At 42.7% G+C, this 144,179-nt stretch overlaps 1 protein-coding gene and 1 non-coding gene across 3 annotated transcripts; both read right to left on the bottom strand.

Annotated features, from left to right (window-relative positions):
* Positions 1-61,073: 61,073 nt before the first annotated feature.
* HS1BP3 (HCLS1 binding protein 3) lies at positions 61,074-132,861 on the bottom strand. 2 transcript variants are annotated; one of them, XM_060233476.1, is made up of 7 exons: positions 132,740-132,861; positions 130,109-130,274; positions 118,219-118,426; positions 114,508-114,715; positions 87,148-87,305; positions 86,060-86,195; positions 61,074-61,750 (listed from the first exon to the last, which is right to left on the bottom strand). In XM_060233476.1, exons 1-7 carry the CDS (start codon positions 132,781-132,783, stop codon positions 61,507-61,509), a joined length of 1,164 nt encoding a protein of 387 aa, XP_060089459.1. In that variant the 5' UTR covers positions 132,784-132,861; the 3' UTR covers positions 61,074-61,506. The 2 variants fall into 2 exon arrangements, with proteins under 2 accessions (XP_060089459.1, XP_060089464.1); XM_060233481.1 differs by having other exon boundaries at positions 114,508-114,712.
* A 124-nt stretch (positions 132,862-132,985) lies between these two features.
* On the bottom strand, positions 132,986-133,067 carry TRNAS-AGA (transfer RNA serine (anticodon AGA)). The gene has a single exon. It is a non-coding gene; the product is annotated as a tRNA-Ser (tRNA).
* Between the last annotated feature and the right edge of the window lie 11,112 nt (positions 133,068-144,179).

Here is a 144,179-nt window from a genome sequence, read left to right as displayed (position 1 = left end):
CTAGGGAAATGTAGTTTATTGTTTTCTTCAAGTTGCAAAAATATTTGGTGCTTTAAAAAAATCTCACTTTGACCACTGAATGTCAACGTTGAATGTATATAGGAAGTTACTTGAATGAAAGCATTTCTCATGTCAAAATATCAGAGAAATTAAGACTTTTTACCTAAGGGGTTTATGTACAGGAATTGACATGGTGTGTGCTCTTTTTAAGAAGCAAGTTCACCCCCACGTACAATTTGAGATGAAATCTGTTGTATGCGGGACTGTACCATGCGTACTCTTGAACATCAAAATCAGGTCTCAGGTATTTGTCTTAGCTTTGCACATTCCTGTTTAAAAGAGCTGTGTGGGCTTCAGAAAAACATTAACTTCAGTTAACTTATTTTAACTTACCATGAAACTTTTGTTAACTTACAATCATAGTACAAGAGCAATACTCAAGTCTCTTTCCCAGTACATAAACTTCAAAATGGAATGCACACATTTGCCCTTTCTTGTGCTAGGAGGAAGAGTCTGAAACTATGAGGACTGTTAAAATCCTACTCTGTATGATCTAAGGTTGCAGTCTGGAGATCTCCTGGAATTACAACTGATCACCAGACTACAGTGATCAGTTTTCCCGAAGGAAAGGGCTTCAGTGGCATTATACCCAGCTGAGGTCTTCCCTTTCCTTCCACAAACTCTGCCATTTCCATGTTCCATCCCCAAATCAGAGCCAGTTTCATGTAGTGGGTAAGGGCAGCAAACTCTAATCTAGAGGACCAGGTTCGAATCCCCAGTCCTGTACTTGAAGTCAACTTGGGTGACCTTGGGTTAGTCACAGTTCTCTCAGTCCAAAAAATAAGCCTAGCTCACCACAAAAAGAGCTCGCATTTCAGGCTGCCAGACAATCTTTTGATCTCCTGGCTAATTAATTAATTATTCCTAAAACTTTAGGACTTTCCCCACACAGAGAGGGCAACCCTAGTAATCTCCCATTTGGACCTTCTCCGTAGTAGCACTTCCACGGCCTACATCAATCAATCAATCCTTTATTGTGGTCATAGAGCAGCAGAGTAAAACATGCATGAGCAAAGTGGTCATGGGAACATATAAACAATCTTCCATTAAAATATGCATTAAAAACCATATATGTGTCACTGAATCAATGCTGTACCTCAGTGGACTCTGGTAGCTGCACATAATCTGTCAACTCAAACCAGGTTTCAGATTCAAGATCTGCCAGAAGAAAGGAGGTATACCATTCCTCTGATTTTCTTAGGAATTTTTTGGCATGTACGTGCAATAAATATGTATCTAAGGTCATTATAGAAGGGACAGTGCAGCAGCACATGTCCAACCATTTAAATTTTCCCAGTAGCACAAGGGCATAAATGCTCCTAATGTGGTATCTCCCTTCAAATACAGTGAATGTTTTATTAGATTCCAGCACCTATGTTATTGGGGTTTAGGCACCTTGTGATAAATGTTTGTATTTTCTCAGGCTTTTAGTGGCATTTGAGAGCATGGCTCAGTGGAAAAGCACAGCAGATCATTTGTTTGTAGGGCTGCCAATCTCTGGGTGGGGTCAGAAGATGTCCCAGAATTATAAGTAATCTCAAGATTACAGAGATAAATTCCCCTGGAAAAAATGGCTGATTTGGAGATTGGACTCTATGGCATCCCCAAACCTCCCCCTCCCCCAAACACAGAGCTGCCCACTCTGTTTGTTTGTTTAGTCATGCATACCCTGCTTTTCTATCTGCTGTGGGGATCCAAAGTAGCTTCCCGCTCCTCCATTTTACTCTCATAACCCTCTAGATTTCCTAGGTCACTCAGGAAAATCTAAACCCCATCAAACCCAGAAGTGACATCATCACGCTGGGCATGTTGTGCAGGGATGCTCTAGCATTTTGCTAAAAAACTCTATGGCACCCTAGAGTTTTATACCAAAATACCAGAGCATACCTATGTGACATGTCTGGTGCAATTACATCACTTTTGAGTGGCATCATCATGCTGCGTGCACAAAGCACACACAAGGGAAGTCCCCACACCGGCAGACAGGTAAGACCTGGCAACTCCATCAATCTCTGACAGCAGTCACTTTAAAAAAGGGTTTCAGGTTCCAAAAGGTGATTTGTTTATTTATTTATTTTTAATCTTTTCCTACAATATCTACAGTCTGCTTTTCTCCAACAACAAAGTGAGACCCAAAGATCTTCCTCTAGTTGAGAACCTGGAAATCATGTTGGACAATGATGACCTCAATGGACCAATACCCTGACTTGGTATCAGGTAGTTTCAAATACTGCTTCTTTCATTAAAGGCTTTGTCGGCTTTCACATGTTGCACGATTTTGTGAGCTGCCTTGAATTAGTAGGCATGCTATAAATATAAAAATTAGAATAACAGTTCAAGTTATTCATTGTTTCTCTTCACAATATGTGACATTTGAGTGCTTTCCTCCACGTCCCAAATGAGCCTACATTCTCTATTATTGTGAACTAAGTTTAATACTGTAATTATGCACTCTACTGTACATAATTCTGTGCACAATTTCACCCATAGACGCTGGGTTCAAAAAATGTGGTTCATTCTTTCAGTAGTTCCAACCTTGGTAACAGGAAACACAGTGACTTCTTGTCCATAGGCTTTGGGGCAGCTGTTTTATTTATTTATTTATTTTTGGTGGGGAGTGTAGTCACCCAGAAGACATTAGAAACCCCACATCCTTTCTGCAGTGCTGGGTGGTGTGTGAAAGACTGAAAAGTTTTGGCTCATCAGGATGGTTTTTGAAGAGCAGCTGATTGGACTGTATTTTAAATTTGGTGATGCTTGTTATTTTAATGGGTATTCTTTTGATGTTTTTGATGATGCATTGGTTTGATTGTTGCCCCCTACTGTGGGTCTCAGTTTTGTGGTAGATAGGCAGGCAAGGCGCTTTCCCAGTGGGGCTTGTCATGGTTAGTTGGTTCCTATCTTGAAACGGTCTCCACTGGAGGAATAGGTAAGCTATGAGCCTCCCTGAGGTATAGGCTAGCTAAGAGAAAGGGAGGAGAGAGGAGAAAGCAATTTTGGGGAAGGCTATATTTACCACATCTTATAGAGGTCCATGAAAGCAGTGGCAAAACAGCCAACATTTCATAGGGAGAAGAGAACAAACCCACAAAATAGGGTGCATGCTGCTGTTACCATGAGCAGCACATTTGCCCACCAACCAATAACTTGATTGCTTTTTCTAGGATGAACAATGATTTGGGCAAAACCTTGATGAGTTTACCTGAGGTGAATTAAAGGTGGTAAATGTTTCTTGGTCACTCTTGGAGCACTGGATGGGAAAACTACCAGGTTGTGTGAATAGGGCTAATTAGAATAAATGGCCTAGGGTAAATTAGGGAGAAACAAGGCTGAATCTTCATGAGATTAGTTTGAGATGGGGAGATCAAACCTGAGAGACCCACTGTTCTATAATTATGTATTTCCTTGGGGTGTGCAGAGGGTCGTTAGTCAGTCAGCCGCTTCTGACTCACCTTCAAAAATATCTTCCTCAGACTTGTCTCTGGCTGGCATCCATTTTTTCTCATTTTGAGACAAGTAGCGTACACTTAGGATGTTTGAGTTGATATTGTATGAAGGGTGTTTATGTCTTTCTCTCTCTAACTGTTCAGTTGCCCCTCTTTGGGAGAAGGGGTCTGACAGCTAACAGCATCAAATCCCTACTGAGTTCCCTCCTTTTCCCAATCTCAATTTTCCCTATGCCCAAACTCCAGGAATTTCCCAAGCCAGAGTTAGCAACTGTAGTTCCTGGGCTGGGGCATACCGTCTTTTATACTGTAGCACCTCCAGTATGTTAAAAGGACAATATCTACATAAGGGCAATATCTACATATCTACATAAAGTCAATTTCAGAGCGTGTTCCCTCCATTTCACTTTTGTTACTGTTAATTCATATCCTATTTAATACCAGTCTATGATTCAGTCTTTCAGTCACTTGGTAATAGTGGACTGTTTTTGCATGCGGTGCAAAAAAACAATTAAAAATGTTAAAAGAATGCTCACCTGCAAAACAGACCAGTTCAAACAATTTTGCCTAGTCTGTCATTTCCTCTGGAATGTTTTTGTTTTAACACAGACAGAAAGGAAAGAACAGTTAATATCCTCAAAACCGCTGGAGTGACGGTTCAGGGGACAGACCCAAAGACAAACATGTCTGGAAGAAGCAGGCAGCGTTCCAAGCTAGCAGATGGTACAATTTGATAAATCCATGGGGCTGTCTTTGCAGGTGCTAATTGCAGGCCCATAGAAATATATGTGATTTTCTCTGGGCCTTAGAAGGCAGAGTCTGTGTTCAGCCTTTTGAAGAAGATATTTGATTTATATCCTGCCCTTCACGTTGAATCAGAATCTCAGAGCGGTCACAATCTCCTTTACCTTCCTTCCTCACAACAAACACCCTGTGAGGCAGGTGGGGCTGAGACAGCTCTCCCAGAAGCTGCCCTTTCAAGAGCAACTCCTGTGAGAGCTTTGGCTGACCCAAGGCCATTCCAGCAGCTGCAAGTGGAGGAGTGGGGAATCAAACCCGGTTCTCCCAGATAAGAGTCCATGCATTTAATCACTACACCAAACTGGCTGTCTTTGGTTGATGGGGGTCCGTGACCAATCATTTTGTAACTGGAGATTTTTGGTTTCAAACAATTTTATTAGTAACATATGGTAATAAATTTCAATTACATCATTAATAAGTACTTTTTTTTAATCTATCCCATATATTACTTTCTACCCACCTCTCCCCCGTTACTTGACACCCGCCAGTGTTCTATACTTAAAATATTAATATTAAAGGTACCCTTAATTAATAAGAACCAAAATTAATATCCTCCTCCCTCTTATACTTAATCATTATCAAAAATTGTCCAATGTCCTTTTATTTTCCACTCTTTTTCTACATATCTTCTGAACTTTTTCCACTCCATCTTAAATACTTCTAAATCATAGTCTCTTAAGGTTCTTGTTAACTTGTCCATTTCACTCCATGTCATAACTTTTACAATCCAATCCCATTTCTCTGGTATTTTTTTTTTGCTTCCACAACTGCGCATACAATGTCCTAGCAGCTGAGAGCAAGTACCAGATTAAAGTTCTATCTTCTTTTGGAAATTTTTCCATTTGTAATCCCAACAGAAAAGTCTCTGCAACTTTGTTAAATTCGTATCCCAAGATCTTAGAAATCTCTTGTTGAATCATCTGCCAATACTTTTTCGCTCTTTCACAAGTCCACCACATATGGTAGAAAGAACCTTCATGTTTTTTGCATTTCCAACATCTGTCTGGCATCTTATTGTCCATCTTTGCCAACTTTTTAGGAGTCATATACCATCTGTACATCATCTTAAAACAATTTTCTTTGATACTCTGACATGTTGAGAGTTTTATAGAGTTCTTCCACAAATATTCCCATGTATCCATCTGTATTTCTTTATTTACATTAATTGCCCACTTAATCATTTGAGATTTCACTACTTCATCTTCTGTAGATCATTTTAACAGTAGTTTATATATTTTTGAAATTAATTTTTCGTTATCTCCAAGCAGAACTTTTTCCATTTCTGTTTGTTCTTATCCTTCAGTTTTGATATCATTATTCACTAGACTCTTTATTTGTTGCATTTGGAACCAATATATTTATTATTCAACTCTTCAGCAGTTTTCAGTTCTATTTTGCCACTTTGTATTTTTAATAATTGATTATATGACAACCACTTTTCTTCACCTATCTCAGATGTTATTTTTATTACTTCAGCTGGCACTATCCATAACGGTTTTCTCTCATCCCCATATTTCTTATATTTCATCCATGTATTTAGCAAATTATTTCTTATATAATGGTGAGAGAAAAAACCGTCCATCTTCTTTTTTCCATAATACAAATACAAAGCCAGCCAAATTTATTTCCGTGATCTTCCAGCACTAAAAGTTTTTTGTTTAACAGCGTTATCCATTCTTTTATCCTTACTAAACAAACTGTTTCCTGATATAATTTTAAATTCAGTAGTTGAAATCCACCTCTCTTTTTTGCATCTGTCAAAATTTTCATTTTGATCCTTGGTTTCTTCCCAGCCCACACAAATTCTGAAATTTTTCTTCACCATTTATCAAATTATTTACTTCTTTCACAATGGGAATAGTTTGAAACAAATACATTATTCTTGGTAGAGTATTCATTTTAATTGCAGCTATTCTACCCAGCAATGACAAATTAGGTTTATTCCATTTTAACATATCTTCATCTATTTTATGCCATAGCTTCTCATAATTATTTTTAAATAGATCAATATTCTTCATTGTTATCTCCACACCAAAATATTTTACCTTGGAGGTGACTTCACAACCCATTAGTCTCTGTAATTCTTGTTGCTTATTTCTCTGCATATTTTTACATAATATTTTTGATTTTTCTTTATTAATACTAAGTCCCGCAACTCCCCATATTCTTGTATTTTGGTTAACAACAAAGGTGTGACTTGTATGGGGTTTTCATTTATAAACATTATATCATCTGCAAATGCTCTGTATTTGTAAATAAATCCTTTTATTTTTAATCTTCTATTTCTTTATCTTCTTGAATCTGCATCAGTAATATTTCATTATAAACAGCAATGGGGAAAGCGGACAACCTTGTCTTGTACCCTTGCTAATTATCATGTCTTCTGTAAGGTCTGCATTTATACATAGCCTTGCACGTTGTTCAGTATATATTGCTTTTATCATTCTTATAAAGCTTTCTCCCAACTCCATTTTCTCCATTATTGCAAACATAAAGTCCCAATTTAAATTGTCAAATGCTTTTTCTGCATCCACAAAGAATAATGCTACTTCCTATTCTGGATGTCTTTCATAATATTCTACAATATTTACAGCAGTTCTAATATTGTCTCTTATTTGCCTTTTGGGAAGAAACCCCGCTTGATCTTCCTTTATAAAATTTATCAAATGTTGTTTAAGCCATTCTGCCAAGATTCTTTTATATATTTTATAGTCATTATTTAATAGCAAAATTGGTCTATAATTTTTTACATTCGTGACATCTCTATCTTCCTTTGGTATCAATGCAATAACAGCTTCCTTCCATGTGTTTGGTATTTTCCCTTTTATTCTTATCATGTTCATCAACTTCTGCTATTTCGGTGTTAATTCATCTTTAAAAGTTTTAAAATATTTAGCTGTATATCCATCTGGCCCAGGTGCCTTTCCATTTTTCATTGCATTAATTGCAGCTTCAATTTCTATTTTTTCAATTGGATCATTCAAAACTTTTCGCATATTTTCTGTTAAGGGTTCTATTTTTATCTTTTGTAAATACTCATCCACCCTTTCTTTCTTTATTTTGACACCTTTAAACAACTTGGCATAATACTTAAAAAAAATATCTTTTTATTTCCTCTTGGCTAACCCACCTCTCCTCCATCTACCACAATTCTATTAATAATTTTATTTTCTCTCTTTTTCTTCAATTGCCAAGCCAAATACTTTCCAGGTTTATTTGCTCCCTCAAAAGATTTCTGCTGCAGTCTTTTCAAATTCCATTCCAATTCTTTATTTAACAAATGTCTCATTTGCATTTGTAATATTGTAATTTCCCTTATAATTTTCTTTTTCCCTGGCCTTTTTCTCAACTCCCCTTCTTTTTTATTTCATTTTGAATGTCCAACAACTGTTTTTCTTTTGCTCTCTTATCTTTATTATTCAAGGTAATCAATATTCCACTCATTACTGCTTTATAGGCATCCCAGACCATCTGAAATTCTATATCCTCTTTGTCATTCATTTGAAAGAAAGTTTTAGTTTCATTTTCTAGGTATGTCACTATTTCTTTATCCTGTAGTAAATCTTCATTCAGTCCCCATCTTCTCAACTTCTTAGACATTTTTGTAATCCACATTATTGGGTTATGGTCAGCTCCTATTTTAGGTAAAATCTCTATCTTCTTTGTTATAAGTCCCAAATCTTTGGTACCCCACAACATGTCGGTTCTAAAAAAAGAATTATGTCTGGCTGAAAAAAAGGTATAGTCCCATACTTCAGGATTGAACTTCCCCCATATATCCTCCAAATTCTCTTGTTTAACCAGCTCAAAAAAAGACTTTGGTAATTTCCCTTTTTTATCAATTTTTTTCTTCCCAGATCTATCTATTGTATTCTGAATTGTTCCATTAAAGTCCCCCATCAATTTGCTCCCCCCCAAAAAAATTTGCTCATAGGTCACTTCATCAAGATGTTGCGTAATATTTTTTTTTAAATATATCCTTTGCACCATTTGGAGCATAAAGTCCCAACAATAAAGGGTTTTTTAGCATTCAATATAATTTCCACCGCTATATAGCTTCCATCTTTATCTTTAAAAATCAATTTCGGGTCTAATTCTTTTTTAATATAAAAAATTACGCCTCTCTTCTTCTGTTCAGCCAATGTATAAAATTCTAGACCCAATTGCTTATTCCATAAAAATTTGTAATCCTTTTGTCTAATGTGCACTTCTTGTAAACAAATTATATTACAATTTTGTTTTTTTATCCAATGAAATGTTGCCCTTCTTTTTTGTGGTGAGTTTAGTCCATTTACATTCCAAGATATCAATTTGTAATCCATCATGGTGCAAATTCTTTATTTTCTCCAGAAAATCTACACAACTCCTGTGTGTTTGTAATTCTAATCCTTTTCCCTTGAAGTTCAAAGCTCAAACCTTCAGGTATTATCCATCTGTATCTCATTCCATTGTCGCGTAATTTTTCTGTCAGTTTTTTATATGCATTCCTGTCGGTTAACACTTGTCTTGGCAACTCTTTCATAATCCTTATTCTACTACCTCCCACTATCAATGTCTTTTCAAAATTTTTGTTCATGATTTTTCCCACCATTTCTTTTGTCATAAATCTTATGACCACATCTCTTGGCAGATTGTTCTTTTTTGGATAGAGTGAATTCACTCTATACATATAGTCATACATATTTCTATTCCCTTCAGGATCTTCCTCTAAAAATTCTGCAATTATTTTTATTATGTATTCTTTCAAATCAGATTCTTCATCTTCTGGTACACCTCTCAGACGAATCTGTGTCTCCATCAACTTGCAGTTATGTATTATCACCTTTTCTTGTAGCTTCAACAAGGAGGAATCATGTGTTTTCACTCTCTCTTCCACCTCTTGTACTTTTTTGTTATTACTACAGTCTCATTCCTATTTCTCTATTTCTTTTTTTAATTCTTTTTTTGAGTCCTCAATTTTCTTTTCTTATTTCTTTTTTAGAGGCAGTTATCATTTCTTTCACCCCCCTCATTATCCTGGCTTCCATTGCATCTTATTGGGCTTGCATTTTCTCCGTTGAAGCAGACCTAGCACGAGTTAGCTTCGGGTCTGACATATAAAAAAGATCGAAAATTTTTATCTCACCAAATTAAAGTTGGACCATCAAATTTAATAGAGTAAAGCTTGCCCTTCTCAATGAACCCAATTTCGCCGTCCTCTGAGCCTCCCAGGCTCAGATATTAATGTTTAACGTCTTTATTTCCCCCAAAATGGCAATCGCAACTTTTGCTTCACTTTGAAAAAATTTTCTTCTTTTCCCTTATCCAATTCAAATCTTCTTCACCACTGTCCAATATTCCTTATTTTAATATTGCCAACTCAATTAACTCCACCAATTTTTATTGTCCCAGTCACTTTAAAAAACGTTAAAATTTTGTCCTCCCAGCAATGGCCGCTGATGTTTCTCTCTGATATTGTAATCCTAGAGTAGGTTGTTTACTTCTCTTCCTTCCTTCTTCTTCCTCTGGTACTTCCTGCTTTTCCTGCCACCAAGTCTCGTTTCACTGGTAGAGAAATCTCACAATGTCTGACGTACTTCCTGTGTTGACTGTGAGTGCTGCAGATCTATGATGATGGGGCTACTTCCTCAACCACAAATAGACTAAACAATAAATTCCTTTCTCCTTTTAGCACTGTCCTTTAGATTTACAAAGTTCAAATTTAGCCCCTTTTCTTCTCCTCCTTTCAGGCTTCCATTATATCCAACTCCCACCTTTTAATTTTGTTTTGTTTAGCTTTAGTTAGTCCCGGAGTGAAAAGATAGCAATCAATACCTTGTTTTTGTAGTTTATCCAAATTGACACCAGTTTAAAGTTGTGAAAGAAGATTCGGATCCTGTTGAGCTTATGTCAAATAAATGACTCTGGAAACTTCTGCAGATGATGAATATGCAACTTTTCTCCGGAGATCCCTCAAAGCCTCAAAGGAGTCCCCTCCAGGACTCCCTTTCAGCCAAGGTAAGTCTCCTCAAAGTATCTGTGCATATCTTAGACAATTCTCTAGCTGAGAAAAGTAGGCAGTAGGCATTAATTTGCCTTTTACTACCCCGAAGAGAAGTGCCAGCTTGCTCCCGTAAGGAAAGCAGCTCAGCTCACCATTTTCTGATCCCGGAAGTCATCGTAACTGGAGATTTTTGTTTAAATAGTTAGACCTCTCTTTTATCCTCAGTTATCATCCCAAGCTGCTTACAACATGATTCTTGTTATTTCATCCTCCCAGAACATCTCCATGAGGTAGGTTAGGCCCAAAGTAATCCACTGAGTTTTCATGAAAGAGTGGGAATTCAGAAATAGGTCTCTTAGATCTTAGTCTGACTCCCTAACCACTATACCAGGCTGACCAATTTATAATCTGTTTCAGTTTTATTCATTGGTCTTGTTTCCTCAAGTACCCAGAAGGTATTTTAACAGGCCATATAAATATAAGAATAAATGAAACTGATATTTAAGCCCTCTGTGCATTTTTAGACCATATATTTTAATTTGAGAGCCAGGATGGTGTAGTGTTTGAGTGGTGAATTACGATCTGAGAGACTCAGCTGCGGTCACAAACACTAAATCCACTTTCAATCCACTTTCAATGTACCTTCCAACTGGATTTTGCCAGTGCACACAGTAAAATCCAGTTATAAAGTGCACTGTAAGTGGATTGAAAGTGCATTATTTAGTGTGTGTCAGGTCCTGTCACCCACACTAGGTGACCTTCGGCCAGTCACACACTCAGCTGCCCTAAAGGAGCTGTTGTGAGGATAAAATGGAGGAGAAGAGAATGATGTAATCTGCTATGGGTCCCCACTGGGGAGAAAAGTAGGGTATAACTGAAGTGAATATAGAAATTGGTTTACTGGATTTACCCTTGCCAAACCAGCCCATGAAGAAGAACTAAAGATTTTAAAAGAGAATTCTCTCCAAACTGCAGTTCCCAAGATTCTTACAAGGAAGTCTTGTCAGAACAATAAAAGCAGTAAGCATAAACCCAAGCTTGTAGTGTAGAAATATGTCTTGATCAGTGGTTAAATTTATAATAGACAAGTAGCTAGGCTTGAAGTCTTTGTGGATGCCACGCCCTTTGACTCAGACAATCTTATCCCTTGGTGTATGGGAAGCTGGCCAGGATACCAGCTGTGGTTTTGCCTGTGTGGGGAGGGTGGAGCAAAGAGATTTCAGGCCTTAGCATGTTTTGCATTAAAAGCATTTGTTAGGAAAGCTTACTGAGGAGAAACTTGTCATCTTGGAAAAAAAATACTCATTAAGGTTATGATAACTTACCTCTGCTTGACAAGACCTCTTTGGAAAACAGGCAGTTTACTGATGTGACAGGACTCCTGTTTTGTGCAAATCCATTTCCTCCTCCCAGTCTTTTTCTGGCTGAATCACCTGAATAAACAGTAACAGCTGGAATTTAGCAGAGCATCATTCCATAAAGGGCATAAGGAATCCGGGGTAATATTGCTGAGAATGACAAATGCCTGTATTACTTGAGCCAAACTTTATAATGACTTTAAATGTCAAATGGAAGGCTAAGAAATCCATTTATTCAGAATCCGTTTTGTCCTTGCCATAAACATCAAGGTGAAAATAACTTCCCTTTCAGTTGTTAACTGTTTAAAAAATCAAGTAAATGTGAATCAATACTTACGTTTAAATGCATTTTAGAATTTAAATAGCTCACTTCTTAACATTTTTGTGTTCACGTAAAGATGATCAGGACAGCATTTTTTAAAATTAGAGCCATTTCAGATTTCAGTGAAATGATTAAATTTTTGTGTGCAAAGGATTGTCAGTTCCTAACTGGAAAATTCCTGGAGATGTGGGGGTGGAGCCGAGGGAGTGTACAGTTTGGGGAGAGGAGCAACCACAGCAGGGCATAACGGCATAGTATCTACCCAAGAAAGCAGCCATTTCTTTCAGGGGAACAAATTTCTGTAATCTGGAGATCATTTTTAATTCTGGATGATCTCCAGGCCCCACCTGGAGGTTGGCAACCCTGGTACACACCCAGGGATAGGAAAATTCAAAGCATGTTACAAAGCATCTGTTCTTGGTAGGGATGCCAGTCCCCAGGTGGGGGCAGGTGATCCCCTGCTTTTAAGGGTTCCCCCCAAACACTGACCAGCTGGCCTGTAGGGGGAAGCCTTGCCCACATCAGTCATCACTGGCCCCATTTGAAAAGAACGGGCACCGGGTGTGCCTGCCCCACAAGCTTTGAATCAGAAGCTTGTATGACAGGTGCGCTCAGTGACTACTCTTTTCAAGCAGGGGCCGCTCACTCTTGCCCTGCAAGCCCTGAATTCATGGCTTGCAGAGCAGGTGAGCAGGGCACTCACTCTTTTCAAGGAAGGGCTATGCCTGCCTGCCCTGCAAGCGGCAAATCTGTGGCTTGAGGGGCAGGTTCCCTTTAAATGGTTGGGGGAAAGTGGAGGGTGTGCACATGTGGCACTGCATCCCAGACATGATGATGTCACTCTGCATGACATCATTGCATCACGGATGGCCCCATCCCCTCCTGGAATTCCTCCCTGCAATTCCCCCAACTGGGGAGAAGATGAGACCTGTCAAAGAAAACAGTTGTGTTTTAAAAGCATTTGCTTTGAATATATGTTTTTTACTTAACAACTAGCAGTCATCTGATTGCAAGCCAAATAAGGCTCCTTTTTCAAACATTATATGCAGAAGTAGTACATAGATGTATTTAGTAGTTGATAAGAATTTGTTGAGCCTGTGAACACTTCTGGGATTTTGAGAATAGGCAGTTGATGCCTCCACAGAATGGCTGCCATGGAGACTGGGGCCAGTCACAAACCAAGCACCCGCCTGCAAATGGAAGCTGCTGTTCCCAAGGCAAACACAAAAGTAATGTGTCCTGAACTGCTCTGAAACACTTACTGTTTCAACAAGGTAGATGAAAGCATGGACTGGCTCTTTGTTTAGGAGAACAGAAACTTTGAGGAAGAAGAGAATGGACACCTGGAAACACATTGGTGAGTAACACAGTTGGGGATCACATGTACAGAATCTGCCAAAAATACTAATGAATACTTGCAACAATCACATGTGTGAGGAATAAATTTATTTATTTATTACATTTATAAATCATCTTTCTCCCCACTGGGGATTCAAACTGACATACAACTTCCTTCTTTCGTTTCCACCCCACCCCCCGCCCCCTCATAGCAGCCATGTGAAGTAGGAGTGTGTGACTTCACAGATCTTGAGGCATCGAATGTACATGGATTATAAAAAACATCACTGGAACCTCTTCATTCACCTAGCATGACTCTACCTAGCCTTCCAATGAAGGATTTACTAGATGGTGTGGTTGAAGTTGTTTGGGTTCTCCACCAAGGCTGGAAAATGTTATGAGCCACACAGATTGACAGTTGCAGCATCATCCTCTCCTGGAACATTGCTGGCTGGCCATCTAAGAGAACTGTCCCTTCCTTTCTGGAATACCTATCCTTGTTTGACATTGTTATTTTTCAAGAGACCTGGACTCAAGTGCCTATGACAGTGGATGGATTCTCCACATGTGAATTATTCGCCTCTGCTGCAGAGAGAAAAGGCAGATCTTGGGGAGGCCTGATATAGTGCAAATATAGCAGAAATAAAAGCACAGCAAGGCAAATGTATTAGCTTTAATACAGAAACTTTACTTACTAATAAGAGAGGGTTTACTGGGCATTGAGAATAATAAATACAATACAGGAAAAAGCATCCTCTCTGACTACTCTCTAACCTACATGTTTACTCTGAGACTTCTAAACCTCATGTGGGAAAAGACTAGAGAGACGAGAGCAAAAGGCCATAAATTAAAATTCAATCCTTACTCTCCAGTTCAACCCCAATGTATTGATTACCCAGTTGGAGAATCCCAATACTTACTAATTATGCATTTTGTCACCTAGCTCTGGCAGTAAGTATGTACAGGATTAGTGATTGGGTCTCTAAAATCAAACCAGCTAAGATATCAGCATGCATAAACAACAGTTAATTCAGTCCGGGTATTTTAGTCTCTACAAAACTTCAAGCAACAGTAGTAAAATTAGGACCAAATGCCCCATGTGCACAGGCCACAGCTGTACAATTGAATAGCTAGATTCAACAGATCTCCTGTACAGCCTTGCTGCATCTTGGAGCACTAATCAAACAGAGACTATGGGATACTGCCCTTCAAGTTAATAGATCACAGGCCCACTCTGTGAGCCAGTTTGGTGTAGTGGTTAAATGTGTTGACTCTTATCTGGGAGAGAACTGGGTTTGATTCCCCCACTCCTCCAAATGCAACTGCTGGAGTGACCTTGGGTCAATCATAATTGTCTCAGAGCTGTTGTGGTCAAGGCCAGTTCTTGGAGAACTCTCTCAGTCCCACCTACCTCACAGGGTGTCTGTTGTGGGGAGGGGAAGGGAAAGGAGATTGTAAGCTACTCTGAGACTCCTTGAGGTAGTGAAGAGTGGAGTATAAAGCCAATCTTCTTCTTCTCCTCTTCCTCTTCCTCCTGTTTCAACAGTGGGGAACTGCAATAAAATTTTGTTCCATCAAATTATCTTTATGCATTAGAATTCCTCAAACATTGCAAAGTCTTCACTCTGGTCCATTTTAACATTCTCCTATCTGCCCTTCTTGAAGGGAAACATGCATGTATTCCATATGTATGACGTCTCTGCCCATGTCAGTCTGGAATAGTAAAAATAATCAAACTTGTCCTCTTGCATTGCCAATTTTACCAGGACATTTGGAATACGTACTTGACCACAACTCTGTCCAAATATCCAGGCAGATCAAATGATTGTATGGTTCTCTTCTTCTTGCTGATCTTTTTAATGAAACTACCCTTAAAGTAGAGCCCCATGGTGCAGAGTGGTAAAGCTGCAGTACTGCAGTCTGAACTCTCTTCTCACAACCTGAGTTCAATCCCGGCGGAAGCTGGTTTCAGGTAGACAGCTCAAGTTGACTCAGCCTTACAGCCTTCCGAGGTCGGTAAAATGAGTACCCAGCTTGCTGGGGGGAAAGTGTAGATGACTGGGGAAGGCAATGGCAAACCACCCCATAAAAAGACTGCCGTGAAAACGTTATGAAAGCAATGTCACCCCAGAGTCGGAAATGACTCATGCTTGCACAGGGGATTACCTTTACCTTTTTACCCTTAGAGTAGTAAGATTCTGTACTCTGGCATGTCCAAAAAGGCAAAAGATGACATTATAGTATTTTAATAATTGTTTTATTAGGATGAATTGTATTTTTGTACAGAATATCTATTTAATGCATCCAATGTGTATTATGTATTGTTGATATTCTTGACTGCTGACCTCAGATTGAAATAATACCCTGAAACTAAAACTGACTGCCCAAGATTGCCTGGCCATGTTTTATAGAATACAATCCAAGAGAGGTCACTATAATGGATAACACAACAAAAAAAATGCAAGCTAGTGACCAATTTACTAAGAAGTATATAGAAATCAGTCCAAATGTCCAAAACATGTATATTCTAGTCCCAAAGTAGTGTGGTGACGAGCCAATCGATTAAGTACTTGTTTCTTTCCAGTCTTCATCAGACCTGGGACCAATATTGATTCAATTATATAGATTCTTTACACAATTTTCAAAAAAGAGAGACGCAGAGCGTCTCCAGCAGCAATTTCACATCGGCTACAGCTCAGTATGTGGCTTCTTGTGCAATTGAATACTTTTGAATATTTTACTGCTATTTCACATTATTCACATCCAGTTTCCTCAGCAAGATCTGCCAGCTTGAGGGCTGGAGTCAGTATTTGGCCACAAAAGACTGCACCCATCTGTGGGCACCCCAAAAGGAACACTGCTCCCAGTGGTGAGAAAAAACCAATTAGAGCCACTTCCTCACTGTAATTGTTGTGGGAAAAGTGGCTCTGGGGAGCAGGAGGTTTTGAGGAGAGCCCCCCAAACTGCTGGGCAGCTTCAGGGCACTGTCCCACACAAAACCCACAAGGCCAAAAAAAAATTGGACCAGGGGGTCCAATTCCTGGGGCACCCAAAGCCAAACCTAACTTCACACCAGATAATCTGTATAGGACCCAAATGCACTACATCCCTCTATCTACTCTATGAACCCTGCAGTGCAGGCCTGGAACCAATATAAACCCAGTTGTCAACATCACCGTCACACAAAACACAATCTGTTCAAGGTCTGCTCTGCAGACCTGGCTGCAGCAAACCCAAATGCCAGCTCTCCAGCCCTGCCCCAAACAACACGGGGAGAGCTGACCAAACACAACAAGCCTGCTGGTTCTGGGTCTCTCACCCAGGAGCCAGTTTCCCTGCCACAGAGCACTTAATCTACAGATGCCAGCTCTCCAGCCCTGCCCCAAACAACATGGGGAGAGCTGGCCAAGCACAACAAGCAGCAACAAATCAAACACAGAATCCTTTTAAAACAGTAAAAAACTTAACTTTTAACAATACAGGAACTTTACCAACCCCTCCCCCCCAAAAAAACCCCCCTTCACCCTAACCCCAAGAAATCCAAGCCACCCAAATTAGGAATTAAAAGCACACTGCACTTTTAAAAGTCTTCTCACTAAAGTAAGATATGGGCAAATTGGCAAAATCCCCCCCACCCCAGCAGAACCCCCTAACCCCAAATAAGCTAGTACCCACCACCCAAATCTGGACAAGTAAAGGGACTCTGAGTCTTAAAAAGTCCTTTTACCAACTAAAATAAAAACAAGAACCCCAAGACTGTCTTACCTTTTAGATGTGTTCTCTTACACTAAGCAAGTCTTGTAAGGCTGAGGCCAAGGGCCAGCACAGAACAATCTCTCTCACACACAGACAAAAGAACAACATTGTTGCTGATGGCTGGAGGATCAGCTACACAAAAGCCCTTCAAAGCATGCATTTGCAATGCATTTTGCAAATGCATGCTTTGGATTGGCTGCTGGGGCTCCTCTTCTCCCTGATCCCAGGGAGGCTATGGGAGAGGTGGGAAAATGCTAGCAAAGGCAGGAAAGGAGGCTAGCAGCTCCCCTGAGGCTGCAGAAGCCACTTTCTCGTCTTTTGCATTGACATCCATATACTTCCGAATATTTACACGGAAGTATATGGGGAGCTATACTCGGCTCCCACATAATGGACCCCAATTGGAATCGGCTGTATGTGATTCTGCATACAGCCGAATCAGGGGTGATTCGGCAGTTGATTCGATTCGGCCGAACCAAATGCACACCCCTAGATATTATCTCTAATTTGCCTCCTGGGAAGAAATCCTGCTTGCTCTTCTTTAATGAAATTGTTCAAATGCTGTTTAAGGCATTCTGTTAAAATTCTGGCAGATAATCATTGTTAAGTAATGAAATTGGTCTATAATTATTTACATTCGTAGCATCTCTGTCTTCTTTTGGTATCCACGAAATTACTGCTTCTTTCCATGTGTTAGGGATTTTCCCATCTATTCTTATCATGTTCATCAATTTCTGAAGTTTTGGTGATAGCGTCTCCACGAGGACTTTATAAAATTTTGCTGTAAAACCATCTGGACCAGGTGCTTTTCCTAACTTCATTGAATTAATCGTCGCCTCTATTTCTCCTTTTTCAATTGGTTCATTCAATACCTTCTCCATATTTTCTGTTAAAGGATTTACCTTAATTTTCTGTAAATACGCATCAATTTTTTTTCTATCCAGCTTTTGACTTTAAAATAGCTTGACATAGTGTTTATAAAATTCTCTTTTAATTCCTTCCTGATCAACAATGTCCTTTCCTCCCGATACAATTTTATTAATAACTTTATTCTCCCCTTTTTTTTTTCATTTGCCAAGCCAAGTATTTTCCAGGTTTATTCTCTCCTTCAAAAGATTTCTGTTGAAGTCTTTTTAAGTTCCATTCCACTTCTTTATTCAACAGATGTCTCTGTTGGCTTTGTAATATTGTAATCTCCCTTGTAATTTTCTTTTCCCAGGTTGCTTTTTTAAACTCCTTCTCCTTTTTTCAAATTTCTTTCTGAATGTCCGTCATTTGCTTATTTTTGGCTCTTTTATCTTTATTATTCAACGTAATTAAAATGCCCCTCATTACCGCTTTATATGCATCCTACACAATTTGAAATTGAGTGTCCTCTTTTTCATTTATTTGAAAGAAGACTTTAGTCTCCTTTTCCAGGGACGCCACTACCTTCTGCTTCTGTAGCAAATCTTTATTTATCCGCCATTTTAGGGTCTTTTTCGCTGATTTTGCAGACCACATTATTGGATTATGGTCTGCCCCTATTTTAGGAAGTATCTCTATTTTCTTTGTTAATAGTCCAAGATCTTTTGTACTCCATAAAATATCAATTCTTGAGAAAGAATTATGCCTTGCTGAAAAGAAAGTATAGTCACGTTCTTTGGGGTTGAATTCCCTCCAAATGTCTTCCAAGCTCTCTTGTTTTACAAAATCAAAAAATGGCTTTGGTAGTTTCCCTTCATTATTTTTTCCCCAGACCTGTCTAAAGTATTTTTAACTGTTCCATTAAAACCTCCCATTATTATAATTTGCTCATGCACCACTTGGTCTAATTGTTGCATAATGTCTTTAAAGAAAAAGTCTTTTGCTCCATTCGGGGTATACACTCCCAATAACAAAGTTCTTTTATAATTCAACGTCACTTCCACCGCAATATATCTGCCATTAACATCTTTAAAAATCAATTTTGGCTCTAATTCTTGTTTGATATAAAAAACAACGCCCTTTTTTTCTCCTTGGCCAATGAATAAAATTCCATTCCAAGTTGTTTGTTCTATAAACATTTGTAATCCATTTGCTTAATATGTACTTCTTGCAGGCAGATTATATTACATTTTTGTTTCCCAATCCAATGAAAAGTTGCCCTTCTTTTTTGTGGTGAATTTAGTCCATTTACATTCCAATATATTAATTTGTAATCCATATTGGTTTTTATTATTAATCTGTTCCTCCAAAATCCTTATGATCCCCCAAGAACTTTGTCATTTCCTGAGTGCTTGTAATTGTGAATCTCTTTGCTTTGTATTCAAAACTTAAACCCTCTGGAAGTATCCATCTGTATCTCATTTCATTTTCTCTCAGCTTTTCTGTCAAATTTTTGTACAATCTCCTGTCATTGATAACTTTCCTTGGCAATTCTTTCATGATTCTTAGACTGCTGCCATCCACCTCCAGTGTATTCTCAAATTGTTTACTCAGAATCTTCCCCACCATATTTCTTGACACAAATCTCACTACCACATCTCTTGGTAATTTATTTTTTCTGGCATAGTCTGAATTTACCCTATAAATGTAGTTATAAAAATAGCTGGTTTCATCTGGGTCTTCATCCAAAAATTCAGCAATGATTTTTATACGTCCTTAAATCATTCTCAGCAGATTTGGGCACCCCTCTCAACCGTATCTGATTTTACATTAGTTTACAATCTTGTAATAATGCTTTCTCCTGCATTTTTTGAATAGTGGAATCCACTGTGTCAATTCTTATCTCTTGACCTTTCACCTTTTCTTCCACCTCCTGAACTTTCTTTAATGCTGCTTGAGAGTCTTTTCTGAGATCTTCAATTTCTTTTTTAATTTCTTTTTTGACTTCTTCTGCACTGGATTCAATGTCTTTTTTATTTCTTTCTTACTTTCTGTTAATGACTCTTTTATTATTTTTTACCAATTTTGCCTCCATAGCATCTATTGCCTCTTGCCATTTTTGCTTCTTCAAGTGACCCAGTCCTCGTTCGAATCTGCTTTGCTCCTGATTTTTGCACAGACATCACTGCCTGCCCATTGCTTAAATAGGCTCCAAAGTTGACCTCACAGATTCAATTTTCAGTTATACAGTCTTGCAGATTGAAGCATGCCCTTTTGAATGAGCCCAAAATCGTCATTCCCAGAGGCTCCTAAGTCCAAATATTAATTTTTTAAAACTTTTTATTTCTTCAAAATGGTGTCCGTGGCTTTTCTGTCCCTTTAAAAAAAATTTCCTTTTGTCTCCTGGGCTGCAGCAAAATTGCTTCAAAACATATAATCCAATAAATGTTACCCTTTAATGATGATATCTGCCGGCTCCACTATTTTTAAAAGTTCCGTTTTCTTTTAATTAATTTTTAAAATCTTGACCTTTTTTTTAATGGCCACCAGTACTTCTCTATGATTTAAAGTCCTAGAGATGGCTGGGAGGCTTGCAGTTTTCCCTTCTCTTAATGGCTACTTCCTTCCTTTCTTGCCACGGAGTCTTGTTTTTGATGGTTAAGAAGTCTCGCATTATTTTGTGACGCCACTTCCTGTGTCATCTTCAGCAAGTCAGCAGTTCTATTTTGGAGGGGGTTGTCTGACCCGACCACAGGTATTCAAAACAAAGTTTGTTTTTCCTCTTTTAACCTTATTTCTCCAATTGCATTAGTCCCAAAATTACCCCCTCCTTTATCTTCCTTGATTTAAGATGATGTAACTGGATCCAGACCTTTATTTTTATTTTAAATTAGTCTTATATTAGTCCCAGAGTGATATAGATCTTTTACCTTTTATGGTGCTATCCTCCCGCACACTGCTCTTTCAAAGATAAATGTTGATCAGTTCCAAAGAAGCCTTAAATCTTGGTGAATTTAAGTCAATTTAATGACCTCAGAGATCCTCTGTAGACGATTGAATGCAATCCTTCTCCGGGGACTCTTCAAAGTCAAAAAGGAACCCCACTGGAACTCCTCATCAGCCAAAGTAAATCCTCTCAGAATTTAATATGCATGCCTTGACCTTCTCCCTGTCTGGAAGAAGTAGGCAGCAGGTGTTAGGATCACCTTCTCTGCCCAGAACAGAGGCTCTGGTCTGCTCCTCTCCTGAGAAGCAGCTCAATCCTCCATGACCAAAGCCTGGAAGTCTTGGCACTGCATATTCTGATAATGATATGAGCCTGGTGTGAGAGTCTGCCTTGATCAGAAACACTGTCCACTATGGGTTGCTCCATACCACAAATGGAAAGAAGAATTCCCCATGTGATATTTGAGTAGCTAAAGTCTGACATTTCAAATGGTAATTTATCACTATCAGGTACCTGCTTGGCAAGCTAGTCCTCTGTCATGTCCCAAATACCAAGTGCTTGCATGAATGTAAATTATCACCTACCATGGTACCGCCTATCATTTTCACTGCACATGTGTGCACCTCCAAGTCAATCACAAAGATGCTTTATTCCTATCCTAATTGTAAAAAGCATTCATAAACTTTCACCAAGATTGATGAATATTGAAAGAGCATGATAATTTGTATGGCAAATCAATTTGCAGGATACCAAAACCTATTAACATCTTTAAAAAAAAAAAGAAACAAAAAAACCTGGACCAATTGGCATTAGTGAAAGAATGCATGATACTTTGATGGCAGATAATAAAACAGTGAGGAATGAAACATAAGACATAACATACTTATCTACCAAACAAGGTCAAATCAGAATGCTGCAGTACTTAAAGCTAATAGCGGGAGGGTTATGTTAGTAAAACAGGCTAAGAATTCAGAGTGCTACAAGTGCTTTTATAGCTAGTGCTTACCCCAAACATCTCCTTATTAATGATGTATCAGTGGCTGCATAATAAAATGATTACTGCTCTTTGAGAGTATGTGCAGTATACAATGAAATGTTCTCGGCACAGGGCTTCTTTTGCCTTCTGGTAGATGACCCGCAACACAGGATTTTGATTTACTTTGAGATGGTGATTCTGAGGTTTCTATTCCAAGGTTATTGTTTAATGTCCATTTTCTATTACAAAACTCATTTCGAGAGGGCAGAAAACTAGTAAAGAACATACAAAGGCAGCAACTCTTCAACGCCAACATAATGCGCAAGTTTTATAAGTATGACCAGCAGTTGTGGGACGGGAGTTAAAGCAGGGGAAACTCTCTGTATATTCCCAGGATCCCATTTTCTACAGGGCCTTAAATCTGGTTTTGCTTACACCTTTTAAAAATGTGAACAAAACAGACAATGGACAGCACACACAGTGAATTTCAAAACAACTTTCATTCATTTCATAACATGTGTGAATCCTATTCACATCATTTGAGAAAGGTCAGGCCATTTTTAGTGCCATAAGCATGAGTGCCCTGGTATTTACAGTATGTTTTACTGGTTTTGAAAACTTGTGTATTTGAATTCTTGGGTTTATTTTTAGTTTGCTAGCACCTGTTCAAATATTTCCACAAGTATAATGTCACTATGGTGCATTGTCATAAAAAATTGCCTTCCAGGTGAATGGTAAATGTCACTGTGTCTCAATTTGCCCAAGTGCATGACACTCGCTGGAGCCAGAGTATCAAACGGATGTGATGAACAGGGGGAATTCTTCCCAGATGAAGACGTTTCCTTCTAGATGACAATTGAATTTTGTTTTTGTTCTTTCTTACGGCATTCTTCCATTCTATTTTTAAAAACAGGCTGTCTATTCACATTCTTCATGTTTATAAAATAGAGCCATAGGCATGCATTCAGGCAATAAAAGCCTGCATCTGTAAGGATGAAGAAGACAGATCATGAAGAAGAAGGCATTTTTATCAACAGGCACGTTGTGAAGTTGGCTTCACAACTTGTGCAGGTGCATTGCTGAGCATTGTTGAAGCTGGATCACCTCTGTATGTTGCCACAGTTTCACGCTTCAGGCACACTAAAAAGGTAAAGGTAGTCCCCTGTACAAGCACCAGCCGTTTCCGACTCTGGGTTGATGTTGCTTTCACAATGTTTTCATAGCAGACTTTTTACGGGGTGGTTTGCCACTGCCTTCCCCAGTCATCTACACTTTCCCCCCAGCAAGCTGGGTACTCATTTTACCAACCTCGGAAGGATGGAAGGCTGAGTCAACCTGGAGCCGGCTACCTGAACCCAGCTTCTGCTGGAATCGAACTCAGGTCGTGAGCAGAAGGCTCTAACTGTAGTACTGCAGCTTTACCACTCTGCGCTACGGGGCTCTTTTCAGGCACATTATTGCCTTATAATTTATAACATGCTCTGTGTGTGTGTGTGCAAACTCCTACCTTTCCTTTCCTTTCCCAGGGACCTCTTAACAATAGATCTTCGGCAATGATTAAAAAACTACTAAAGTCTCTGAAGGAAAATATGATAAACAGGAATTTAGCAACCAGTAAGGTTATATTCAGATCACTGTCTAGCATCAGACAGGGAATAACATCCCTTTGAGAATTATTGAGCAATAAATGCTGTAAAAAATGGAAAATCCATTAATTCCTTAAACAGTGTAAAATGAACATTCCAGAATTTTATGAGATAAAGTATCAATTTTACCCAGGCTACAAATACAAAAATGATCTGAGTATGGAGCAAATTGCTGCCACCCTCACTTGCCTGTCTTTGTTCAGGGGAGCAGCTGTGGGAGAAAAAAATGGGAGAACATTTTTCACTGGAGCAAACACATTTTTCAGACCTCCAGCTACAGATGTAAATCTTGGGGAAATGTTGAAGCCAGGGGGCAAAAACTGTTCCCACTCACTCTCATTTAATAAGTTTATTTCAGCGAAAACAGCACTCACAAGCAGGGCTCCTTTTTTTTTGTAGCAGGAACTCCTTTGCATATTAGCCCACACACCCCTGATGTAACCAATCATCCTAGAGCTTACAGTAAAGCCTGTACTAAGAGCCCTGTAAGCACTTGGAGGATTGGCTACATCAGTGCAGTGTGACCTAATATGCAAAGGAGCTCCTACTACTACAAAAAAAGCCCTGCTTACAAGTAACAGCATGAAACATGAGAGTCCTGCTGAATCAAAGCAAAGGTCTGTAGCGTCCAGCATCCTGTTCCCACTGTGGTTGAGAGTGAACCTTCGAGGAAGCCCATAAGCAACTCACAAGCAAGTATGCAATAATCCTACATACCAGTATACCCCAGTACCTAATATTTGGTCAGTGACATACATACAACTTCTGAACATGGAGGTTCCCTGTAGCCATGTTTGCTAATAGTCCTATCCATCTTCCATGAAGTTGTCTCATCCCTTTTTGAAGGCATGCAAATTGGTGGCCATAGCGATAGTATAAAAGTGAATTCCACCTGTTATGTGGTGTGAAGAAATACTTTCTTTGGTCTCTTCTGAATCTACTGCCCATCCATTTCAGTGGGTCACCATGAGTTCTCATATCAGCAAGAGAATTTTCTCTATCCACTTAAACCCATGCACAAACACACAGAGGTACTAAACCAATATACTGTCCACACCATCCTTGGGAGTATAACTCTAATTAGCAGCAGTATAATTTATATGTCCCATCAAGTGAGATTTCCAGTGGTGGTATCTTAGCCTTTATTTTTGATGAAGATTTTGGCTAGAGCTTTCCAGTGTTTTTGTCTTTCCTAGGAAGAACAAGCAGTGCACATAATTTAACTTCTAAATGCAAAACAGATATCTATGGAGAGACCACAGCAAATAAACAAATAGCTCAAGCCTTGGTCATTCAAATGTCCCTCATGGGACGGGGGAATATCAACAGAATTGTTCTGTATTTGAGCATGTGATTTAATTATCGGGGGTTCAGCTGTATTAAACTGATGTTACAGCTGTGGCCAGATTAAACTCCTACCTTATAAATATGCAAATCAGCTCTCCAAATGAGGTTTTCTTGATGCATCTATTTCTAAGCTGACTTTTTAAAAAATTCTCTTGTAGATTAAACCACTCTCAACTAAGGCTCTCTCAGTCAAGGCAGAAATCTGACTTTCTCCAGTCAAGGCACAAATCTGATTGACTCTCCTCAGGATCCAGCTCTCTCATGTCTGCTCAGTTGATGCCATCCAATCTGATTGCTCAGAGTAGCCTGTCACTCAAGGCTGCCTGGCTCTGTGAAGAATTAACCCTTCACATACTATTACTCTGTTTGTACAGTACCTTGAGGCTTTTAAAAAGCTGCAGGTTGTAACAGCAGGATAGTCTACTTTTCTCCCTGCAAGAGATGGATTTATGCCTCTCCCACCAGAGAAATACAAGATGCAATTGCAGCAAACCATACTATTTATTTCAATAGACAGAGAACATCATTATATAGGAAATGTTCCTGTAATATCTTTCAGACTTCAATCAGCTGACTGTTGCCATCGGAGTTGAGATTGCCAACACTTTGTCAAGATGTGGGAGTCTTAGCATTACTCACATTTACAAGGTGAGGAGCAGGCAATTTCACTTTTACTGACTATGGATTAGTAAGAGACAGAAAATAAATCAGATATATTGCCTGGCTTAAACTCCTTGTGTAAGTTAAGGAAAACACATTGTTCCCACCTCTGCTAAGAACACACAAGTGCTCTGTTTCTCTTTGTCTTCTACATAGTGCTTACATTCTTACATGTCATCATTCTACAGGCTGCTGAAGATGGTCTGACATAGATTTGTTTACAAGAGTTACAGATTCTCCTCCTGATAGTCCATTCTTACTTAAGCTTAGAATTCTTGAGTTCCAAACTGAAGTGGATAGAAAGGTAAAGTCTACCAGGGCCTTAAACTGATTTAGAAGGGTGTAACTCTGTTTAGGATGGTCCTGTAAGCAATCTCAGTGTGTAGCGGGTGTGCAGATTGCCTTTCTGAAAGATTCTCTCCCTCTCAATGTGCCAATTATGGTGATTAAGAATAGAGAGCAAGCCCACTTGATGACCCCTTTGATTGCCAGGAAAAAACAGAGAGAAGCTGGGCCTTTTTACTGGCAAACAAGAAGATCAAAATCCATGTAATAGCTTTTATTAGGACCAACCAAACTGACCCAAAACATTGTGTGAGCTTGGAATCACCTTCAAAGATAAGATGATTCCAGCTTTCCAAGAAGAGCTGGGATGTGGGGTGGGGGGGAACTTCTTCAGCAGTCACCTGTCAAACAAAAAAGGTCTTATCAGATCACAATGATTTTTCTTATATTTCTTCACAGTGCACACAAGTGCTAACCACTGAAATTGACAAGAACAAGGTGCTGGTCTAATACTTAGAATAAAGTCCTGAACATATTCAAATCCACGTAGAGGGTCTCTTCAGGATGTCTACTTAACATTGTGTTAAGTAATAAACAAATGTAAGAAGATACTCTTTCCCCTGCATTGGCTCAACATTTGCAGAGCAGTGGAGGAGAGCCTCCAATGATCTTCCTGTTGGGAGGATCTGTGACTCAGTGGAAGAATATCTGCTTGGCATGCAGAAAGTCCCAGGTTAAACCCTAGCTTAAATCTCCAGCATCTCCAGTTCAAAGGATCAGGGAGTAGGTGATGTGAGATACCTCCACCTAAGACCCTGGAGAGGTGCTGCTAGTCCAAGTAGGCAAACCTGACCTTGATGGACCACATGGTGTGCTTCAGCATAAGGCAGGTTAGCTGTTAGCAGTTTGCTTGGCTCTAATGAAGATGCTTTGTTCAGTGGTTTGGCCACAAGAGTAATAAACAAATATTTGGGAAGGAACAGTCAAGGAGCATGGCTTTGAAGCAGACTTGGCTCCACCATTTTTCATTTTATAAATTAGAGACTTCTTGTCATGATTCATTTAGAAGAAACCATCTTTGCCAATTGAAACCATAAATGATTCAAAGGAAGAAAGAACAAGCTGACATTACCAAACATATTTCCAAGTCATCTATCACTGTTGAAATTGTTTCATTAAATTGTCAACTGGCTTCCATTCCAGACTTGAAAGGGGTTTAGAAACACTGTTTTCAACAACAACAAAATGTTATACTGGAGTTCATTCAAATATGCACATCAAAGTTCAGTGTATTTGCCTTAACCGTTACAAACTGAAGATACTTGTAAAATAAAAAGTGGTTTAAGAAATAGATGCTAAACTTCCATATCAATCCTGGATACACATTCTTATACTTGAGAAGCTTAAGAAAAGTAATTTACCTCTTGATTTCCTTTTCATAACAACCATTTAGTGGGACCTTCATCCAGATTGAATTTTTGATAGCTTCCTAAACCTTTTTAATGCAATCCTATGCAGAGTTATTCCAGTCAGCACCCATAGACTTCAACAGTAACTCTGCATAGGATTGCACTGTAGATCTGCTAAGTCATCTCTTACGGAATCTTGTTTTTCAGATGAATAGCTCAGTGGTTTGACTTTTACAGTTCAGTTTGTTTTGAACTGCCTAGTTGTTGCTTCAAGCTTTTTAACTAGACCAGGTTTTTCCGACTGTCAAAGGAACTTGCTATAAAATAGCAGCCACATTTATGTGGAGCAGCAGAAAGACAGAATGCTGAACACTTAGATTCAGACTGGTTTATAATGGGATGATCATTCACAGGCAAGATTGACCATGGCCCTTTTAAGACCATGGGAAGTTACTCTATTGTTGCAAGAAGGAACAGAAAAGATGAAAAATAAGAAGAGATTGGAGTTTTGATTCTGGAATATACAGAATCAAATATTCTGGAATATTCAGAATTGTCTGATTACAGACATGACATAAGGCATGTTCATATGCAAAACAATAGAGAGATGATCACTGTCCCAAAAGGATGAAGCTCCTAGGAAGCTGGCCACTGAGCTGAGACAATGAAATAACACTAGCTCCCTTGGAGTTCAAGGAAGTATAATCCCTGTTTGGATCAATTCTCTGGTGACCTTTCAACATTGTTTATCGTATAGGGGAAACAATTTTGGCAAATGATTCAGCAAGAGATTTTGAAAATTTTGGGATATAATATTAAGAAGGCGCCAGACATTTTTTTAAATTGGGATTACAAATGGAAACTTTCCAAAAACAAGATAGAACGATAATTTGGTACATGCTTTCAGCTGCACGGACATTATATGCGCAAATGTGGAAGCAAGATAAACTACCAGAAAGGTGGGAGTGGACTTTGAAAGTTATGCACTGGAGTGAAATGGACAAGCTTACAAGAATCTTAAAAGAACAAGATATAGAGAAGTTTAAAAATGGAACGTTAAAAGACATTTGGTGATTTTTGACAACCGTTAATCTCTAAAAACAGTTTTATATGAATTACAGTTTTTAAAAAAATGAGATTATTGGATTATATCTTTTTCGTTTCTTTGTGAAGGACTAAAAAGGATTATTATCAAGTTGGATTACGAATATGGTTCTTTTTTTCTTTTTAAAGTTTTTTCTTTATAAAGAAAGATTCTTTTATAGATAGAGTTTATTACCTTCTAACAAATTAAATAAAATAGCAATAGGGAATGATTTGTAAAGGGGGTAAAACTTGCACTGCCGGGGGTCATGTAAAGGGGGGAGGGGTGGAGAAAATGTAATGTATATGTATTAATCTTTAATAACCAATGATTATATGAAAATTACAATATATTACATTATAATAAATTGTTTTAAACCAACATTGTTTATCGTATATTTCACCCAACAAGGCTCAGTTTTCATTCAATTCATGTGATGTTGCAGGTGGTATATATATACTGAGAATAAAATTATAGAATGGGACTCCAGTGGTAGCTACAAAATCCTGTGCCATAATAATTTCAGAATCACAGATGGGCAATGCCATAGAAATTAGACATGCTAGCCCTCCTTGGGGACAGTCCAAGGAGCCATTTGATGCACTCTAAAAGAAAGCTAAATAGTCAGGATTACCTCCACCATCCAGGTTTCTTGGATAAATATAATATCAAAAGCAGATAAGAATACCCTAAATGCAAAAAAACCAGAGCATTTTCCCTAATAAACTTTAGCAGATGGCTCCAACACTCCTGAATCCTAGCTCTCCTCTTCATCTACCAAATTGTGGACCTCCGCTACCAGCCAGGTAGCCAGTTGCCAGCTATTCCACAATATCTAAAGTTAACAGGCATATAGTGAACACACCCTAGTAGATCAGACTCTAAAACTGAACTACAATATATGATCTAAATGTTAGCTGGAACATCCAAGAACTGAATACTAAATTGTTGTAGTAGCGATGCAACAGGACAGCTAATTTGTATTCTGGAAAGCATCCATAATCCCTATTCAAACATAGTTGGAGCTCAGTAATGGAGTTTTGTAGCTTCACAACCCCCTCCCTCTCTTTCCTTTCAAAATGTATTTAAGTATAGCAATACTAAAAACAGAGAGAGAAGGTCTAGAGAGTTTGAACTGTGTTGCTATAATTTCCCATTTTTTATCTCTTTGAAATATTTTTACCTTGCCTTTCCATCAGAATCCAGAAAGCAGTTTAACTAGAGAGATATACACACAAATGAGAATGATAATTGTCTACCAGACTTTATAGCCACAGAAAAGGGGCCTCATTTCATTCAAAGATGATTGTAAATTGCATTCCATCAGGTGAGGAGTGAAATAGCTTGAAGGAGACATACCCCTTCCTTGACAGATATCCCTGCCTTCTTTGATGAACAACTATAGAACAGATTGTGCTAGAATGAAAAGATACCACGGCTCCTTTCATGTATCATATCTGTGTTTGTACCAGCAAAGCTGATAATTGCATGTATCAGGATTGTGCTTTTCCCAATATGTGCGGTTACCATACTGTCTGAACAGAAGCATCATGCATATGTTGCATGCACATCTAATTTTGCTACACACAAACTGACCTAGTGTATTTCCCAGGATTATGATTTATGTATATCATAACTGTGCTTCTGTTCAGGTGACATGCATGTTGGAAGGTTTGAGCTCCTAATATGCATAGCTGCTGGCTTCCTGGTAGAGGCAGACATAACATCTGAAAAGGGTTCATATGCTGGAATAATTTTTTTTTACTAATCTTTAACATGCCAGGTTTTTTTTCCTGCTACACAACACCATTGTTACTCCAGTGGAATTATTTGAAAAAGCACTAAATAAAAATGCACAGATTTTGTAATTCAACAAAGTTCTTTATTCTCATTCCAGTGAAAATTCCTCCAGAACATTGACAATGAAACTCTGTATCCAAGGTGATGAAACTTTGATTTCTTCTCTTGGAGTGTAAGGTAAGGTTCCCAGCAATGTTCCCGTTAAGTTGAGTTAGTGTGCGTGAGCTAGCTCACGGTTTTTAAGCCTCCAGTTCACACATTTTTGTCTTAGCTCAAGAAGATCAAACTAATTTATGCAGTAGCCAAATCACTCACTCACACAAGTTCAATGCCAGTAGCTCACAAAGTAGAATTTTTGCTCATAAGACTCCACAGCTTAGAGGGAGTATTGATTCCCAGTGCGATATTTTTAGGTTTGTTAAGCCATCTTCCTGATTTGAGGCTTCAGGCTTTGAAGTGCTTGATCAGCCATGGCCTCAACCAACAATTTACAGAGATAATATATGTGTAGTGCTTTTGATGCCTGAAATGCAGTACAGAAATAAGTATTATCATATGGGCTTTCCCTCCCAGTATTGTATAGACACACATACAAAAAAAATGACTTATAATGAGAAATGGAAGCAAACAGGCCTCTTTGGTTTGTTATACAGATGCTAACATGGAATATGTAAGTGACATTATAAATTATTTGGAAATGGAAAAAAGGTCAGCTCTGGTGGTGAATCATCTTCCAGCATTTTATGACATTTCAGTGCATGATTTGAAATGCAAATCAAACTTCCTACTTTCCTTTGAGCTCTATAGTTAACAGTAGCTTTCCTTTAAGGTCCCTCGCCATGCTTGTTAAGGCACCATGGAAACAATCCTTTATTTTATTCAGTGATACAGGTATGCAGAATCTTATGGGATTATACTTTTTCTTTCCCTTTCTTGGAATCTGTCATTTTCCTTTACTGCTTTAATTCCACACTATTTCTCATGATGGCCTTCCAATTGTTTGGACATATTTGAAACAGAGGAAGGGATATGGGGGGTTTGGCAGTAGGGGACAGTAATGCTCAACATTTACCATGAAGTCCTATGCAGAGTTACTCCATTGATTTCAGTGGGCTTAAACCAGAGTACGTCTGCATAATATAACACTGTTGGTGACAGACACCTCTAGCACCCATGGAACTTAATGTCAACAAGCCAATTGTCCCCCAACAGAAAACGAAGCAAGATGGCCTACGGCTGCCAGCCATGGGTTGGGAAATACCTCAGGGGTGGAGCCTGGGGAGGGTAGGGTTTGATCAGGGGAGGAACCTCAACAGGGTAGCCTATAGATATGATGATGACTCACCTACCCTCCCATTGGCTTAGCTGCATGTTGCTAAATCTTGACAAAGAGCAGCTCCAGACAGACGAGGATTGGGCCAATTGGGAAGCTGCCTTTACCAATGACTCGCTTTTCCCTTATTGCTAGGCAACCATGGTATTCCAAGCTTGGTTCTGTTAGTAAAAGGCAGGGGGAGGATATCTTTTCCAGGCCTATTTTGGCCTTTGAGCGAGAACAAATTGGGACCAGTCCTGACTAGGGTTGCTAGGAAATTCCTGGAAATTTTATGGTGGAGTCTAAGGAAGCCAGAGTTTGGGGAGGGGAGAGGCCTCAGCTGAATATAATGCCATAGAGTTCACCTTCCAAAGCAGTTATTTTCTCTAGGGGGAGTTTTTTGGAGTTCAGTTTTGATACCAGGAGATCTTCAGGCTCCACCTGGAAGTTGGCTACTCTAGGCCTGGCAGCACTCTCTGGGTGCCTGACTGGCATGACTTAACTAGACCTGACTGATTGCTACTGTTCAGCAGCAGCCTCACTATGACAGCCAATAGCAGTTAGTGCTTCAGAGCAGGGTCTGCTAGACTCAGGTTCTTGCTGTGGAAGCTGACTGGGTGATTCTGGACCAGTCACAGACTTGCAGCCTAAACTACCTCACATGGTTGTTATGCAGATCAAAAGGGGGAGAGGAGAATGATGCAAGCTGCTTTGGTCCTCACTGCAGAGAAAAACTGTTTTTCCCAGGTAGAGGCTGCAAGGAGGTGAAAGGAGATGGAAAGCTGAAGTCAGAGGGGCAGATAAAGGTAGGTTGATAGCTGGCTGGGAAGGAGATAGAATTGCCAACTCCAGGTTGGGAAATTTGAGAGTGGAGATTTGAGAGTGGAACCTGAAGAGGGTGGGGTTTGAGGAGGGGTGGAACCTCAGAGAGGTACAATTCCATAGACTCCACTCTGCAAATCAGCCATTTCTTTTAGGGGAACCATTGTTTCCAATCTCCAGGTGAGGACTGGAGGTCACTCAGAATTACAACTGCTCTCCAGATGGCAGAGATCAGTTCCCCTGGAGGAAATGGCTGCTTTGTCATTATATCCTGCTGAGGTTACTTTCCTCTTGCTTTGGTCCACATTGTGGAGAAGGACTGTTCTTTTCTTAGATAGAGTCTGCAGGAAGGGAGGAGGAAATGAAAGCTGAAGTCAGATCACTTACCCTACAGAAAATGGCCACATTGAGACACACTGTATGGTATATCATAACATAACCAGGCCAGGCCAAAAAAGACAGATCACGCCACAAGCACACACCACGAGCATGCTCTGATGCTAAATGCCGCAAGGCCAAATATGACAGGAAAAGGCAGCATACTAAAGGCATGCTGAGCTTCAGCATCTGCATGATCGTTGTCATACTATGACGCCACAGGAAAATGATGCTGAGTGCCCAAGGCTAGGGCACTTGCCCATAGCCTCTTTCTGGAGTCTGTTGTATTTATTATCACAGGAGGCCTTATTCCTAGTAATACCAAAATAGTCCACTGTCCAAAGCAGCCATTTTCTGGAGGGGAACTGATCTTGATTGTGTGGAGATCAGTTATAAAATTGGGAGATCTCCAGGTGCCACCTTGAGGGAGGTAACCCTAAAATGACCTATTGGAAGACACTGCTGAGATCCTCATTCTGAATTTTTGGTTTCCTACTTCAGAGGAGAGTTTATCAGAGGTGAGTTAGAGAAGCCTTTACCATAGAGATTAGAGGCTCCTTCATTTGCTTTTCTTGTTCCACTGAAAATAAAAACACTTCCCCCCGCACAAACTCAATATGGATTTGTGTGGTGTGAGCCTGTAAAACCCCTCTATTTTATCTGAAGCTTAATTTCCCAGCTGTCAGATTTTTGCCTGTTGACCTCAGGGCCTTGCTTGAGGAATATGATAACAAATATAATTGGGACAGGCTGGCTGCCAGCTAGTAACATCCCCTCCCCCCAAAAAAAATTGCTAGAAAGAATTTTATTCTGTAAACGGTAGTTATGTGTGGAAAGGGCACTCTCTGATACCACTCTGAGAGATTGTTAAGCTTCTTCCTACCTGCATGAGAATTTTCAGTTTCTTGTTCTGAAGGAAAGTGATATTATCATACCACAAAGTATGATCTCTGGTTTGTTTTTTTTAAGTCCCATCTATTTGGCTGTTCTCTTGCAATATACACAAATCCACATTCTGGGCTTGTTTTTCAATGTACTGGAGAGAGCAGAGCAATAAACATTATCTGTGAGGAGAAGGTAAAAAAAATCTGTCCAGAGCAGAGATACTACAATGGAACCAGAGACCTGCTGTAGATGATTTGGGAAACAGCACCTGAAGAGCTGTCTTTTGTCCTTTCAAACCCTAACAGACCCAGAACAGCAGGATGAACTGGCAGACACTGGGGTACTATCAAAGCAGTGATCCTCAGACTTTTTATCAGATTTCCTAAGGAGAAGGACACCTTTGCAGGGGTGGCCAATGGTAGCTCTCCAGAAGTTTTTTGCCTACAACTCCCATCAGCCCCAGCCATTGGCCATGCTGGCTGGGGCTGATGGGAGTTGTAGGCAAAAAACATCTGAAGAGCTACCGTTGACCACCCCCACCTTCAGGAGATCAAAAGGAAGGATAAACTGTTGTCTCTTCATATTCTTAACTGAAATTAAATTCCATGCTTCCAACAGAATGTCACTAGCTACATCCATACTAAACTTAATATGAATTTTGTCATACCTAATTAGTTGGATTTTAAAGGAAATGCGTAATGCCTGGAGAGTCACCCTCCTAAACAGCCAAGACAAGAATTATAATCAAAAGGGTTTGTTTATGTTATGTAATAGAAACCTCAAATGTATGGTTTTTTTCTCAATTTCTTTTTATTAATAAAGATGCCTTTATATCAAGACACATTCCTATTCAAATGTTGCTCTGGCTTGTCAATCTCATTGGGAATACAAACTCTAAATGGCATTATGTTTGTACGTCTTGGCAGGATCAAGATGCAAGGTGAATGCAAAGAGACTCCAGCTCCTTGATTCCTGTTGTATTTGCCCATGGCTCACTATGTTTCTATCTCAGAATCTCCTGCGCCAGGCCAGGCCAGTCCTGTGTAGGCCTGCAAGCTCCAGGTTGGTAAATACCTGGAGACTTGTGGGTGGAGACTGAAGAAGGCAGAGTTTGGCGCATAACACTGTACAGTCCTGCTCCCAAAATGACCGTTTTCTCCAGGTGAACTCATCTCGGTCACCTGGAAATCACTTGTAATAGAGGAGATCTCCAGCCACCATCTAAAAGTTAAATACAAGAAGCCAAGCCATTAAAATTAACTAACACTAGTAAACAATATTCAAAATTATTCAGAATATATTCCAAAATCACAATAATCAGTCATATACAATCACATGTGTAAGAAGAAGAAGAATTGCAGATTTATATCCCACTCTTCTCTCTGAGCCCCATGGTGCAGAGTGTTAAAGCTGCAGCCCTGCAGTCGGAGCCCTCTGCTCACGACCTGAGTTTGATTCCAGCGGAAGCTGGTTCAGGTAGCCGGCTTGAGGTTGACTCAGTCTTCCATCCTTCTGAGGTTGGTAAATTGAATACCCAGCTTGCTGGGGGGAAAGTGTAGATGACTGGGGAAGGCAATGGCGAACCACCCCGTAAAAATGTCTGCTGTGAAAGCAGCGTCACCCCAGAATCGAAACGACTGGTGCTTGCACAGGGGAAGTTTCCTTTCCTTCTCTCTGAATCAGAGACTCAGAGCTCCTTTATCTTCTCCCCCCACAACAAACACCCTGTGAGGTGGGTGGGGCTGAGAGGGCTCTCACAGCTGCTGCCCTTTCAAGGACAACCCCTGTCAGAGCTGTGGCTAACCCAAGGCCATTCCAGCAGGTGCAAGTAGAGGAGTGGGGAATCAAACCTGGTTCTCCCAGATAAGAGTCCACACACTTAACCACTACACCAAACTGGCTCTCTAGTTCCTACCTTCAAAAGATTCATAAAGTGCATAAGTCCATCAATAACCAAAATAGGTCTGTCTTCCTTTCTGCTTCTCTGTTCTTCTTAGAAAGTGCTTGTGCAGTCTTGATGTTCAATAAAGATTTTATAACCAATCCATACAGCGTTGTGTCTCATTAATTTGACTTACTAATTTACACAAGCACACATGGATTCCTATAGAAAAGCCTCTAATGGTATTGTTGACTGAATCACAGTTTCCCCAAGTGTCTTTATCAAGAGGCATCTTTAATAATCATCTCATGCCAACCAGGGGCAACTCTTTCTCAAGCACCTCTGAGGAGAAGTGAAAAGGGATATTTTGGTTATTGATGGACTTATGCACTTTATGAATCTTTTGAAGTTACATAGGAGCTTCCTTACACATATGACTGATTATTGTGATTTCGGAATATATTTTCAATATTGTTGTTTACTTGTGCTAGTTAATTTTCATGGATTGGTTTTTTGTACTTACCTTTTCTGTAATTCCCTCTTGGTTGCACCACCTGGAGGTTGACAACCCTATGGGTGATGTAGTTGAGAAAAAGAAGAGAGTTCTCTCAGGCATGTGTAGAGTGTTCATACTTTATTACAGAGTAACCACAGCCAATCCCCACATTTCTGGATGAGACAACCTGGAAACTAATTGGTTCAGAATGAGTCAGCCTAATTACTGACTCTCCTATTTTAAAACAGCTACACTGGCTGCCAGGTTTCCTCTGAGTTCAATTAATGGTGGTGATAATGACTTTTAAAGTTTTTAATGGCCAAGGTCGCATGTATCTAAAGGGCCATCTGTAACAGCTCTTATAATATTTCAGGGGATGATGTGTACTACTGGCAGCTTTTCTCCATCCCTTCATTCTGAGGTATTCTAGAATGGTGTGATTAAGGTTTTATTTCAATGGCTGTTGAATTATGAGTTCTATATTTTGAGGTAACTTTTATTTTTCTTTAAGGCCACTAAAACACTAGAGGTAGGTTTACAAAAGAACTGTCATTGTGGTTTATTTTTCTCCTTAGAATGGTTAACTATGCTTACATGGTTGCAGGCACAGAACAATGAAACTTTACATCCTTGGCTGAGGTATATATTTTTCTGGTCCACAAGTTACAGTTTCATTAATAATTTCTATACGTATTACCTCAAATGTTTTGTCATTTCAACCCTGAATAGTAACTTCAGTCAGAAATAATTCATAGACTTCACATTGAGTAAATTTATCTGTCAGCTACAGCCATTTACCTTCTTTGGGAAGAACAGACTCAAATGGAGTTAGATCCACTTATACACAGTTGTTCTACAGAGTCTGCTCTACCATTGAGACATGTTCTTTTTCTAATTTGTGTGCTGTCTACAAAAGTCACACTTCAAACGTCTTCTTCTCTCTTCCAAACCTTCCATCAGCCTCCTGAAAGCTGACTGGATGTAGTTGCAGCTTTCAGTTCTGTTTAGGACTTCTCAGAGGATTGGTTGTTGTTTGACAGCTAGGGGCTGGACAGCTCTTGTCCATCACACCATCATTCCCCACATGTCCAGGTGCATCAACTACAATCTTTCATCTGCTTGTCATCTAATAGAACATATTCCTTTTTTATAATGGCTCCCACTTTGCTTTTTGAGGTGAGGGGAGTGCCACCTTTAGAGGTTTTTGGGAGGCATTCTAAAGTCATTTTATGTGTGAGGGCTTTTAATGGGGTTTAAGCTACAGGAACTTTCTTGGGAAATAAATAACTGTGGTTTTACTGAATTTTGTATGTTTTTAATTTTTGGAATTGTAAGCCAACATGAGCTCCAATGAAAAGGTGGGGTATAAATATTTTTAGGAAGAAAGGCAAATGAAAGAAAGGATGGTTTCAAGGCTGGATAATATGGCTTGGATATGGTCTTAAATAAATAGTTTAGAAAATAAACACAGGATTCACTTTAAAACAACAAACGTTGCTTTAAAAACAGCTTAGAAAAGGTCCCCAATTCTAGTTGACCTGCTAAACTGGGTCAGGCCACACTTGCAGCCTAGATTATTCACACAACTCAAAGAAAACTCATAAATTCATGTCATAAATTGTTTCCACAAGAGGGTGATTCTGAGTTTCCCTCTCATTTATGCTGCAAATGCAAAGCTAGCCATGTGGCTTCCACATGGATTTTTTTATCGCTGCTTTCCTCTCCCATTTTCCCCTCCTCTGTACCTGGGATATTGTTATAACATTTTAACACTATGATGATATCCCAACTATTGTGTGTGGGGCGGTGGGGGGGGACCCAAAGCCTGTCAGTGCTGGAGTAGAGGAGAAATGGCAAGTGGGAAGGGAAAGTACAGGGAAAACTCCCTTCTGTACTTTCCCCAAAACCACTTGGGATGTGGTCTTTTAGGAAATATTGTATTAAAGCAAGTTTAGGAGAAGCTGCAGCAGAATCAGAAAAATCTGGAAGTGGGACGACCCAGAAAACAAAGTCATAAGGAAGCCCTCCCAGAAAACAGCAACAATTGGGGAGGCAAAATAGAGAAGGAGCTCTGTATGAAAGCAACAGAGCATTTTTAAAAATACAAAAGACTTGCAATGCTCCCTCTCAACTTAGAATCTTGTGAGCAAAAATTCTACTTCATGAGCTACTGGCATTAAAGTTGTGAGTGAGCAATTTCCCTACTGCATAAACTAGAAAATAAAGCTAAGACAAAAATGTGTCTAAAAAACTAAAATGAGGCTAAAAACCTGAGCTAGTTCACACTAACTCAGCGTAGAGGGAAGTAGCACCTTTAAGACCAACAAAGTTTTATTCAGAATGTAGGCATGCATACTTCTTCAGATGAGGGGATGGGGTACAATGAATCCTTCAGCAAAAGAAAATCGCAAGAACACAGTAAGAAGGTAATGGAGGGAGTGGGGAGGGGTTATATGCATGAATTTAGTGAATCCTGTGTGAATAGAGCTGTGGTACTATGCAGATGAATAGGGAGATAGAAGTGAGAACTTAGTTTACTTACTTGCCAGAGTGACAAAAAACGTCAGTGCTGTAATTTAGAGGTCTGTAAAGCTCTGAGTCTTGTGTATTCATTATACTCACTGTAATTTACATAGTCATGTCCTAACTAATTCTCTGGGAGTGAAACAGCAAAATGCCTCTTCACAAGGATAGGCACAATAGCCAATCTTTTGTGCAGCTTTTACGAAGCAACAAACAGATTGACTTCAGCACTCAGAGCACAGAAGTACATCATGCAATTGCACCAATGGCAATTTTAAAGTAATTTTTCCCCGTTAGTCAAGAGAGCACTAACAGGTAGCAGGATTTGCCAGCAGCAGGTCCCCGACCATAGTGGAGGACCTGGCAGCCAGAACGGTATCGTAATGTATGTTTAGAGTGAACTTTTATTGTAAACTGCTTTGGGTCAGGAGAAGGGTGGGCGAAAGGCATTGTAAAATAAAAAGCATGCTCCAGTCTGAGAGCCCAGGCAGAGCCAAAGGACCATGTGGAAGCAATCTTTAGATCAGAGGGCAAGGCCTGGCTCTTTCTTGATGTGAGCAGCTTGGGACTTGATTGTTATCAGCAGAAAAGGCTTTCAAATTGCTTCCATAAAATGCTTTACTTTAGCGCTGGCATTTTTTATATTAACGGATATGCTTGAAGTTTTCTTTTTCTGTTGGCACATCTGTAGTGATTCTGCAAAAGCATTTCATGGAACAGCTTCTGTTTTCTAAGAAAAATTCCTTCTCCATTTTTAGCCATGGAAAAGAAAGCTCCCCCATACTAAAAACTGCCCATTTTCCATGCTCCAGGCATCAGTTGGTAGAAGGTCTATTGATGCAAATAAAGGCATTTCTATCTAACAGCAGCTGATACAACTTCAAAAAGTGAAAAGCTGATGTGGTGTAGCAGTTAGTGTGTCAGACTAGGAGACTCAGGTTTGAATCCTTACTCTGCCATGGATGCATGCAGGATGACCTTGGGCCAGTCACACATGTTCAGCCTAGCCTAACTTATGGGGCTGTTAGGACAGAATGGCAAAGAGAAGAAGAAGAAGAAATTGGATTTATATCCCACCCTATACTCTGAATCTCAGAGTCTCAGAGCTGTCACAATCTCCTTGACCTAGTGGGGCTGAGAGAGCTCTTACAGCAGCTGCTCTTTCAAGGACAACAACTACAAGAGCTATGGCTGACCCAAGGCCATTCCAGCAGCTGCAAGTAGAGGAGAGGGGAATCACCTGGTTCTCCCAGATAGGAGTCTGCACACTTAACCACTACACCAAACTGGCTCTCTTTCTTGATGGAAGCCACTCTGGGTCCCCATAAGAATAAAAGCAAGCAGAGATAAAGTAATTAAAAAATTAAAACTTACAAACAGTATGAAAAAGTGTTCTATGCATTGCTACATTCCTAACCCAAAGGCTGACAGTTTCAGCATCCTATGATGGCTCAGGAAGTTTTGATATCTGAGCCTACACTTGCACAACAACTCTGAACCGAGGAGCTATATCTCTCAAATGCTCTCTGAATTTAATTTGACAAATTGGTCAGTACAAATTGAGAGAAAAATAAAAGCAATGGGTTTATCCCTAGAACTATTGTCCATGCTGTCTTTCGCCACCGCAGTCCAACAAATTAAAAACAGGTTGCTAGATATTGAGTGCCAAGACCTATACAGTCTGGCTAAGAAAACTTGTTCCCCACTGAGTTTTGTGATCTCTCTTAGTACTGGGAAAATGGCCTCATATCTACCTGTCTTGCAAGTGCCACAGCAGCATAGAGCTTTTTCCCTTGCCAGATACAACGCCATGCCCTCTGCCATTCTTTATGGCAGATTTAACAAGACAGCCTACTCAAGTCGGATACTGTCTCTGTAAGCAAAAATGTGTGGAGTCAGTTACTCATATTCTTCTTTATTGTAATTTGTATACAGATCTTCGTCACAAGTATTTGCATCCTCTTTTAGTTAGCATGGTTGATTGTTCTGATGCAGTTAAGGTCTATAATCTTTTGAATGATACTTCATCTAGGTCGTTTTCGCACTCACCTCCAGCCGGCGCGACCCCCCTCTTCACCGCGCAGGATCTGCGTGGCTTTCGCACTAAATGCCGCGGAGCAGCCTTTTGCGCCGGAAACTCCCGGCGCAAAAGCCGCTCAAACGCCAAACTGCTTTTTGGCGATTTACGTTTGAGCGGCTTTTGCGACGGGAGTTTCCGGCGCAAAAGGCTGCTCCGCGGCATTTAGTGCGAAATACACGCAGATCCTGCGCGGTGAAGAGGGGGGTCGCGCCGGCTGGAGGTGAGTGCGAAAACGACCATAGTGTCACTGAGAAAGTGGTTAAGTTTCTTTATTCTGTTTTAAAGGCACGTCAGAGAATCTCATATAAATAGTTTATGTTTATGCTTTTCCTGATGTATATGTATGCAGTCGTTCCATTTTATTTCTTTTTTAAAAAACTAATTTGCTCTGATATATACATCTATATATTTTATGCCATTAAAGGCTAACTTGACTTGACTTGATATCTGAGCCTGTGGAGAGGTACAGTAGTTTCCACGCACCCTTTATATGAAACTTGCCATATTGGTCATTTTTGGAGTTGGGACTGAGAATTGGGAGGATCATTTGCTGACTCATACCAACAGTTCTATGTGCTGAAGTGCTGGAGATAATGCAAGACAATTCCTGGCACAGGAAAGATCTTGCACAGAGGGCAAGGGTATCATCTCCTGACATCAAGTTCTCATCACACCATTCCACAGTGTCTGACTGAACAGATCTGTAACTTGCTCCCAGTGTATCTGGAAGGCCTGCCAACTGAAGGACTCTCTCGGCACCTCAGTCCAATGTCACTGGCAGACATCCACTGAGTTCTTCTGCCATTAGCCATTAACTGTTTGATTACAACTTGCAATGTTTTTTGCAATGGCTGTGTAATGCCTAAAGCATTGGAGTCAGCAGGTCCATAATACTAGGACAGGAAGCAGGATATAGTGTGGCATCAGGAATGGAGTGGGGCATTTGAGCCAGTGCCAACAAGAGGCAAAGCTGTATCTGTTTGTGATAGAGGCCATGCAGTTTTGTTACTATGACATCATCTTCTGCACACAAGTCAAAGCAAAGCACCGAGGAGACTGGTTGTACCTGGCTAAAAATATCCCCCCCACCCCATAGATGTACAATTCAACTATCTTGCCAGCGGAATATGGTATGAACTGTGGAAACAGATGGCAGCTCTGTGGCTCAGTTCAGCATGATGTAAAACCAGGGTTTATTTTACCTTCATAATTCATAATTTTAAGTTGCATTTCACAAGATAAAAATGTCTACAAATATACAATAAAAGTATTAGAAAGATAAAAAAAAATCAGTATTAAAACTAGCCCCCCCCCAATCAAGAGCCCCACAGGGGGCACAATATAAACTATAATCAGCCTAAAAAAGCCTAGCTGTGTTGGGGACAACTTACTTACCCTCCCTTTGGCTGAGTTACATGTCACTCAAAGAGCAACCCCACCCTCCAGCCCCAGGACAGAGGAGGACTGGGCCACTGGGGAAGCTGTCTTTGTGTCCTATTGGACCATTCAGCTGGCTCCTCCATTTTTACACTGCACTCACTTTCCCTGCAGTGGCTGTTGCTAGACAACCACACTTGGTTCTGTCGGTAAAAGGCAACCAAGCTTGGTTCTGTCAATAAAAAGCAGGGGGAGGTGGCCCTTTCGAGGCCTATTTTGGCCTCACTGGGGCCAGTTCTGACTAGGGTTGCCAGCTGCAGGTTGAAAAATTTCTGGAGATTTTGTGTATCGTCTACAGAAGCCAGAGTTTGGGGAGGGGAGAGGCCTCAGCTGAACATAATGTCAAATCCATTCTCCAAAGAAGTTATTTTCTCCAGGAGGAGAGATGTCTGGAGTTCAGTTGTGAACCCAGGAGATCTTCAAGCTCCACCTGGAAGTTGGCTACCCCAGGCCTGACAGCTCCTTCTGGGTGACCTGATGCAACCTGACTGGCATGACTTAACTAGGCCTGGCTGCTTGCTGCCGTTCAGCTTAATTAACAATAATATAGAACCATGTGGCAATATATAAATATTTACATAAGAATAGGTTCCACAATATATAACATGATAAACAATCATACAGAACAAAAATTACGTGTATCCTTCCTGTATCCAGTCATATAGGTGATATGTGATGTTGAGAGAGTTCTGAGAGAAAAGGAACTTGGGAGGGGAGGGACTTCAGCAGGTTATAATGCCATAAAGTCCACCCTCCAAAGCAGCCATTTTCTACTGATCTTGGTTGTCCAGAGAACAACTGTAATAGCAGGAGATCTCAAGGTTCTCAACCCTAGATGTCAGGGAGAAACAGAGCACAGTGTCATCTGCATGTTGTTGGCACCTTCCTCCAAATCCCCAGCCACTCTCCAGCAGATTGCTTCCAACTTTATACCTTTGAGTGTGTGGTTGACAGAAGGAATTTTATGAATGGAGTTAAAGGTATAATCAACAGGGCTTTTTTGGAGCAGGAACACAGTTCCGGCTGGCTTGGTGTCAGGGGGTGTGGTCTAATATGCAAATGAGTTCCTGCTGGGCCTTTTCTACAAAACAATGATGCCATCAGGAGGTGTGGCCTAATATGCAAATGAGTTCCTGCTGGGCTTTTTCTGCCAACCCCCAACCCCCCCCCCGATAACTAAATTGTGTGTGTGATTTTGCAGCGCTATAAGGCAGCCACCAGGCTAAAGCACCCAACAAAGGCTTTGAAGCTTGGGAAAATAAACACATATAGCCTCATGTACTATATACTTTAAACATTAAGGGCATAATCTACACACACACACACACACACACAGGAGTGATGCTACCCAGTTGTGAATGGGTCAACAGGAGGCATAATGCAACCTGGTTTTCTCCTTCCTTTCCCTCTGAACTTCAAGCAATTGTCAGAAACTGGAAGTCTCTTCATACCTCCCTCATCTCACCCAGACCTCCCTCTTGCTGATGCATGTGCCAAAGTAGGAGAAAAGCCTGAAGAAATGTCTTGAATTAGTGAATGTGCTTGCAAATAGTAGGGAGCCTAAATTTGGATAAAGATGCAATCAGCACAAGAGTGAGCAAATACCAAAGGTATTACTAGACAAACACGTTGGTCGCACCCCCACCCCCACCGCAGAGTGACACAGGCTGGCTGCAACAGCTGCTGGCAAGAGAAGACCCACGTCACTTTCAAGGGGGAGAAGCATCCAAACCTCGCCTACAGGAGCTCACACTATAATTGCTTGGTGTGAATTAAAAACAGCAGGTGTTTGGGCTAGAAGATGCCTTTTAAATATTTATTTCATTGTCAGTTAATATTTAAGTCTGGGGAAATAGAAGGGGAGGAAAAGAAAGTGCCCTTATAAAAGCAAAGGAACTGTGACCAGGGCAATAATGATCTCATTTCACATTCATTGTGGGTTACCCTTCTGAGGAGGCCACAGCTGCCTTCTTGAAGAAGAATTGGAGATTTATACCCCGCCCTTCTCTCTGAATCAGAGACTCAAAGCGGCTTACAATCTCCTTTATCTTCTCCCCGCATAACAGACACCCTGTGAGGTGGGTGGGCCTGAGAGGACTCTCACCGCAGCTGCCCTTTCAAGGACAACTTCTGTGATAGCTATGGCTAACCCAAGGCCATTCCAGCAGGTGCAAATGGAGTGGGGAATCAAACCCGGTTCTCTCAGATAAGAGTCCACGTACTGAACCACTACACCAAACTGGCTCTGTACAAGTATGGGCACCACACACGCATTCACACACACAGAGTTCCACAAATCCCTCCCACTGGGTAGCGGCTAGAAGGTTTTTCCTCACAGTACCTCCTTCCTCTCTCCACTTTCCAGATTCATGACATGTACATATATGTACCTGAGAAACCTATGTTGCAGCAAACTGACATGCACCTTGCCATATACTGAAGCAAATTTGTGACTCATTAAGGTCAGCATTGTCTCCTCTGACTGGCTTCAGAGTTTTGGCACTTCAGAGTTCCAGGAAGATGCCTTTTCCATCACCTACATTACCTTCGCATATGTGCAAAGCTGAAGTTCCATCAATGAGTCATGGCCCCATCCTACTTTGGCTTCTCACAACTTACCTTATTTAAAACTTGTAAGTGACTGTAGGAGTGGGGAGAAGGAAGGAGACTATGTTACTCTAGACTTTCATAGGATACATGAAACCATTTTTTTATGACCCAGAAGTGCCACTGTCCTCTGTGATCATTTACCAGCAAGCATACACTGTGAGGTCATTGTATTCCCTGTAGCACATTCTTGTCTTCACCGCTTCAGCAAGTACTTCTCCTAAATAGGAGCCAGGCTGAAGAGGTGATAAGAAGCAGTAATTCGTAGCCACCACCTGATGTTTCACAGTTGAAATGTGTGAATTCAGCCTTAACTGAATTTCCTGCACAGCTGAGGAGGTAGAATTTGATCAGTCAGGCCTAGTGGGCCTAGATGTGTATTAGGATCCAAGACACATGATGGAGGTTTAGTGTGTGCACTGAATTTAGAAAATCCTGATCACAGGATGTCAAGCATTCAAGGAAGTGCTCACAGTATAATCAAGGGGATCTTCCAATGCTATCTCTCAGCAGCACTGGAACTACTTCAATATAGCCCCTTCCTGCCCCATTTTAGTAGTGACAGAAATCTGACAGGGCCAGTTCACACATTACACAAAATTCTCATGTGGTGGACATATAGCCGTCTCGAGGACCTTGGATCAGATGTGCCCCTGAAGTTCCCTGCTAGGAATTTAGTTTCCATATTTCTGTTCTCTCACCACATGAACCAACCTGTGGCCTTGGCTGTACAATCAAATCTGAAATTTCCTCTGACTGAGTACGTCAATATATCTCATGCTAGGCAGCATTTACAGACCTTCTTATGATACATTCTTATCTTCAGAAACTGCAACCACATTTTGCAAGTTGAAAACACAGAAATTATACAGGAACCAAGTTGATAAACAAGCTACAAGGCAGGATTTGTGTAAGCTTAGGACTGAGAAAATATGTTAGAACATGCCAAGCTAACATGAGGCCAAATAGTATTTTCTAAAACCCAAATATTTCAAGGATGATAATTTATTACACCACAGTGACCTGGATGCTCCGCTTCATATGGATTGAAGCGTCAGCTCTGTTTATGAAGCGTCTGGTCACATACTTAAATAATGGCTTGCGGGTGAATATTTCACCACTCTTGCATTATTGTCTCAGACAACATTCATTATCAAGATTTTACATTTTCACACAAAACATCCAGTGTTTGGGTTGCCATATTCATAATAAAGTCACAGACTTGCAATTTTGAACCATGTAAATGATGGGATGGTGCAGTAGGCAGTGATAGAACTGTATGAAGAAGAAACCTAAGCACTTGTACTCAGAAGTAAGTCCCATTGTGCTCAGTAGGGCTTATTCCTAGAAAAATGTTCATAAAATTGCAGCCTAAATAGCCTGCATGGCTGATGGGCAGGGACTAGCTAGAATCTGCAGGGCCAATACAGAAGGTGGTGTCTGGTCTGGTCAGTGTGGAAGGTTAATTCAGAGAGGTTTCCTCAGATGTGCAAGCACAAAAGCCTCCACCAGTCAGCACACCAGTGTATCATTCATTTGTAAGAAATGTCAATGCTATGAACACATCTCCATTAGAACAGTGTGGTGATTATCTGCTATAACAGCACTGTCTTTCCAGGAAGATGCCCACAGCATTATAGGAGGTATTTAATCCCCACATGATTTGTCTCCAGAGTACTTGAAAGATTGTTTCCTCCAGGGCTTTTTTGATAGGAAAAGCCCAGCAGGAACTCATTTGCATATTAGGCAACACTCCTGACATCACCATTGTTTGACACAGGGTTATTTTGTAGAAAAAGCCCAGCAGTAACTCATCTGCATATTATGCCACACCTCCGGACACCAAGACAGCCGGAACTGTGTTCCTTTATGTTCCTGCTCAAAAAAAGCCCTGGTTTCCTCCCATATAGTCTTACCCAGCCAGTTAAAATCTGCCTCACAAACACTGCTCTCTGTGTCCCTCTATAGATGGGGCAAATAGCAGCCAGTGACAGGGCTTTTTCAGTCATGGCACCTCATTTTTGGAATGCCCTTCCTCTTCAGCTTCACCTGGCATCTACATTGTTTTCTTTTAGGTGCCAGGCCAAAAACTGTTCAGCTAGGCTTTTAATTAAGGGTGTGGGACATGCATACATCTATTTTTTTAAAATGGCTCTTTTTTTCCTATGGCTTGTAGCTGATTGGTCTGTTTGGAGTTTATGCATGAATGATGAGCAATACTAACATCATTTTGATTTTAAAGCTGCTGCAGCTAATATTAGACCTGCAGACATGTAACTAGAAGGCATTTGGGAATAGAATGGGCCTGTAGATGGAACCATGCCAGAAAACTGAAATCATAGTTCTGTAGTAGCTATGCTGAAGGCCACAGTAGACCACAATAACATCTGCTAGCAAAGCATAGGGGTAGATAAGAGAACAATGGGAGCTTGTGAAAGATCTTGGCTGAGAAAATGTATATGTGATGTTCTCATCACTAAGAAGTCAAAACTGTAGGCTTGCCAGTCCCCAGGTCCCAGCGAGGCATCTTCCAGTTTTCCAGGCTCCTCCCCACTGCCAGCTGGTGGCAGGGAAAAGCTCCACCTCAACAGCCATAATGTGTCTTTCCACCTCAGAAGGCTTACAACAGGGATGTCAAACATCTGGCCCGAATCAGGCCTCTGGAGGGCTCCTATCAGCCCCCCCCCCCCCGAGCAACTGGCTGTCATCTGCTTCCTTTTCTCTCTCTTGCTTCCTTCTGTGTAACAGCTTGTTTTGTCACACAGGAGCTACAGAGCAAAACCTCTATTTTCTCCATTGGCTAAGGCTCTTCCCTTGGTGAGGAAGGGAGGGGAGGGAAGAACTTGCTTTGCCAGGCTATCACTGTTGCACCGCAGAGCTACTGAGCCAAGCCTTCTATTGTCTGAGGCTCCTCCTTGTCTTGGTCCCCTGGGGAAGGCAGGAAAGAGCCAGAGTTTTCTTTGCCCAGTTCCCTGGATCCCACGGCAGAAATACAAAGAAAGCAGCTTTAAGACCACTGAGTGCTAATATTTTAATGAGTAAATTGCCCCAGTGAGATCACAAAAGTATGTGCTTGCTGTGTTTATTTTGGCTACTGTGTGTCTGTGTGTGTTCACTTTCATTTAGTGGAAATGCAGCCAGCTACTAGGGGTCAAGGAAGTGAAGACTTTATTCAAGGGAACTGCACTGCTGTATTTTTATTTATTTATTTATTTATTTTAGGGAATGGGAAAGTCATCTGACTCAACCCCCAGAGTCCCTAGGTATTTTCTAAGTTGGACCTGGCAACTTTACAACATTGTAATCTCTCTCTCTCTCTCTCTCTCGGCTTGACTTCGGGAACAAAGATTGAAGAAAGGTAACATTGTAATATACATACTTGAAAAGAGTGTATTGCATATTATAAAATGATGATTTAAACCAGGGGTGTCAAACATGTGGCTCAGAGGCCTCATCAGGCCCCTGGAAGGCGTCTATCAGGTCCCCAAGCAACTGGCTGCCATCTGCTTCTTTCCCCTCTCTCTTGCTTCCTTCTGCATAACAGCTTGCTTTGCAAGGCTTGCTCAATCACACAGGAGCTACAGAACATTGGCTGAGGCTCCGCCCTTGGGGAGGAAGGGAGGGAGGGAGAGATTGCTTTGCCAGGCTCTCTCAATCGCAGAGCAGAGCTACTGAGCCAAGCCTCTCTTTCTTCTATTGGCTGAGACTCCTCCCCCTCCTGGTCTTCTTGGGATGGAAAGAAAGAGCCAGAGCTTCCTTTACCCAGTTCCCTGAATCCCATGGGAGAAATATAAAGAAAGCACCTTTAAGACCAATGAATACAAATGCCTTAAGCATGTTTTAAGTTTTTTTTTTTTTTAAAGAAACTTTGTGGTTTTGTGTCCTTTATAAAGTTTATATTTTTGCTACCTAATCTTAAATAGGTACACAAATGGCTCAGCCTAACAAGGACTCATTTATGTCAGATTTGGCTCTCATAACAAACGAGTTCGACATCCCTGATTTAGACAAACTGCTTTGCTATTTTGCTAGTGTTCTCTTTATTCTGAATAAAGTTTGCTCCTGCTGTTTTAAACAAAGCCTCACCTATATGCTTTATTGGATCTGGGCACACAAGAACCCATATTTGGATTACAAGGGGATGATCTTTTAATATTATTTTAGTTTGAAAACTGTTATTTTAAACTGTCAGTACTGCTTTTATGTTTTTTAAGCTGCACTGGTTTTTAGTGGTAGATTTTAATTAATATATATTAATGTTGTATTTAGCTTGTCTTTGGGTCCAGCTTATAATAATTGAGTCCTTGAGACCGCAACATATACTGCTGAATGAAATGCTGCAAAATGTCTAGAAAGCTGCATGAAGTCAGCACCAGCAGGAACTGCCCAGCCATAAAGCACACTGCTGAAAAAATGCAACAAAGCTGCAGCCTGCCCCCATGTCAGGAATGAACTCCAAAGACTTGGCTGCATTCCTCAAGAGTGCTTTGACAAAGCACATTCCATTCATGCCAAGGGAGTCTGTGTCACATGTTGAGAGCAGGTTGATGGCTTCATATGTTTTGCCCTCAGTGACACCTGCTTGCTATTTTGGCCACGCTACTGCCATGTGCCAAACAAAGAAATCATTATCTTTTTCTTGCACAGTGATAGAATCATAGAAGGAACCATACAGGCTATCTAGTCCAACCCCTGATCAATGCAGGATCAACCTACACAGCATCCCTGAGAAGTGTCCGTCCAGCCAGTGAGGGAGAACTTGCTACCTACCTAGGCAGATGATTTCACTGCTGAACTACTCTTGCTGTAATAAAAAAAATTCTGAATATTCAACCAGTATCCTTTCCCTGTAATTTAAAGCTATTATTGCAAGCCCTCTCCTCTGCTACCAATAGGAACAGCTTCCTGCCCTCCTCTGAGTGACAACGCTTCAAATACTTAAAGAGAGCAATCATGTCTCCACTCAGCCTCCCCTTCTCCAGACTGAACACTCCCAACTCCCTTGCCCTTTCCTATGCGGGCTTGGTCTCCAGACTCCTGATCATATTCATTGGCCTCCTCTGCACTCACTTATTCTGTCCACATCCTTTTGGAAGCAAGGCCTTCAGAAATGCACATAGAATTACTCCAGGTGCAGCCTGACCAATGCAGTGAACAGTGAGAGTATGACATCTTGTGATTTAAATGGTATGCCTCTGTTAATACATCCCAAGACTGCATTAGCCTTTTTTGTTGATGCAAAAATGGTGAATAATAGATGCTTCCATAGTGGCCAGAAGCTCCACATAGTTGGCTTTATCATACCCAAGGTCACTTTTATGCAACAAGACTGGAAATGAAATGGAAATCTGGAGGCAGTTTGACTTTGGACCAAAAATGGAAGACTTTCAGGTTGGTAATGCAATTTTTAGATTGGTTATTTTAACATGGTTATAATAAATTTGATATTTGTTGCATTTTCTTTCTCTCATTCTTACCTGCTTTGGGTCCTTCAGCTGCTAATACAAGGCTGCAGCTAAGATTCTGTTGAAAACTACCCAGGGAATCATAGACAAAGATTTCCTCTGCCCCCTCCACCTAAGCCAACTCAAACATAGTATGTAAAGAAATCACATGATTTGCCCATCTCTAGGGCTCCTCAAGGTAACCGGGGTCTTCAGAATTTTGTCTACCTGGTCTCTCCTTCTCAACAACCCTGTTCCAAGCACAAGCTTCCTAGATATCAGGGACTGCACCTGGAACCTTCTACATGTATAATATGTGCTCTGCCACTGAAGCAGGGGCCCTGTCCCAGCATCTTCAGCCACATTCTTTTTCAAAATTATTATTTCAATACAAACATACACTCACTCACACAAAACCCCACATACAAATTCCCCAGTACTTTTACAAGAAATCATAATAAGCAAATTAGTTTATCTTATATATTTTTATTCCAAAAACATTTGATAATATTGAATATTTAGTAAATAAATCAAGTTCCATAAACTTACTCTTACTAGCCCTCTGATAATAGTGCAAAAAGCCAAATCTTGTTAAATCACTCACTGATAGTTGGTGATTCTGGCTTTTTCCAGTTTATTGTAATAACCCTCCTTGCTACAGTAAATAAACTTACTACTCCTTCCAAATCTGAATAATCTACATAGCCTCTCAAAAAAACCAGAAGAATTAATTTTTGTTCAGAAGGTATTTCCCTACCCAGCATTTCATTTATGTAATTTACCACTGTCTTCCAACATGTTTGAATCTTAGGGCGAGACCGGCAAATATGAAAAATACGTGCAGAGGAATAATTTCATCTCCAGCTCTTATCTTCATATTATATATAAGGACTAACTTATGGAAAATTTGGTACCATTAGAAAAGTAATTTATGCATGTTTTAAAGAAAACTTTTAAGACTAGTTGACAGTAGTCTAGGAACAGCTCTTTCCCAAAGCCAACCCATTCCTCTTCTGTAACTGTAATCTGCAAATCCTTTCCCCATTTTCTAGTGTAGCTCAATGGACTACTGTCCATATTAATTAGCCAGGAATACAACAGTGCAATAACACCATTGACATTTCCGGGAAGCAAGAATTCAAAATATGTTTTTCTATCTTAAACATGCATATTTTCTTAAAAGTGTGTGTAATAAATGTCTGAAAAAAAAATGAAATGGTAGTTTTATCCTCCCCACCCCCCATCTTTATTATCTGGCTGCATTCTTATCACGTCTAATCTCTCAAACTTGGGCAAGTCCATTCACGACTTCCACAAAGATTTTAATTACTTGGAAGTAAGATTCACTGAACATAAAAACTCAGCAAACAAACCCAGAGGCTTCTTATGCAGGGCAAAGAGAAAGTGAGGAACAATAAAAACCTCAGAAGACGTGACAAGAGAATTGCATATTTAAGAGGAAGAGAACAAAGAGAGCACATTTCAGGCCTCTGACTGTAATACAAATTCCTGATTGGCACTAGTCACTGTCAAGATCAATAACTCTTATGCCAATTCAATAACTCAAATGAGCCTGCAGTGCTATGCTTATCTTATCACATTTTTACTAAATAAGAGAGTAGGATGTGACCTCTTGCCATTTGTAGGATTTGCAGGTAACACTCAGGTGGATTTCTCTTTCATGAAGATAGATGAAGCTTTATTAGTGATTTGTTACAAGTGTTCTTTCCCCTAGTGGGGCATTGCCAGGAATAAAAACCAAGCAAACCCTTCTATAATAGCCCCACGCTCCCTCCCCCCTATACCCATCATCCTAGTTAAAGCAATAAAAGACATTATTCTTTAGGTTTATCAAAACACTACATAGTTCAAAGATAACAAAGGTGTTATCTGGAGGCCATGGCCAAATGGCATATGTGGGAGGGGTGAACATATGAGTGTGGTTCCAGATCTCAGTTGATTCACATGGGAATGTGTTTTATGTTGTAATTCAATTCTCTCAAGGACAAGAGAGATCTCCCAGATAGTCAGGCATGAAGAACAAGCAAGAGAAAGAATGGGAGAAGGAGAGAGGTGGAGAAGGAATAAGAAAAGAGAAACAGAAGGGATGAAAACCATGGCAAGCAATAGACAAAATATGGCAGAGGCTTCTTACAGTCTGTAAAAATAATGCATCTTTTAGGGGGATCTCCCAAGTCTTGAGGAGAAATTGCTGGAAATCAGTGCAACCTTATACATGAGTATGAGCTCGGGATGCCATCCTTCAGATGGGACCTGGGGATCCTCTGGAATTATAGCTAATCTCCAGACTATAGAGATCAGTTTCCCTGGAGAAAATAGAGGGTAGGCTCTATAGCAGGGGTGGCCAGTGGTAGCTCTCCAGATGTTTTTTGCCTACAACTCCCATCAGCCCCAGCCATTGGCCATGCTGGCTGGGGCTGATGGGAGTTGTAGGCAAAAAATATCTGGAGAGCTACTGTTGGCCACCCCTGCTCTATGGTATTGTACCCCACTGAGGTCCTTGTTCTCCCCAGGCTCAGTCCCCAAATCTCCAGGATTTCCCAACCTGAGTCTGTAAATAAATTAATTCGTTTATCTGAATGTTTTCTTTAAAACAGTATTTTTCTGTTTCTCAAACAAACAAAAATATTGTTTTCAACTAGGTCAATGAGAACATTAGTTGAATGACACAGACACTATGACACCAAATACAAGGGAGATCCATTTTTATTAAGGAACATATTTGGGTCTGTTTTGCTATCATAGTTATCAACATGATAAGGCATATGTAAACAGCTCTATTACAAGTGCCACTATTATCAGCCAGGATAAAAAAAAACTCTTGGAAAACAGATGCTAAGAAAACTCCTAGTTAAACAGCTGACTGCAACGGCAGCCAGTTTAGCCCCAAATTTTGTTGCAGAAGCAGCAGCTCCTTTGCTGGTAATTTTAGTATGTATACAAACAAAAATATTACCTTCTCCTTTGCTTTTGGCTCTTAACTAGAATTCACTGTTCAGCTTTTTACAGTTAATATACCCCAATGCAACGAAAGTGTAATATGGAAAATATCATAAAGAGGTTTGTATGTATGTAAGAGTGTGATTCAAGAGAAGAGTAATAACATTTCCCAAACTAACAGTTTGGACGTTATGCAAAACTTTTGTTTATTTTGAACTATGGTTCATTTGTGAAACCAGAATTTATCCTGCAGATGATTATTCAAAACCTACTTTGACTCAACAAATGTTGCCTTTGTTAAGAACATAAAAATGTGAAGGTTCCCCTCAGGCACCATGGCTAGTAGCCATTGACTACAACTCTACACAGTATTTCTAATGAGGTCACACTATAGATCAATGCAGGGGTATTACAATATTGGCCATTTTATTCTTTTTTTTATGAGCAAAATTTTTATTTTGCAATATATTGAAAAGTATTCTACTATCAAAATCTAAATATAGTTCATCAATACATTACACAATTTCTTACCCCTCCCACCCTCCAAATTGTGACCTCTGCCGGTATACAAAACAACTTAAAAACCTTTTAAAAGTAAAAATTCACATATATAGAATCTTAACTAAAAGTTATTATTCCCTTAACTTTATCTTATCTCCAATATAACTACTATTCTTATTCTTTTACTCATTACTTACTTCTTAATCCTACAGATTTAATCAGATAACCATAATCTATTCTTCTTTGCACTTTTAAAAATTCAATTATTACTTGTTAAACATTAAACATATATTTCATAGTCCTTAAATCATCTCTAAAAATTATTCAAATCTTAATCTTATCTTAACTCACATAAATTTACTATATAAACTCAGCTACTTATATTTCGCTACTAAAACAGTACTCAGTAATCACAGTCCTTTTTCTCTTTTAGAGTTCAGTTAATATTATCAAAAACCACTAAATGTCTCTTCACCTTCCATTGCATCTCCACATAGTTTTGAAATTTATTCCAATCTTCTTTAAAGTTCTCCAAATTATATTCTTTTAAGATTCTAGTAAATTTGTCCATTTCACTCCTGTTAAGAACCTTTAACACCCAGTCCCACTTATCAAGTATTTTGTCTTGCTTCCACATTTGCGCATACAATGTTCTTGCAGCTGAAAGCAAATACCACAACAATGTCCTATCTTGCTTCGGGAAGCTTCCTATTTGTAATCCTACCAGAAAAACAGCCGGTGCTCTCTTGACATTATAACCCAAGATTTTCGATATCTCTTGTTGAATCATAGACCAAAATTGTTTTGCCTTTTCACAGGTCCACCACATGTGGTAAAAAGAACCTTGCTGTTTTTTACACTTCCAACACCTATCCGAAACGTTAGTGTTCATTTTTGCTAGTTTTTTAGGTGTCATGTACCATCTATACAGCATTTTAAAACAGTTCTCTTTTATGTTATAGCACGTTGATATTTTCATAGAGTTCTTCCATAGGTGTTCCCACGTCTCCATTTTGTTAAAATTTATTGCCCACTTAATCATTTGAGGTTTTACCACCTCCTCTTCTGTAGACCATTTCAGTAATAGCTTATAGATCCTTGAAATCAATTTTTCATTTTCACCCAACAGCACTTTCTCCATTTCTGTTTTTTCACATCTTATACCTGTACTCCTGGTATCTTTCTCTACCAAGCTTTTAATTTGTAAAAATTGAAACCAATCAAATTTATCTTTTAGCTCTTCCACCGACTTCATTTCTATTTTACCTCCATGAAATTTTAGCAGTTGCTCATAAGTAACCCATTTCTCTTCCTGTGAACTTTGAGACAGCTTTATGACTTCAGTTGGCACTATCCAAAGCAGTTTCCTCTCATCACCATATTTACTATATTTTTTCCAGGTATTCAACAAAGTCCTCCTTATATAATGGTGTGAAAAACAACCATCCAACTTTTCCTTCCCATAGTACATATACGCATGCCAACCAAAAACATTTCCATGGCCTTCTAATACCAATAGCTTTTTGCTAACCACAGTAATGGATTGTGGTCTGCACCTATTTTCAGAAGAATCTCTATTTTATTAGTAATGTCCCAGGTCCTTCGTAGACCATATCATATCAATTCTCGAGAAAGTGTCATGCCTTGCTGAGAAAAAAGTATAATCTCGTACTTTAGGACTGAACTCTCTCCAAATATCTTCCAAACTTTCTTGCTTTATTAATTCAGAAAAAGACTTTGGCAACTTGCCATCTTTATTCTTTTTATTTCCAGATCTATCCAAAGAGTTCTTAATAGTTGCATTAAAGTCTCCCATTAACATTACATGCTCATAAGTCATTTGGTCAAGTTGCTGCAAAATGTCTTTGAAAAAAGCATATTTCGTCCCATTAGGGGCATATAGTCCCAGCAACAATGTCCTTTTCTCATTAATAAACACCTCCACTGCAATATATCTACCTTCATTGTCTTTAAAAACCAATTTCGGCTCCAGTTTTTTTAATATAAAAAACCACTCCCTTTTTTATCTTTTGCTAGCGAGAAAAATTCTTATCCCAAAGCTTTGTTCCATAATTTGTAATCCAATTGCTTAATATGTACTTCTTGTAGACAAATTATATTACATTTCTGCTTTTTAATCCAATGAAAAATTGCCTTTCTTTTTGGAGGTGAGTTAAATCCATTTACATTCCAAGAGATTAATTTGTAATCCATAATGGTTTTTACAATTATTCTGTACCCTCGAAATCTTTATTGTCCACCAAAAATTCATTCATGCCTTGGATGTCCACTATTGTTTTTCTCAGTCTGTTATACTCAAAGCTGAGACCTTCAGGTAAAATCCATCTATATCTTATGCCCTTCTCTCTTAGCTTGTCAGTCAGTTTCTTGAATTGCTTTCTGTCACTGATGACCTTTCTCGGCAATTCCTTCATGATTCTCACTATGCTTTCCTCCACAACCATTGGGCTACTAAACTGCTTGGTTAAGAGCCTTCCCACCACATCCCTTGTAGTAAATTTCACTACCACGTCCCTGGGTAGCTTGTGCTTTCTGGCAAATTCTGAGTTGACCCTATATATATATAGTCACACATATATTCCACCTCAACTGGGTCTTCTTCCAGTAATTCAGCCAAAATTGTAGCCATATACTTCTTCAAATCCTCTTGGTCAGCCTCTGGCACTCCCTTTAGACGAATCATATTCTCCATCAACTTACAGTCTTGCAATATTGCTTTATCCTGCAATTTCTTGATAGTAGCATCTTGGTCTTTTATTTTAACTTCAATCTCTTCAGGTTTTTTTGCTGTTGCTTGAGACTCTTTTTTAAGTTCCTCAATCTCCTTCTTAAATTCTTTCTTTACTTCTTCAGCACTAGGGTTGATTTCTTTGGTTATTTCTTTAGTTAATTTCTTTTCACTGCCCATTATTAATTCCTTCATTGCCTTTAATAATCTTGTTTCCATAGCATCCAATTGTTCATGGACTTGTTTAGACATTTTCCCTTCTCCCACTGAGGCTGCTCTTAAACATGTAACTCTAGATCCCAGCTTCTGGTCAGACATTACTGTCTGCCCATTGCTTATAATGGGATCTTAGTTGGTCTCACCAAGCCACAATCCAATGGTTGCATTCAATAGATTGGAGCCTGCCCTTTCCAGCAAGGCCAAAATCACCGTCCTAGGAGCCTCCTAGCTCCAGATATTAATTTTTAAAGTTCTTAAATTCCCCAAAATGGTGGCTGTGATGTTTTCAAGCCTCTGTTTTAAAAAGTTTTCCTTTTTCCCCTAGGGCTTAGTCTTTATTTCCAAATATATTGTCCAAACTGTTTCTCCATTTGAGGATGATTTGTGTTGGTTTTAAATGTTTTTATAGTCCATATCCAGTTTATTTTTAATAAAACTTTGGCCTTTCTATAATGGCCTCCGATGATTCTCTATGGTTACTGGTTCTAGAATATACCCAGATGTTTGGAGGTTCCTCTTCTTTTGCCACTTGCTTCCTGACTCTCTGGCAATGAAGTCCCGTTCTCTATGATTGTAAATCTCACGATACTTGAAGGAGTCGTCACTTCCTGCTTCATCATGAGAGACTGCAGCTTTGTTATGGCTGGGTTTTTTTTTCAAAGCCACAAAAATTCCAAACAGCAAGTATTTTTCTGCACTTTACTGCTTTCTCTTAGCTCCAAAAATTCCACCTTTACCCCTTTCCACTTCTCCTTAATTTCTTACTTTGACAAATAGTTCTGGATCTTAGCACTTTTCTTTAAACAGTCTTAATTTGCTCCCAGAGTGATAGATAAGAATCTTTTACCTTAGAGCCGTCTAATCTTGCTCATAACGTCCAGTTTTCCTTCAGAAGTTATTATAATCTATAGAAGGCTGGAACCTTGATGGGTTTAAGTCAATTCAATGACTCCAGAGATTCTTTGTAGATGATGGAATGCAATCTCTCATCGGGGGTTCTTCAAAGCCGAAAAAGACCCTCCTGGGGTCTCTTGTCAGCCAAAGTCTCTCCCCTCGAGATAACAAGCATGCCTAGACAAGTTCCTTTACTGGAAACAGGTAGGCATCAGGCATTAAAATGCCTTTTATGTCCAAAACAAAGAACTCGTACTGCCCCTCTGTGAGAGATAGGTCAGCTCACCATGTTCCAACCCCAGAAGCGCTAATATTGGCCATTTTATTCTTAATCCTTTTCCTAATGATCCCTAACAGAGTTTGCCTTTTTCACTGCTGTAGCACACTGGGTTGACACTTTCATTGAGGTGTCCACTACAACCCCAAGATCTTTTCTACTCTCAGTCTCAGCAAATTCAGACCCCATTAGCCTATACTTGAAGCTCATTTTTTTTTAATCCCAACGTTGCCTTTTCTCTGCAGCCAGGGAAGACATTGCTGGGGAACAAGCCACAATTTAAGCCGTGGTGCTTATGTCTCACACGAGACATAAGACTTAATTATGTAGACTTAAGTCTACTGGGAAAGCCAGCAAGGTACACTGGCTAGAATACTAGACTTTGAATCTGGGGGACCCAGGTTGGAATCCCCATCCTGCCATGGAAGCTTGCTGGGCCAAACATACACATTCTGCCTAATTTACCTCTGAGGATTGATGTGAGGACAGGAGAATGCTGTAAGCCATCAGGGAGAAAAGTGGGGTTCAGATAAGTAAGCAAGTTACTGAACCAGCCTCAGATCCTGCCTTGGATTCCTGGTTTGTGAGTCCTTAACAAGCCAAAGTATTAGTGGAGCATCCAGCATTCAGACAGCCACAACAACCATTTAACTAAACTGTGGTTTTCCTGTAATGTCCTAACTTGAGAAGAAGAGAAGCAACATGGTAGCTGTGGACAAAAAAAGAGACATAGTTCTTGCAAGGTCAGAATCAGCATGTAGCCTTGAGCAACACACACAGAGGGAAGGGAAAAATACAGGCATGATTCTATGTGCCACACCACAAGATGCCTCTCAAGGCTTTTTGCTGCCATACAGATCCACTCCTGAGTAGGCCACTTATGGCACCCATCCTGCAGGCTGAACACATGTGGCTGCCTTCTACTGTCTCAGACCTTTGTCATTCAAGGTCAGCATTGACTGCTCTGAGTAGCAGGGGCTCTCCAGGATCTCTGGCAGAGATCTTCCATAGAGATTGCTGGGGACTGAACCTTGGACCTCTCCTATAGCAGAAGATGTACTACAGAGCCACAGCAGTAGTTGTTTGGTGCAATACAGATATTCCTCAGCAAGTGCAAGTAACAAGATTGCTGCTGTACCAGGTTCAAATAATTTATTTTTATTTTGTTTTATTAACTTCATTCATAGCCTGCCTTTCTCAGTTACACTCAAGGCAGATTACAAAAGTTAAATAAGTGATTTAATCAGTCAGCAAGGCCACCCAATAAACAGTAAAGCAAGACTAGGATTACAGAACTGGAAAACAAGCAAACAAAAAAAAATTGATCCTGTGGGCCCCTTTGGAGTTCTGACACAGGGTGGTGGGTGCAGCCTTTAAATGGCCACTGCAGGAGACAGAGCCTACAGCAAACACACACAGGAAGCCCAATTGTGGGGAAGAAGAGGGGTGATTTGCAATTATATGCTATGAAAGAGGATCAAGAGAAAGAATGAAACCAACAGTGTGATAAAAATGGGGGGGGGGGAAATGTTATTCCCTGCTGGGGGAAAAAATGTTATTTTAATCTGCACAGCTAATCAGAACTCAAATAGTCCTTGCTGGGCAAAAGCCCCATGAGACCCTGCCCACTTTCTAAAAATACCTGACAGGCACTAGGGAAGGTTTTAGCAGGCACCTTGGCACCCAAGGGCCCCAAGCTGGGGACCTCTGGTCTATGACATGACTTACCATAATACAGAATGTGGATTACAATGTTGGATGACAGTGCAGTAAGGAAGGTGATACAATAAACACTGCAATGGACTATAATTCTGTTCTCCTATAAAAGCATCCTTCTGAGTTATTCCATTATGCTAACAGTTCTAATCCCTTTATGAAAATGCCCTTCTGAACTGTCCTAAATACAGTTTGAAGTGCTAATGACCATGTTCTGTAATGCATGAAATATACCATTTCTGTGTTGTTATTTTCGTTCGTGTTACATAGTGGGAAAATTATACATTTAAACAAGTTTATATAAACCAAATCCGACATCTGTTGCTCACCTGAACTTATTCCATCAAATAATAGGTGTAATTTGATACAAAGAAATATTTGTTATATTTAAATTTAATAAGGTATGATCATTTAATTGTATTTATAACAAAATATTAACCATTGTACATTATAAACACAGTTATTTTAAAGTGCTTCAAATGTGGGGTTTCCCATTAATCCAGGTCTATATTCAAAAGGCAATCAAGAGGAGTTTACAGTTTAACAAATAATTGATATGGCTTAAGGTTTAATCAAGAGAGATTATATAGACCACAAACACCCAAATTAGAAGGCAAGGAGAGACACAGGTCAGGTTCATAGAGAAAGTCAATAGTAAAAATACCCATACTATGTCAACTCACCCATATTCAATTCAGCTCTCGAAACATGTTCTTGTTTCTTTTCCAAACTTGCCCACCTCCCCCTAGCCTGGAAATGACATGCATCTATTATCAAGGGACCCTTCACATCCGGGCCACTTGCTATTTGAGATCTTACCGTCAGGTAGGAGATATAGAGTGTTGAAGGCTAAGACAAATAGATTCAAGGGCAGCTTCTATCCAAGTGCCGTGGTTAGGCTAAATGCAGGGTTATGGTTATTTGTTTTTAGATGCATTTAAATGGTCTATGTATAGTCCTTTTGTGGGTGTGATGCGTTGGCATGTTTGTGGAAGAGCACCTCATTTCGTTGTTCTCATTTTCTTTTTTGAGAACAATGACAATAAATTTATCTATCTATCTATCTATCTATCTATCTATCTATCTATCTATCTATCTATCTATCTATCTATCTATCTATCTATCTATCTCTCTATCTCTCTATCTCTCTATCTCTCTATCTCTCTATCTATCTATCTATCTATCTATCTATCTATCTATCTATCTATCTATCTATCATTTGCTAACTATCTTATAGCAATGTGCACAAGTGAGCTAACAGTCTCTTTCTTTGATATCCCAGGGACTTGAGCTGCTATGATGTTTGCATCTGGAAAGAAACACACCTCCTAAGTTAGGAGGTGTGTTTCTTTCCAGACGCGAACATCATAGCAGATGGGCACCCCATCTTTGGTGTGGTTAGGAGTCCTAACCACACCAAAGATGGGGTGCCCATCTCTATAAAAGTTACAAAGGCATTGAGGATCACATCAGTTGGGATCAAGGCAATGTGCAGAGGGGAGCTTCCATGGCCCTCCTCCCTGCAGCGATGCTTCCTGGCAACCTGTGCCCCAAACTCAGGAAATTTCTGAATGCACCAGAATAAACTCTTAAATTTGGGGGAGGGGCAGCCCTTTTGACACTGTGCTGATCATGCAGATGTTCTTGCATCCACATATCTTTGGGGTTTGTTCTTCTTCTCCTGCATTATAAATTGTCATCTGAAAAACTGTGATAAGCACACACCCAGGAGAAATACAAGCCAATCACAGCTGAGGGGGGGGGGTGGTATTTTTAACTGCATATTTTCCAGCAAGTCCTTTCAAAAGGAAGAAGAACAAGTATTTCCATTTTTTAAAATGCTTTATTCCCCAGTGTCACAAACCCATTCTTACTATATGGTCTGTTCCCTTTATGCCATCTACCCTATTGGCTGAATAATCAGTTTGTGCAAAACTCTGCTATATGCACAATGTGGCTGTACCTTGATCTGTAACTGAACCACAGAGAACTTGACTGCACTTATTTTAATGCAATTCCCACCTGGCTCTTCAAACTCTCTTTAAAATAAGGCATTATTGATTACTCTGTAATTGCTCTGCAGTAAAAACACACCCAGTTCATTAATTTACTGCTTTGCACCACCAAGCAGAATGGACCAGCAGGCAAGGAGGCAAAACTCCAATCAAGACCTGTTGTCCCTCTTCAGCAGGCTGAGGAAATTTCTTCCTGAAAAGGGCATGTCAAGGTAAAAGCAGTGAATCTACAGGAGATAGGTCAAAACAAGCTTGGTTCTTCACTGTCCAGCAATTCATTTTCCTGAATGTACTTGAGAATATCCACCTCTCCCATGCTTTGCACCTTTGCTTCTGTTGGCTTTACCTTGGAGGCTGTGCATATTGAAGCTTTTGGATCCATTGTCGGCTTCTTTGGTACTGCTGGCTTAGGAGGCACTTGGGGTTTTGGCTTGGGTTTCGGTTTAGTGTTTAAGTTCCACATTTTCTCAAAATCCTCTTCCACTCTGGAGGGGGGAGTAAATTAAAAAGTTAAACCGATGGCACTTCTATTGAGTAACTTCTATTTACTTCAGAGCCAAGCTACGCTTCTATTGAGTAAAGCTCAGAGCCAAGCTACAGTTAATGGCAGCAGACCTGAGCCTTTATTTATTTGATAAATCTGGAGACTGCCTTTCTGTTGCTGCATTCATGATAGTTTAAATTTCAAAATGTGGCCTACAATATAATAAATACAACACAAAAGGGAGTGAGGACAGAAAGATGGCGGTAATAAAATTCAGGTACTGCCCCCTTGTGGTGGTGGAAAGTGCTATCAAGTCACGGCTGACTTCTGGCAACCAAAGGGTTTTGAAGTCAAGAGTCATTCAGTGGTGGTTTGCCATGGCCTGCCTATGCATCATGACCCTGGTATTCCTTGGAGGTCTCCCATCCACTTACTATCCAGGGCTGACCCTGCTTAGCTTGTGAGATCTGACGAGATCAGGCTAGCCTGGCCTATCCAGGTCAGGACTGATTTCTTAGATGGCTTAGATGTGGTCCCAAAATGATCAGACAGAATAATGAAAAAACAACAACAGAAGAGGAGTCAAACAGCCATTGGCCTCAGGTTGACCAAGGGAAGAGGCCTAGTTGTTTCACCTCTTACTCTGACATGCCTAATCTATGTAGGGTTGCCAAATCTAACTCAGAAAACATCTGGGGACTTTGGGGGTGGAGTCAGAAGACTTTCACATTCCCTAAAATAAATAAGTAACAACACAGCAGTGCAGTTCCCCTGAATACAGTCTTCATTTCCTCAGCCCCAAGCAACTGCAAATCCCCTGTACACTCTCTCACACACACAGAGGAAGAGGGGGAGGGGGAGAGAGAGAGAGAGAGAAGCCAAAATAAACAGTTTGCAATCCCACACTTGTGTGGTCTCACTGGGGCAATTCACTCACAAGTTGCTGAAGTTCCAAGTTCTTCAGACTAACAAAAGGAAACCAAAAGTTTTAGTTTACCCTTTACTATGCAAACAACCTTTGAAAAGATTGTAAAACAAACGGAGGGTCTGGACTGCTTTCACAGCCACTGGGAGCAGCCATGTTGTTCCCCCCAGCTCACCCTGCCCCCATTCAACCTGGCCTCTACAGTTTTAAAGGCACAGACACATCATCTAAAAAGTACGCCTTTCCAAGCATCTTAAGCTTTCAGAAGTGGAAAGGCACATGGTGGCTGTTGGGGAGGGGCTTCCCCCTACTGGCCAGCTGACTGGGGGCAGCAAGGAGCCTGCAAAACTGGGGTGATCCCCACTGGGACCTGGGGATTGGCAAACCTAAATCTACATCAATCACAAATATAATGGAGGGATGGTATTTTCTTTGCTCTAGCTTAAAGGGAAAAGCCCTGGGAGACCCACAACCAAGCAGCATTGTGTAGAATGCAGCGTTCTGGAGACCCTTCCTTTCTGAACAGAAGGCACTTGCAGGAAGTGATCAGCTCCCACTAGAGCTTGGCAATAAGAAAAGGGAACTTTGCAGCGGCTCTAGTCAGTTTCAAAACTAGTTTGGTCATTTTCATGATTTAAAACAACACCTCTGCCTGTGATAATGCAAATGTAAAATTATTTCAGTCAATAAATGACAGAAGAAAGGCTGGATATATATGAAATAAAGATGTTTGGAAAAATAGTGGTGCAAAAAACCCCCTAACTTTATAACAAAGGAAAATAAATGATTTGACCTAATGTCCAAAATAGTTGATTCCTGAGCGTTTGTTTTCAGTGCTTGCTTCAGATTTTTATAGTATTTTGCTGCCTGCAAAACAAACGTGAACTGCCGTGACATCTATTTACTTGAGCAGTCGTAACCATGATCCATCTCTTTGAGCACCTGATATTTTAAAATTTACATATTTATAGAATTCTACAAGTCAAGAACAATTTAACAAGGCAGATGTTTGCAGGTCTGCTGGCTCCTTGTAAATGTCGCGTATATGCAGAATTACACTCTTGGCACTTAGCCTATATACTAAGTAAACAGCTCCTATTATATAACCCTCTTGATTTTATATTTGCAGTATATTGCCAGCCCAAAATCACCTTTATTGTTCTTTCTGAGTTGTCTCAGAAGGACTGATTGCTTCATAACCAGACATGGAGAGGAACCGCTCATTTGTTCCATCCATGGGCAAAAGACAGTGGGAACATCTGAGATGTTGCACTTATGGTTTAACAGTGGGTCAGAGCTACTGTTCTGAGAAGAGAAAAGAATAATCTGATACGTGATAGCAGTTTTACATGCTGAAGTTTAAGGTTTCAGAAGTGGGAGAAATATGGGGTGTGAGTCTGAGGATGATGCACCAGCAGGCAGCCATATTTTGCTACCATGGAGTACTCTGCATGGAGCCAATAACTTTGGAGGAAGGTGTAGGCTCTTCTTCATTGGGAACTCTCCAAGCAGAGGCTGGATACCCATTTGTCAGGGGTGTTCCAGCTTTCGATTTCCTTCACTGAACACAGGAATGGACCAGATCAGCGATCCCCAACCTGTTTGGCAACAGGGACTGGTTTTGAGGAAGATGATTTTTCCATGAACCGGGGTGGGGGAGGGGAGCGATGGTTTCAGGATGATACAATTGTGTACTTCATTTTTAGGAAAATCACAAATACTCCCCCCCCCCACACACACCCTTTTTAACTTTAAATACAAACATACTCCCTCTCCTAGTTCCTTTGCTCTGGCTCCCTCACCACTGTTGAGTGCCTGGAAGGCATTCCCCCCTCCTTTCTTCTTTCCTCATGCTTTCCCCTCCAACTTTTTGCAAAGTTTCTGAGTTTTGGCAAGTGCCATCACAACCACTTGCACACACAGACCAGATCTTTCCACAAAGGTGCTCCAACCATTCTCTATGTCCACACGCACACACTCACGAAAACTCCCACCCATTCGGCGGGCAAAGCGAGTGCTTCTCAAGATTTCTGCCACCCCCAATTCCTCCTCTTCCTCCTCCTCCACTGCCTGCACCACCCCCACCTCCACCTCACATCAGCTGGGCTGGGCTGACAAATGTGTGTTGAGCAGAGACAAGTCAAAACATGGGGAGGAGAAGCCAAAGCCAGGCTGCTGCCCCCACGGGGTGGGGAGGGAGGGAGCATCCCGGACCATCTGCTCTCTAGGAGGATGGTTCAGTCCTGGCGGATTTAACAGGCTGCACGGAAAACTGGGACTGGAGGGCAGCCAGCGGCAGCACACTCTGAGTGGCACGTGCATGTGTGGGCAGCAGCTTCCTCTCTGACAGCCTCTCAATGGCGATGCCCATGGCAACTGCCCTGTCTAGTCATTGCTCTTAGCAAGTGGGGAGGAAGGCAATGTGATGCCATGCATGCTGCTAACCTGTCTTTTGCAAAAGAAGAACCAAACACCAGGAAAGGAGGCGAGCGGGGGGGGGGGGGGAGGGAGGAGGGGGGGAATGACTCTTCCTGCTCTGTGAAGACAGTGCTTGGAGTGCAGGGAGCAGCCAGCAAGCAGGTGAGAGGCTCTGTGCCAGTTTGGTGTAGTGGTTAAGTGTGCGGACTCTTATCTGGGAGAACCGGATTTGATTCCCCACTCCTCCACTTGCACCTGCTGGAATGGCCTTGGGTCAGCCAGAGCTCTGGCAGAGGTTGTCCTTGAAAAGGCAACTGCTGTGAGAGCCCTCTCCAGCCCCACCCACCTCACAGGGTGTCTGTTGTGGGGGAGGAAGGTAAAGGAGATTGTGAGCCGCTCTGAGACTCTTCGGAGTGGAGGGCGGGATATAAATCCAATATCATCTTCTTCTGTGTTGGGCAGGCTGCTGGGGTCCAGCAGGGGATGGTGATGGAGGGGAAACTGATCAGCTGTCCTGTGGCCTGGTTGCCAACAGTCCACGGACCGGGGGTTGGGGACCACTGGACTAGATGACTAGGCGAGGCCCCTATCAAATCTTGGATTCCAGGATTCTACACCAGCATATATTGGTCAATATATACTAAGGGGCAGGGCTTGGCATCCGGGGTGTGGCCTAATATGCAAATAAATACCTGCTGGACATTTTCTACAAAAAAGCCCTATGTGAAACAATGGTGACATGGGGGGGTGGCCTAATATGCAAATGATTTCTGCTGGGCTTTTTCTACAAAAAAAGCCCTGCTTTGTGGTATGAACATATAGGTGGTTATAGCAAAGAGTAAGCTTTGAATTGTAACTTTGTTTGGTATATAATAAAATTAATTTGAACATATAGATAAATAAGGTCTGAAATCCATCAAATGTTGTTTGTAACACTCAATGGTGGTATTTAGAGAATGCTTTGACATCTGTTTGTGAAAACCTGTGGTCAGATTGCTGGCAGAGGACTGTGGAAGAGCCAGGGTTCAATCCCTGCTCTGCCATGGGAGCTGGCTGCATGACTCTAGGTCAGGCACTCTGTTTAGGCAGGATTTTGATGCAGTCGTGGGTTTTCTTGCTGATCTTGCATGTTTTCATGTAGTTGTGAGCTCATGTTGGTTCATCTGTTAGTCAAATATGATTGCAAAAGATTTTCTCTTTAATAATTGACAATTAATTAAACCAGTTACAGAAATATTATTTATTGCCTTTTAACTGCGATTAACAGTTGAATTTGGCTTTCTAATCATGTTTGAAAAAGTTAAAAAGTTAATGAACACATAACAGATGTATCTTTACATGCACCTGTCTGGTTATCTTAATTAAGAATCAATCATTTATCTAAGTTAAAAAGATTTAGCACAAGATAGCTATTTTTCTATATAAACATGCTGATGCGACACACAAAGATTTCTCTGGCAGGGCCGAATCTAGGGGGTGGGCAGAGCGGGGTACTTGCCTCGGGTGCCGACTGAGGGGGGGGCGCCAAATTGGGTATGGAGTCCATTGTATTCTATGGAACCATAAGATAGAATGGCGCATAAGGGGGCGTCATTTTTTAATTCCCCCCCCCCCCCTCATAAAACATGTAGATCTGGTCCTGTTCTCTGGATGGAACTCTAAAAAGATATTAGGTGAGATTTCTGTTTGTATGTGTGACTTGGGTCATTTAAAAAAAAAAAAAACCCTAAAAGCATTTTAGGATAATAATCTGAAATCTGGTTTGCTTTATATATTTTACTTATTCAAGTGTGGTTCAGAAATGCTAAAAAAAATTATTTTATTGGTACTTTTTGCAGCTGGTATGGGGATAATTTTCACAGGTTTGTATTTTCAAATGTCTTGTCTAAAAAAGAGAATTATTTCTTTTTTCAGTAAAAATTAATAATGAATGGTTCCTACCTGGTTTGCTGGTGAGAGGTCAAAGAACAGAATTAATGAATCTATACTAGTTATTTATTTATTATATTTATATCCCACCCTTCTCAGAGGGGCTCAGAATTAAGGCTTGCAAACAACTTTATCTATGGGGCCAAATAGTTTAAAACTTTAAAAGAACAATTCTTGGCAGACTGGATGTCACAGCATGTTCTCTTGTTACACCATCTCAGTCTAGCTTTGTTCAAAGGATGGTTATTGTGAGAATAAAATGGAGGTGGGGAGAACATCATTGTATGCTGTTTTGGATCCTCACTGGGAAGAAAAAGTAGTATACAGAATTAAATAGCATTTGTTGTATAAACCCAGAAGAAAATCAAGAAAATAAGTGAAACAACTCAGGGCTAATTCAGGCATCACATTTTACACTTGTACATTTACAAGATACACCTAAGTGGTATGCCTGTCTGTTAAATTCGAGACCTCTTGCCATAGTGGAACCTGTGAAGATGCTAGAGGGTGAAGTGTCATTTCCGCAGAGCCAGAGCATGCCTTCCTCTACCACTGCCAGGATTATCCTCACCTTACCCTTCCCTTCCCCAGCATGAACACTCCAGACTCCACCACCAAGTCGAGTTTAGTTGAGAAGCTGTGGTTCAGTGCGAGAGCATCTGTTTGGCATGTAGATGGTCCCAAGTTCAATCTCCAGTGTAATTATGTTTATTTATTTACTTTATATTTATATCCCGCCCATTCTTTGCAGACTCAAGCTGGCTAACAACATAAAATACACAATAAACAATAAGCAATATTAAAACAATAAAACAATAAAATCAATTAATTAATTATTGTATGGCATTGTGTATAGAATAGCCTGGAGACCCTAATGTCAAGCATACAAGTTATTCCTAATAGAAAGCTGTATTGTTTATTCTCTTACTTTGCTGGTGCATATCAAAGCTATGTAACCCATTCTCTAGTTTGCACCTCTTGTAACAAATGCAGGAATGCCAGCTTTGAAGATAGTGCCTCCTGGGACAAGTCCCAGGCCTCAGCCTGGGACCCAGGATGTTGCTAACTGCAAAAGACAGCTGAACCCATAATTGTAGCTTTTCACATGCCTATGTTAGAATTCCCAGCGATCTCTAGTATCTCTTTGATGTGTCCCTTAAAGCCACCTGCTATGTGTTATACTGTATCACTTTCAACCTGTTCATTCCATGAGCAAAATGGATTATCAATAAACTAAGACTTGTATCCAAACCATAGCTTGGTTATTTTGAAACTCCATGCTTGACAACTAAGATTGTCTGGCAGCCAGAAGATCTATCTTTTCTGGCATGATGTACCACTAGGTGGTGAGCTAGATTTGTTTTTAAGGCAAGAGACATTTCAGAGGTGGTTTCCCATTGCCTGCCTCTGTGTCACAACCCTGGTATTTCTTGGAGGTTGCCCACCCAAATACTGGCCAAGGCCAACCCTGCTTAGCTTCTGAGATCTGGCAGGATTGGGCTAGCCTGGGCTACCCAGGTTAGTCCTACCAGTTAAAAGATCTGGCAGTAGACGATGTGAAAAACCTTTGCCTGTGACCTTGGAGAGCCGCAGCTAGCCTGAGTAGACGTTACTTACTTTGATGGACTTTTGAAGGCTCTGATGCAGTATAAGACAGTTTCACGAGACAAGAAAAGAACAGATTGGGTAGGGGGAGAGAGGAAGGGAAGGCAGGAAATATGGGTGCAGCTTTCTTGCCCCTCACAGGTTGTCCCACAAAACATTGGAGCAAGCGGGGAAACTATCAGAGGATAGCAGTGACAGAAGTGCTAGGTGAAAGTAACACTGCAGCGACATGTCACTCTCTCAGCTCCTCACTGAGGATGCGTTCCACAGTGGCAACAAGTCTAATTAGATGGACATGGCTTATAAGTAGATGTGTGTAAAACATCATCTGTAAGTTAGGGTTTCTGGTAAATGTGGAATCAAGCAGCAACAATCTTGTTTTGGCAAACCAATGTACCATTGGCATGCCTACCAAAAAGTACACTCCATGGACAGTCGGGAAAACAAATCAGCATGGCAACGATCTTTAGAAAACTTCACCCACTTGGAAAGGAAACATGTAACTTTCTTGTTTATAAGGTCTCGTGGAGCAAAGAAATCCACTTGCTATTTTTTCTTTTAAGCACTTTACATTCAGTTTTAAAAGGAAGAACTCTGTTTGAAATTCTTGTCATAATACTGTAATGTTCCAGCTGCTAATGGAAAATATTTATGCCTTCTAAATAGGTCATACAATCAGGAATGGTAGATGGGTGCCATGCCAGTTCCAAAAAAATAAGAATACAAACTAGGTATGGTGACATGCAATGACAATTAGCTGCAGGAAAAGAAATGTTATTTCATGAATTCTGTATAACAATGTGCAAATGTAAAAATAAACATTAAATTCTTATTGGAACAAATGATTACAACATATTCAAGTGTTAGAAAACTAAAGCAAAGCGTTTTGCCCCCCAAAAGGGCATTTAAAATATCATATCTGTGATAACAAAAAAGGATTACCATGGAGATACGGGAAAATGTAATAAGTGTTAACCAAAGCATTAACATAAGGGACCCCGTGGTGCAGAGTGGTAAACTGCAGTACTGCAGTACAAGCTCTGCTCACGACCTGAGTTTGATCCCAGCAGAAGGTGGGTTCAGGGCTCAAGGTTGACTCAGCCTTCCATCCTTCTGAAGTCGGTAAAATGAGTACCCAGCTTGCTGGGGTAAAGTGTAGATGACTGGGGAAGGCAATGGCAAATCACCCCATAAAAAGTCTGCCATGAAAACGTCGTGATGCGACGTCACCCCACTGTTGGAAATGACTGGCGCTTGCACAGGGGACTACTTTTACCTTTAAAGCATTAACAACCACTTTCCTCAATTAAAGATCTTTGCAAACAACTCCTGAGGTCTCAACCTGTCAGCCGCAGTTCTTTCCAGTGTGCCATTTGGCCTGGGGGAAGAAATAGAGTTGCCAGGGAATCCTCCAGTCTGCCAGGCTCCAATTGGCTACCCTGAAGCTGCCCAGATGGGAAAACTCCACCTCCAACAAGGACATAATCATGCAAAGTCCCTGATGTGATGATGTCACTTGGAAGTGAAGTCATCTTGCCAGGGATATCGCATGCCAATGCTCTGGTTTTTGGGCAAACTCTATGACTGTGTAGCTAAAAAGTCATAAGAGTTTTGCCCCAAGCTCACAACATTGCACACAATGTTGGCAACACAATATCACTTCAGGATGACAACATCATGCATGCATGAAGCACATGCAGCAGAAGACTCCAGGAGAGGCTCCAGGATACCCCCCTACCAAGAGCAAGGTAGGACTTGACAACCCAAGGAGGAAACTGTAGGCTGAAGCTGACTGATCCGGTGTGCTGCAGTAGTAACAGCATCATTCCAGGTCCTTGGAAACATGGCCCAACTCAAAAATGAAGTTGGCTGGGTGACTCTGGGTCAGAAACTCTCAGCCTAATTTGCCCCACAGAGTTGCTTTGAGGGGGGGAAATGGGATAGGGAGAGCTATGGATTTCAGATTTCTTGTTGCTGACTATTTAATAGTTATTCTTTGATATTTTTACGATGGAGTGTGTTTTTTTATTGTTATCTGCCTTAGGTCCTAGTTTTCAAATAAATAAATGTTTCTGTGCCCCAACAGACATTCTTTAGAAGAATGAGACAAAAATTACTGCTAGACAGGCTTCATTCTCACACTCCCTTTGATTGGCTCTACCCCATTTTACAAGATGGAACACAGTTCTGAGTGTCATCAAATGGCTACTCCTGCACAAGGGCAGCACATGGACCTGACTGGCAATGGGCATAAGGCCATACCCATCACCCTTTCCACATTGGTGGCCCCAGACATCCCGCTGTTACTTCTGAGTTTCTCTCAGTTGCTTGAACTGACCCTATGTTCTGAGTAAACTGTTCTGACATGCCACTGGTTAGCACATTTCCTGGGGGATAGCTAATAATAATAACTGAGTGCCATCAACCCTAAACCAAACCCAAACCAATTCCCAGTAACCCCATGAAGTGAGGAGCAGAGGTGGTATGCCATTGCCTTAATCTAATAGCAACCTCCATCTTCCTCGGTGGTCTCCCATCCAGATACTAACCATGGCCAATCCTACTTAGCTTCCAAGCTCTGACAAGATTGTGCTAGTCAGGAAGATACCAAACCCTGCTTTATTTCAAAGTCTGCACCTCCTAGCAAAAATGAAATCACAGAGATGCAACGTTTAAGTGAGGAACATTCTCACCATTTCTAACATTTCATAGCAATCTCCCCCCGCCCACCCCACCAAATAAAAAACTATGGGCAAGGTTTTTACTACTGTGCCTAAAATTTGATGAGACCATGAGGGGCCAGATAATATTGTTTTCTGGGCTGGATCTACCAGCACAATGGGCTTCCAGCAGTCCATCCACATAGTAGAAAACAGAGTCCCCATGCCCCTAAAAGGAGTGTAGAAAGAAATATTTCAGCTGTATGGTTTTTCACACCCTGGCAGTATTGTCACATAACAAACTGCACTTCCTCAGATCCCCTCATCTGTGCTAGAGAGCCAGTGTGGTGGAGTGGCTAGAGTGTCAGACTAGGATCCCCACTCTGTCATGCAAGTTCATTGGATGACCTTGGGCCAGTCACTCTTTCTCAACCTGACACAAGGTTCTCGTGAGGACAAAATAGCTGAGAGAAGAATGGAATAATTTTCCGTGGGCAGGCCCATAGCCACTGGGGATGCAGCCCCCTGACTTTCTGTTGGGGTGCCCCTGCTTGGGGGGCCCCGAACTTCCCTCCCTGCCCCCCCATTGCTGCTTGAGGGACCACAGGGTTAAAAATTGCATGGGAGGGTTGTGCAGGAGCAGCCACCACCCCTCCTGCGCCATTTAAAAGGTCCACCAGTCTGCTGATCAGTGGGCCCTTCGAATTGCATGGGAGGCTGGCAGTTGCTAATGCCACACCTCCCATGTGATTTAAACAGCCCTCCCATCATGGTCACGCATCAGGGCAACCCCACCTTTTGGTCACTGCAACCAGACCTCACCAGCCCAGCATGCCATTGTCCAGGAGGAGGGAGTACACTGCCTACTCTCCCCCAGCCAAAGGGGCACAAAGCCAGAGAGAGAGTGTGCAGCTTCCCGTTCCCTGTCCCCCCAGGCTTCTGCAGGAATTGCTGGCTGCCCCCCCCAAAACAAGTGGGCAGCAGAAGAGAAATGCTGAATTGTAGCTGTTATGTATGTGCCTTAAAGTATGTACTTCCTGCTGGCTCATTGGAACCAGAAAAGCAGAGCTTGGGGACTGTATAACAATGGGAAGTGGGATCCAAATGCCTGCCACTCTGCACCTATCACAGACCCCTGCCTGTTTGAATGAACCAATGGCAGGCTAGCATGGGAGATTAGAGTTGTACATAGGTTTGGCCCACAAGGCCTTAGTCAGTCTTTGTTGGAGCAGCCTACACCATGCTTACCCTAATAAAGAGCTGTCCTCACTATGATCTCGTCTCTGCAATGCTTTGAACCCACTATATTACAGTAGCATTGCTGCCTTTAATGAGAAAGTGCCTCCCTCAATAAGTGCCTCCCTTCATCTTTGCCTGAGCAAAAGAATCAATTTTAATTCTTTGTAAATTACAAGCCAGCTTTGGGGAGGGGGGCTTGCCCATGTGCACACGTCTTGGGGGGCCATTTACTTACTTGCAGGAAACTAATTGAAGGACTTCAGGATCCTGCTGCTTTCTGCATCCCTCTTGCCCGGGGAGCCGCCACCAGTGGCAAGTCAAAGCTGGGACCGGAAGGAGCCTGCAGGAACTGCATTTCCGTGTCTGGCTGCCTTCAGGTGGGTTTCACTCAGCCCTTTCCTGCAAAAATGGCTGACTGGGAACTGGGGCACCATTGGGGGAAGAGAAGGCTCTTCTCATGGAGGGGGGCACTGCTTTTCTCTCCAGCCCAGGAGACCCAGCTTTGAGTCTCAGAGAAAGACTCTGAGCCCTGCCAAGGGAGCCCAGAGAGCAGGATCTGTTTACTGTCTCCTGATATCCCCTTTTGCCCTTGAACCCACCCAGAACAGCACAGCAACAGCAAGGGGGCCGGAAGTAGCTAAGTGTGGGGAAAGGGATGGTCCAGTGCCCTGATTTGCCACAGTGGCAGAGACGACAGGAAACCACTAAGTGCCCCTGACCCATTTACATGGCCCCTGACCTTTGCAATCCTGGTTACGGGCCTGGCTGTGGGTCACCCCTGGGGAGAAAGGCAGGGTATAAATGAAGTAAATAAATGCTAAAATAGCACAGGTACTTCAGTCTCACTCTCTTGCAGAGTTCTGAAAATGCAGAGACAGCCAAGGAGACCGAAAGAAGCAAAAGCAGAGGACAGTGGCCAGATGAGATTGGTCTGAACTCCATCACTAGCCCATGACCAAACCATTAGGTCAGTCTGACCATTTGATGCTTTCATCCCCAGTGCTCAAAAAAACAAAAACAGCACTCTGCTGAATTTTTCCTTTCCTTTTCCCTTTTTACAAATTGTTTCAATCAGCCCTCTGCATGACTCCACCTCACGCCTTTGTAGGGCTAGATGCCATGGCAACAAGCAAGAAAGCAATTCAAGCACAGATATCAGTAAAGAGGTCATCATGGGGGAAAAGTTCTGTTCAAGTTCCTGGCCTCAAATGTTGTCTTGCTAATTTTAAAAAAAATTAAAACTGTAAACAGATAAAAAGCAAACAAAAGGAGCTGCATTTGCTCTGAAAAAAACAACATCAGTGTAAGATAAAACTCATTTGATTGTAGTCACAAAGTAAATATTTCTCTTAGATGTGTCTTTACACTACCCCAGCAGCATTACAATCCTAAGGGCTCAACCACATCCATGTGATGAAGGAGCTACACCTCACACTTTAAAAAGAAAAGCTAAACAGAAGGTACAAGAAGGGCCCACTTCAGATTGAGCTCAGGGTCCTGGAGAAAGGGTACATAATCTTCACCCTGTGCAAACCTCCACTCTTTACAGTTGCTACCAGCCCCGAAGCCAGGATTTTAAAAATTGGGGGGGGGAGACTTTACTTTTTTCAAGTAGCCCCCCAGTGGCCTCCTGCCCTTCTCCCAGCCACTTTTCCCACCACCTACCCAAATCGCTGGCTGCCAGCCACCCTGCCACTACTCCATGCCCTTTTCTTCCCACAACTTTCCCAGCCACCGCTGTCTCCTCCCTTTCCCCCCCTTGGGGGGAGGGGGAGGCAACAGCAGTGGCTGCAACTCTCAAGTGGCTGCTCTCTCCACCAACCTTTCCACTGCTGCTTCTTCCCCCCCCACAATTCGAATCATGCAGGAGAAGCGACAAGAGCAGCCTCCAGCGCTATTTAAAGGCCCCACGATCAGCTGATTGGCAGGGCCTTTAAATCAAGCAGGAGGCCAGTGGCTGCTCCTGCCACTCCTCCCACATGGTTTGAATCATGGGGAAGGAAGGGGGGATGCCGTGGCTGGGAGAGCGGGAAGGCAAGGCCACCTTCCCCCCCCCCCCGTGATTCTCCTCCTGTCCCCAGGGCTGCTGCCGGGGCTTGGCAGCCTCCTCCCTCCCCAGCAGGCCCATAGCCACACGGGGGGCCTAGGGGCACGGCCCCCCATCCAACCCCCCCAGACCTTTGTGGCCCCTCCTTTCCCTGGCCCCCACTCTTTCCACTGCCACTTTTGTCACTGCAGCTCTGGAGGCCCCACCCCCCTTTGCACGAAACCTCCCCCTCCCTTCCACTCACCCACTCATTTACTCACCCACCAACTGGGCGAAAGGGTAAAGAGCGGGGCTCCTGGGGCTCTTGCAAGGTGCTCCCCCCACCGATCACATGATCAGCAGAACAAGATCATGTGATCGGCGGGGGGGTGCCTTGCAAGAGCCCCAGGAGCCAGCTCTTTACTTTTTTACCCGGTTGGTGGGTGAGTAAGTGGGTGGGAGGGAGGGGGGAGGTGCCGTGTGGAGGGGGGCGGGGCCTCTAGAGCCAGGGGGAGAAAAGTGGTGGCAGAGCGAGTGGGGGCCACCAGAGGGGGGCCCTCCATCAAAAAATTTTCCCATGAGCCCCCCCAACTGAAATTTTCTGGCTACGGGCCTGCTCCCCAGCCATTCAAATCTCTCTAGAGGTGCAGCAAGAGTAGCCTGGGAGCCTTCTGAGGTGATTTAAAGACCCTGCTGACCAGCTAGTGAGTGGGGTCTTAAAATTGCTCCCAGAGGCTGGCAGCTACTCCTGCCAAGCCTTTGGGGCAATGTGAATCTCAGGGAAGGCAGGAGGAGGTGGCAGAGGTCCTGTAGCTGGTTGGAAGCCTTGCCCAGAAGTCAGGGGCAGGGCCCCCACAGGCTATGGGCCTGGTTGCTACAGGGGTGTTCTCCCCTCACACTGGACAGTCTGTGTGGTTGTGTTTATGATTTAAATTAAGGGAACAGCATGAAACAAACCATTCAGTACATTAGGACAGGGCCCATGGCTTCGTGTCAGCATTTGTTTTGTATGCAGAAGGTCCCCGGTTTAATTCCTGGAACTTTCAAATGAAAAAATCAGCTAGTAGGTAAGCCTGAGACTCTATAGTGCTGAGACCCCAGAAAACTGCTGCCAATCAGAATGGACAATACTGACAGACCACTGCTCTGACTCAACATGTAGCAGCTTTATGTATTCAGCACTGCCATCCTCCCATGCCATGATCTGAATTGCGGCCCTCCATAGCCGCTATTATAAAAAACATGTAGCACAAGAATTTCTAAACATGGATCTCTTGCATGCTGCATCAGACATATTCTCCCTGCAATTTCTTAACATACACAAGCTTTCTTGTGGGAAGGTGGGGTCTTAAGTAGAACTTTTTGTCTGGCTGGTTTTATTTAACATTTATATGGATTAAGAGACAGGTTAAATGACAAGGTAGCTATTTTCAATTTCAAGGCTGATATGGTAAAGATTGCTTGGATAAACTAATACAAGTAAGCTAACTATCCATACATTCACCACAAATAGTGGTATCTTGATCATCCTGTGGTTTTGGCTATGATGTGGGTTTGGCCCAAATGGTTCTTTTTTGAGGTATGTATTTTTATGTGCATGTGTGCATTTGTGTGTGCACCTGGAAATCATAGTGACTTCTGGTGACTGACCCCAATAGGGGCCTTGAGGATATTCAGAGAGGTGGCTGGATAAAGCCTGCCTCAGCCCTACCAGCTCTGGTATCCCAAGGAGGTCTCTCATCCAAGTACCTGTCAGAATCAGCCCTGTTTAGTTTCAGAGATCTGGCAAGATCGCGCTTGCCTGGGCTATCCAGGTCAGGGTGGCCTAAATGGTTCTTAAGAGGAAGGTTCAAGACTCGAAACATGATGGTCTAGTGAACTCTTGTCAAGTTAGATGAAATTTCTGCACTTGCATCCTCTTTATGTCTAAGGGAGCTTTGATCTGCCAGCATTCTTCTCATCTTTGAAGCACCAGACAAAGTCTTTTTGTTTGTTTGAACTTCTAGTTGTTGATTTTTCCCCTCTTGCCTCTCAGGGCCTGCTCTGGCAGCAACCTCTTGTCCTGCCCTTTAACTGGCTGCCTGCCCATCAGTTGCTCTCTTAGAAGCGGGAGAAGATAATTCTCCTTACCTACTCACTATCTGCAGCTTTTGAAACAGCAGCACCCCAAGCTGCATGCCTCAGTCCCTGACCTCTTGCAACATACCTTCTTATCTTGAGAGTCCAGCCATCATTTCTGGTGCCTGTTGCCAAGGCAATGAAAATGGTGTCCAGCTCTCATGAGAAGGGGAAATCTTGCAAGAGATTTCTGAAGGAAGCCCTTCAGGACACGTATGGCTTGCTGCACTATTCTTGAAAAAGTAGGAAGAGTTATTTCTCCAGCACCCAAATGTGGCAATGGCGGCAGCAGCAGAGAGGCCCAAGTGGGCAACTGATGCTGCCACCATTATACCTCCTGAGGGCCAGGTATTTTTGGTTTTCTCGATTTTTTTTTCACTGCTGCTGTTTTGAATGATGTTGTTTTCTTTCAGTATCTTTTGTTTACTACCTTGAATGTCCACTAGAATATACATTTTTTCCAAATTGCACAATTGCATCAACCAGTCAATACCACTGATGCCCACAGAGCAGCAAGATTTTGGCTTGATTAAGACGAGACTGTTGTTTTGAAACAGCCTCCTTGGTGAGCTGATTAACTTTGCACTTGCAAAACTCTCTTGCTAAAATGTCTAATTAAGCAACTGATTCCATCTTGATTTGAATAAAGAAATCTCCATTACTTTTGCATATATTCCATTTTAGTCGGACCTATCTATTGGACTATCAAAACAGATATGCAAAATTTCTCCATTCCTCTCAGGAAGAAAGGTCTGGGCCAGTTTCAAGTAAGGAGTCCTTACCTTTTCACTAAGTCAACCAGTCTCTTTTTGCCCAGAAATTTTATCTGAGACCATCTTGCTACCCTCCCAGTTTCCCTGCTCTTAACAGGTGCTCTTAATGGTTAATCTTCTCAGCTGCTGTCATTTTCTCTCCATTTTTTTTCCTCTAGAGGCGGGGTGTGGTATAATGGTTACAGTGCTGGACTAGGACTTGGGAAAGCCAGACTCAAATCCCTGCTCAGCCATGAAACTCTCTCAGCCTGCCCTGCCTCACTGGGTTGCTGCAAGGATACAATGGAGGTGGGGAGAGTTTTGTACACCATTTTGAACTCCTTCAAGGGAAAGCAGGATGAAAACATGAGAGATGGACAGAAAAATTACAATTCTGGCTCTGAACAGCTAAGGACATAGAAAACCTAACTGTGCTATGTTGCAGAAGTGGGATAAAATTATGACAAAAAGGTTCACACAGCCTTGCCAGAGATCAAAATACTAAATTTACTACTATTCTTCATCCTTCAGTTAACATCCCACCATCTATCATTTATTCTGCTGTTTCCTTCTGCCAACAAGACTGAAAGATGTACTTTTAATTGACTGAACAGCTAGGATAATGCTTTTAGAATTTTAACCACACGATAATTCATGTAATCTTCGGAGTTTAAATCCTGAAACAGCGGTCTCTAGAATAATTACACTGAGCTTCATCTAATCAAAATACAATATTTGTCACACCATCCAGGTGCAATTTAGATTAACGAGCCATCAAAGGCTGATCCCACTAATATTGCACCAAACCTTAGTACTTACAGAGAGGGAGTAAATCAGAAATGGAGTGATGGCAGCAGCAGAAAGATATTAAAGGTACAAATTTAATCTGGTTTGGAACAAATTACAATTAGTGCCAGATTATTATAAGAATAGAGTTAGTTCTAGCCACGTTTTTCACTGACTCTTGATCAGTACCCCACTTTCTTACTACTGTCCCTGTCCCATATGGCTTCACTACAAGAAGGTCCCAAGATCCCCCAGCACAGCCTTTCTGGGTGGCCAGAGGGGACACCTCTGTAACAGAGAGTAAATGGTTAATGCTTTAATCCAGTCTGAGAACCCTGAATGCCATAGCATTCAAACAAAATTCTACAGGTGAGAGTAGCACTTAAGAGTTAAGAATGACAGTGGAATGATAACAAGGAGGATACTGAATTAAGGAAGTGGGATGAGTAGCCCTTCCATGAGGGAAGTGACTCCTAGTAAAGAGGTGTGTGTGACCCCTATCATTAAGTTAAGAACTGGAATAGTGTGAATGTTCCTACCTTTACCAACTTAAGTATTTTTGAGACAAAGCAGCTTATGTTTGTTTATTTAAGAAGTGACTGCCAAGAGATCTCTCTCCACAGTTTGAAAGACCTGTATGTATAACAAAATAGCTATTTGATTGTGACAAGCTATAGTTTATTTTTATAACAAAGTTATCTCATTCCTGTTGCCTGTTCCCCTTCTCAGTCCTAAACCTCATACCTGCCTGACCATTTCCCCTCAAAAATGAAACAAATATTGGATTTTTATATTGAATATGTTGAGTCAACAGTGTGATGTGGTGGCTAAAAAGGCAAATGCAATTTTGGGCTGTATCAATCGAAGTATAGTGTCCAGATCACGTGAAGTGATGGTATCGCTTTACTCCACTCTAGTAAGGCCTCATTTAGAGTATTGTGTTCAGGTTTAAGAAGGATACAGACAAGCTGGAACAGGTCCAGAGGAGGGTGACGAAGATGGTGAGAGGTCTGGAAACCAAGTCCTATGAAGAAAGGTTGAAGAGAGGCTGGGTATGTTTAACATCCAGAGGAGGTGGCAGAGAGGTGATATGATCACCATCTTCAAGTACTTGAAGGGCTGTCATATAGAGGATGGGGCAGAATTGTTTTCTGTTGCCCCAGAAAGTAGGACCAGAACCAACAGGTCAAAATTAAATCAGAAGAGTTTCCAGCTCAACATTAAGAAGAACTTCCTGACAGTTAGAGTGGTTCCTAAGTGGAGCAGGCTTCCTAGGGAGGTGGTGGCCTCTCCTTCCTTGGAGATTTTTAAACAGAGGCTGGATGGCCATCTGACAGCAATGCAGATCTTGTGAATTTAGGGGGAGGTATTTGTGAATTGTGCAGGGGGTTGGACTAGATAACCCTGGAAGTTCCTTCCAACTCTATGATTCTGTGAAATATTGGATTGTTTTAACTGAATGTTGACCTATTTGTATTAACTGTTTTAATGGAAGTCGTCTCCTTGTGGTAACCTGCCCTGAGCCTGCTTTGAGTTGAATCAAATAAATAAATAAAGCAAGCAAGCACTTTGTTAGTTTTGAATACCATCGACTTTCTACATGCCATCATGATACAAAGACAAAAGATCAGGCTGGGTCAACATTCTATCTACATTTTAGAACTATGTGGGACAGACAGAGAAACAAAGAACACCAAAACAAAAAAAAAAGGGCTGACCAGCCCAAAAAATAGGAAAAGGGAATTTGGAAAGACAGGAAATTTTTATAACTTCTTTCCTTTTCCATCAGCAGAACAGCTAGTTTGATCTAACACATGGACATTCCTTGATTTCTCTATACTAGGTTAGGCCACTTGCTGGCTGTGGGTGGCTTGTCTGGCATCAACTAAAGCCTGAGCTGTGGAATGGGTTTCCTGGAGAGGTTAGGGGTGCCCTGTTAATAAATAAACAATGCTGTACTTGATGGCCAGGAGCTGAATTCATGAACTAGCTCCATTGAAAATATTGTGCTTGAAATGAGCTGTCTGGGGTGTTAGGATGAATGATGGGCCATTGACACCATGTGAATCATCATTTGCTGTTAACAATAATCAGCATGCTTATGTGACTCAGAATGCAGTGAACCTGAAGGAAAGAACAGGCCATGAACTACCAGCTACATGTGGCTTTGCTCACTGTACCGGATTCTTTGTCTGATGAAGTGTGCTTAGAGAGCACACGAAAGCTTATGTTCTGAATAAAACTAAGTTGGTCTTAAAGGTGCAACTTGACTCCTATTTTGTTCTCTCTCTTGTTACCCTTTGCCCTGGCAGTTCTTGCTGATCCTAGAAATAAACTTTCCTATAGCTGTGGGGCCTGTGTGGACCAACTGCTATATGGGTCAGGAAGGCTGCACTGGGAAAGGGGTGATATTACCCCTCCCCCCTCTTCCATCAGTGCAGCTCCTCTGATGAAAAAGGCAGACAAAGTGATTTTGTTCCCTTCCTCCTCCCCAGAAGGAGGTCAACTTTCCCAGGGTCAGAAGGAAGTCAACTTGGGAGTCACCACCACCTCTAAAACATACAGGGGGGTTCCTAATGCAAATTTTATTTCATTTTCATCCATTCCTGCCCCCATTATTGCCTTTAGTTTCCATTTACTGTTATATCTTAGGTGGCTACCTTTCTATTGCTTTACCATCAGCACAAATGTAAACTTCTCTTGCATTCACAACTGGATTTGAGGTATGTTTACTCAGAAATAAGTCAAGTGCACATAGGATCACTTTTGTAAAAGAACAGTATATGGCACAACAAAGCCAAAAACAATGATACTGATTCCCTTCTTCCCCCAGGATTCTTCTGCCAGATGCTGACATCACTGTCGTCTCAGTGGCAATCTAGCACTAGCATAGAGAATGACTCTCATTCTTCTTCCTGCTCTGGCAAGCAATTGGCTATTCATCACATGCCAAGCTCCAAGAAAACATGGGTGGCAGGCCTCTGAGGCCTCTTTTACTTGACTGAACAGGGAGAATATGGAATAATCCTGAAGCAAAGTGTTATGACAGAACTACAAGCTCAGTCTGTTTGTTAAGCAAAGTGAAATGCTTCATAAAATTGTGTTCTGCAAACATGAGCAAATTTTCATCTCTAATTACTGGGCTGATCCAGACAAAGAGGAAAACATGAGACCTTGAGTGTTCCTTCCCCCACTCCAATAAAATCAAGTCATGCCAAGCAGATACCATGCCTTAGAAAACCCAATGTGCTGCCAAAGTATAAGTGGGGATGGCATGTCAATTTTTATTTACCTCTAGATACATTAAGTCAGGTGTTCTTGATGAGACATATCAATACAAATACATTTTGCTTAAACAGTAGGAGTTGTAGAACTGCGTGCGTTAAAAGGACCTCACACTAAGGATAGTTGCTACCCTTCCCTTACATTGACTATCGCTCATTAAAACTTTAGAAAGTTATTAAAAGCAACATGCCTGGCCCACACCTCTCAAATATAAATCCTTGCATTCCATTAATGAAATGTGAGAGGACTAACTCTTGAAAATTAGAATGCACTTGGAGGAGGCCATTGTCTTATCAGAAATCTTAGGGTGCAAGCCAATTAAAAGAAATAGCCAAAACTTTGGCCCTCTCTCCTCAGCAAGATTAGTCTGTCTCCCTTTATTGGTATCATCTGCCAACAGGTAAACATTCTTTTTTTGTTTGGTATCTCCCCAGTAAGTGTTTTAGCCCTTCTCCCTGCTTTTGGTGTTGTACATTTTGGTGTTGTGTCTTTACAGAACTATTTTTTCATTCTAAATGCCTCTTTTTTTCTGGTGATTATTTGTGCGTGTGTGTATGCCTAGAAGTCATGGCTGACTTCTGGTGACCCCTAGTGGGTCTTGGACGTTTCAGAGAGATGGCTTGCTTGCCTGCCTCTGTGTTCCAGTCCTGGTGTTCCTTGGAGGTCTCCCATTCAAATACTTGCCAGGGTGGACCCTGCTTAGCTTCCGAGATCTGATGAGACTGGGCTTGCCTGGGCTACCCCATACCGTTTTTAACACTCAGATGTTTTCATGTTCGCTGCCCTGGGGACCCTAATAAAGTTGAAATACAGCATAAACATGTTTAAAATAAATAAAATAAATTTATCATGGGCATTTAGTAAAGGCTGCTCCTTATACTGGGAACCAAGTCTTCTCACAGAGTTGTGAGAATAAAATGGAGAATGGAGAACCATGTATGTCACCCTGAATCAGGGGCAGATTAACCATTAAGCAGACTAAGCACGTGCTTAGGGCACCAGGGCCAAAGGGGGCACCACAAAGTCGGGGAAAGGGTGAAAAGAAAAATAATAATGAAGATTTGTTAAAAAAAAAAAAGTGATAAAACTAGTGCAAATTGATCATGGTGCACCCTAGGGTTATCTTCTATTTTTTGTTGGCGAGGTGCAGTGTCATAGGCTATGTTTAAAAGTAAAATGCATGTGTTTAAAAGTAAAATGGAGCCAAATTCAATTGTCATGACAGTCATTTCAATGACCCTCTCTGCCCCTTTTTAATTTCAGCCCCATGTAAACGTCAAAAATGAAGCGTGTTCAGTTGAGTGGTGCACAAAAGAGAAAACGTGCAAAAGAGAATGAGCAAAAAGAATCTGTAGTAGCCAAGACAGGAAAGCTGACAGATTTCTTCTTACAAACTGTAGAGAAAGATGATCCAGATCAAAACCAGTGTCAGTCTTCAGAGACTGGAAGTGAATCAAATCTATCTCCTTCATCAGAAACAGGCAGTGTTGGTGCAAGGACAGATTTTCATGATGACGTTGCACATGATGAAGTGCCACAACCTGGACCTACTTCCACAACAAGATGTGTAAATGCTTTTGAACTGTCCAGGGAGTTCAGAGAACTGACCAAGGATGAAATGAACAAAGCTAAGGACCCAAGGTTGTGGGATGAATTTTATGGTGATGATGTGACATTGGGTTGCTTGTGGACCCAGTGAATGTCAGCACCACAATGGGCCATTTGACAAATCGTGTCACAATTTCATCAGTGGGAAGCCAAGGAGATACTGTTCACAAAGGATATTTTTTGGAATAAAAGCCAATGATGAAAACCACAAGAGAGAATGGCTGTTGTACTCTCCTTCAAAAGGATCAGTTTACTGTTTTGTTTGTAAACTATTTGCGCCCAAAGGGTCAATGCATTTTGCTAGAAATGAGGGATTCAGTGTCTGGCGAAACACTGCTGTAATTGACAACCATGAAAAAAGTACAACTCACCGAGATGCCATGTTGACATATTTAACTCAGAAACAAGGCTTAGGTTTGACACAGCTACTGGAAAAACAAATTGAAGAGGAGTACAATTACTGGGAGAATGTGCTTTGGTGTGTTGTAGCAGTCATTTGCACACTGGCTGAATGAGGACTGGCATTCTGAGGAAAAGTGGAAAAATCTGGGTCTCTCAATAATGGGAATTATTTGGGGCTACTCGAATTGATAAGTCGGTTTGACCCATTCTTGGCTGCTCACACATCACGGTATGGCAATGCTGAAAACGGCAACCCTTCATACCTGTCCAAAACGATATGTGAGGAACTTATTGAGTTAATGGCAAAGAAAGTTCACTCTATCAGCATTGACGAAATTAATGTTTCTGGGTACTTGAGTCTGTCTGTGGACTCAACGCCTGATCTTTTGCACGTTGACCAACTGAGCATGGTGCTCAGATACTTGCAAGATGGACAGTCAGTTGAACGATTTGTCACATTTTTGGAATTACAAAACCACACTGGTGAAGCTATGGCACAGCAGGTGTTGAAGTACTTAAGTGATGATTGTAAATTGGATTTTGTCATACGACAATGCTGCCAACATGTCTGGACGTTACAGTGGCATGCAGCAAAAACTTTTGGATGCAAATCAGTTTGCTATTTATGTACCCTGTGCAGCTCATTCACTAAATTTAGTTGGTCAAAGTGCTGTGGATTGCTGTCAAGTTTCTTTTCCACTGTACAACTGCTCTACACATTCTTTTCAGCCTCAACTGCTTGGTGGAGAATTCTCAATTGCATTGAAAATGAAAAAGTGTTGAAATCACTTTCAAGCAGAAGACGGGAAGCACAAGCTGTGGCAACTGCAGCAATTATCAACTCTTTCTTCAAGATTCTGGAAGCTTTGGAAGATTTATCAGATGACCAGTTGCAAAAAGATGACACTAGAAGGGAGGCAAAAAATATTGCATACAAGATACAAGAACTGTAATTTGTGTTTATGCTGAATTTTTGGAATGAAACTTTAGAAAAGTTTCATAGAAAAAGTCAACTTCTTCAAAGTGAAAATGTGATCTTGCAAACAAGTGCAGATTTGTATTCATCATTGGCAGAGCAGATGCACACATCAAGAGATGAGTTTGAGAGATCTGAATCACCTGCAAAGGACATGCTCCCTGATGTAGAATACAAAGCAACTCAAAAGCGTAAGCGTATAAGAAAGATCATGCCCAACGATAGAAATGCACCAGAGGTCATTCTCCGTGCCAGAGACAAATTCCGTATCTCCACTTTTTAAGTAATTGTTGAAAAGTTAGAAACAAAAATGAGGAGGAGACGAAAGGTGTACACTGAAATAGCAGACAGATACTGTATCTCTTGTCTGACAGATGTTCCTAATGCACCCAACAAGGTGCTAATTCCCAATTATCAGAAAGTGAAAGGTACTCAAAGACTTGTCAGACACTCATTGATGCTTATCCAGATGACATGAACAACACTTTGTCTAAAGAGCTTCAGCATTTTCATTCATATGTTCTTCATAAGTTTAAAACAACCAAGAAAACATCTTTCACTTACATGGAACTTTACAACACAATTACAGATGATAAACTAGAGAGTGCCTTTCCAAATGTTGAAATTGCCTTAAGAATATTTTTAACATTAATGGTCACCAACTGCACAACAGAAAGGTCTTTCTCACAATTGAAATGTGTAAAAAACTCAAATAGATCAGTTATGCTTCAAGAAAGATTCAACTCACTGTGTATATTAACAATTGAAGCAGACATTCTGAGTTTTAATTTCGAGGATGTTATCAGTGATTTTGCGAAAATGACATGTAGAAAAATGCCTTTCAGGTCATGAATATTGGAACTTTGATACATTTAACTTGTGAAATATTAAAATAGATGTTGTATTGCATTTTTGTAGAACTTTATGTAACCCAAGCTTGGCTTAGTTTGTACAGTATATTGTGTTATCATATGAATAAATTTTTGTATTACTGCAACCCGCATTGTATATCTGGTCAGACAGATCAACAACTAAAATGGACTGGGTCAGTGTGGAAAGGAGGGGGGCAGCAAGATTGGTCAGTGCTTAGGGGCACCAGTAAGCCTTAATCCACCCCTGCCCTGAACTCCTCAGAGGGACACAAGATAAAAATGGAAAAGGTAACTGACAAGATAGCTCTGTCCCCTCCTGTGCTTCACTGATTCCCTTTCCCTCTATTATTCATTGCCAGTTACAGCCAAGGAACAAAAGGCCGCAAGAGCTGTTCTCTGTGGAAAAGAAAACAATCATTGACTGCTTATATACATCTAGTTCCACCATGAGTCTCCCACACAGCTATTTAGATTGTTATTTGAGAGAAAATGTGGCACAGTGGTTTAAGGTCTTGACTAGGATCTAGGAGACACAAGTTCAAATCCCACTTCTGCCATAATATTCCTGGACTGATCAGGAAGAATCACATACACTGACTTGAGAGTATAATGGTGTGGCAACAATACAGACAGATATGCCTCAGAGTATTTTTGAACAAGGTTAAGAAGCTCTAAAACTTCAACAACTGACTGCTTTGGAGATTAATACCTCAACAGTTCACTGGTGTCCTCTTCAAGGGTAGAAGATATGGCATGTTCTCTGCTCACACCAGCTGCTGGCAACAGTAGTGAGTCACCCAGTCTTACTGTTCCACCAAGGTCAGGATCTTCAAATAACTTCAGATCTAATAGTTAAGCAGACAGATAACTTTGATTAGATTTGAACTGCATATAACAACAATAGACAATGGATGGAGGTGAGTACAGCATATATTAATCTAAGTTAATCATTCTCAGCTGCTTCACATGCTAAGATCTGCCACACATCTGTGAAGGACACTCCAGTCAACATACACATAGATTATTTCAAGTGGCGAACATACACTCCTATGTTAGTGGTTGCGTGTATTTGAACTGTAAGGCAGCAACTGGTCAAATAAGCGGTCTCACCTTTGCAGATTCATTTGATTATTTTAGCCATTATTTAGGAATAGAAACAGAGATAAGAGCCCTGACATATTGGTAGGCTATTATCCTTGCTTCTTACTCAACTTAACCCTTTGAACACAAATTCAAATATATATATATATATATGATTCATATGTGTGTGTGAAGTGCTGCCAAGACACAGAGAACTTATGGAGGCCCCGGTAAGGGGCTTTCAAGGCAAGTGAGAAGCAGAAATGATTTGCTATTGCCTTCCTCTGCAGAGCCTTCCTTGGTGGTCTCCCTTCTAAGTACTGTATCTGCTTAGCTTCTGAGATCTGACAAGATCGTGCTACACCATGCTGCCTTCGCTCTCATACAATTAATAATCAGGTCCAATATCCTATTATCACAATCATTGTTAATCTATTTGATTTTTTGCTGAAGCAACTTTTGGCATCTTTTATTGTCAGATGTTTTCTCTCTCTTTTTGATATTTTAATGTTGTTTTAGGAGGTTTTGCTGTTACTTGTCTGCTATTTTTAACTTTTAGTGTTTTGTTATATTTTACATTTTAAAAAATATTTGTAAGTCATCTTAAGTGTTAGTTTTTATAACAAAGAGGAAGGATATACATTTTCTAAACAAATAAAAAAATTATACTTGGGGAGCACAAAACTGCCCTGTGAAACAGACTATAAATACATTTACTTTCTTTGGCTGATGATATCCTTTTGTTGCCAGTGAATGAAAAATCTTCAGCTGAGCTGAACAGTTCATTGTCTGGATCCAGTTCTTCATCAAAAATGGTTAACTTGGACTTGTTTTCTCTGGCAGGTGAAGGCAAGGGCTTCTTGGTCTTTTTAGATCTGAAGGTTTAAAATACAAAAAGATAAATCCAACAGATAAACTGTTAAGAAAATGCTGTGGACTTAGAATGTAATCTGTTCACTGTTTCCCCTTAAAATTATTCTTTTCATTTTAGCAAGGACAGTAATTGTTGATTGTTAGCTTATTACACACACACCCAGAAGAAAATGAGGAATGTTGTTCTAAGGTCCTGGGAGAAAGGGCACAGAGGGAAGAAGAAAGAGAATGAGTGAAACAAGCAGAAAAGAGCCCTTTTGGATAAGACCAAGAGTCCATCATCCATCTAGTTCAATATTCTGTTTTGCACAATGGATGACCAACTGCCTCCAGCAAACCATATGCAAGGAATCAGGACAACTGATCCCTCCTCTCTGTGTGTGTGTGTGATAAGCTAATCTTTACTGTATTGTACCTCTTGTTGGACTTTTCCATCTTCAAATAACCACTAACAGAGCTACCCTCTCTGAGTCCCCTTTTAAAGCCATCTTTTAGTCCCCTTTGAAAGCCATCTAAACTAATGTCCATATTAGACTTCTGTAAACTGCACAAGTTAACTATGAATGGTATGGAGGAGAAATGCTTGTTTTTCTTTCCTGATTCTAATCACCCACTGACTTCATTCTCACCAAACAAAAATTTAAAGAATGATGGTGATGATGATATCAGAAGTAGAACAATAGTCAGGCCACTTTGGTCCTCATGGGGGAAATCATGGGAGACTCAGTGTGGTGCAATGGTTAGCGAGTCAGACTGGGATCTGGGAGCCCTCAGTTCAAATCCCTATTCTGCCATGGAAACTTGCTGAGTGACCATGGCCAGTCACATGCTGTCAGCTTAGCCTACCTCACAGGGTTATTGGGAGGATAAGATGGAGGAGAGAAAACTGGAGGAAAGGAAAACATAAATGAAGCAAATAAATAAATAAATATGAGGCAAGAATAACCCATGCATACCACAACACCCCTGAATCTTTAGAGAAAGAGTAGAGTAAAAATATAATAGACAAATATATCTTTAGCAGTGAATGGCTCTGCAAGTTAACAGTGGTCTACTGAAGTCTCTTCAAAAGCCAGCAGTGTACTCAAGCAAAGTCACGATGTGGCCTATAACTGGATTAATTACATTCCACTGGGACAAGGAAAATAATCTAAAATGTTGCGAACACTAATAAAGAACTTAACCACAGTTACAATGTGTTTAGCAACTGAACTAAAAATAAAACAGAAGTAGGCATTAGAACCAGCAAAGATTCCAAGAAAATCCAATCTATATTTAATAGCTCTGCTAACACAGTTAGAATTACTGCTAAAGATGGGATAGTTCAAATGCTCTGAAATCAAGCTTGCAGTAAATTACAAAAACACAACCCCAGTGAGAATCATGTTTCTGTTGCTTTTTGATCTCTTAGCAACTTGGGGATGGGGGGAGAGACCTGTGGTCCATATTTCCACATAAAATTGTTATTATGTTTTCAAAAGCTTGAGGCTGATCTGATTGGAAGAAAAACTGTCCTATATTCAAGGGATTCTAGTGATTCCAGGGACAATAGATCGGAACTGTGTGGAGAAATGCTGCCTCCAAATCCGGATGTCCATTTTAAAAGCTAAGCCTCATTCATTTTGGGTTTCATGAAGTTCTTTGCTGAAGTTCTTCACAGGGATTGGCACAAACCAGTTCATGCGCCAAAATTCAGCATTAACTTGGCCCAGTTTGGAGTTCCCAAACCAATGTTCACGGAAGGCACCTTCCCCAAACATTTTTCAGACTTTTGTCCAGTTTGGCTAGGCTTCCCAACCCTCCCGCCCTGGCAGGGGACCCCAGGATTTCCACCCTCTTCCCCTGCTCCCCCAAAAAATGGAAGTGGGGGGAGGGGGGAAACGGCGCCAGGGAGCATGGCGAGCCGCCCCATCCCGGAGTGGGAGAGGCCGCCGCTGCCGCCCCCTCCCCGCCCACCACAGCTGCTCCTCCGAGATGGGCCCAGGCTGAGCCCATCTTGGAGGAGCAGCCAAGAGGCGGCAGCAGCGCAGGCAAAACCAGAGAAGGGGAGGGCGGAGGCAGGCCAGGAGCATGGCGAGCCGCGAATCCGGGCCCTTCTAGGACCCAGACTCACGGCTCTCCATGCCCCCGGCCCGCCTCCACCCCCCCCCCTCTGATTCCACCCTAGAGGCGGAGTGGAGCCGGCGAGGCCGCCACGCCGCTGCCGCCCCTGCCCCACCGCAGCTGCTCCTCCGAGATGGGCTCAGCCTGAGCCCATCTCGGAGGAGCAGCCATGGCGAGCGGAGAAGAGGCGGCAGCTGCGCAGCGGCGTCGCCCGCTCCGAGACGGGGCGGCTCGCCATGCTCCCCGGCGCCGTTTCCCCCCCCTCCCCTCTAGCTCCACCCCAGTGTCTCCTGGCTCCACTCCCAAAGTCCCCAGATATTTCTGGGATTGGACTTGGCAACCCTAAGTTTGGCTATTCAGGCCACTTAAACCTAACAGGTTTTTTTTTACCATTTTATTTTATCAATACAATAACATTCTATACAAACTAAATAATTCAAAAGAAAGACACAGTTCCAAAAAGAACACAAGCCATACAATATAAATAAAAGTACAACAATTATTCAAAAATACATCGTTCTTTGATATAACCGATTGTTTGGTATAATCTCTTTATCTGTGAGATATTCAATTATTGGATACCAGATCACAATTAGCTTAGAATCTTGAGTTTCTGAAATAGATGGTGTTACATAAAACCTAACAGTTGAGCTGTGTGTGCCTGCAGCTGACCTGTTAGGCTTAAATGGCTGTAAGCAGGGCTTTTTTGTAGAAAAAAACCAGCAGGAACTTATTTGCATATTAGCAGGGCCGGCCCTGCCACTAGGCAAACTAGTCTCCTGAGGCACCAAATTGGGCACCCTCATGTGACTCAGTGACATTATCAATGCGGGGGAGGGGGCAAAAGTTAGTCTTGCCTAGGGTGCCAGTCTAGGAGCAGCCCTGCCATACCCCCGGACATCACCATTGTTTCACACAGGGGTACCCTCCATGTTGTTAGGCTGAAATGACTGAGCCATTTTACTGGTTGGTTTTGCTTCCCCTTGCTTGGTGAACTGGTGAAATAGCTACCAGCCACTTCAGCTTAATAGCTGATGGCTGCACCCACCCCACTATTAGGCTGCAACTATGCCACATAAACACAACAGCAGGGCAGGTCCACCCATCAGCTGTTAGGTTCAAATGGCTGTGAACCATTAAACCCATCTGTTTTGCTACCCCTCCCCTGCCAAAAAAAGCAAAACAGTACCAGATCCGGTTCAAGATTATGGTATTGATATTCAAAGCCCTTTGTGGCCTGGGACCAAACGATCTATGGAACCACCTCTTCTCCTATGTTCCCCAAAGAGCTTTGCACTCTGCTGAGCAACATCTGCCCTTAGTCCTCGGCCCAAAAGAGGCCCACTTAACCTCAACCACGTCCACGGTGTTCACTGCCACTCAACTTGCTCCCGCTCAAGATCAAGGCCCTGTGGGATATAGTGCAATTCCACAAGGCCTGTAAGATGGAGCTGTTCTGCCAGGCCTTTGGTGAGGTGGCAGACACTTGAAGGCCTTGGTCTCCCCTTCCTGCACTGCTTGGGTGAACTGTCTTCAAGAACTATCCTGACATCTGCTGAATTGGCTCTGCTGTTAGTTTGCTTATGCCCTGCATCAGTGGGAGACATAGGTGGGACCCAGAGGTGGTTGTGTACTGTCTTGGTTTTAAAATTTCAGTCCATTGTTTGTTTGTTTATTTATTGTTATTACTTTATTGTTGCAGCCCACCCTGAGCCTCCTTGTGGGGAGGGCAGAATATAAATTCAAAGATAAATAAATAAAAATATAACAAATAAAGGGTTGTTGAGTGAAACTGAGACTATGCTAACAGAGAAAAGAGGTTTTTTTAAATGAAGGCAACAGTTTTGAACAATCCAAACCTCTAAAGTACTCCACAAGTAAAGTTAATATGACGTTTCCTATAAATGTTTATTTGCAAGCCCTGACCTGCAATAGAGACACACTGGCTGCTCAGTCCAAACAAAACAAGAGCAGCTTCTCCATTCCTTTGCACAGCCCAGTCAGTTTAGCAGGTTTCCTCAGAAGTAAACTCCACTCTGTGCGCTACACTGCCCCCTGTCTGCTTCTGCAATAAAAATTCCTGGTTAAGGTGCTGTGCATGACTTCTAAGTCATAACAATGTTCCTACTCCAGACTCTGATACTAAAGAGTGATGCTTTGCAGAAAAAAAAGCAGATGGAGGAGACACTGAGACATAAGCATGAACACTAGCTAAATAGGCTTCCCAACCCTCCTGCCCTGGCGGGGGACCCCAGGATTTCCACCCTCTTCCCCCGCTCCCCAAAAAAACGGAAGCGGGGGGAGGGGGGAAACGGCTCCGGGGAGCATGGCCCCATCCCGGAGCGGGCGAGGCTGCCGCGCTGCTGCCACCCCCTCCCCGCCCACCGCAGCTGCTCCTCCGAGATGGGCCCAGGCTAAGCCCATCTCGGAGGAGCAGCCAAGAGGCGGCAGCAGCGCAGGCAAAACCAAAGAAGGGAAGGGCAGAGGCAGAGGCAGGCCAGGAGCATGGCGAGCTGCAAATCCGGGCCCTTCTAGGACCCGGACTTGCGGCTAGCCACGCCCCCGGCCCGCCTCCACCCCTCCTTCGATTCCACCCCATAGACGGAGCAGGCGAGGCCGCCGCGCCGCTGCCGCCTCTTCTCCGCTCGCCGTGGCTGCTCCTCCGAGATGGGCTCAGGCTGAGCCCATCTCGGAGGAGCAGCCACGGCGAGCGGAGAAGAGGCGGCAGCTGCACAGTGGCGTCGCCCGCTCCGAGACGGGGCGGCTCGCCACGCTCCCCGGCGCCATTTCCCTCCCTCCCCCCTAGCTCCACCCCAGTGTCTCCTGGCTCCACCCCCAAAGTCTCCTGGCTCCACCCCCAAAGTCCCCAGATATTTCTGGGGTTGGACTTGGCAACCCTATAGCTAAATGTTAAAAATGTTGACATCTAAAGACAGTGGAAGGATTTGTTAACATTCCTCCACAGAGTCTGGTAATATTTCCTGCTCACTTGCTTAATTTTGGATTTTCTGCAATACATTACTCATTAATCCAAAAGAAGAACCTCTGGACACAAAAAAGGATCAGCCACATTCTTTAAACATTATTGGGGCAAAAGCCAAGGTGGAATTATTTGTATCCATGGTACTTTCTGCTTTCCCTTCCATTGAGACCTAATTTAGGACCCAACACTACCGCTTACCAGAAATTTAGATTCTCTACAATCAAGGCACACCAAGGAAACACCATTCCCACATATCTGTATTTAGAATTTTGCCTGTTCTCTCCGCCCTTCCCTTCCACAATAAGAATAACAGTCAGTGGCATAAAATGTACCCATTTAGCACACTGTACTAAAGCTGAAACCCTGAGGTTCCCACTCCAAATAAGGGTGAGCGCCTTCTCAAACTGCAGGAAGGAGAGATTAATTTGAGGCTGCAAAAAAGCAATGGAAGATAAATCCTCAGAAATGCCGCAGGCTGCCAGTACCCAGCATGACATCCTTAAAAAGGGCTCTCCCATGGGAACAGACAGAAGGATTCTCAGCCTTCACTGTTCACCCAGCCAGTCATTTATTATTAGGATAGTCTGTAACTTCCCTGAATTTTTTTTTACGGCTAAGTTTGGCAAGTTCACTTCAAGGGCTCTGGTGCAAATGGACTGAAAGGAGGTCAGGGCTGCTGTACCCCAGGCTCCTTTCTGCTGCTACTGGTCCAGTCTTGTTCAGTTTCTGACGAACCAAGACCAAATTGCAGTCTGGAATACTAATCTGCAGAACAGACCATAGAAGAGCAGGGAGTCAGCAACATTGTGTAATGAAAGAACCAAACCACAACAAAGTGCAGAGCAAGAGAGCAACAAAGAGATATAAAGAAATCCATTTGTATAACTGAAAATATAAAGCTTCACATTACTGATAACTGACATGTTGATTAATAATCCACAACATTTCTGCAACTCAAACACTGGTCATTGCAAATCTTTTATTTAGGAAACGGCACACACAGCATCTCACAATAGGCCATTAATATACATAGGAGCTCCCTGTGCAACTGTTTTAATGCGTTACCATAAATCAGGTCATGGTTCATATACTTTGATAACTGATGACATTTCTCCTGTATCATTTTTCTTTCCACAAAGGTTCTCTAGGAAGCTCTTTGATCCAGCAAGAACATTTAGCTGCCAGCCTTGCCATATGATGGATATTCTACATCCCACCTACCCCTTTATTATACTTTAAATATTTAATTTTATGAAGAACCATGTTTTTTTCCACACTGAGCACATCTGGCAGGGGTCCCCAACCTTTTTCATTCTGCAGGTGCCTCTGGAATTCTGACACAGCGTGGTGGGAGCAGCCACAAAATGGCTGATGCAGAAGGCAAAGCCAGTCACAAAATGGCTGCCACAGCTTACCTTCAGTCACACAGTGAAGATCCTCATGCTGTAGTGGTAGCTGCTTCCATACTAATTAAAAAACAACTGCACAGCCAATCAAATCTCCAAAGACCAATCAGAAGACTTGCTAGGCAACAGTCCCAACTGGCCCAGCCCATTTTCAAAAACACTTGGTGAGTGCCAGGAAACGTGTCAGCATGACACCCACAAGCATCACATTGGAGGGCCCTGCCCTAGAGCCATTGGCTGCAGAACCCTGCAATGGATTATAGTTTAGTTACCTACAGAATTGAAAGCTCCATTTTGCTAGTGGTGGAAGTTCTCCCCAGAATGAGGAATATTCTTTTGATATAAGAACAGAGCCTCTGGCAACAAAGGAAGGCTTCTTGAGTTCTCCCGTGGGAACAGACAGATTGGCAGGAAGTCCACTACTAGAAAAACAGATCCAAAGGATCCAGTCCATGGTTTCTCACAGAAGCAGAGGTTCTCCACTATCAAACCACGTGCAAATGGGAGGGAGAGAGGAAGCTTGTAAACTCAAGGCTCTCAAAGGCTTGTTCCTTTTATGACAAACCATACATGTGAACTACAGTCATGAATTCCTATCTCCTAAAATAAAGAGGGCAACTGCTCTGTTGTTGAAGACATTATTTTTGTGGTGTTTTTGTTCCTTCGGCAGAAAACGGCTTGCCTACTCCTGATATACACCAAATACAGGAGGACTTAGTGGCAAAAGTCTCTGAGACACTTAGGAACTCATGAAAATCACTTGAGAATTACAAACATTAGTAATCTTGCAGCCTGCAGCGTAGCTGCTAGGCTGCTTAGAGCTGTTTGCCCTCCAGGGCGGGAGAGTTGGTCTGCGCGCTGTTTGGGCGCGCTTTGCTGGGGGCGGGGTTTAGCCGTCTCAACGGCTAACTCCCCGTCCCTCTCTCTCAGTCCCTCGACGATCGGATCGGGAGCGCAGCGTTCGGGAGGCTCTTGGGGAGCCTTTTTTCCGGGGCTGGTGTCAGCGGCGGTTTTGAGGCTTCGGAGGGGCGAGGGGTGCTCTTAGTCCCCTTGTGCTCCTCGCGAACGGCGGCGGCCTCAGTGTGCGGCGGATTGGTGCGTCTTGTGAGCGGCGGAGGCTTCGGTGTGCGGCTGATTAGCGCTCCTCGAGAACAGCGGCGGCGTCAGTGTGCGGCGGATCGGCTTCTCGGAGCAGCGGACTGACGGCGGCAGGCTGAGTGGCTCTTGGGGCTGGGTGGTTCACGTAGTTAGTGTAGCCTAGCCTGGTGGAGTAGGGGTGGTTAGCCTAGCCTGGTGGTGTTGGGTGCTTAGTTTAGCCTGGTGGAGTGTTTGCCGGGGTTCCTTTTCCTTATTGGGTGTCAGTGATTATATGAGCGTTAAAGCTGCAGTACTGCAGCTTGGGCTACTAAAAATCCTGAGTTTAATCCTGGTGGAGGTGTGGGCCAGGCGGAGGGCTTTAGGTGGCATTGGTCGTCACGGGAGGTGGAGTTAGTCGAAAGCCCCGCATAACCTTTGGTTATAGTGGAGCAGCAGTAGGCTGAGGTAGCTGGGGCTGTTGCTGGGCAGTTTGGGCGGCCATTTTGTGGGTTGCTCGGTTGTGGGGCTGCAGGACAGTTGGGAGCCATTTTGAGGTGTTAGTATCTGTGACTGTTGCTAGGCAGTTTGGGCGGCCATTTTAGGTTCTTGGCAAGTGGGCAAGATGTCTGGGGGTAAAGGCTCAGGCAAGTCTAAGGGCAAGAAGCCTGCACCCAGACCATCTAAAGCTCCTGTCAGGAGGCCACCACCTCTGTCATCCTCTTCGGATGAGGAGGGTGAAGGGATGGTGGATTATAGTATTTTAAGTAGGCTGCAGGCCTTAGAGCAGGCGGCGGGTGTTCCTTCTTTGAGTAAAGGGGGCGTGGTTAGGCAATCCAAAAAGGCAAGGCAGGCTAACATTCTCACCAGGTTGTCCATTCTTGAGGGCAGGTCTGGGGGAGTCGTGCCTGGCAAGGATGCTGGTTCCAGTGGCCCTGATGCAGGTGCGGTGGAGGAGGCGCGGACGTCGGGCATCGGTCTGCCTGCGGTGCCGGCTGGACTTGGAGGTAGGTCCAGTGATGGTTTGCAAGTTGGGTCTGGGCAGGTGTGGCCATGGGGAACATGGGGACCTGCTACAGTAGCCGGGCTTGGTACATCAGGGATAGGCTTAGGTGTGCCTACTCCTGCTGGGGCTGGGATGGTGCAGAATTGGACTTGGCCAGGGGGGCAGGGCACACCTTGTGTTCATCCGGGTACCGGGCAGTTGAGCTGGTCTGGTCCCATTTTGGGCGCACCATCGCAGTATGGGGTGGTGCCTTTTACAGACTTGCCTTTTGGGGAAGTCGCTTTGCCTCTTGGGGACCATTTGCTTCCTGCTACAAGGGAGAAGATTTTGAAGGGAGAGTATGTGGACATATTTTCCCTTCTTTATCGAGAAATGGAAAAGAAAGACAAGGAGGAATTAGATGAAAAGGAAAAGGAGAAGCTGCGGAAGAGAAAGGTTGACAGAACATGGGCTAATTGGTTGCCTGGGTTCTGCATTTATGCGGGGGTAATTGCCAGGGCGCAGCCTTGGCGGGCGGCATCATTGTTCCAATATTTGGACATTATTTATAAAGGCTATACTGCCTTTAGTGGATCAGCCTGGTTACAGTACGACCAGGAATTTAGAATGCGGGCCGCCCTATATCCGTCCATCCAGTGGGATAGGATTCACCAGCAGCTCTGGCTGCAGGTTATGTCTCCGGCTAGGCCCAACCTGGGTGACCGATCGGATAGTGGTCACTTAGTGAGTAGGGCGTCCTCATCCACTTCATCGAGCTCTCCCCGCAGTACAGCGGGGCAGGCGGTTCAACCCCGCTTGCTCTGCTGGGACTTTGGATCCCTGGGGGTGTGTAACAGAAAGGCGTGCCAGTTTAAGCACGCCTGCCCCTTGTGTGGCGGACCCCACGCCTTTGACAGCTGCCCCAGAGCTCGGGGGCGCAGGAATCCAAAGAAGCCGGGTGGAGGAGCTTTTCCAGCTAAGAAAGGGCCCCAGCCCGATAAGGGTGGGACCGCTTAAGCGATGGCTAGCTAAGTATCCTAGGAGGACGGACGCTTTGTACCTGTTGGAGGGTTTTAGGTTTGGGTTTAGGATCCCTTTTCAGGGGCCCCGAGTTGCGTTTATGTCTAGAAATCTTAAGTCTGTTAAAGGTTTGGAACAGGTTGTTAGAGACAAGATCGCTAAGGAGCTGGCGGAGGGAAGGATCCTTGGTCCTTTTTCACAGCCTCCAGTGCCTACTTTGAGGGTCTCGCCGTTAGGTGTGGTGCCCAAAAAGACGCCTGGTGAATTTCGTTTGATTCACCATTTGTCTTTTCCTAGGGGGCAGTCAGTGAATGATGGGATCCCAGAGCATTTATGCTCTGTCAGGTATACCAGCTTCGACCAGGCTATCGCCGTGGTGAGGCATTGCGGGTTGGGGGCTGAGTTGGCGAAATGCGATATTAAGTCTGCGTTCCGCCTCTTGCCCGTCCACCCCGGTGACTTTGATCTCTTAGGATTTTCTTTCGAGGGCCAATTTTACATGGACAGAGCATTGCCGATGGGCTGCTCTGTGTCATGTTCCGCTTTTGAGCGTTTTAGCACGTTTTTAGAATGGGCTGTGCGCGTGAAAGTGGGGTTGCAGGATGTTGTTCACTATTTGGACGACTACCTGTTTGTGGGGCCCGTAGGGACAGGGCAGTGTGGCCAGCTGCTGGCCGGTTTTGCCGAGCTCACTACTGAGCTTGGGGTACCCTTAGCACCGGAAAAAACGGAAGGTCCAACCCAGAGGTTGACCTTCCTGGGGATTGAGATTGACACGATTGATCAGTTGTCTAGGGTGCCTTTGCAGAAATTGAGTGAGTTGAGGGTCAGGATTAATGCATTTCTTCAAAGGAGGAAGGTCACTCTGCTGGAATTGCAGCAGTTGGTGGGGCACCTCAACTTTGCTTGCAAAGTGGTTGCTCCTGGAAGGGCTTTTCTTAGAAGACTGTGTGATGCTATGGCAGGGTTACGCTTGCCCCAGCATAGAACTAGGGTTACCTGCAGCATGAGGGATGATCTGAGGGTTTGGCAGGAATTTTTGGAGTCATTTAACGGGGTCTCCTTTTGGAGGAACGACTTGATGCTTGAGGCCGAACTACAGGTCATGTCTGATGCTGCAGGGTCTTTAGGCTTTGGTGTTTACTTTCGCGGACATTGGTGCGCGGATGTTTGGCCTGATTCCTGGACGCAGGTAGGGGTTAACCGAGATCTTACGTTTCTCGAGTTTTTTCCTATTTTAGTTGCGGTTTGGCTGTGGGGGAAGGATATGGCCAATCACACTGTCCATTTTTGGTGTGATAACATGGCAGTTGTCCACGTCATTAATTCCCTTTCATCCAAATCGCAGAGGGTAAGGAGGTTGGTGAGGGCCTTCACTCTGCGCTGCTTGCGGCTTAATATATTGTTTTTAGCCAGGCATGTTCCTGGGGTGAGCAACGGGGTGGCTGATGCTCTATCTCGTAAACAGATGGAGAGGTTTCGTCAGCTGGCCCCGGAGGCAGACGGAGAGCCGGTGCCAATGCCCCAGGAGCTACGGCAGATTGGAGAGCCGAAGCCTGCAGAGCGATAGGCCTAGCCATTGCGCCCAGCACTCGGAAGTCTTACGAGCGGGCTGTGCGGCAGTTTGAAGACTTTCGGGCTGAGGTAGGGTATCGCAGGGTTTGGCCCCTCCCGGTGGAGGAATTGCTCCACTACTGTGTGTCTTTGCGAGGTAAGGGGTTGGCCGTGCGATCTATTAGGGGGTGCCTGTCCGCATTGGCTTTTGCAAGTAAGGCACTCGGTTATAGGGAAGATACAGCAGATTTTCGTATTCGAAAGATGCTGGAGGGGTGGGCTAGAGAAGCCGGACCCAGGGCAGATACGCGGAATCCGGTGTCTCCATCGATTCTGCAGGGGTTGAAGAGGGTATGGGGCGTGGTGTGTGCCTCGCCTTTTGAGGCATGTTTATTTCATGCCGCATCCTTGTTGGCCTTTTTTGGGGCGCTTAGAGTGAGTGAGCTGGTTGCTCAGTCTAGAAACGACGTTTCTGGTAGGGCCTTGCAGCTGAGGGACCTGAGGTTGTTGGGGCCTAAAGTGGTTGTTACTGTCCGTCGCTCGAAGACGGATCAGTTGCAGCGGGGTACTGTGCTTGAGCTGGGTAGTTGTTCGGAGCTCGAGCTGTGTCCAGTTAATGCGTTGGCCGCTTATCTGGCAGTGCGCGGGCCCAAGGACGGATTTTTGTTTATACACATGGATGGTAAGCCATTAACGAAGCACCAGTTCTGGGCGGTTACGTCTAGGGCGCTGGGTGAATTAGGGCTATCGGGGGTGCGTTTTGGTACACACTCCTTTAGAATTGGGGCGGCCTCAACAGCGGCTGCTATGGGGTTGCCTTCCACCTCTATTCAGAGGCTGGGGCGTTGGCGTTCTTCAGCCTATAAGGCTTACATCCGCCCCTTTTACGGGCAATGAGTGCATTGGATGGTGTGCATGAGTTGGTTCCGTTTGTGTTAATGGTTTTTTCTCTTTTTAGATGCTGCTGTTCCTGGCCAGAGGAGCCGGTGCCGAGTTCTCATCTGCGGCCATAGCTACGTGTTTTGGGCTGGTCTTCAAGCACGGAGAACTGCGGTCGGCTCTCAGCTGGGACTCAGCCAGCATGCGGTTATCGAGTGGCAGGGGCGCCGGGGCCTCCAGTGGCCAGGCTTGCTGCCGTTGTTATTTAAAGGCAGAGCGGGTCCTCCTCCACAGATCTTAATGGTTCACCTGGGAGGTAATGATCTGGGGTTATTGAAGGGTAAGGCCTTGGTGTGGCAAGCCCGGGATGACTTCCAGCGCATCAGGGAGCGATGGCCGGAGACCACGATAGTCTGGTCAGCCATGCTGCCCCGCCAGGTGTGGCGTCATGCTGGGGACCCTGCAGCCTTAGAAAGAGCTAGGTATAAAGCCAATAAAGAAATTAAAAAGTTACTTGAAAAGGGTTTGGGCCACTATTTACCCCATCCGGATATTTCAGCGAGATGTCCTGACCTCTACAGAGGGGATGGGGTGCATCTCTCTGAAAAGGGTAACGTACTTTTTCTGAGAGATTTGCAGCAAGGGTTGCGGGTGGCTTTGGGCCTCCCGGTGGGTGCTAAGCCCTAAGTAGAGACTTGGCCTTATTAGTGGCAGGTTTTAGGGGTTTAGGACACTATGCGGCTAGGGGAGGACTGTGAAGCATCCCCCACTTTGGGGGAAATTTTTGGGGTCTGGCATGATCGGCCTTGGGGTTTGGAGACCCGGGTTGGAGAATGCAGACTGTCCAGGAGGCTCGGCTAGAGGGTGCCTTTCCGCCGAGACGTGCGTCTGGGTTTGGGCCCTCTGGTGCGGGCCTCCCTGCTGGGCCTGCCTGGAGGGAGCTGAGTAGCTCAGCTCCGGAAGGGGGGCTGGGTCCTCGCCCGTTAATGGCAGGGGAGCGGTCGCGGTGACCCCTAGCCCTGGCCAGGCCGCTGGTGGGGTTCCCTTGCTGCTCATGTTGTAAGTTAATAAAGTGGCCCAATTTCAATCCAATGCATCGTGTCCGACTCGTTATTCCGACCTTGGTGGGCAATAGTAATCTTGCAGCCTGCAGCGTAGCTGCTAGGCTGCTTAGAGCTGTTTGCCCTCCAGGGCGGGAGAGTTGGTCTGCGCGCTGTTTGGGCGGGGGCGGGGGCGGGGTTTAGCCGTCTCAACGGCTAACTCCCCGTCCCTCTCTCTCAGTCCCTCGACGATCGGCCCTCCCACCCGCCCTGTCTGCTATGTGGGCATTGCTGGTTGCCTCATTCGGGGAGCCGGGTAGGAATTTTTTACGCCCCAGCTGATTGGCTGGTGCTGGGGTGTGTTTTTCGCCTACCCTGCATAGCAGTGCAGTGGATTGTGGAATTGGCTCTGGGAAGGTGCCTTTAAATAGGCGGTCACTTTAGTTGGCAGGTTTTAGGGGTTTAGGACACTATGCGGCTAGGGGAGGACTGTGAAGCATCCCCCACTTTGGGGGAAAATTTTGGGGTCTGGCATGATCGGCCTTGGGGTTTGGAGACCCGGGTTGGAGAATGCAGACTGTCCAGGAGGCTCGGCTAGAGGGTGCCTTTCCGCCGAGACGTGCGTCTGGGTTTGGGCCCTCTGGTGCGGGCCTCCCTGCTGGGCCTGCCTGGAGGGAGCTGAGTAGCTCAGCTCCGGAAGGGGGGCTGGGTCCTCGCCCGTTAATGGCAGGGGAGCGGTCGCGGTGACCCCTAGCCCTGGCCAGGCCGCTGGTGGGGTTCCCTTGCTGCTCATGTTGTAAGTTAATAAAGTGGCCCAATTTCAATCCAATGCATCGTGTCCGACTCGTTATTCCAACCTTGGTGGGCAAAATGCCTTTTTCAAAGGAGGGTCCAATGTAAATAAGTAATAGCCAGAAGCCAGGAAGGATTTATTTAGGCAAGAATACTGCCAATCCCAACCAATGCTCCCTCAGAGGTGTGGAGTCTTGTGAGCAAAAATTCTACTTTGTGAATTAGTGGCATTAAAATTGTGAGCTACTGCATAAATTAGTTTGCTCTGGGATCATTTTTCCTGAGCTGACAAAAGTATGTGAGCCAGAGGCTAAAAAAATGTGAGCTGGCTGACACTAACTCAGCTTAGAAGGAACACTGATTCCAACTTGGATTGCAGTTTTAAATGTACCTGCTTGAAAGTTCTAAAGAAATAAATCAGTCTTGTTTCCAAATGAAGCAACTTTAAACCAGGGCTACCCTACCATTATGGCAGGTTTTGGGGCACCAATAAAGAGTAACAAATGTGTGTAAAGTTCCTCACTCTATTGAACTCAAACTTGCATCCTAGGTTCAAGTTACCAATCATACCATGGAATGCTGAAAACTGGCTTTCATATGCAGATATACACATGATGTGAAACTGTTTATGTGATGTTGGCCGATGGTTCACCAAGTTGAGTATTGTCAGAGAAAGGATGAAATAAACTTCTTCAGCAAATGGATTTAAGACCTTCTTCTATACGTAGCTGATAGAAAGCATGGTTTGCTTAATAAAAATAATGGCTAGGGTCCCCAGATCTGCTAAGCCAATGTAAAAGGGTTACAGTAGCCCAGAAGAAATGTTTTGGTTTTTTTACTTGTTTCCTTTTGGAAGAGCAAACCTTCATGTCAAATCCGAGAAATGATTCAGTTTTACAAAAAGCAGCTCTGTATGCTGTGTTTGTCTGTCTGGGTACAAGGAAATAACAACGTAATGACTTGTATCCTCTCACGCCACTTCTCTATCACTGGAAAGAACCTTCGAAGGGAAGAGAGTCTTCTTCTGAGGGAAAACACTCTTCTTCAAAAGGAAGGCAGAAGGAAAGTTCCAGACTTAACTGAGCAGAGTGGTAGAATACTAGCCAATAGTTTTGTCTTAAATCATCTCAGATGAGCCAGACTTTTCCTGTTGCTATTTTAGTCTGGCAGTAGAAAAAGTGACAGAAAGCAGATAAGTCTTATTAAAATCCTGATATACACAAAGTGGTCCCTAGATGCTGGAGTTATTGTACTTGGAAATTCTTCTAGCAGGACAGCACGAGGAGATATGCCCACTAAATTCAATAGAAATTATTACTTTTGCTTAGGATGAAACCATACGTATAACTTAGAATGGCCATCTCTACTTAGGAGTGCACTATCAGTGTGCGTAATGGAAAGTAGCTGGTAAAAGCTATTAGAAAGAATCAAGCAGCTCAATTTCATTTTTGGTACATGCTCTGGAGACTTTTCTTTTTTTGCCCAAACATTCATTCTCCTTGTGCTTCCACTCCAATGGGCATGCTCTGCCATTGCTGGCCCCAGAGAATTTTCAGTTGTTGCTCACCACCTCTGAAACAGGCCATCAAAAATTGTCCAGAACATCCCATCCCAGCCTTCTGGAAAGCATGCAAGATTGTATTATTTGAGAAGGCCTTTTGCAAAGGGTTTGGATTTTAATTGGTTTCCAAGAGCTGTATTTCTACAGGTACACTCTTTTGACAGATTTAATGTCTGAAAGAAGGTTGCCAGCCTATTGTTTTTGTTTTGTAGGAAGTGCCTTTATTCTAGGTGTTGAAAGCCACCAGAGTTATTTGGAAGTGTTGGGCAGAAATCTTCCAACAAACAAATCAAGCAGTGACAGAAAAGTTGCAACTTGGCAATCCCACCCATGTCACTGGGGACAAAATATTTTGTGGCTTCTGCCACTTTGATGCTACCTTTTTAGCTTCCCCAACAAGTATCACATGGAAAAGGCAGTACTAGATGAGAAAAGTTCTCAGATATTGCTATAAACACCTTCCATGAGTAATGAGAAGTTGCAAGGACACTTAATTCCTTCTGAAGGAGAAAACCCTGAAGATTAACAGCCTTTTTGCATATACAAAAATAAAACAGAGCACAGATGAAGGCAAAGAAGCACTTCTACAAGGCAGCGAATATTCCTGCATCAAAACACCAGACAGCAAGACCTATGATCCACAAAGCTTCAGCAAACCAGCAGCTGTCTATGTCTCTTTCTACGTCTTCCTTCAAATTTCAGAACTGCTGTTATATTCCTAGCAGCTCAAAAGGGTAACTTTCTCCAAGGTCTCATGTAGATAGCTATCCCCTAACAGTTAACACCCAGTGAAGAACACTCACTTGCCAGTCCTGGTTTGGGAAATATCTGGAGATTTTTGGGGTAGAACCTGAGAAGGTTGGGGTTTGGAGAGTGGAGGGACTTGGGATATAATGTCATCGAGTCCACCTTCCAAAGCAGCCATTTTATCCATGGGAACTGATCCTCGTCGTCTGAAGATCAGCTGTAATAACAGGAAATTTCTAGCCACCATGGGGAGGTTGGCAACCCTAGGATAGATCCAGGCTAAATGATCTATTCATGGAAGGGGGAGCAATTTCTGCTGATTCACCCCTCCTGCTGCATACTCCCAACTTGCCAAGCATTTCAGGGAGATTAGAGGGCTGCAATGAGATGAAGAAAGAAGGAAAGTCCTGGTCTGCTGACAGAGGTGTCTTCCATTAGAGGAAATGGAACTCTGTATCCTGCAGTGTTCAGGCAGCAAAGCCGCAATAACACCTTGTAGGACTGTCCCGCCAGTCTGAGAGGATTTACAGCTCAGACCCTGGATGAAAGTTCTAGGTCGTTTTCGCACTCACCTTCCGCCGGTGCGACCCCCCTCTTCACCGCGCAGGATCTGCGCGGATTTCGCACTAAACGCTGCGGAGCAGCCAGAAAAGCCGGAAGCTCGCGGCGCAAAAGCCGCTCAAACTGAAACCGCCAAAAAGCAGTTTGGCGTTTGCGCGGCTTTTGCGACGGGAGCTTCCGGCTTTTCTGGCTGCTCCGCAGCGTTTAGTGCGAAATCCGCGCAGATCCTGCGCGGTGAAGAGGGGGGTCGCACCGGCGGAAGGTGAGTGCGAAAACGACCCTAGAGAAATACTTCTGACATTTTTTGTTTGTTTTAGTTTGCTCTGAAATTGTTTTACAGTATATGCTGAAAAAATGTAAAGACCTCTTCCAACTTGATGCTTGAGCCCCCCAAAACATCTGTATCTGGCTCACATCTGGAATGTACATAAATCCTTCCTATGTCACAGTAGGTAACTCAGAACAGGGTCTGTAGACAGCCATTCGCCTGTTGTAAAAATTGCCTCTGGGTGAGTAGGATAGGGAAACTGTTACAAACTGGAAGCAAACTCTCACAAAGAAGGGAAGTCTTTCTTCCCTCATCTCACAAAGGACCTCATATGTAAGTCACTCACACACAGGAAAGGCTGTGTGGACAGGAGCCCTAGACACAAACAACAGATGCTCAGACTTGCTAGGCTTATTTTCTAACACTGAGTGCAGTGAGCATGAACCTCCATGATCAGGCTTCTGTTAACCTACATACACTTTCTCTGCCATGAAACCAAGCCAATTATTCACTTAAACTCATTAAAGGCTCAGAAAAACAGGCAACTGAAATTCACCCCCCATTAATGTTTGCTATTGCCAACAAAACAACTCTGTGAATCAAGTGATTCAACATTTCCTGTTTGAAGGAGTGAAGGACTGAGCCTGATCGATGAGGTAATGCTCATTCTGAATCGAGGGGCTGAGGCCTCCTATTATAAAGCCCTTAAAACAAAAGATGTTTCAATCTGCCCAGTTAGTTCAGCAGGAGTATGAAGAATTCTTGGACCGTATTTAGCTGTTTCAACTATCCTCTCTGGGACTTTGGGATGGTTTGGCCTAGTTCTCACAAACTGTGAATTTGGATTGTACCACTTCAGACTGCAGATGAGGACTCATGGGAATGAATGCACCTCCCATCCATACCACACAGTCCTCTGTGTAAAGAAACTAGATGTCAAGGGCCAAGTGCATAGATGCAGTTTCACACGGCAAGCCTCCATCATGGGCATGCTCACCTACTGTCTGAAGTGAAATACCTTCTAAGTCCACTGAAGTCAATGAGATTAATATAGCTGTAACTGTTTGGGGTTCCTCTGCAAAATCACATGTTAAGCATACAAAAACCCTCACCCCAGCCATCTAAACAAACCCTCTTTGAGTATAAATTCAAATTAATGCAAAATATGGATACATCAGGAACTTCCGCAAAACCCTAACTAAAATGAGCAGGAGTTGCTCTAATTCAGCTCTGTAAAGAGAAAATGACTTGCCATTGCCATATTCTTAAAAAAGATGTTACATGGTTCTGAGCGACTGCTACATCTACATGTTTTAGGGGCTGTTAGTACCCATTGCCAGTCTACAAAAGTTGTTGTCTAAAAGTTGCAGCTCTGACAAGCAGCTGGGATTGGAAGCAGTATAAACATTTGCGTCATATACCCACTGTATTGTCCAAACATGCTTTCTGGACTCAGCAGTTGTCAAAAGCAAATCTCAAAGAGTCTGCAGCTGTGTATTTGGGCAGATGGCTGTATAAACTGAATGCTTCAAGCTATATATGTTCCTGTCTCGCTTTCTCTGTCAAAAGATAGATAGGTAATATAATAATGCAGTGTTGTGTGTGTGTGTATTTACCTTGATAAGATTATTGCTTTTAAGATACAATTTAGGCAAAAGAACTTAAGGTACTCCCAGTTTATAGTAGTTTACAGATTAGATTACTAAGAAAAAGCACTCCAGTCATTTTCCTATAACCTAATACTCCTAATCTTAAAAATAGCAATCAATCCAAAATCCAAAATTCTCAACACTGGCTAATTTGCACCCTTAATAAGCTACAGCATTAGTTTCAGAACCACCCCTCCTTTTTTGTTATTAATAGTTCATTGTGATTTTTGGAAAAAAAATACTAAAAGCATCGTCCCCGTTATCTACAATGTTTGCAGCTGGTATCACAGTTTTCTGGAAGTGACATTTCCAAGAGCATAACAAATCAGCCAAGCAATCAGGCCTCAACAGCTTAGAATTCTTAACTTCAAGGAACAGGTCATATAGAAACTAAGTAAGAAACATGCACTCTCCCCTAACCCTGCCTGATAAAGGCAACATCCAGCGAATAAATCTCTGTGAAACAGTAATGGGAGCAGAGAAGAGAGACGTGGTCAAGATGGACAATGAAGCAGTTTAAAACCTCCTTCTGATTTGTGGTGAAATGTTCCCAGGATTACGTAATTCCAAAGGCTGCAGTCCCATGGCATAATATTGGGGTTTGCACTCTTTGTACAGGCACAAAGGCTATGGGGGACTGTTTAGTGACCAGCAGGAGGCATGTGGAGAAACAAACTGGGAGGGGTCACCTCAGAGCCAGCCAATGCTATACAAACACAGATTACCATTGCTAGGAGAAGGACAATAAGCAGCAAGAATCCTACCTAAGCAATAGAGCTTCTGCAGGCCAAAAGGCATACTGGACATTTCCTACAGGCAGGGAGAGTCTGTTGGTAGGTACTCAAAGCCCCTGAGCATACTGAAGGAGCTCTTTTAGACAGGGCCTTTTTTTGGTATAAAAAGTCCAGCAGGAACTCATTTGCATATTAAGCCACACCCCCTGACATCACCATTGTTCTGCAAAGGGGTATTTTGGTAGAAAAAGCCCAGCAAGAACTCATTTGCATATTAGGCCACATCCCCTGATGCCAGCCAGGCGGAACTGGGTTCCTGTGTGTTCTTACTCAAAAAAAAGCCCTGCTTCTAGACATCTTTACACGCCAAGGAGAAGGACTCCATCTTAACTCCAAGAAATGGCTATGAGGGCATGGTACTAAACTACTTACTGAAACCAAGCTAATGGATTATTTGTTTCTAAAGGCTTGCAACTCCATGAACATAAGAAGAGCCATGCTAGACCCGACCAAAGCCTCATTAAGTCCAACATTCTGTTCAGAAAGTGGCCAGCCAGCTGTCTCTAGAAAACCCACCAGCAAGATGATTGCAACAGTGTCCTTCTGCCTGTGCTCCCCAGCAACTGATATGAACAGGCATACTGCCTCTGGAACTGAAGGCAGTAAACAGCTATCATGACCAACAGCCAGCCGCTGTGACTAGTAGCCCCTGGTAGCCCCATCCATTATGAATTTGTCCACTCCCTTTAAGGCCTTCTAAGCTTATATTTATTTATATTTATATATTCAACCTGATGAATTGCCCCATCCTGGCCAGTGCCAGGCTCTGGGTGATATACAACAGGAAATAAATACATACAATTAAAATCAATAAAACCAGTTAGCTAAAACAAATTCTATACCCTGACAGTGTCCTATTAAAATTCACCTAGTGCAGATTTCTGGATGCTGCAACTCAGGGCGGGGGGGAGGCTAAGGGGCAGAGGAGAGAGGGGTCAGTGTGGCAACTGTCACTGTCCTTAATCAAAAGCCTGGTGGACCATTTCTGCCTTACAGGCCCTGCAGAACTATAAAAGATCTTGCAGGCCTTGAGGTCCTCTGGCAGAGAGTTCCAGTAGGTTGGGGCTAGGACTGAAAAGGTCCTGGTCCTTGTCAAGGACAGCTGGACATCTTTAGGTCCAGGGATCACCAGAGAATTTCAACCAGTGGAGCAGAATGCTCTTCCAGGGATATAGCAAGGGAGGCGGTCTCATAAATATGTCAGTCTCAGATCACTGAGGTCATAACCATAACCTTGAATCTGACTCAGTACTCAACCAGAAGCTAGTGTAGCTGGCATAGCACAGGTTGAATGTGCGCTGTCCATGGTGTTCCTGTCAGGATTTGCACTGCCACATTCAGGACCTGTTGGAGCTTCTGGGTCAGACTCAAGGGTAGGCCAGCGAAGAGCGAGTTACAGTAGTCTAATCTGAAGGTGACGCCACCTTGGCTATACGCACGGCCTGGGCCTCATAAGAACATAAGAGAAGCTATGTTGGATCAGGTTAATGGCCCATCCGGTCCAACACTCTGTGTCACAGTGGCCAAAAAACTCAGCTGCCATTAGGAGGTCCATCAGTGGGACCAGGACACTAGAAGCCCTCCCACTGTTCCTCCACCCCCCCAAGCATCAAGAATATGATGATGATATTGGATTTATATCCTGCCCTCCACTCCAAATCTCAGAGCAGCTCATAATCTCCTTTATCTTCTTCCTCCCGGTACTGGGCCACGGAAACCTCACTACCAGGTCACAAGAAAAGCCAAAGCTAGCCCCACCCCCAGCAATGCATGACCTCTGCTCTGCTTCCTTCCTTCCCCTGTCTCTCTGTTGTGCAGAGAAAAGCTAGCCTTGAAGATTGACACAGGCTGCAAAGCCTGCATTCCATTTGGCTTCCTTCCTTCCCCCATCTTTCTGTTGTGCAGAAAAAAGCTAGCCTTGAAAATTGACACGGGCTGCATAGCCTGAGTTCTGTTTGGCTTCCTTCCTTCCTCCGTCTCTGTCTTGTGCAGAGAGGAGCTCGGCTGCCTCTCCTTCCTTCTTCCCCCCACAAGTGTTTAAGAGAAAATCTGGAGTCCACTGGCACTTTAGACCCATGAAGTGTTCTTCAAGGTATGAGCTTTCATGTGCCTTGCAGTATGCTCTTTTGGGGAGATTTCCCCGGGAGGCCTGGGTGGCAAAGAAGGGTGTGTGTGTGTGTGTGTGTTTCAACCGGGAGGGGCGGGGAGTGGGCATTCCAGTAGCTATTTTTTTTACCAAACAACCCCTGGGCAGAATTGTTTCTGGCTGGGGTCATCTGATGGTGAGAAAGGCTTTTTCCCCCTCCCCTCCCCCTTCTTTCTTTCTTTCCCTGCAAGTGATGCTCTGTCTGTATTCTTGGTGCTGGAAGCGGGGGAAGCAACAGTGGGAGGGCTTCTAGTGCCCTGGCCCCACTGGTGGACATTCTGGTGCTTTGGGGGCATTGTATGAGAGAATTTTGGACTGGATAGTCTACTGGCCTGATCCAACATCTCTTATGTTCTTTCTTTCCATATCTTCTTTTCTTTTCTTTTCCTTCTATTTAATTCTTTCCCTTTCTTTCTTTCCTTCCATTTTTACTGGATGAAACTTTTCTGTTCATCATACTGTTGTTGCAGACACAAGAGCTCTGCCTATGAAAAGTTGGCACCCCCAGTTGTAGCTAGCTGGCCTTTCTATGAGATTTCTGTGTGAGTGAGTGAGTGAGAGTGAGAGGTGTGGGGCAGAAAGAGATTACTGGAGATTACTGCAGTATATCTCAACAGCACTGGAAGTGATGGTACTATGAACTTGGCACCATTTTACTGGTCCTGCTTTTAACAGCTGTCTGACACCAAAATTAAACTCCTCCTGTAGATATTAAAAAGGATGAAAGAAGTTCACTGGCTAAATATCTGCAAAACAGGTTGCTTTTAAAGGCATGGGAAACACAGCCAGTAAAAATCTGCAGGCCCCTCATAAATATCCTTTTTGGGATAACTACAGAAAAGCTTATATGAACTTCATATAACTGGAAATTAATTCATTAATTGCAGTACAATTCTCTGCTACCTTTCACAGCAATTTCCCAGTGTTTCAGCCAAAGAAAAGTATGAAAAATAGCTGTCAAAAGATTTTCTTGAAACCAAGCAAGCTTGGTTATAGCTTGAGTCAGGGTTCCAGTAGTAGCAGCTAAAGAAGGGCCTACTAAATGTTTCAGCATATTTTGAGGTAGAGCAGCTGCCAGGGCCCAGTGTGGACGATACACAGTGCTATCATTCCTGATGGCAATGGCAACAGCACTCCCAACTGCATACACTGGCCATATCTGTTGAGGAAGGGGTGTGTAGGTAGTGCAGACAATTGAACATGGGCATTAGGAGTGCTTATAAGCTGGAGAAGAACACACAAACAGATAGGTGCATGCAGGTGTGGGAGTGGAGAAAGGACCGCCCAATTTCTACCCCCATTTTGGCTCAGCATGAGTTTCAGAGAGATTTTCTGAAAATGAATACTTCAGAAGATGAGGCAGATTTGGGGGAGTGCCCTGGAAGTGACATCACAGGTAAAGGTGGAGTTTTGGTTCAGTGTGCCCTGGAAGTGACATCACTTGGCCCTTGACACCACAGGAAATGACACAATTCCTGTCTTCCGGCTCCACCCCAAAAGTCTCTTGGCTCCACCCCCAAATTTTAAGTGGTCCATGAAGGAGAAATGTAAAAATAACTGGGCCACAGGAAAGAAAAGTTTGGGAAATCCTGCCCTGGTGTATTCATTTTGCCCCTTTTTTATTTTATCATCATAACAAACTAGTGAGGAAGTCAGCCTGGGAAAGAGTGACTGGCCAAATGTCATCCAGTGAGCTTCCATACCAGACTGGAGATTCAAACCTGAGTCTCACAAATCCCAGTCTGACACTCTAACCATGTAAGAAAAGAAACAAAAGGCCAAGCCATGAAGGCGCAGCTGGAAGTGCAATTAAAAATACTCCAGGTGTCTCTGGAAATTCCTTTTCACAACAATTTTTAAACTCCTTTTCATGACACATGTGACTTCTCATTTCACTGAGCTGTGTTTCCATAAGAAGAATTTCAAAACACATTAGAGAATATTTATGGTAAACTTCTAACTACACTTTATTGCTTTTGGTTTAAATTTATCCCAATGTTCGATGCAGCTCCTCCTTCCCTTATGCAGGCTATGTTTCTCAAGTCAAGCACCGTATGAGGCAAGATTGGAGCTGCAGCATATGAGAGTTTTCGGTGCCTTGAAGCATTCTTGCCATGTCCTGATACTTGAAGCATTAAGCTGGAAAAAGCATCAGTGAAACAGGGACATCTGAGTACCATCCTGTCGCACTAAGGATTCATCGTGCATAGCTATGCACTAAGGAGGTTGGTGCATAGCCGCATTTCATGAGGACTTTGCTTCATTAGTTCTAATTCGTGAATATTGTTCTCCTTAATTATTTTGTACTGTGTTTAGTACATAGGTCTCTGTCTCATCCTTCGGATTCCTATTTGAAATAGGGATTTATTTTGAACTTGTTAAAATTTTCTATTGGATGAAAGAGTATGGTTTAGTGATTACATATATTCATGAGAACTCTGTGGGGAAAGGCAGAAGACAAATTTAACAAAATACGTTAACAAAGCCATTATAGACAAACAAGAAAACTAGAACTATTTTTGTGTGCTTATTTGCAAAAGGTGCTGCTGGAAACTCCTAAAACAGAAAGAGAGAGAGAGAGAGGAAGCAAGACTTTCCATTTCTAAGGCTAAATTTGGCTTCTGTTTACAAAATCGTACATTTCCCCCCTTGGGATCAAATTCAGAGCTCTAAAATCTCAGTATAAGGTGAATGCTAGCTGCGTATTTAGAGAAAACCAGCAATTCCATCCCTCTGGAATTTTAGAAATCTCTTTTAGCTGAAAACTACCAACTGCATAAACAGCCACTGATGTTTGCTCACTTAATTCCAGCAATCAAAGAAACAGCTCTTGTATTGCCAGTGGTGAAATCTTACCTTGCAACTAAACAAATGCAAAGTTTCCACTTGTAATTATTAACCAATGCAATCAAACTTGTAAACTCAGAAGTAAATAAAACTGAGTCCAATGGGACTTACTCTCAAGTAAGTGTATTTGGACTGCATTGTAAATAGCTCACTAGCAGTAGAAGACCAATGACCTATTGGTAGTTCCTCTTCTCGTCCAAAAGAGCAAAGGAAAAAATTGCTACTGCAGTTCAGTTTCCAAGGTAATCTCAGTGTTCACTGGGGGAAAATTATGTTTCTAGCCCTTTTGACTGCAAAGATATGTTTGGAATGCAGGCAATGTTTCTTTGAAATGACAGAGGGAAGATGAGTGGACATGCCAGATGGGGATATGCATCTAGGGACATTAGTCATAAGGCATGACTAAATCTGGATCCATGCCAGTGAATTTTAAGCTTTTCACTTGCTTCTTTCTCCAATCAGCTTTCCAAACCTAGTTCTGCAGCCATGGAGGAGAGAAGATTCCAGACCATTCCTATTTAAAAATGTTGGGGTGAGGGAGGGAATCCCAATATGGCCAGCAGTTTGTTCATTAGACTTTCATGTACCACTATAGGAAATCCATTAAAATGAATAGCCCTTGCTTCTATATAAAGAGTTAAGAACTAAAACATACACTCAAAGAAGGGACCCATCAAGGTTTTTATGTGTGCCCAGCATGGCTACTCTATTTGTTTTCTAGCCCAAGTTCTTGACTGCCTCAGAGAACATCCCCAATGTGTGTTCATATTTTGAGAGTAGACTGTTGGTTGACACAGAGTAAAATGAGAGATATTTTAGAACAATGGGCCCTTCCGTAGGCACAGAACTCTTTTCGTGGCTCTTTGAATCCTAGCCAAAGATTTGCAATTTATCTCATTAGATATATCAGAAACTGAGAAGAGATGCTTACTGTTTGTTTTGGTGCTTTGAATTCTTTACTATCTATATTTGGTATTAGTAGAATATCCAGTGAAACATGTTGTCCAGTTCTAAGGATCATTTTCCTATCCAAAAAAGGACAGTGTCTTTTGAATAAGCTAAAAGTCATAGAAAAACAGTACTTTATCTAGCTTTTCAGCATAAATAATGATCCTACAAAACAAAAATGCATCCTAGCTTTTAATGCATATAGAGGAATAGCTCAGACTTTGAGCAATATCAGACATTGCTGAATGAAGAATGCTTAGAATAGTCTAATAATTAGACTAATGGAAAAGATAGTCTCTTATGCTAGAATAATTCCTGAAAATACAATACGACTACTCTTCTGAAAATAAGTCTTTATGGCTTGCATCCTTCAATCACATTCAGTTCTAATTCATTCCCTGGAGGTTTGCCAGAAGTCATTTAGACTCAGTCTTGTGACCCATTTGAAAACTGAATGCTGTTCCAATAATATTCTTTGTATAACTGGGTGGAAGGAGATAATAACGAATAGCATTCTCTGCTTCCTGGGGCAATCCTTAACTACAAATGACCACTTCTGTATTATGATATTTGACACATCAAAAAAAATCAGTTATTTATTTATGCTCTGCTTTCCTCCCCAGCAGAAACCTAAAGTGGCTTACAGCATCATTCTCCCTTCCTCCATTTTATCCTCACAACTACCACCATGTTAGGCAGGTTAGGCAGTGAGTATAACTGGCCCAAGGTCACCCAATGTGCTTCTATGACAGACTAGGAACCTGAACCTGGATCTCCCAGATCCTTGTCTGACACTTTAACCATTACACAGTGCTGGCTCTCCAGAATACCTTTCTCGTGTTTTCTGTTTTGCAGCCAACAAGACAATGGCTCAGTTTGGACACTGCAAAACACTATGGCTTACTCCAACGATTCCCAACCTTTTTGAGCCTGTGGGTATCTTTGGAATTTTGGCACAGGGTGGTGGGCACAGTGACAAAATATCTGCCACAAAGTGCTTGCAAAAGGAAGTGAAGTCAGCCACAAAATGGCTGCTTCCAGTCACACAGTGAGGCTCCTTGGGCTGTGCTTGTAGCTGCTGCCAAAGTAACATTTTTAAAAATTTGCACAGCCAATCAAATCTCCAATGGCCAATCAGAAACCCTGTGGGGCAAAAGTCTCACCTGTTTCTAAAAACACTTGGCAAACACCAGGAAAAGTGTCGGTGGGCACCATAAAGCCCAGATGCAACACGTTGGGGACTCCTGGTTTAATCAAACCATCTACGGTGAATAATCCAAACATGGGTTATTCTACCAACTAGGATACATCAAGCTAGGGTCTGAAACCAGAGTTTGAAGTAGGTTTCATTAATCACAATTAATGTTAACTATGGTTTTACATAACTCACAGAGGCATCCTGGCTTGTTGCCCAGTGCCACACTCGTTGTATTGTAGAACAAAGCACCAAAGGGGTGGGGGGGAGGACAAAGGGATCTGTCATGGAAACCAGGTAAGATTATCATTTGCTAGCTGAATTTCAATTTCCCATGAACCAGTTAAAATCAATCATAGTTTTGCATTACAACTGAACGAAGTCAATTGCTTTTATTTGGATTATTATTTTCAGTGCATATGCAGCCCTCCAGTGAGAGAAATAATGCCCACCCCCTAGACAGGGCAATTTTGGATCCCCCCCCTGCACCAAACTGGGCCCCTGCAGTGTTTTAAAATTGATTTCCCATGGAGAACACACAGCTGCTATGTCTAATGTAATATGTAATTTGGACCTAAGACTTACATTCCTTTTTTTGGAACACATGAGGTTTGAGTTCATACGGTATAAGTAGAATAAAACTAAGTTATACTTGATCACGCCAAGAGGGTCGACATCATCTTCCTCATCCTCTTCTTCTTTTGCACTTTTAACTCCTTGCTCTTTCAGGGACTGGAACTGGGGAATTATGTCAGATGCGCCTTCCTCTCTGAAGAAATCAAAAGCTTCGTTTTCTTCCTCTTCCTTATCAGGAAGGTTTTTATCCCTGAAGTCAACCACATTAGCAGATCTGGTTCCTGCTGGGGCAAAAAAATCATGGAAAATAACAAGTTGATTCAAACAGCCAATTGCTGTTACTGGTGTGTGCTCACTTCACTGGCTGCTGACAGATCTGCAAACAGAATGGGGAAGATGTATTCTTATATTAATAAACAATATTTTTGTGCCACGTAGTAGTCTAATAGTTCCTTCCATTTTCTAGCAATTCAGCTGCAGGATTTCAATGAGGGCCATGTATACACCATAACTTAACTATTTAAAGAAAGAGAGACAGATGGACAATCAGCTCTCTGCCTTGACACAGAGAGATTTTATGCTATCAGTCTGCACACAATATTTTTTTTAAAGAAGCTCTAAAAGGCAATGTTTTGAACAATGGTGTGCATGCAGCTATTATCAACAAATTCCAAACCTGATTCGAGCCTTCAAATTCTGCTAATAACTAGACATTAACTTCTTTTTGATTTAAGGCCAAAAGTGCATCACATGACATTTAAGCTGTGTATAACTACCCTAAGCAGCTGCTTAGATCTAGCACTGCTAATCTAACTATATCAAGAACCAGCTGTCCCTGTTCTGTGACTCTATAATCATGTTGTAGATGTGTGGTGCTTGGTGAAGAGCACAAACATTCTGAGAATGTCAGCTTTCACTTAGAAAAAGGAATTTGTAGCTCACTGGGTAGGTAATGTCTAGCAACGCCCCAAAAGCCCCAAAGACCAAGGTAGAGCAGAAGGGAAGCTAAGCATGATTTCTTGTAGTCCAGGCAGTATTTCTGTTTTGAATATGTTATTAGAAAATAAGCACACACAAATTGGTTTAAATTGCAAATGATGCCAGAATTAGCACTTCATTGTACAGAAATGTGGTTACCTAGCTGTAGAATTTTGATTTTTATTATTAATTTCCCAGAACATATATCAATAACTTAAGATAATGCTTCTCTTAGTAACAAGCTCTCTTACAAGTGAGCCTTACATTTAAATCAAGTACTACAGATTTCTAAGATCTGAATACTGGATTTATAGAAAAGAAGTTGACAGTATTGTACATCACATTTTCAAACTTTTTTAAAAAGAGGATGCCTTTGGAGTCCAATTTAACCCCAGGATCAAGTAAAACCCCCCAAAGCGATGCATATAAACCTACATAAAAATATATCAAATGAAGGGTTTGTCAATCAACAGACAATTTACTTTGATTCTGAATACATTTAATTTATAGTAAAAGCAATTACCTCTAAGTAAAACTACTCTGAGCTGGTCTAGATATTAATTTACTGTACTGTTTTGAACCTCTGCAGCAATTTTCCTTCCCCATGAGCTTATTCATTTATTAGAGTTCACTGTGTCCACTGAGACTATCATAGAGAGTTTCCTGCCCCCCAAGCATCAAGCACCAGTGGCATGGTGATGGGAAAATTCACCAAAATTGTTTCAAATCAGACAGTAAATTCTGCTGGGCCCTGCATGTCATGGTAGGAAGTGGAAATTTGCTTCAAGGATTCTGATCCCATAGGCACAGTGAGTAAAATGTAAGATGAGCTAAAATGTTCTTGAGACACGTCAAATGTAGGAAAGCTTCATTCACAATTTCACAACTTCCATAGAATCATAGAGTGGGAAGGAACCTCCAGGGTCATCTAGTCCAACCCCCTGCACAATGCAGGAAACTCACAAATACCTCCCCCTAAATTCACAGGATCTTCATTGCTGTCAGATGGCCATCTAGCCTCTGCTTAAAAACCTCCAAGGAAGGAGAACCCACCACCTCCCGAGGAAGCCTGTTCCACTGAGAAATCGCTCTAACAGTCAGGAAGTTCTTCCTTAGGCTGAGCCAGAAACCCTTTTGATTTAATTTCAACCCACTGGTTCTGGTCCTACCTTCCGGGGCCACAGAAAATAAATCCACACCATTCTCTATATGACAGCCCTTCAAGTACTTAAAGATGATGATCATATCACCTCTCAGCTGCCTCCTCTCCAGGCTAAACATCCCCAGCTCCTTCAACCTTTCCTCATAGGACTTGGTCTCCAGACCCCTCACCATCTTCGTCGTCCTCCTCTGGACCTGTTCCAGCTTGTCTTTTAGAACCCTTGGATGCAATTCATCTGGCCCTGAGGACTTCGTTTCATTTAAAGAAACTAGGTGTTTATGTTCTACCCCTATGCTGATCCTGAGTTGGAACTTCATACCCTCTTTATATGCTCTGTTTTTGCCATGTTGAGCACTGTTCCCCTCAGAAGAGAAGACTGAGGAAAAGTAGGAATTGAGCAGTTCCGCCCTCTCTTCATTACCTGTTACAATTTCACTTTCTTGCCCTCCCAATGAGCCTACCATGTCCTTGCTCTTTTTCTTATTCTGAACATAAGAAGAACCCTTTTTTGTTGTTTTTAGCATCTTCGGCCAGCCTAAGCTCATACGGAGCTTTAGCTTTCTTAACTTTTTCTCTACAAGCATTGGTGATTTGTTTATATTCATCCTTGGTTATAAGGCCCTCCTTCCAATTCCTAAAGGAGTCTTTTTTTATTTCTCAAGTCTTTAGAGAGCCATTTATGGAGCCAACTTGGCTTCTTTAGGCTTCTGCCATTTTTTCTTCTCATAGTAATTGTCTGTGATTGCGCTTTCAGTATTTCGCTTTTAAGAAACTCCCACCTCTCCTGAACCTCCTTCCTCCTAAGTATTTCTGACCATGGGATTTTACCCAGCATAGTTCTAAGTTTACTGAAGTTTGCCTTTCTGAAGTCCAACCTATAAGTCTGACCATGTATAGCTTTTCCCTTCCCTAAGACTGTAAATTCCAAAATCACATGGTCACTACTGCCCAGGGTGCCCACTATTTTCACTTCTTCAATCAATTCTTCCTTGTTGGTGAGAATCCAATCCAAGATAGCAGATCCCCTTGTTTCCGTCTTCACTTTCTGGAAAAGGAAGTTGTCAGCAAGACAAGTCAGGAATCTATTTGACTTTTCATTTTTAGCAGAGTTGGACTTCCAACAGATGTCTGGGTAACTGAAATCTCCCATGATCACGGAACTCTTCTCTTGGAGAACTTTGCTACCTGCTGTAGAACTTTATTATAATATGTACCACCAGTCCTTAACATAATAGCAGTAGAACTCAACCTTAAAAGATTTTGGAAGAACACTGTTTATTTTGCAATCATTTTGAACCTGTAAGGTTTGAACTATTCTGTATTGAAGAAATTTCCTTCCGTTATTAAGGAGAACATCACCGAATATTAAGGAGAACATCACCGACGGTCTACCTCTTCATGCTGTCGTGATCCTAGGAACTCTTAGAATGGCTAACCACCATTTAGATCGCTGCCTGAAACCTTGATACTAGTATAAGTAAATGTTTTTAGAAATTGTTTTTATGTTTTATGTTTTTATTGTTGTTTTATTTTATTTGGTCACACAATGTAACTGTGACCTTAAATTTGTGAACCGCCCTGAGCCTGCCTTGGCGGGGACGGCGGGATATAAATCAAAGAAATTAAAAATAATAATTTTGGAATTACCTAAGAATTCCAGTAACTCAGGGCTTGTTGCTAGATCTGCTTCCTTGGAAATGGATCTCATGATCTCATTGAACATAGCTCTTCGCTCTCGAATGTCAGATTCCCCAACAAACAACACTTTCCTTGGCAATGAAGGCAGAGATGCTTGCGGATACCGTGAAACCAGTTTCTGATAAAATTCCTCAATCTCGCTGTATTTCTTTGAGACCTACAATGAAATAAATATTCTTTATTAAATGGCAAATGTGGAGAAGCATGTAAAGAAGAACACAATTCCTCATGATTTCGGAAGCAAAATTTAGTAGCTCTGTGGTCCCAGCAAAGGCAAAGATCAGAACTTCTACCCCCAACTGCAGGCTGATATTCCCATATGAACATACGAAGCAGCCTTATACTGAATCAGACACTTGGTTGATCGGACAATAATGTCTACTCAGATTAGCAGCAGCTCTCTAGGGTTTCAGGCAGAGGTCTATCACATCATCTATTACCTGATTTCCAACATGGTCCAGAGACTAAAGAGAAAGGCTTTTATATATATATATATAGAAAAAGCCCAGCAGGAACTCATTTGCATATTAGGCCACACACCCTGATGCCAAGCCAGCCGGAACTGTGTGTTCCTGCTCAAAAAAAGCCCCGAGTAGGTTTATTAACTGCAATTAGTCTTCACAATAGTTTGCATGATGTACAAATGCAGACATCCTGGTTTAATCTGGGACTGCTCCCTGACAGCACCCTTACCACAACACCAGTAGGGGTCTCTGTGGGGAAAAGTATTAAGGCAATGAAATCACACTTCTTGGTCCTGGAACCAAAAGGTGGGGTATAAATGTTGTAAATAAATAAATTTCAATGATTGCCTGTGAGCTAGATCATGATTTTACAAGCTAACCCTTATATTTTAAATAAACTAGAGTTTTCTATAAAGTCTGAATTAAGCTTCAAGACTCTCTTATACCATAATGCCTGTACGTTAGGGGATCAGACTTTAGACCCGTAAGATCTTGGTTCAAATTGCTGTTCAATCATGAGACTTTGGACAAATCATAAGAATATTTTAAGACCCTGATAGTTTAGACCAAGACTCCACCTTTTCCAGCATTCTGCTTTCACTGGAAGATCACCATGCACTTTCAAGACGTCGCCTCTTCCAAGTTAGGCATAAAGACAGCTGCCTCCCCTGCTAATTCTCAGTGCCTGATATTCAAAAGAAGACATATATGACAGAGCACTTTTTGAGAAACAGAGAACAAGTCCAAGGTGTAATTGAAGGGTAATTGGATTGAAGAAAGGGAAGCATCTGAACACAATTATATAAAGTGAATTAAAGAGGGCGGGAAAGGGTGGAGATCTATGCAGGGACTAGTTCAAAGATATAATTGAAGGAAAATTGCATGGAAGAAGAGCAAGAGGAAGTCCCAAAATACAATTATATAAGGCAAATTAAAGTGGAGGGGGGATGGAGGAGACATATACAGACCTGCAAAGGCTTGCCTGAAATAAAAGTACGGAGAGCTGTCAAGACCAACTTAGAAGACTGAAAGAGAGTCTACCCTTGCAAAAATTAATGTGCTCAATGAGGGACCCAAATGCAGATTCTGGAACCCAGGCACCTCAAGCTCTATGGAGGCAGCAGCATAGGTTCAAAAAGACGGGAAGGGGAGGCCTTAAATGCATGATCCCACCTTATACTGTCAGACCTGTGGTCCACAAGGTCAGGATTGTCTGCTCTGATGATAGTGGCTCTCCAGGGCCTCAGACAGAAGACTTTCATTTGGTGGCTGATCCTTTTACTTAGAATCATAGAGTTGGAAGGGACCTCTCCAGGGTCATCTAGTCCAACCCCCTGCACAATGCAGGAAACTCACAAACACCTCCCCCTAAATTCACAGGATCTTCATTGCTGTCAGATGGCCATCTAGCCTTTGTTTAAAAACCTCCAAGGAAGGAGAGCCCACCACCTCCCAAGGAAACCTGTTCCACTGAGAATCGCTCTAACGGTCAGGAAGTTCTTCCTAATGTTGAGCCGGAAACTCTTTTGATTTAATTTCAACCCATTGGTTCTGGTCCTACTTTCCGGGGCCTCAGAAAACAATTCCACACCATTCTCTATATGACAGCCCTTCAAATACTTGAAGATGGTGATCATATTACCTCTCAGCCACCTCCTCTCCAGACTAAACATCCCCTTGGATATGGGTTGATTCTGGGACCTTCTATGCAAAAAGTAGATGCCACACCACTGAGCCAAGGCTCCTCCCCTTTCCTGAAAAACTTGAACCCCAACACTGAGGTCACCAAAAATTCTGACTAGTATAGAAAAATCACTTTTTCTAAACCTTAGATGGTGCTGAGTGGACCTCATGTGATTATCACTCATGCCACTCAAGTCCCTGGGAGAAATTGGAAGATACCAATGTACTAAACAAATAAAACTTAGACCTAGTTTCAAATTCTGCTTGATAGATGCCCTAGATGAGCAAACCAAAACTGTATCCATGAAGCTTCCCTAAAAGTGTTTCTATATACCAGTAACCTTTCTAGTAAAGGGGAAAAAAACAAATCAATCAACAGTTCTAAAACTCACAGTGGACATATGTCTACACAAGGGGATGCTAGTGGCTTCCTAAAGAGAAGCAGCAAAGAAGCACAGAAACAAACACTGTCAATTGTAAATGGAAACAACCCTTTTAAAAGAAGTTGACAAATGATGGCATCAACCATAATGCCTGAAGTGCTTCCAGCCAAGAGTCCTGCTCCAATACTAATGCCACAGAACACTGGCACAAAGTCTTGCAGTTGTTATGCTAGACCTGTCTGAGTGCTTACAGAAGAAATTCAAGATTGTATAAGAATATGTGAAAATTCACAACAAGCCACATGGCAGTTCTAGAAAGATTCCACTCAACAGAGCCAGCATGGTGTAGTCATGGTTAAGAGTGTGGGATTCTAATCTAGAGAACCAGCTTGATTCCCCACTCCTCCTCCACGTAGTCTGTAGGGTTACCTTGGGCCAGTCACAGTTCTCTCTCTCAGCCCCATCACAAGGGGCCTGTTGTAGGGAGAGAAAGGAAAATGCAATTGTAAGCTCCTTCAGGTAGAGAAAAGCAGGGTATAAAAACCAACTCACCTTCTTCAGTAGCAACTCACCAATAGGGGTCAGTAAAAGTCCAGGCAGAAGTGATGTCTAATAGACAATGCCAGGTAAAGAGCAGGAGCAAGGGTGAGAAACAGGGAAGATGAGCTGGAAAAAGATATACAATAACAAGAAAACAAAAGAAAGCAACAAGGAGGCTCCAGAAAGTAACATGCAAGATAAGCTTCCTCACCTCAGATACAGAGCATAAATAGGAAGAGGATGTTATGACAAATCACAGAGATAGAACACACTGATGGCCAAGGACCCAACAGGTATGCTGCCAAAACCCCATTCATGTTTTTGGTTGGAGAGCAGGAACACAAACACTCTGTGTAACAGAGCTGAGGGTAAGTAATTGCTAATGTTCTGTGTCATGAGGACATCACTCAGGCTAAAGAGGCCATTTTCTCTGTGATACTGGGCTTTAGCACATATTCATCCTCCAAGGTTTCTACCCACTACCCAGGCTGTGGCCCTAAATGATGATGCACACAACATTTTGATTTCTGTGGAGTGATACCAGATTCGCATTTAATCTTTCACACATGGAAAACAATGCACCCTCCCCATCCGTGTTGCTTTAAAAATAATGGAAACCCATTAACTCCAAATAGAAACATTCAAATAAGCAATCTGTGAATGGAATTATATTCTTTCTCCACGCCTACACAACATGCATCTTAAATGGTGTTTGAGTGCCCTCTGCTGGAATCATCCAACCTGTAGTAGTCAAACATTAAATTAACCTGCATTTCTTGATTTTGCTACATACATTAATTTGGAAAATCACCTGAACCAAATAGGTTTCTAAAGCACCTTCCAAGTTCTCTTATGTCTAAATCTATCAGACTTGGATATGACTGATTTATCTCAGCAATGGTGCATCCATCTACTTTTAACATTACTGTATAGCAACACTGCAACACACTGTTTTGTCAAAGCATATTGCAAGTATTTATCGTCTGGTTTAGGATACTCTAAAGGCCTTTCTGCACAACGGTGTACCCAAATGCACCTTACACTTTCAGTGATACACCCACAAGCATAGAAACAATTCTATAAGTAACAGATAGAAAGGATTACAAAACTGCTGTTTCTCTGTGTACCTCATGGATTTTTGCTTGCCACACTGGATGCGATGCCACTCCAGAGAGTTCTCTGGTCTCCAGGAAATACTTTTTAGGGGAGCACAGGGGGACTAAAACCTGAAGCCCCCTAGTTTGTATGTAGGTATCTGAATAAAGACTTCTGGACCCCAACTCACAACTCTGCTGTGCCATGGAATTCAAAAACACTGAATTGCATGACATTCCCAAATCCCTTACTGGTATAATCTTACTCCAGAATCATATATCTATTAGTCACTCAGTTTATCACCTCTCAGATCATGTGCAGACATAGAAAGTGACAAATTGGAACTTCTCTACCAATGGAAGAGATTTCCCAGTTTTGCAACAACAACAAAAACAACATCAGTACAAATGGTCTTCGCACATCTTCAAAGTCAAGCTGTCAAAAGTCTGTGCATGCAGGAAGAACATACATGAAGCTGCCTTATACTGAATCAGATCATTGGTCTACTGAGGTCACTGTCTTCTACTCAGACTGGCAAAGGCTCTCCAAGGTCTCAAGCAGAAGTCTTTTACATCAGCTAGTACTTGGATCCTTTTAACTGGAGATTCCAGGGACTGAAGCTGAGATCTTCTGCATGCCAAGCAGATGCTGAATCACTGAGCCACACACACACCACTCATACCACCTGTTGTTGCCAGGGTGCCCGCCCTCCAGCCTGGGGTGGTCTATGACATCCTCATACTCAGAGACGCAAAGCCTCCACAGCAGTGCCCTCAGAAACACCAGGGTTAGCATTAATGGTGGGTCTGCCAAGAGCCTTTGCTGGACCTGAGAGAGATGCAGGTTCCAATGACAAGCTGGTTGCAACATTCCTCTGTGCTCCTTCTCTGTCCATCCCACCCCTACCCATTCTTCTATCTCCTCTGGGAAACAAAGGATGAGTAATTGTCATAATCCAAAAATCCCAGTTTCTAATGGGCTAAGAGGCTACCTATTGTCAGGACAAAGTACAAAGACAAAAGGATCCTGCCTCTGGCTCCTCCTCCTCCCTGATAGGATTGAATTATGTTCTGTTACTAATGGCATTTTCTCCCTCTAGCTATCACCTTGGGTGTGGATACACCTATTCTAATGTTTGATTGCATTAACATAGCCAATTTTCCTGCTGCCATGCTATGGAATTTCTAGTACATTCCTCCTCCAAGAAATCACTCCAAAATAGTTCTTTTAAATACCTGTTCAAATCTGCATTTCTCCTCTTCAAGCCAAGCTATCAAGGAACCATTACCTAGGCAGCTCCACCCAGCCGCCACCTTATAGAATTTGCCTTCACATCCTTCTTTTTGACTAACACGTGGGAGAACACGGACCTTGTTTTTGTCAGGACCTCCTGAAACCATCAAGCCTTTTGTCATATTAGTCCATATACATTAACATACCTTCAGGACACATTTTGGGGTACAAACACATCCCATTTTTGCCTGTCCTGCTGACTACTCACAAAGCAGCACCCCTGATCCATGTCAGGTCTTCCTATGTATAGCGCTGGTCATTCTACATGCACCCCTCCTTATCATCCATCTTCAGGCTGAACCATTCTTCAAGATCTGTTATAGTATTACCCCATCTCTCCTTCCTCTATTTCACCTACTCCTTCCTGTGTTTCCATATCTTGTGTGTAAGCCACCCCACTTGCGTGTGCATGTTTGATTTTATTTTTCTTTTATAAATAAAATCCATTTTATCTTATTCATTAGCCTGGTCATTGCCTCTAATAAGAAGGTTTATTAGGATTGGTGGGCCCTTTAAGTCACACAGGAGGGGTGGCAGCTGCTCCTGCATGCCCCTCTCACACAATTTAAATCATGGAGGAGGAGGGAAAGGGGCAGCCCCTGGCCTCTCCAGCTTCCTGCTCTCACCCCTGTGGCCCCCTCCCCATGCCCCCCCCCCGGTGGCCCCTAGCTACAGGGCTGCTGTAGACACCTTTGGAATTCTGACATAGTGTGGTGAGGGCAGCCACAAAATGGCTGCTACAAAACAGCTGACACAAGAGGCAGAGCCAGCCTGAAAATGGCTGCCACAATTTTCACAGTACAGTAGATACATTTAAACAAAACACTGTGAGAACAGTTGACCTTCAGTCACACAGTAAAGATCCTTGCACTGCAGTGGAAACTGCTCCCCAAATGGCCTTTAAATCTGCACAGTGAATAAAATCTCCAGTGGCCAATCAGAAGTCTTGCTGAGCAGCTCCCATCTGATCCACTTTCTAGAAAATTTGGGTGCTAAGTTGAAGATCTCTAGGTTACAGTGTGATACTAGAATCTGGGTTCGCTGGGTTCAGATTGCCCATGCTGCTCACTGAGTGACCTTGGGCTAGTCTCATGGACACAGTGCAGCCTCCTTCAGAGGGTTGAATGGGGCTTACTCCCCGGCAGGTGATCTTATGATTAGGGATGGGGACGAATCGACCATGAATTGCAATTCATGCCTAAAATATCCGATTTGTGGCTCATTCAAAATTGGTTCGGGTACTTGAGCTATATACAATTCACAAAACAAAGTGGCTTGGTTTTGTGGTGGTTCGTCTGTCATTATCGGTGGGGATCCTCCTCATGCACTGCGAACATGCCTGGTGTGATGATGTCACTCAGAAATACCACTATAGCACCAGGCCTATTGCCCCAGCAAACGGGTGTGGTGCGAGAGCATCACTTTCAGGTGACGTCATCATGCCAGGCATGTTCACGGCATGCTGGTGCTTTCTATCCCTCCCAAACCAAATGAACCACAATTCAATCAGAAAAGTGAAACCCACACAAAACAAACCACCAAATTTGGCCAACCAACAAACCACAAAAAGAAATGAATCACCATTTCCACATTTGTGCCCATCTCTACTTATGATTCCAGTTTGCATCTTGCCCTGGTTCCATGCTCTTCTGATATTCCCAAGGGATCAAGGGTCTGATGGACCAAGGGTCTGATTCAGTATAAGGCAGCTTCATATGTTCCCACTCATGCACACTGGTGATCTGTAGCTCAGCACAGATGGCAGCCCCATGCATTCACCAAAGAGGCATACTTCTGAGTAGACCTGCTTAGGATCGCCTGTGTGTGCATAAAGTTGCAAAAAATCAGAAGGCAGCTTCCCAGCTATGTTGCTGTACTTGGATCAATCTTAAATAGTTCTGAATACTAGACCAGGCTTGATGAAACCAAAGGTGTCTTTAAAAGGAATAGAATGTATTTCGGCCAAAAAAAATGGGGCACGGGGAACTGATTCCCTCGCCCCCCCCCCCAAAAAAAAGTCTGCAAGAAGCTTCTAGTCCAAAACTCATCAGCAATTATTTACACATGGTCAAACAATTTAAGGCATTTGGCCATATCAGTACTCAGCTGCCCCCAAACACATCTTTGGAGAAAATGCCATTTTTGTGGAGCACTGTAATGTTTTAATTAATTATCTCCTTGGAAAGGAATGAAAGGCAAAGCAATCAAGGCTTCTAGCAAGCGCCCAAGACTAATGCTACTCTGAAATGGTAAGACTCAAAGGTGGTGGTGGGGGGGAGGCTAAAGTTGAAGAAAGCTTCTCAGGAATCAGGCGTCACTCACTAGACACACGTGCCTTAGAAGCCTTAAGGCCTTGCTTGGTGGCTTTCACATTGCTTAATTTATACTGGCCATCTTTTTAAAGCAGGCAGGCAACAGTAAAACTTTGCCAAAATAAATAAAAGTGCATTCATCACATGATGTTTCCCAAACTGTTCATTTCTTTTAGAAAACATATATGCCACCTTTCCAGAAACCTGCACACAGCAGCTCACAGCTAAACAATGCAACAAAACAAAACAATTCAAATGAGTCAGAGACATAAAGACAGCATAAAACAAAATTCAACTGCAAAGAATATTAATGGGGCTGCAAAGGATATTAATAAAATCAAGCTCAGGCTAGAAGCAAATGGTTTAAAAACATTTAAAAGATGGAACCCCTCAGTTTTAAAAGCCTCGGTAAAAAGGAAATGCTTTTGCCTGTTTCCAAAGTGAAAGATAGCCTCCAAGCAAGCCTCAGGCATTTCAAAGGTGTGGTGCCACCAATGAAAACGCCCAGTCTATGGTCATTACCCACCTCAGTTCTGCAGGTGGGGCTAAAAAGAACAAGGCATGGCAGCAAATTACTTGATTTACCTTGAGACTTGATTAATAACAATACTTAACATCTAGCACTTCCAAGATTCCAACAACTTCATATAGATACTAGTGCAATTAGAGGAACCGGTTGTGAAGCAGGATGCTGATGCACCACTAGTCTGATCCAGCAGGGCTCTTCTGATTTTTTTGTATATCACAATATTCCTAAAAAGAGCTCCATAAGGTAGACCTGCAGACAGAAGGAGGCACAATCCCTGTGGCTTACCTAAGAACACCTACGCAGTTTGTGTATAGAAGTGTTCTCTCGATAGACAGACAGAGAGATGACAGAGAGATGACAGACAGACAGACAGATAGAAGTTACTTATAACCACTTCATTCAAATGTTTGCCACTTATAAGCATCAGTCTGTACAGAGTATATATGAAGTAAATGATATAGCAGTCTAGATCAGGGGTCCCCAACCTCTGGGCCGCGGACTGGTACTGACCATGGCCTGTTAGCAGCAGGGCAGTCTGGGGCAGCAAAAACCCCAGCGCTACCCCCTCATACACACCAGTCCATGGAAAATTGTCTTCCACAAAACCAGTCCCTGGTGCCAAAAAGGTTGGAAGCCACTGGTCTAGATAGCCCAGACAAGCCCAATCTCAACAGAGCTTGGAAGCTAAGCAAGGTTGGCCATGGATTTAGGGTTGCCAGACTTAGACTGGCAAATACCTGGAGATTCTGGGGGTGAAGCCTAGAGAGGGTGGGGTTTGAGGAAGGGAGGATCCTCAGCAGGGTATAGTCATAGGGTCTACCTTCTAAAACAGCCCTTTTCTCCAGGAGAACTTATTTGGGTCATCTGGAGATCAATTGTAATAATGGGAGATCTCCAGGTGCCACCTGGAGGTTAGCAACCCTAGCCATGGTTAATACTTGTTTGGGAAACCACCAAGGAAGACAAGGGGAAGGCAATGCCAATCCACCTCTGTTCATCTCTTGCCTTGAAAACTGGCCTCAACTTAACATAAGAACATAAGAGAAGCCATGTTGGATCAGGCCAATGGCCCATCCAATCCAACACTCTGTGTCACACAGTGGCAAAAAATTTTATATATACACACACACTGTGGCTAATAGCCACTGATGGACCTCTGCTCCATATTTTTATCTAAACCCCTCTTGAAGGTGGCTATGCTTGTGGCCGCCACCACCTCCTGTGGCAGTGAATTCCACATGTTAATCACCCTTTGGGTGAAGAAGTACCTCCTTTTATCCGTTTTAACCTGTCTGCTCAGCAATTTCATCGAATGCCCACGAGTTCTTGTATTGTGAGAAAGGGAGAAAAGTACTTCTTTCTCTACTTTCTCCATACCATGCATTATCTTGTAAACCTCTATCATGTCACCCCGCAGTCGACGTTTCTCCAAGCTAAAGAGTCCCAAGCGTTTCAACCTTTCTTCATAGGGAAAGTGTTCCAGCCCTTTAATCATTCTAGTTGCCCTTTTCTGGACTTTCTCCAATGCTATAATATCCTTTTTGAGTGCAGCGACCAGAACTGCACACAGTACTCCAAATGAGACCGCACCATCGATTTATACAGGGGCATTACGATACTGGCGGATTTGTTTTCAATTCCCTTCCTATATAATTCCCAGCATGGCGTTGGCCTTTTTTATTGCAAACGCACACTGTCTTGAAATTTTCAATGAGTTATCTCTCCCAAGATCTCTCTCTTGGTCAGTCTCTGCCAGTTCACACCCCATCAACTTGTATTTGTAGCTGGGATTCTTGGCCCCAATGTGCATTACTTTGCACATGGCCACAATGAACTGCATCTGCCACCTTGACGCCCACTCACCCAGCCTCAACAGATCCCTTTGGAGTTCCTCACAATCCTCTCTGGTTCTCACCACCCTGAACAATTTAGTGTCATCCGCAAACTTGGCTACTTCACTGCTCACTCCCATCTCTAAATCATTTATGAACAAGTTAAAGAGCATGGGACCCAGTACCGAGCCCTGCGGCACCCCACTGCTTACCGTCCTCCACTGTGAAGACTGCCCATTTATACTCACTCTCTGCTTCCTATTACTCAGCCAGTTTTTGATCCACAAGAGGACCTGTCCTTTTACTCCGTGACTCTCAAGCTTTCTAAGGAGCCTTTGATGAGGAACTTTATCAAAAGCTTTCTGGAAGTCAAGGTAAACAACATCTATCGGGTCTTTTTTGTCCACGTTTGTTCACCCCCTCAAAGAAATATAACAGGTTAGTGAGGCAAGATCTTCCCTTACAGAACCCATGCTGAGTCTTCCTCAATAACCCGTGTTCATCAATGTGCCTACTCATTCTGTCCTTGATAATGGTTTCTAACAGCTCACTTTACGTTACCTAAATTAAGCCATGTTACATACAACTCTGTTTAGGATAGCACTGTCAACTGCACAGAGACATCTTAGCATGGGCCAGGTACAAAGCAACTAAAATGACTGCAATTTTCAGCACTGATATTTGGTAACTGCTGCATTGGCCTCAGCAAACACAGGTTCAGCATACAGATAAAAATTAACTAAGGTAACCCTTTTATATTGGACCAGCTTGGATCAGCAGTTTGTAAAGTTACAAAGCACAGAAGTCTTCTGAGATGTATAAATAAAGGCCAGCTAAGACAGAGGTCTCAAGCCAAGACTATTCCACTTCAAGACTGCAGGAGGTAGTGACTCACATGTTTGAATACCCTTTTGTTGAAAAAAGTTTTTCATACAGAAAACTAGATGTCATACACAAAGGTTTACTACATTCAAGAATTATTTTTTATACATCATGTGCATCCTTACTGAAAGACAGGCTTACTACCTTCTAGCAGAGTTACACCTTAGATTTGATGTCTTTTGTATGCATATCAGCTGAGAAAATTCAACCTTCCACATGGCTGGCATCATGTTTAAACATTTTAATACCATGAGTGGCAGGCACATGAGCATGCAGTCTTGGCATGTCTACATTCTGTGGCCAAGGTAGTCTGCAGCTGCAAAGATACAGACAGGCACATAGGGCCAGTCCCTCTTAAATGTGATGCCAGAAGCTTGGAGACGCTACACAGCTAAGAAGAACAGAAGCGGAGTTGGCTCTATACTCTGCTTTTCTCTATCTTAAAAAGTCTCAAAGTGGCTCACAATCTCTTTCCCTTTCTCTCCCCACAACAGGCCCCTTGTGAGGTAGGTAGGGCTGAGAGAGTTCTGAGAGAACTGTGACTGGTCCAAGGTCTCCTAGCAGGCTTCATGTGGAGGAGGAGTTGGGAATCAAACCTGGTGCTCCAGATTAGAGTCTGCTGCTCTTAACCACTACACTATGCTAGATATAAGGACTTTGTGGGGACAATGCACAGGAGGCTTTGTGATAGTTGTTCATTTCCAATACATCAGTGCTGAACTGCCAACTAGTTAGCCCACAGTCCAATATATAAGAAACATGAGCCACTTAAAGTTCCTACAATTATTTCTCCTTTCCCACCGAGAAAGTTAAAGTGACCAATTACCATAAACTGAATGACATCTTCCCGTTTGTGCTTTGCTGATTTGAATGCAGGCAGTTGGGTAACAACCACAATATTATATTCCACATGGCCAGACATCATCTTCCCCCGGATCTCCTGGTACTCTGGGACTGACAGATCTAATCCTGTGTGGGCATTTTGAACAGGCCTGCAGAGGTAAATACACCAAAGTACAGTCAACAAATCCATTGCTGAAAAGTCAGAGGTTCTCTGGGTTAGTAGAAAGGCAGACGAGGGACTTGAAATCTCTCCTGTATTGGAGGGAGTAATATGCCCTTTGAAAAGCCAGATTTGCAGCTTGCAAATGCTACCTGACACAGCTGTCACCTTCGAAAACCAGGCAGCTGCGGTGGTTTGGAATGTTTTTGCCCAGCTCTGGCTACTGCATCCGCTGTGTTCCTTCCTGATACAGTTAGATCTAGTCACAGTGATCTCTGCCTTAGAATATACAGCCTTGTGATATGTAATTAAAAACGAATCAATATTTCATGATGAACAACCTTTGGACTACAATGTATCTTAAAGAGAAAACTATCTTTGGATAGATTTTTCCCATCAAAAAGCATTCTATTAAAAACATCCAATTTAAATTTAAGAATTTGATTTTTATTTTTTTAAGAAATATTGATTTTTGTTTACCTTGATTTATAGCCCACTTTTCAATGGGACCCAAAGTGGTTTCCAGCACTGTTCTCCATTTTCTAACAGTCACTGTGAAGCAGTGATTCGCCCAAGCCTGAAGTGGTGACTAAGAGAGAGTGACTGGGGCCCAAGATCACCCAGTGACCTTCCATACCTGCATGTGGATTTGAACCTGGGTCTCCCCAAATCTTAGTCTTTCACTCTAACTTCAGCACCACTCTGGTTCTGTCATTGTGGACTCAAGGAACCCAAGGCAATGAAATGGTGCATTTGATGACTTAGCCAGTTAACCGGCTATGACCTCAGAAACACAACTTCAGTGCAACTTCGTGGGAATGTGTGTGGGGGGGGAAGGTGTGTAACTAACAGGCCCTCAAGTATTTCCATTGGCTTTGTAATAGTAACATGCTATATAAAGCTAGCAGGGCCAACTCCCCCCCCTCCCCCCAGGAAAGTGCTCACATTTTTTAAACGCTTCACACAGCTGCAGAAATTGAGTAGGTGTAGTTTTTCTTGTCTTGGTGTTCCTTAAATAGGCTGCATCTATGAAGCAACAACTGAACTTCCATGGCGGTCTCCCATTATTTATTTAATTTTCTATCCCACCCTCTCCGCAAGCGGACTCAGGGCAGCTAACAGTCAATTCAGAACAATTTAAGATTATAATTTTAAAACAATAAAACAACAATTAAAATACATTTCATGGTGCTGCTCAAAACTTCAGTATAGGCGGGGTCGTAACTTTTTTTCTTCTGACAGTGATCCTACAGTGAACACAGCTCCTCATGAATGATATCGCTCAGCAGTGTAGGGTGGCATTCCTCTCCCATTTAAGTGCTAAAGCCCTGTTGAAATAGTTTTACAGGCCCTGCGGAATTAGGAGAGATCCCGCAGGGCCCTTATGGCCTCTGGGAGGGCATTCCACATTGCTGAGAAGGCCCTAGTCTGTGTAGAGCACAGTCTGGCCTCCCTTGGTCCAGGGACAGATAGTAGGTTTTGTGACCTTGAACACAGTGCTCTTTGGCAGTGCCAGCCTGGCCAGGGTGTCAGCTTGCCCAATGGCAAGTGGGCCCCCTTAAACATTAAACAATATGTTAAAAATGTTAATGACCTTTTAGTAGCTTGAAAATATAATAGGTGTTCCAATATTATTACTGTAATGCAACTAAAATTTATGTTGTATTTAGGTTGGCAGCCTCCACATGGAGCCTGGGGATCTCCTACTTTTACAACTGATTTCCAATTGGCAGAGATCAACTCTCCTGGAGAAAATGCTATCTGTCTTTAAATTTAGTATCTACTGTATACTGCCAATAATACGTACAATATACGTACACTGTCATTACTAAAATACAATTTTGCAAAAAATTTAATCGTACCTTTTCCCCACTTATGCATTTTTGAAAATTTTATTTATTTCTTATAAAAATTAAATAATAGCCTTATAGTTGTGGGTGGGCCTCCTATATTTTTATTTCTAGACCAACGTTGTTAGACCCAGGCAACCAATATTTGTAGACCCAGTTCGCCACTGCTCTCTGCGGAAGGAACATATGGAGAAAGGCGGTCGCATCAGCCCTCCTTTTCGCTTCTGCGATCCAAGGAGCTCGGGCCAGCCTGGCCCATCGGGCTGAGCACATTTGGGCAACTCCTGCAGTCGTTCAGGAGCCAAGAAGAGCCCTCAGACCCGGCAGGAGAAACCCACCGGGGTGGGCGGGTGGAGGAGCCAGGCAAGCGCCGGAGGGAGGCGGGCAGGGGAGTTGCGGGGGGCCAGAGGGCCACTCGGGCAACCCAGGCTGCAGCAGCGGGAAAGTTGAGGCGAGGAGGGAGGCGGAAGCGCAGCCAGGCCGGGCCAGGAGCTGCCCAGCGGTGACTGACAGCCTGGCCTCTCCCCGGCGGCACGACCCAGCCCAGCGCGCGGCGGGGGTGCGGGGAAGGAGCCCGCCCGCTCTCTCCAGTCCTCCTCCTTACCTGCTGGTGACTAAGGCGGCCGGCGCCGGGCTCTGCTGCTGCATGCTGCCGCCTCGCTCCGCTCCTCTTGCCGAGCTGGGAGGAGATCCGGGAAGGAGCGTCACGGGACCGCTCCGTTTTTCCATTCTGGCAGCTTCCGATGACTCCCTCCGATCTCAGCCTGCGCAGGGAGCTCGGAGGCCCTGGCTGCTTAGTAGAATATTGCAATGTGGTTTAAAAGTTCTAATGTTAAAAAAAACAAAGAAGCGTAGTCGGCAGGATTCGAACCTGCGCGGGGAGACCCCAATGGATTTCTAGTCCATCGCCTTAACCACTCGGCCACGACTACTCTTGGCTGCCACAGCTTTGAGAACAAGTGTTTTTAAACTCGTTTTTCTCCTTCCACAGTTTTTGTTTTCTGTGCGGTCTAAAATAGTGATTCGGTTTGCATTTGGTAGAGAATACAATGAAAGACTAATGGCCCCCGCAGTACATAATAAAAAGTTTACATCGGCGCTAACTATCTATAAAATCTCTATTTTTCTTTCTGCCCCAATACTCAAGTCTATCTAACAAGATGCACTACCAGGAATGACAAGGAAATCGCTAGAAACCAGGATTCTTGATCTGTTCTGAAAGAAGTCTGTAATTTGTTGTTCTATTAACCGAATTAACCTATAGTAATAATGCACAATTGTATGATACACTAAACCTTTACTGGAAGTTACTGTAACACCCCCCCCCCCCCCAAATCTTTATTTTCTGTTCAATGTAATCTAAACGGGGGGCGGGGGGGAGTTAGGACATTCCATAATCTATTACTCTGCTTGGTACCTTGATCCTAAATTCTGATTTGCAGTTTTGGTGAAAGATTTTGGGTTTGCTCAAGGAGCAAAAAGTCTGCGTGTTGCGATCCAGAGTAGAGCTGTGTGAACAGACCCATAGGGCTGCCAACTCCAGGTTCGAAAAGGCCTGGAGATTTGAGGGTGGAGCCTGGGAGAGTGGAATTCTGGGAGGGGTGGGATCTTGGCCATGCAGTCCACCTTTTAAAGCAGCCATTTTCTCCAGAAGAAATGGAACAAGTGTTGTAATCCCAAGAGATCCTCAGCCCCCACATGGAGGCTGACAAATCTAGCTGGTTTTCAAGTATATGCGGGAGCCCTGGCATTGTCAATACCCTAGATCAATAGCCTGAGCAAAGATGGACTAGGTAAGAATATAACATCTTTTTTGCTACACAGTGAAGACCTAAATTTAACAAACTTATACACGTGCCCATTTAGGTATTTTATGCCCCTGAGGAGAGTCAACTATTCTTAGAATCATAGAGTTGGAAGGGACCGCCAGGGTCATGCAGTCCAGCCCCTTGCATTTCACTAACTCTCTTTATGCCTTTCACTAACATTCTGGGTGGGTTTACTGTGCGTAGCCAAGTGTCATTTTGAAGAAAAAGAGGTGCCGGAGCTCATTAGCACAACTCATTTGCATCTGCCACACACCCCTGACATCACCGGAAGGTGGACTAAGTTATATCAGCTCAGCATCTACCTTAAAACACTTCTTGAATTATAATTGTTGTAATAAAACCTTACTCCTGTCAGTCAGTCAGTTTATTTACAGTCACAGACCAAGTAACCTTACTCCTATCATACTTTTTAATAAATCACTTTCTTCTATGTGGCCACAGTGTCATGATGAAGATTTCCACCTGTCTGTTTTATATGTTTTGGTTATTTTCCCATTTTTGTGGGGGAAAGTGTTAGAAAGTTTGTCAAATCTTAGAGTTCAGGAAAATTCTCACAGGGGGTTTGAACAATGGAGCCCAGAAACAGGTTGTGTGTGTTGCGGGGGGGTGTTTGTTGGTAAGAAACAAAGAGCCCAATAAGATGTAGAGGTTCCGGAACTTTGCTCCTGTGAGTTGCTGCCCAAAATGAGGCCTGTGTGCAGCAGTATTCATGAAGTGCAGTTTTATAAAGCAAGTACAATCTCAGTGTGTTTTGCCTGAGATATCCTCAGGTGCCTGCTTGTAGTATAGCAGCACATTATACACCATATGACACAAAGGCTCTAGTCTAGCATATGGACTTTTAATACTTTTTAAAATACTTCAGTTTATCCAAGCAGGTACTACTGAACTATACCAGTGGTTTGGGTATTTTTTTGAGCATGGGGGTCCCATGTATTACCGGGGGAAGATTAACAAATGGACAATTTTACTATTGGCATACTTCCTGAACTTCCAATTAGAATGTATCATCTATTCTCCACACTGGCGGGGGGACTATTGGAGGGAGCAGTCTTTTAATACATCCCTCTGCTGAAACAATCCACTCAAAACTCCACATGGATATTATCAATGAACAGAGAAATGCACTGCTCCTGAAGATGACCACTTGGGCTTTCTACTCTCAGATGAAGAAGTGCTGAAACCATTTCTGTACGGGTGGTCCTCAGGGCTCTGTATGAATGCTTCTGTTGCCTGTATGTAAAAGCTATCTAGGACCACCATCTGGCTGCTAGGCTTCAGGTGGGACCCGGGGATCCTCTGGAATTACAGCTTATCTCAGGCTACAGAGATCAGTTCCCCTGGAGAAAAGGGATGCTTTGGAGGGTGGGCTCCATGGCATTGTACCCCAGGAGTTTCTTAAACTGGATCAGGAAACTGGTGGCCAGGGGGTACCTGGCAACTCGAACTCTGGATTAGGAAATTCTTGGAGATTTGGGAGTGGAGCCTGGGGAGGATGCTAAGATTTGGATAAGGAGGGAACCTCTGCAGGTTATAATGCCACAGAGCCCAGCTTTCAAGACAGCCATTTTCTCCAGGGGAACTGATCTCAGTAGCCTGGAGGTCAGCTGGAATTTCAGGAGATCACCAGGCCCCACCTAGAGTCTGGCTACTCCAGCGCTTGCACACCTGCTCCCACTTTACAAATGAAAATGGGAACCGCTATAACAGGGCTTCCCCTTCCCATCCACTCACTAGTACCTCATCGCTGAAGCCCCTGTTCTTGAAATGGTATGCTGCCATTCCTGCTTTCTGCTGATTTAAAAGCCAGGAGGGTGGGCTTTGGGAGTTCAAGAAGTACTAGAAAGCATGCTTGTCACACAGTCATCAGCTGTTCAAAATACTTCCAGCATCTGAAATGGCAAGGCATGTGCCACTGCTGCATGGCACCTTACTGTTGGTATACATATATATTCTTCAGAGATTTCACTACTACAACCCAGGGCAGACACTGAACCTTAGTGAGCATTCAAACAACTTACACTAACAACGCTTTTTAAAAGCACCTTCAAAAGGCAAAAATGGGGACAAGATAAAAGATATATGAGTCCCAGAAAATCCCTCAAAATTCAAGAGTAACCAGGAATATTGGGAGCCAATATTTTAAGGGTACCGTAACTGTTTTTCTTTAATTCTACTGTGTCCCTGTGTCTTCCCAGGGATTGGTTTCAGCTTATCAGGTGGTTTGGCTTTTATTCTGTCCTTTGAAATTGGGTTTGTTGGTTTTGCAACATTGTGTTCTTTGCTCAAGCTGGTTTGTGGCAGATTTGTGGTAGATTCTTGCGTTTGACATTGCCTTAGATTCTTGGGTTGTACATTTGATTGAATTCTCTGGTTTTACATTCATCAGGCTTGCATCAGCATTTCTATGTTTAGCTTGCAGGATTCTCTGGTTTGACATTGGCTTGGATTCTCAGTTTGTACTTTTGTTATGTTTGGCTTGCCACCCTGTCCCATGCTTCTGTGGAGATTCCCCCATTCTTCATTGGTTCTTTAGGCCTGTTGGTTCTGTTTGCTTTGAGGGGCTTTTGGCCAGTGGTTTTGCTTGATCTTACCTCTTTGGCTATTATTTTCCCTGGAGAAAGCATGCAATTTTGTCCCCTAGGAAACTATGGAGGATGGCTGGGAACACTCTGTTCAGCAGTCCATAGAACTGGACCTCTTAGTGTAGTGGTTAAGTGTGTGGACTCTTATCTGGAAGAACCAGGTTTGATTCCCCACTCCTCCACTTGCAGCTGCTGGAATGGCCTTGGGTCAGCCATAGCTCTGCAGAGCTGTCCTTGAAAGGAAAGCTTCTGGGAGAGCTCTCTTAGCCCCACCTACCTCACAGGGTGTCTATTGTGGGGGAGGAAGGTAAAGGAGATTGTGACCGCTCTGAGACTCATTTGGAGTGGAGGGTGGGATATAAATCTAATATCTTCTTCTTCTTGCAATTCTCTTGAAGCTTGGGGGTTATTTAATGGACAGGCACCACTGCAATTTTGGTGCCGTTTGCTAAAAACAAACAAACAGCCCTTCCAGCCTTTCAGAAAGATTCCCTATAGGGAATAATGGAGCTGAATAATATCAGAATCCTGGGGAGGGGGCAAATCCAAACATCAAACTTTCATTTAGAAACCAGATCTGAGAATAATATTTTTCATCTCCCTTGTGTCTACCTACCTACCAACCTACAGAGGGCCACTGACCCAAAAGTTAGAGAATCAATAAAGGCTCATCCCTCCCTCACCCTCTGATGAATTAACAATCACAAAACAAAATGACAACCATTTTATGAGCTACTTTTCTAACAGTGCAATCCTAAATTTTTCTGGACATATGCCCCACTGAGTAGAGGGAGGGGGGCGGGGTTCTGAATAGACCTACTAAGAATCACACAATTAGCAGCACAAAAAACACTTGCGCATGTACTTTTCCAGGCACATATAACAGCCTTTTGAAGAAGCAGGATATACCACAAACAACCTCACTTATTTGAAAGCAAATTCCATTTATTTCAAAGGAACTTTCTTTAAGTAAGTAAGCTTAGTGTAGAGGTACAAGTATCTCTCATGAAAACCTCCTCTGTCTCTGAGGCAATCTATCATCTGCCTCGGGATGACAGTTACAGAACCCAGATGTGAACCTGTAAGACTTTTTTTAAAAAAATTGGGACTCGTTTGCTGAATTGCTAGATTTAAAGCCCACTGTTTTATAATGTGGTAAAGCTATTGAGAGTCAGGCAAGACAGCCTTTTTAACTTACCCGCACATTCTCAGTACAGGCTATATTTATGGCCAAGAGCAGAGGGAATTACTGCCGTGTTCTTCATTATCCCCCGATGCCCACCACCACCTGAAACATTTCACCTGTAACATCCTGAGGGACTTGTCAGGAATAATCAAGACAAAGCCCTAAGCAATCCCTCCTGACAGATAAACCTGCCACTTGCCTCACTCAGACAGAGCTCTTCTGAAGTTACGGGGCCTTGTTTCTGGCAGGCTGTGGAGGTCTCCATAAATCAGGGATGGATTTCATAGCATCTTGCAAAAGGAGAAAACCTCAAAATTCATAGTCTGCAACAGTTTCATGTCATATATTGTTCCTATCCCCCCACAAAATTGTCTTTATTTCTTACATTTGCTATATATAAGGAGATGGGGGGAGTGAAAAGTTTAGAGAATGTAGGGGCTTGAGGCAACTGAGAATGAGATGCAGTGGTTTTTTACAGGACTCTACCACTTCAGACGTTGGGGGGGCGGGTTCTCAATTCTCTCCCATGGGGAAAAATACTATCTGGGGGAGATTTTTAGGAAGAAGAGTTCAGCTTATCTTTTTCGTTGGTGTATTATCTCGCTCCCCAGATTTGCAACCTGCCAGCTGAAGCCTGAAGTGGGGCAGTCCAGGAAAAAGTTGCCACTTGATTCTGCTGAACATAGAAATAATCTACGGGGACTTAGCACTGCTGTGACCAAGGCTCTCCATTAGTGCAAAGAATGGTCGGGACCACCAAAGAGTCATGAAGATGCCAACCACAGGAGTTTTGCTTTAATTCCCATTATCTTCTGAAATTGTGTACGTTTTAACTTTTCGGTAATCAATTGGATCAAGGAGTGATCCAAATAAAAATGAGATTCCCTGATATATGTAGGACGCACGTAATTTTTTTTTCTCTAACATGCTAAGTTTTTGCTCTTACCTGTTCAATAGTCATGATCATAATCTTCTTACCTAATTCATTTGATACAATGGAATGAATGTAGGAGAGAAGATTTTAACGCATTGCCAAAACCAGTTACAGAATTGCTGTATAACTGCAGCTCCTTTCCCTAAATCTGACTTTTTTCCTTGATCTTCAATTCACATAAAGCCTGACCCTCGGTCTAGCCCAGCCAGTATTGTTAAGTCTGATTGGCAGGGACTGTCTAGGACCTCTGAGGTTTTTCACATCACTGATGCTTTTAACTGTAGGTGCTGGGGACTGAACTTGGGGCATTCTCCTTGCAAACACATCGTCTACCACTGAGCTTCACCCCCTTCTGGATATAGCACATAACAAAACACACAAACCTGTTTTGTTCTGCATCAGATTCCCTTGGTCTAACAAGGTCACTACAGTCTACTCTGACTGGCAGCAGTTCTTCAGAGTCACAGGCTGAGGTCTATCACAGTTCACAACTATTACCTGATCCCCCAGAGCAGGGATTGACCCTGGGATCTTCTGGATGTGCTGAGCCACAGCTTCTCCTCCATCCTGACCATGGCTTCTATGGAGACACCTAGACAGAGTGAGAGAAGGGAGAACGACAGTGCAGGACCCTGTGGAAAGGGTCAGCCTCTCTTAAGGGCACAGGTTGGAGAAGAAAGGGGGATTAAGGGCTGTTTGTTTGTTTTTAACTGAGCACATTTGTGATTGGCTGTTCCTCCAAAAAATGTGTTTTTTGCTATGTGGCCTTAGTGTACTTGTGTTGCTGTTGTCTTGCTATGGTCACAGCTGACTTATGGCAACCCCACAGGGTTTTTGAGCTTTGCCATTGCCTGACTCTGTGTCCCAGCCCTGAGTGTTCCTTGGAGGTCTCCCGTCCAAATACTAGCCAGAGCTGACCCTGCTTAACTTCCAAGATTGGATGAGATTGGGCTAGTCTGGGCTATCCAGGTATACATTGGATTATCCTGTTTTATCCTCCCATCATTCCTGGGAGGTGAATTAGATACAGTGGAGTATAAAATCAAGTCTCTTTGGGCAAAGTCTGCACTATAGTCTTTCACTGCAAAGACTGTTCATCAGCCAGGGAGGAACTGGGGGTTCAGTGGCAGAATATCTGCTTGGCCCACAGAAGATCCCAGGATTAGCCCCCCAGCATCTCCAGCGCGTGGGTGATGGGAAAGGCCTCAGCCCAAGAAGACCCTGGAAAGCAGCTGCCAGTCTGAGTAGACAATACTGACCCTTGATAGACCAAAGGTAGAAGGCAGCTTCATATGTTCCCGTGAAAAGAGGCTCAGAGTGCTGGATGTGTTTTGAATGTACGTGTGGTTACAGTGTGCCAGCCAACTGAACAATGGTATAGATGATGCCTGGATGAACCATCACTGCCCCTCCTTATTTCCCCTCCCTGTTCCACTGGGGAGCAAAGTGCCTGGCATTCAGCTCTCAGAGGTGGCCTGCTTCCATCTCAGGCATGCGGCTTTCCCAGCAGCAGTTGGAGAGTGGAGCCACCATCTTCTTGTTTGCTGGGAGCTGATTTACATTCTGAAGAGGACTCAAGGTGTGTCATAGGGTGTGATCAGATGAGGGATTTGCTGCTGGTGCTCTTTGAGGCGCACTCTGGCAATAACACAGTCCCCACCCTGCTGCCAGGAGAGGCTTAGGCTGCCCGCACGCAAGAGGAGCATTCACACTGCTCTTGTGCATGCATGGTGCATGCATCCCATGCCCCAGTCATTCAGACCTACAGAAAACACGCCATGTATGCACTTGAGAGATTTGCTATCAGGAAGTTCCCAGTGGCTGTTTAATTTGGTCCCAGCCTGTCCTGCAATGAGGTAAGGATGGGTGGACTGTGTGTGTGGGGGGGGGGGGGGGGACACAGGGGCTAGGGAGGATCAAATCTGCTGTGTGATCATACCCAGGCCTCAGATTAACAGGACCTCACAGGAGCACTGCTCCTGAACCTTTCGGAGGGTTCCCCCTCTTCCTCCCCACCTACATTGTCCATTGAAGAGTAGGTGCAGCTGCATAACAATCCCTGCACTAGGAGAGCGGGCAGCCAGCCAGCCAGCCAACATGAGCTTTGCCATGCCCCCAGCAGCCCTCATGAACCCCCCAGAGAAGCCCATGCCACTCTTTCTCCACATCTTGTGTGATTTTGGGTGGCGGGTGACTTGCTGGCCTTCTGACAGGGGAGGGGGGGTGGGCAGGAAAACCCCAGGAGACTGAGATCTGCTTCAGTTGGACAGATCTCTAGCCAACCCAAGCAGACCTCGCTCACCCGGGGCTCTCCTATCTTGCATCGGGTTGCTTTTGGCTGGGAGGGCGACATATGCTAAAGAGTCATGCTAATGAGCTCCACCATCTATTTTTCTACAAAATGATCATACCCATAGTGCCAGGCACCCTCTTTTTAAAGTTCTGCAAGCTGTCCCCAAGTGATGTCCAGAATGGAAGAATCATGAGGTTCCCATATTCTCTCTCTGGCTTCACTTGCCCTGGCTTCCTTTAATGGAAGACAGGGATGCAGCCTCCAGATGGGGTCTGTGAATCTCCCAGAATTAGCTTATTCTCAGACTACAGAGATCTGTTCCTCTGGAGAACATGGCTGCTTTGGAGGGTGGGCTCAATGGCACTTAGTGGGTATGCCACTGTGCCCACAAAGGCCCAATACTAGAGTTTGCAATTTTTGAAGAAGTTCTTATGACCTCAAAGACAGCCCTGGTGCAAGAGAGCATTTTCAGGTTATTGTTACAACATTATATTGATAAAAGCTGGAAATGTAACTACAGACTGAAGATCGAGAATGCAGTTTTTCTTCTAACACATTCAAATGCTTTAATTTGTACAGTATCCCTACCAGCTAAAGAAATAAGGGACCACTTCTTAAGCAAACCTTCCAATATTTCAGGGATATCAGGTTACTTGTTTGTATTTTGCAATGCTGGAATAGCATGTTCTAGTATCAAAACAATGTTTATCAGTCCATCAACCCAAGCTAGCATCATCTAAAATTAATCACCGTTTTTACATAACTGTGGATGCTGCTGCTGTCCAGATAACCATGCAAAGGAATCATAAATAGGAAGATCTCTATTTATGTAACCATAGGTGATCTAGCTGGCCCATTGTTGTTAGGTCTGTTGATCCTACTTGTGTAAGTATAAATACTCTTTTATATTGAGTCGTTCCTGTTGGACTTCAACAAAGATGACTTAAGGGCGGAAATGGGCATGCCATAGACAGCATCAGCCACCAGATGGAGCTATTTTCCTGCACATGATCCCTGCAAAAATCGTTATTGGCGTATTCAATTCTGTTGCTTTTCATCCTCTATCTACTTGTTTTTAGTGATTTTCTGACGCATGAAGTGAAATGTCCTTGTGTTAGTTTTATATGTATTTCATATATGGAAGAAATTCCTTTCTTCGTGGTTTCCTCTCCCCTCCATAGTAATGACAGACTTATCCATCCTGCTACTGGTAAATCCCTGGTTAATAAAATGTGAGTTAATTTAACTGGTCCATAATACCAATAGTGGAAATATCTGATGGCATGTGATTCATAGTGGGGTGGGACCTCCTTGTACCATACCACTCCATTGATTACACTGTATTTCTTTCATCATACTGTATGTATTTCTTTCACCACCCCTTCAGATTTGACTCAGCTTTGAAGCGCTCCTTCAAATTAGATTCCTTAGGCTGCAGGAAAGTTTCTTGAAAGATGATTGGATTCATCCTATTAACTCCTTTCACTCTGGATTAATTCATCGGGAATCATGCCATCCCCTCCCCTCCTTTCTTGTGTAGTTGCTATCATCATTACAAACTAGAATCTTTATTGCGCATAAACAAAACATTTGGTATCCCTCTTTAGCCATTGAGAAGGCTCTAGAAGTTCGCAAGCAGGGTATGATTTGGAGGGCTATTCCCATTATTTGCCCACAGTTTTAAGTAATGAGAGGTATATCACCCTGCCAATGGCAGTTTTGTGTTTAGCTATTTGGGCTATAGTCCATGAATCTGCCTAATCTGCTTGTTGTACTGCTAACCATCAACAGCAATGAATCCCAAAAGTATGGTGTAAAGAAACTGTTTCAATTCCTTGTTCTGAATTTGCGGCAAGTTAATATCACTCAATTTAAATATGAGTGCACACATCACTGGTCATTTTTTAAATGTTCTGTTTTGCACACATATCCTGACAAAGATGCTGTTGGGATGATGGGAATTGCTGACAGTTGCTTCCCTGATCCTCTGGGTCTCCTGCATTATAGCCATCCACACGCGTCTTTTGGGGGTCTCCTCCTCCCCATCATTTCCCTGCTGATGGTGGGAAATGCCATCAAGTTGCCACCAACCCTGTCAGGCTTTCAAGGCAAGAGACGTTCAGAAGTGATTTGTCATTGCCATTGCCTGCCTCCGTGACCAATACTAGACTTCCTTGGAGGTCTCCCATTCAAATACTAACCAGGGCCAGCTCTGTTTCGTTTCTGAGATCTGACCAGATCAGGCTAGCCAGGTCAGGGCCATCCCTTCCTTAATGATTCCCGATTCTGACTTTCCCATTTTCATTGCTTCAGAACATTACACTGATAGTTCCATGTTTATCGCTTGGGCTTCAACATCCCTTTCCTAGATGGTCACCATCAACCGGATGACTCCTGCGTCAGTCCATATAAAACCAGGGCTTTGTGTTGTGTGGGTGAACATGACATGAGAAGAACCATCCCTAATAGGTTCAGTTCCATTTGAAGGGTGACCTGGAGGCAACTGGGCGATTTATAAACTGCTCTGCAGTCCTCTGTCCTGACCTGGGGCTTCTCCTCATTCTAATTTGCTTTGCTTGTAAGTCCCTGTTTCTTTCTTTCTTTCTTTCTTTCTTTCTTTCTTTCTTTCTTTCTTTCTTTCTTTCTTTCTTTCTTTCTTTCTTTTTTTTTGGGGGGGGGGTCTGTTCTGCATGGGTCTTGCTCCTTCTAGTGGTCAATTCAATATCACACAAGTTCAGGGCTTTTTTTGAGCAGGAATGCACAGGAACTCTGTTCTGTTTGGCTTGGCAATGGGGGTATGTGGCCTACTATGCAAATGAATTCCTGCTGGGCTTTTTCTACAAAAAAACCCTGTGTGGAACAATGGTGATGTCAGGGGTGTGTGGCCTAATATGCAAATGAGTTAATGCTGAGCTTTTCCTACAAAAATAGCCCTGCACAAGTTTATGTCCAGCATAAACACTTGTTTAAATCTGTCGGGAAATATGCTTGCAGGACTTAACCCTGTGTGAAATCAAATCGACCACTAGAGGGAGCAAAATACACGCAGAAGAGAAAACACACCCCACCCACCCTGCAAAACCCAGGAATTTACAAGCAAGGAAAATGAGAATGGGGAAAAGGCCCAACTGGATAGCCCAGGCAAGCCTGATCCTGTCTTTTGCCTTGAAAACCCCAAAAGGGGTCTGCCTAAGTGGGCTGCAACTTGATGGCAACC

This window comes from Heteronotia binoei, chromosome 1 (assembly GCF_032191835.1).
Source record: "Heteronotia binoei isolate CCM8104 ecotype False Entrance Well chromosome 1, APGP_CSIRO_Hbin_v1, whole genome shotgun sequence".
Lineage (NCBI taxonomy): Eukaryota > Metazoa > Chordata > Lepidosauria > Squamata > Gekkonidae > Heteronotia > Heteronotia binoei.
This window is presented reverse-complemented; position numbering and strand designations above follow the sequence as displayed.

Excerpts from the sequence above, each read along its gene's own strand:
- HS1BP3 (XM_060233476.1), bottom strand. The coding sequence starts at position 132,783 with ATGCAGCAGCAGAGCCCGGCGCCGGCCGCCTTAGTCACCAGCAG. Across the intron at positions 118,427-130,108 it reads AAGATGTCATTCAGTTTATG|GTCTCAAAGAAATACAGCGA; the intron begins GTAATTGGTCAC and ends ATTTCATTGTAG. Across the intron at positions 87,306-114,507 it reads GACCCTCTTGGCGTGATCAA|ATCTAAAAAGACCAAGAAGC; the intron begins GTATAACTTAGT and ends TTAAACCTTCAG.